The sequence below is a fragment of the Ambystoma mexicanum genome, chromosome 10 (genome assembly GCF_040938575.1).
Source record: "Ambystoma mexicanum isolate Mex_15411 chromosome 10, UKY_AmexF1_1, whole genome shotgun sequence".
NCBI classification, from domain to species: domain Eukaryota; kingdom Metazoa; phylum Chordata; class Amphibia; order Caudata; family Ambystomatidae; genus Ambystoma; species Ambystoma mexicanum.
Window position 1 is genome coordinate 350,387,067 of NC_090932.1, and position 144,179 is coordinate 350,531,245.

Genomic DNA, 144,179 nt, shown 5'->3' on the forward strand with positions numbered 1-144,179 from the left:
AATGGGTGAAATAAAAATTGATGCAGTGACACGTTCTAAAGCACCAAAGGAGGTAGATCAACCGGTGGTGCAGTGGAGTCATGACACGCCAGACCAAGATTTGATTGAGGCACAAAAGAATGATCGAATTTTAGGAATCTATTATAATCATTTGATAGATCCCGAACAAAATTCTTTAACAGAAAATGATTGTATGGGAAAAGGAGAGTTGAGGGTGCTATTAAAGAACAAAACACGAATTAGATTACAGGATGGACTCATGATTAGAGAGTCCATAACAGGACAAATACAGTGGGTAGTACCCCTTTCATTCAGAGGGTTTTTGCTACTCCATGCACATGATGCCATAACTGTAGGCCATAGAGGTTCACAAAAACATTAGAAATACTAAAAGATTATGCTTACTGGCCACATATGTCCCAAGATGTGGAATTATATACTAGAGGATGTCTAGTGTGCGCCCAATTTAAACCTGCTTCACCAATGCATAGAGCACCATTGATGAAAAGAGGCCTAACTCTCCCATGGTCAGATTTGCAAATAGACTATGTAGGTCCTTTAAAAAGGTCGAGTAGGGGAAGCCGTTATATTTTGAGTGTGGTATATTTGATGTCGAAGTGGATTGAATGCATTCCTGCACCAGATTGTAGTGCGCAAACAGCAGCCACATTGCTGGTGAACCATGTGTTCTCAAGGTTTGGGTTGCCACAAAGAATTGAGTCAGACAGAGGAAGTCATTTCACAAGTACTCTAATGAGTAAGGTATGGCAAATACTAGGTGTGAAAAGGAAACTACATATCGCATATCGGGCAGTGTCTTCAGGTACCGTTGAAAGAAGCAATAGGTCTGTTGTGGATATTTTAAAGAAATTTGTGGCAGAAGCAGGTTCCAGCTGGGATTTACATTTACCGTTGGTTTTGATGGCAATCAGATCAACTCCTGCCAAAGCAACAGGTGTTAGCCCCCATGAGGTCTTGACAGGTAGGAAAATGGTGTTACCACAACACCTACTATACAGAACACATGAGCAGACACTTGTGAGTGCATCCACAGTTCATGAATATATTGATGAACTGAGGAGGCATTTGCAACATGCATTTGCTTTTGTGCAGAGAAATCTGGAAAGAGCTGCTGACAGTGCAAAGTCTTATTATGACAAAAAGACATCAGTAAAGAAATACAGTGTAGGGGATCAGGTGTACAAGTTTCATTTTGGAAAAAGTAAACAGAAAAATTCTAAATTTCTAGCAGCCTGGCAGGGGCCATTTCGAATTATAGATAAGGTCTCTCCTGTAGTTTATAAAATTTTGAAAAATGAAGGTGAAACGGCAATAGAGCAGTTTGTCCATGTAAATCAAATCAAACCATGCCATCCCAGACATGAGATCAGGCAGCTTGAGCATGTAGAAACAGATAAAGTCCCTTGAACACAAAAAGAGAAAATAAATGGGTACAATCAGGAGGCAGTGACAAAGAAGTTAAAAAGTTTATTGTTATAATGGCACATAAACACTGTAATATATGTAAAAATATATAATAAATAAATAAATAAATAAATATATATAATGGAAGCTCATGGTTGGTGTGCAGAGAGAAAATGTATTAAGTATTGAATGCTGTTTTATATGTGCTTGTTTTCTTTTTAACTTGTGTTTAATTTCAGAAAAAAAAAAAAAAAAACGAAATATTTTTACCAAGCATGTTTTATTTTTGGCAAAAGGGTGAAGTTAGTATTGTGCTATGTACTTAATTTGTTTATTTTCTTTTTGATTTAGAAAATTAACATTATTTGGTCAGAGGTTCCGGGATCAGAGCCCACGGGAGACGATGGAGTCCTGGAGCCCACGTGGACGGATTCCGGGAAAGCCCCAAAGAGGGGTGAAGACCAAGGCTGCAAAGCGATCAGCATTGAAGATGATACCGATGATATGGTTAATGATGATGATATTTGGAGGGATCTTCAAGAATTCAGAAGCACAGGTTGTCATTGAACCTGGACCAGCATCTGGTATCGCGGTGGAAGAGGCACCAGGATTCATCATGAGTGATAGAAGGATGATTTTCCAAAATTTATACATACCATTGAATCCTGAGATTTTGATTGAAAAACACTTGAACAATACCGGAATTAAGATTGAACAGACTAAAGAGTGGCTGGAAATAAGAAAAGAGGACACTAAGCAGTCAATAAGAGATATATTAATGCAATTGGAAAAAACATTTGTGAATTCAGCAGACATTAAGAAGAAGAGAGGAAAGAGAGGTGCGGTGATGGTCGCGATATCATTGGTAATGTCTATAGTTGGAGCCATAATAGGTACCACAATATCAACAGCCAATTCTATTTCGGTAGGAACACTGAGTACTAAAGCGCAACAACTGAGTATTGACCTAGACATAATACAAAAAACATTAGATGGAATTAGAGGGGGACTGGATGAACAAGTAAGATTCTTAAATTAAACTGCAATCATTCTAAATGAACAAGCGGATGTAATGCAACGGGCGACTAAAATAATACTTAAGCATGACAGAACTTTAAATGAAATATTGAACATAATGGGCCTGATTCATGGAACGTTTTCCTATGGGATTGCGCCATTATAAAACACTTCCATGAATCAGGCCCAATGAGTCCTGTTGATAGACTATTAACGAATTATATGAGAGAAGTTCAAACTGCAGTTTCACAATTAATTCAAGGACATATCCCCTTGTATTTTGTTTCGCAGGATATTATTCGTCAAATAATTGAAAGATTGACCAGGAGGGAAATTGATATAATACAGGTAAAAATTGTGTTCGAAATGGGTAATGCAATGCCGTTATATGTGGACTTGGAAAGACTAGAGATCGGATTTTTGCTATGCATCCCATATGTAGCCCCTGAACTTATTTACCAAACGAAGTGGGTACACAACGTGGGATTTTGGCAAGAGGACAAATTTATTAAGATTAAGACTCCAGAAGTGGTGGCATTTCAGTCATGGGAACCTGAAGTTTATTTAATACCAAACCTGGAAACATGTGTAAAATTTAAAGAACAAAATTATATGTGTCCAGGTAAACCGTTTGTTCCTGATGCCACAGATGCTATTTGTGGTTTGAAATCTGACCCAAGTATATCAGAAGGATGTGAAGTGATTATTAGCAATATGGGGAGTGAAGAAATGGCACAGGCTAAGATGGTCAGAGGTAAATAGTTGGTCAGCACCTGTTTAAAGAACATGACGGTAGTACATTTAAACCATGGAACATACGTGGTTAAACAGGTGAAATATAATGTTTTTTATTTACAGGTTCCAAAGGATACAATTGTGTCAATTGGGGGGTTAACATTGTTTCATGTAACAAATGATGTTTGGGAAAGCCAAGTGGAAAATATCGATTTTTTCAAAGGGATACTTTTCCAATAGATCCGGATGTGGAATATTTATTGAATCACAAAGAAAGACATGTTATAAAAATGAATTTGAGAAAAAACAATATTACAATTAGTAATCTGGGGATAATAGAAGTGGAAAGATTTCATTGGGGAACCTGGGGGGAACGCTCAATAGTGGGCTTGGCTGTCCTGGTGCTAATCATGGGTAGATGGTTGATTATGCTATCAATAAAAATGAAAACGTTACTGATTTTACTAGCTACGCCAGGAAGAGAAAGATATCCCAATACACATGCATTTTAAAAGAAAAAAAAAAGAACAAGTTGTTTTTAGGAATTGCCTTGGAGCGTAGCCAAGTTCTAAAAACAAAAGGAGGGTATGTAAGGATATTTGGCGTGTTACAGCACAGAGTACAGCACTACTGCACAGGTAGCAATTTTTTTTGATGCAGCACCACCACATGGGTGTGGTGCATTGCTATATGTGTTGCCAGATTAACATGGACATATAAGTAACAACAGGCTATTCAGTCAAAAACGATTTTAACATATAAGATGCAAATCTATTTTAACAGTTAAAAGCACACGTGCACACTCAAAAATGCACACTATTTTTCACCTGAAATGCCTATGGTGCAAGAGACACATTTGAAAATTAATAACTAACATTATTAATAAATAACCTGACTAATAAAACTGCATTTAACATAACCCACTAATAAAAATGTGTCTCCACTGCAGAATTAGGCCTACTCTGAAAGTGAACTTTTAAACGCACATTCATTTTTTTTTCTCTGCTGCTCTGTCAACATAACTACAGGAAGCAAAAGGGCTCGAAGGAACAGGAAATCAGTTGGTTACAAATAATTACTGTAGAAATGAGCCATTGTGTAGTGAGGGAGGAGATGACATGATTGATTTCTGATTGGAGCAGCGTCATAGCAAGTATCATGCTAAAGGCAGTGATGAGAGTTTTGCTGGGCAAGCTTGAGGAGAGGGGGAGGACAGTCGGGATTTGGCAGAGCTGGGAGAAGGACCTGTTTCCTGGCTGAAGCATTCCTGCTGCAAAAGCTGAGAATTCCAGGCAATAACCCCGGTTTGAGAACGAAAGACGCTTGTTTTCACTGGGGTTAATCTTCAAGGGAGCCAAATTCAGAAAGAGAACAGCTGAAGAAAACTCATGCTGAACAGATAAGGTAATTACAGAAGTGTGGGGGCTGAGTGTGTACGTGAATATTCAGTCAGTGTAGGAAAGGAGATTCCTGTGCTTTAATCACATGTTTAATGTTGCAAATTGAGTTCTTGTCTCCGCCACTCTCTTTTCAGTGTATCACAGACAATGCTGTTACTGTGCTATTTTATTTATTTCTGTAAAGAGTGAGATCGTGTTTAAATGCAACTTTTATAATACAGAAAAATATTTGAAAGCAGACGGGTGGTGTGTTTTATATTTACCAATACAGTGCTGATGATGTGGGGAGATGTTTAGACAGTGCAATTGTCATTTTCAAGGTAGCTAAACGTCAAATTTGCTGCAGCCGGGTGCACAATGTAATTCAGTATGAGCAATTATAACTAACTGTGTGTGTTGTAGTTTGTTGCAGGTCTATGAGTCGGCAAAAAGGGAGGCCCGGGACATAGTTCACTACCGTATATAAGATAGTGAAAATACCACATGATAGCTCGCTGCCGTAGATAAGACAGAGAGAAATTGCCCATGGTGGCACACTAAAAATGAAAATGTGGTGTTCCTGAAATGCAAGCCTGAGGTCTCTCTAGTGATTACACGAAAAATCTAAGCAAAAATAAGGGGTTCTGGATATTGGGGCCACAAATAAAACAAGGGAATTATGCTCACCAAAATACCACCAACCACGCATACCAACCACGCATACCAAATACGCATGTCTGTGTGCTGAAATAATGCATGTCCACTGTATTATTGTTGTACATGGCCCAATCTGAATACAAGGAGTGATTGTTGCTAAGTTATTTTTCAGCGGTAAGAAAATACCGTCAGGCCCCAAATCTCCACAAAATACCCTACACTATCCAGGAGATGTTGATGGGCAGTATTGCAGAGACCCTTTAGGTAAGATAGGTAGGGTAAGATTCCTTTTAGGATGCATAAGTGGAAATGGCAGGTTCTGGATACAGAGTTGAAGTGTTTGGAGAGGGATAGGTCTGTATCCATGGTGCAGATTTTAAATGGAGTTTGAGGCGGCCGGTGTGGATCCCAGGGCACTTGGCCATGGTAAAGGTTTAGGGATCAGAGGTGTTTTGCTGCATATTAGGATTTCTAATTTGCCCGGGTTGAGGATTAGCTAGTTGTTCATCATCCAATGGCTGTTATCTGAGAGACAAGAGGCAAGGTTGAGGGGAGAGGGAGCTGGAGTCTTTGGAATTTTGAAAATGATATGGCTGTCATCTGCATAGTTGTAGCTGGTAAGGTTGTGTCAGCAGATGAGAGCTGGCAGTAGCTTAGGTAGAGTTGGAAGAGAGTGGTGAAAGGCAGGATCTTTGTGGCACCTGTTTTAGTGACAGGGCAATGGGCAGAGGAGAAAGGAGGGAGAAGAATGATTTGCAAGCATTTGGAAATAAAATAAGTGATCTAATTAAGGCAGCAGTCTTTGATGTGTAGGGTGATTAGCCTGTTCCTGAGTATCGTGTGGGCGATGGTATCAAAGGATTTGGATAGATCCAGAAGGATGAGTGCAGCACACCTTTCTAAATCAGCAGTTCTTTTTAGGTCATCCCAGATGGAGACCACAGAGGATTCAGTTCCATACAGGGGTCGGAACCTCATTTGGGCTGGGTCGTCGAGTCTATTGGCTTCTGTAAAGAGGCATAATTGCTAATATGCTGGGGGACAATTTCTTTGGCAATGAAGCAGGTGTTGGAGTTTGGGCAGCAGCTTGATGGTGAGATTGGGTCGAGGCTGGGTTTTGTGAGAAGCGGTTTGTCATGAGAGGTTTTGAAAGCCTCTGGGAAGGTGCCAGGTGAAAGGGATTCATTTGTGATGGAGTAGGCTATGCTGTCAACAGAGGTGAAGGTAAGGATATTTTTAGAAGAGTTGGTGGGCAAGGATCTCCAGGTGAGCCCAAGGGTTGGATAAGTGTTAGTAGGTTGAAGAAATTCGACTGGGAAAGCGATGTGAAAGAGTAGAAAGTTGGTCAGGAGGGCAAGGGAAAGTTTGGGTTTGAGAGAGGGCTGGGTGTAGATGGCAGGATCCAAGCTAGTGTTGCGGTGATGGTATGGTGTCTTTCGCGTGCAATGTTATGAAAGTTGTTGGAAAGATCATCGCAGAGAGCTTGTGAGTTCGGGGACAGGCAGTTGGGCAACTAGGGGAATGAAGGTAGTGTAGGTAATATAATATAAGTGGTAGATTGATTGAGTGTGTGGAAGCAGGAGTGGCGATTGAGGCAAAGACCATGGAATCATCAGAGGGAGAGGGAGCAATGAGGATATTAGAGACACAGAGTTGAGAGGAGATGATAAAAAGGTCTAGGGGGTTACCATTTGAATCAGTGGGCAGAGAGTTGACAAAAGAGAGAAAGTGGTTAAGCAGAGGAAAGATAAAAGCAGTGGGTAGAGGAGTGGAGAGAGACAGAGGAGGTTCTTGTCACCAGTGACAACGAGGTGCTAATGTGGAGGAAAGGAGTTAATTAGCTCAAGAGCTGGTCAATAAATTGATCAGCGGGACCAGGTGGCTGATCAAGATATATAAGATGAATGCCATGGGGAGCAGTGATTGTGGATATAGTTTATTCAAAAGATGGATAAATAGAGGGAGACAGGGGAGTATGAGAGATAGGAAGATTGGAAGATGTGAACAGTCCTACACCACCATCTCTATCTATTGGGTTAGGAGAGTGGGTGAAGGTGTAGACAGGGATTAGACATGTATCAAGTGTTGTAGAGTCTGAGGGAGAAATCCAGGTTTTTGTAAGGGTAATGAGGTCAAGAGAGGCAGAATGGGGAATAAGTCCGTACAATCTTCAACCACCCCTGCTTCATCTCCACCTCCCCGGACAGCCGTCAATTAGGCTGGTTATATATAAAACAGAGGGCAAAGTGTAAACACATTCTCATCACCTTCAAAACTATGCAAATAGTTGCCCCACTCTACCTATTGGCCCACCTCAACCCCTACACTCTCTCACTCCATACAATCATCCTCTGCTCATCTCCTTCCCACCTCTCTTGCCCCTTGCACTCACTCATGTTTCACTCTCTTCCTCTCCTCGCTCCTTTACTTTGGAAGGCTCTTCCTCTCTCTCTCTCTCTCTCTCTCTCTCTCTCTCTCTCTCTCTCTCTAATTCCAGCCTCCTAGCTCTTCTCCTTTCTGAAGAACCACTTGCATAGCATTATACTCCACCACATGTTCAGGTTCTCCTCTCCCCCTACCACTATACTACAACCCCTCTGGCACTAAGCCCCCAGCCTTTCATCCTAAAACATATCACTTCCTCCACTACCCCGTTGCTATATCTTGCTCTACTGCCCTTGTCGCTGGTTAATGTTTCTACCTCCCATGCATCATCTGGTCTTATATCTACATTCTCTCTTCAATTGTTAAGGACACCCATCCTCTGCTCTATAAATCAATGTTAAAATGTTTTGGAAACATTTCTGTTGCAAAAATGCATTGTTTTACTGAAATGTTCATTAAATAAATACATTACATTAAATAAATTGCCTGTAGGGATTCAAGGGAAAATGATTGAAAGAGAAAGTTAAAACAGTGCTTGAAAGTAAGAACCAGGCTGGGTTTTGAGTTGTGACCTTGACAAATGGGTCAACGTGATGCTAAAATGAAACTCCTGAAGAAGTTGGTCATCTCTCAACTGATCCAACAAACTGAATCTGTTTGTCAATCATGCCACCCTGACAAATCGGCTTTGTGCCACCCTTGGCATCATGGGCCTGGCACTGGACTGGTTGACCTCATTCCTCTGTGACTGACCTTCCCAGGTTCAACTGGAACATTGTCTCTCCCCTATCACACTTTCCACCACCTGTGGCATATCTCAAGGGTCTATCCTCTCACCATGGATCTTCAACATCTAACTGGTCCACATAATATCCTCCTATTCAGGCATGGTGTGCTGCAAACGATCTCTGTCTTAATACCAGTAACACTTAGATCCTTCTCATTGGGACCCCAGCTCCCTCCTAGCCTCCTGCCCTCAGGCTGCACTGTATGGGTCCCCTCCCCCACCCTCTTGTGAGGCAAAGCACCCTAGTGTCATCTTTGACTCCTCTCTATCCTTCTCTCCTCACATCGTGGACCTTGCCAAGAAGGCCCACCATCATCTACACCTCCTCTGAGGCATTCTCCCTTTCCTCACCTTCCCCAAGAAACTGAAAATGTCCAGAGCTCTGGTCCTCTCTAGGCTGGACTACTGCAACAGCCTCTTCCTGAATCGTCCTTTATACTTCCTTCGCCACCTTCAACTAATCCAGAATAGCACTGCAAGACTTATCTTGGCCGAAAGCACAGGTAAAATGGAACCAAACCCCAAAGACTCGAGTTGCAAAATTGTGAAGCCTACTATTTGCTTGCATTTTGTAACTCAAGCTTTTTGTATTTTGGTTGTTTGTCCCCGGCTGTGTATTTAATGAATGCATCGGACACCCCTGCAGCCCATAATACCAAACTAGGTGAGCGGGGGACAACCCTGCAACCCCTGCTGCCTTTGTTCGGTATTATGGGCTTTAGCATTTTTTACAAGACCAAATGCGCATTCAGCTTTTTTTGTTTTACCTTTTCAACTGATACCAGGACCACATCTCGCCAGCCATAAAATCCCTCCACTGGCTCACAGTTGCTGCTAGGATCAAGCTCAATACCCTCTGCATCATCTGCAAGGATTTCTGGTGCCCGGGACCCCACTACATCCAACTCTCTCTTCCTAAATACCTCCCTGCTAGAGCCCTTCGGTCTTCTAGTTCCAACTCTCTGCAGATCAGATGCTTCTCTAAGCAGAGACAGGGGGGTTAGATCTCTCACCTCAGTAGGATCCTCCCTCGGCAATGGTCTCCCTGCCCCTCTCAAGCTTGAGCCAGATCTCCTTAAGTTCCGAAAGCATCTCAAGATCCTCCTTTTCTCTTCTCTTTCCCTCTCCCTTGCTAATACTCCGTCTGCCACAGTGACTGACTGCCTGATTCCCTCTGAGTGCTACAGGGCACCAGGCCCCACCACCCAGTTCACCCCCTCCTTGCACTTGGCATGTGGACCATCACTGCCTGCAACCATGCATTGATCTGGCACTTGTCCTCCTGGCCTTCCCTAATTACTCATTCCCGCCCATGTGGCCCTCTTCCCCCCTCCTCCACTGCCCCTTTCTCTTCCACTCTCCTCTCTTTACCATGCAATTCCCTTCCCATCCTCGCACTTCGCTTTTTTGCCCTACCAGCACTCTCACCCTCTCACTTCTTGTTACGGCACTTGCAGGATTCAAATGTCACAAGGCCTTGTAGGACCGTTATTGTTATCTTTCTGCCTTGCCACTGCCACTTTTTTGTCTTGTGGTGCTTTGAAACACATTTGTTGTATAGGTTCCTTACAAATATCCAATAAATAAACAAATAAATCAGAGGAAAGCCTTTCCAGATATCTCCTGAGTTTGGATGTCCAGAATGAATTTTAGGGTACATTGCAGGGCGTGGGGTCATGAACAATCCATACATGATGGCCATTTCTCTTGTTTCCAGAAGTGACCAAACTGTAGGGCTAATCATTTGTAACTCCATAATCATGTGGTTTCCATTTTTAAGACTTTTGTTGTGCCTCCTGTAGGCTCTAAGAACATAAAGAATGGTCCCAGGTAAATGTTGGATTACTCGAGAGTAACTCTGGGTCCCAAATCGCATCATGAAATTTCTGTAGGATTGGAAAGACAACCGAACTGTGTGCTGAAAATAGTACAAATACTATTTCTATTGTGGGCCCCATGCTGGAAATAGTATTTTTGCTATTTCTATTGTGGGTTGTGGGGTGCTTGCCTGAGGTGGAAATATAAAAAACGAATTTAAGTGCAGACAGGCATTAGGCAAATGGTGTACAATGCTAGAAATATTTTTGTATAATTTCCAACATAGGACATTCCAATCGAGAGCTTGGACATGCTGGAAACATATGTTTTTCACGTACAGCGCAGCTCGACTTTGCAACTGAAATGGACCATGCTGTAAACATGCCTTTTTATATATTTCCTCTGTGACTGTCTGCCCATGTTGAAAATCAAATACAATATATTTCTATAATGGAAATAGTTTTAGCACTAAATTTACAGGTACCGCATTTTTTTCTTCTTTTTCTACTTTTTCCACTTAGGAAAATCATTGCACCAGAAATAAAAAAAAATATATACTTGACAAGTGCAATTTTGCATGGTATATGCACCAGGGCAACAATTGTCCTACTGCTAAAAGAAAACAATGAACAATAGTCTTTGTTTGTGCCCGAAGGGTTTGGGTCTGCTACTTTACTGTTAAGTTTCAAGATAAGAAAACATATTCTGTCGACAGCTCTTCCATAAAGAACAGCAAAATGACTCAATGGGATTATCAATTTGAGAGGCTCGAGATTTCCAATATAATAGGAAATCTATAAAATTCAAGAGCCTGTGGCCCAGACGGAATGAAATATGCCTTGTTGAAAAATAATGTGGACTTGTGGGCTGAGATACTCTTCATGCTATTTACACAGGTAGTTGTGTTAGGAATCTGTCCAGCATCTTGGAATCAAGCGATTTTGGTTCCTATCTTTAAAAAAGGTCTAAGACAAAATCCAGAAAGCTACTGCCCCATTGCACTGATTGACACATCATCAAAAAATACTAAACACCCTCGTATTTAAAGACCTCACAACATGGGCTGAGAATACGCACAGATTAAAGTCCTTTGCAGAAGGGCTACAGAAAGGGAATCGGAACAGAGCTGGGTGGCCAAGCTGTGGCTGCTTATATGCCATTGGAAGTGTAAGAACAGGAAGAACACTGTACATGGCACCCTTGGATCTTTCCTCCGCTTTTGACAATGTAGACATCACAACGTTGTGGGGTAAGATAACAAGGTGAAGCATTGACCAAGGTCTGCTATGTATGTTACAACTGCTATACTCGAATAATGTTGCCAGAGATAGGTTAAACACGGATGGAGATTTTTCCAGAAGTATACCAACAGATACAGGAGTTAGGCTGGGTTGTGTGCTCACCCCAACCCTGTTTAACCTATAAATGGCTGATTTATGGGACACAATTAGGGCTTGGGACATTCTACCACAAAATGCATAGGGTTACAAATGAATTGTACTCCTATGCCGATGACATATTCTTGTTAAATTACACTCCAGCAGGTTTGCTGCATACCTTGAATGGTCTTCATAAAAAGTGGTAGCAAGAAATAAACAAAAAGGAAGAGAAGGTCAGAACTTGCACAACTTTAATGAAAGTTATCAAAAGCAGACTATGTGCCCTCTCCTTGATTCCTCTTATTGACTTCTTTAACTTGAAGGTTTCACTTCTGGTGTTATATGGTGCAGAGCTGACATTTTTCCAACAGGAAATACTTGGATTCTCTTGAAGCGAAGATTTTGAAGTAAATCTTAGGTTTATCAAAATCAGTACCCAGTGTTGTCTGGTTAGAACTAGGATTACAATCTTGGTTTGCCCAATACATGAAGAAAATCATATTTTTGTACTTGAAGGTTCTGAACATGGAACGACCTAGTGTGGGCTTTTATTAAGGTAACATTTGGAGAGGGAATCAAATCGGTTTCTTGGTGAGGTTAGAAAATAGTGTGCTGATTTCATGAGAATAATGGGGATAGTAGACATGGACTCTGAATGTGTTATTAAAAACAAAATCAAACGGTTGGATAAGATCACTGACACCGAAGATCTTCAGAGACTAAAATTATTTCGAAATATGAGAATGTCCTATGTCCCCATAAAAGAAACCAGAGTTTACCTTTGAAAATTCCCCTCACAGTGCTCTAGAGACTGGTACTTTAAGCTTAGACTTAACTGTTTGCCTAGATTGGAAGTAAGTCCACCAAGACTCTGTATTCCATATAAACTTTGAAAATGTCAGTTTTGTAACTTGGATTATCAAGCGCCACTGTATCATGTTGTTTGGAATGTCCTAAAACTGTCTCCTTAAGGCTAAGCTAACAACACTTGGACCGTTTCTATATTCTACTTCATCAGTAATATCAAGTGATTTGTGGATGAGATTAATGCCATGTGCCCGTGCTCCCTTCCTATCGGCATTAGTAAGATTTTCGAAGAAAACATGTGCTGAATTACAGGGTATACCGAGCTCTTTGCTGAATTGAAACACTGGGCACTTAATTGAAAAAGTAGTTGATTTTTAGGAATAATGTTTACACATTTCGATAATATTGAATTTGGTTTTACAAAACCTTTAGTAAGACATTTTCATTTTCTTATGTGTTATTTTTAGGTTCGCACTGTCAAAAGAAATGATTTGTGTATTAATTATAACATGGCATGACAATGCATATAAATTAAGCTGATGGAAATGAGAACATTTTAGTATGTCACGATTTTTATTAATTCATGTGTAAGGTATCTTGTATACCAAAAATAGGAATACAAACTACATTAAAAAAATAATTAAAATAATATAAATATCTGGGAGTTATGGTGAGCAATAGTCCCGTAGAGACAGCAATGCAGGATTCGCTGTGGGCAAGAACTAAAACCCTAACCAACCAAGCGATGGCAAATGACAAAAAATATGGCCGATTTTCCCTCATTGCTGTAATCAACTTTTACAAATCTAAGGTGACACCATCTATACTCTACGGAACTGACGCTATGTTTCTATTACCGGACAATATCTGGATCAAACTTGAGAGCTTTTTTTGGAGGAGAGTACTGGGTCTGGCGCAGTCGACTCCAATGACCCTCATCAGACGAGAACTATGTATCTCCTCACTCAAATCAATTAAAGAAAGAAACACGCTGATGATATTCCGAAAAGTACTCTTAAATGTCAAACCAAAAGCACTGGAGCTGGTCAATGCCGAAATGGTAGCCGGTTCAAATCGACTTTCATTATCCTGGAAGACCAGAAACATCAATCTCCTGAAAGATTTAGACATTGCTGTAGAACTACTGTTAACAAACCCTGATAAGGTGACTAAGAAACTGTTCGAGCGAGATTGGATAACCACAGGAGAAAATGCGAGCACATACAGTCTGACTAGCTCATTTCCTTAAACACCCATGTAAGTGAATGAATTACAAAGCTACTTGGAAAAGATTCCTGACAAAAGTCTCAGCAGGATCTTCCTAAGATTTTGTTTGAACCAACTAAAAACGAACAAAATCCTATTCATAAGGAAATGATCAACGTCTGACAAGTGTAGATACAGCAGAGACTTGGAAAAAGTGGAGACAAGCAGACATCTTCTGCAAAACTGTGAGGGGACCCAATCAGCTCGAACAGTGTTTCTCGGACACATACTGTCAACGTACTTAACATTCAGTGAAGACAATTGTTGGACTGCGCTGACAAGTGGTGACAACACACGCTGTGTGATTGGAGTTGCGACATTTATGAAAAACATCGCCTTAGAGTCACCTTGGGAGACTAGCACATAAAGGAATTTATTTTTATTTGTCCGCTACTCCTGTCTTCCCTTCCTTTTCTTCTTTTGTCTCTCTCCATTCTATTCCTCCCTAAGAGATGGCCCTAGACAGGACTAACCTCTGAGAAAGAAGAAAGAAACAAAACTTTTGCAAAATTGTTTATGCAATTAAATCAATAAAAAATAAAAATAAAAAATATACTTATATACTTGACAATTTTAATTTTGCATGGTATAGGCACCAGGGCAAACATTTTCCGAGTGCAACAAAAACATGTTTCTTTGTATCAGTACAAAGTTTGACTTAGTGCTCACATACACCAGTGCAAGATTTCTTTAATCTGAGCCCAAATCCACACATGCATTATGCCAATATGTCTGAAAATGTAACTCCAACACTGCACTACGCACTTATGCTTGTAATGAAGGGAGTGCATTTTTTTCAGGCATTCTAGCCAGAGTACCTACCGAAATAAAGGCTCCAATGAAAGTACATTTATTTATTAATCCCCTAAATAAGCTCACCCCTGTTTGGTTGGATTTATACAAATGTATTTTCACTTTCACACCCTGTGTGCGTTCTGTGACTTCTTGTGTTGGAAAAATGCCATCCCAATAACCTCCATTCTTACACTAAAGTGTGTTTTCCAGATTCCAGATGCACACTTTTTCTCCATTTCAAATAACATTCCTGTTGAGGGATCACCTTTCAGCTATTCTGGAGCAGGGCACTGGGCAACCCCTGTCCTGCCAGTTGTGGTTGCTATCTCTGCTGCTGGGGAATTGCACTTGTCTTGGTCTTTTTGGAGTTCAGGGTACACAGTGTTCTTGATGGACATATGTTTGTCCTGTAAGCATAGGTGTGCATTAGTGTGGTGTCTCTGCTTACAATCTCTAAAAACAGGCACAGACTTTGTGAAAACTATAGACGTTTGTGTGTTTGAAAGCGTGAGCCCACCACTGCACTGAGCATATATTTTAGGGCAACACCAGTCACCCTATAGTTAAGGTGAAACCTATCATCCATAGGAAATGAAAAGTCTACGGCTAATTACTTTTGAGCGATAGAACGGATCCACATGAAATTGCACAAAAGTAATTTTGGGCCTGGCTTCGCCAGAACTTGAAAATGTCATACAAATATGTGACCTTCTCTTCCATGTTGTTTATTTCTTGCTACCACTTTTTATGAAGACTCAACACCATTCAAGGTACGCTGCGAACATGCTGGAGTGTAATCTAACAAGAATAAGTCATTGGCAGAGGGGTACAATTCATCCATAACCCTATGTATTTTGGTGGTAGGATGTCCCAAGCCCTACTTGTGTACCATAAATCAGTCATTTATGGTTTCAACAGGGTTGGGGGGAGCACACAACCCAGCCTAACTCCTTTATCTATTGGTATACTTCTGGACAAATCTCCATCTGTGTTTAACCTATCTCTGGCAACATTATTCAAGTATAACAGTTGGTGGTTCAAAAGATATAAAGGGTAAAACAAGTGTGTGTTTTGAATTTGTCAATGTATATTATATTCCCATGGATAAAATGTAAAATGTTTGCTGAAATGCACAGACCATACCGCTGGACACATTTGGATCAAATGAGAAAGAAATCATTTGTTGGTTTGGCATAAATCTGTCCAGTAGTTTCCTTCTTTTTTTATGTGGCGTAGAAAATGGTATTCCAGTACACAAAACATTAGTTTTAGATTCCATGATACATAGCTGGTATAAAAGGTTTTCATTTCCGAAAATCTTGCATTATGTAAATCTTGATCTGAATGTAGATTTGATTTTGGAATCTGTCCTAAAATTATATATGGGGTGCAAGTATGTGATAAAAGAGGTTTAAGTAGGGGGTTTTGAGGCTAGGGAGCATGTGGCCAGGGTAAGAAAGGATGATTTTTGAAGTGTGGTGTTTGGGAATAGTGTTGTTTTTTTTGTCTTTGGCTGAGGATGCTAAGTATTTGGTAATCCACCCTTGTCCCTGGTCTGATCATTGTTTTTTTATTCAGTTGACTATTTTATGTAAAAACAGGATAAAGATCAGGGTCTTGAAAAACATCATGGTAATCTCAGGAAATATGACAACATGATCCCCAGAGGTAATGAAGGTGTGGATCTCCCTGTTAGTGATGTTGTAGAAAGTTTGGAGTCAGTGGACAATATTTTCAAAGTCTTTTAGGAAATTACTAAGAGAGCAACAATGCAATCACACTTCTTACAACAAGGCTATTTTCTTATTAAGAAAATGAATGCATGGTTATCACCAGAACTGCAAAAGTTACAGCTACAAAAAACAAGTGTTTTTACGCCTGGATATAGTCCAAAGATAATATAGAGAAGGAGGCATATAATACAGTTTGGAAGAAGTATAAATTAGCTGTTATCGCAGCTAAAAAAATAATTTACGATACAAGGATCTGCAGTGCTCAGTATGAGTCCAAAGAAATGTTTAAGGTATTAGAAGAACTTGAAAATCCATGCCTCAGCAAGGAAGATGGTCCCAAGGTGTACATCTACTCAAGATGCTTTGCTGGGGAAGTTGGATTGGCTTAAACAAAATATTGAGTTTAGGAGAACATTTCTGGGACAAGCAGAGGCATATCCTAATATACTAAAGCAGAAGGGTTTAGAGCACTAGTTCAACTTCAGACTAGTTTCTGAAGCTGAGATGTTGGCCAATTTGAACTCAAACTAACAAGTTCTAAATTGGATATGTTCCCTGCTATAACTATTAAAGCGGGTGCTCCTGCCTTGATTGGAACTTTGTCTAGATTTGTAAATGAATCTTTCAAGGAAAGCCATGTTCCAGACAAACTTTGAAATGCCTGGATTGATCCTTTATAACAGGTATGTCTTTGCCCATTGGTGCCAGCCAACTACAGGCCCATAACTAACATCCCATTTGTATTAACAATTGTAGATCATCTCGCATATACTCAGATTTTGGAACATTTGAATAATCACAATATTTGAAATAAATAGCAATACAATTTTAGTCAAGAGCATGGCACAGAAACCGCACTGTTGGACTGGAAATCGAGATTGCTACAAGTAATGGACAAGGTACAAACAGCACTATCAATGCTGATGGACCTGTCCGCAGTGTTTCATCTGTTGGACCTTTCATTACTAATCACCAGGCTCAAAGAAGTTGCCATCTTTTCCAATAAAGCTGCAACATAGATTAAGTCCTTTCTAGAGTTTGTAGTGAGGTTGGAGCGGCTGTGCCAGAGTTGCTACAGTTTGGAGTTCCCCACTGTGCCTGCCTCTCACCCTCCCTATACAATATATTTATTGTTCCCCTTTTTTGGAAGGAAAGGGCATTGGGATCACAGATTATGCTGATGACACGCAATGTGTCATCTTGCTATCTGGTTACTTTGAGGAGGATGTTAAAAATATTAACACATGCATATCAATCGATACACATCTGGATGGTTCAAAATGGTCCAGCGTTGAACAATGAAAAAAAAAAAACGAGCTGATGCTTGCAGGTACAAAAAATACTATCCTGTAGCTAGGTGCAGAATACATGCAATTTCAGGTGGCCGACTGTAAGAAAGAGATCAAAAAGAAGGTTAAAACCTTTGGGATTTACTTAGATCAGAACTTGAACGTGCGTGCGCAGGTGAGTAATTTGGCGTCTGCATATTACTTCAAGCTGCTAGCTCAACAACACAGATACATTTCCAAAACGAACAGTGCGACGGTGGCTAGAGCTATGTTTGGCACTAAATTGCAGGTATTCCAGAATAGTGCAGTCAGGGTTATAGTGTGTCCAAAAAGAGAGGCCATGTTTCGGAGGCAATACAAGAGCTTCACTGGCTTCCTATTGAAGCCTGGATTGAATTTGTTTTGCTCTTGTTTACCCATAAACGTTTAGTGTGCAGGTGTCTCACATACCTGTGTGAAACATTGTTGAGTAAACTCATTGAAAGAACACATGGATCCAGAAATTCCAATCAGCTGAATGTGCTTAGGTGTACATTTACACATGTTCATATGGGTGCCTTTTTTGCAGCGGCACCCGACGCTTGGAATGCAATTCTTCTGGATTTGAGACAATTGAAATCCACAGAATTGTTCAGGAAGAAACTGAAGACTCTGTTATGTAGGTAGTAGCTATCCTTTACTGCTGTGTCTGTCTCCTTCAACGGTTTGCTTTGGATCTTTGCAGGGTTTTCCCTGTTATATTTGTTTATTTGTTTGGTGCCCCTATGCCTCTGAGGCCTCAGGTGCACAACACACATATATTAAAGTAAAGTAAAGATCCAGGTCTGAATTTTGATTGGCAAATAAAAGAGTAAACACTTCAAAATGATAATATATCGAGATGTGGTAATCTCAGTTATTGATAGGGAAGAGGAGTTTTTAAGTTAATTTAGAAATCAATCATCATATAAAACATGATTTAAAGTGATTGCTTCCTAAATTAATTTATAGTGTGAAGGAGAAAGGTATTGGGGGCTATTAGGATGTAGGGGGAAACATTTACTTAAAAACGTATATTTGTTTAATTGAATTGAAATACAAGTGTGCAATATAAGATTGGACAAACATTTCACAAAACTAAACAGTGAAGATTTTGTTTCAATCCTGATGTCAACAGGGAAGAGATCTAGATTATCACATCTCCCTCTTCTTCATCAGAGTACCTAATTAGTAATCCTCCCTCGTTGACATCCCAATAATTAATAGTAATCTTCCCTGTATACCTCCTGCATCCTTCTCCCTATTCCCAGTACCCAATAGTATTCTTAACGTTAACCTACATACTCTTCCCAGTACATAATTGTAATCTTAACTTTACACCCACATGCCACTTCCTCGTTACAGTCGCCCACTACCCCACCTCATTCTTCCCTAAAACAATCCCCGACTAACCTCACCTCACTCTTCCTCATCACAGTCCCCATCTACAACTGTCACTCTTTCTCATCACAGTACTCCACTAAAATCATTGCATTCTTCGCATCAGTCCACCACTACACCATCTCACTAGCCTATATGTCACAGCCACCCACTACCACAAACTCATACTTCCTCTTCACAGTCTCCCACTACCACAACACTCATCCGCATCACAGCCCCCACTACCACCACCTCACTATTCTGTGTCACAGTCTAACACTGCCACCTCATCACTCTTCCTCATCACAGTCATCCAAAACCGCCATGTCACTTTTCCTTGTCGCAGTACCCCTCTAACACCACCTCACTCTACCTCATCACCGTCCCCACTTACACAAGCTCACTCTTCTTCTTCACAGTCCCCCACTACCACCACCTCAATCTTCATTGTAACAGTCCTCCAGTACAACCATCTAACTATTCCTCGTCACAGTACCTCACTACCACCAAGTCACTCTTTCTCATGATATGATATGATAGTCTATTTATATAGTGCCTATACACAATGTGTTTCAAAGTGCTTCAAAGCAAGGGAGGGAACAAGGGAAAATATAATGATATTCTTACAAGGCCGTGAACCGTAAGGATGTGAAATTAAGTATCATACTCAGCATGACAACATTTCAGATTGTGCAAGAGCTAAGACATAGATAAGGAAGGGAGAGGGGGAGTGGGAAGGAAAATGAAACAAACAGGCACCTACCGTACTAGGCCTGATGACATTTCTGGTAGAGCCGAGAAAAACAAAAGGTGAGGGAGAGGGGTGCGGAAAGGGAGGGGAGGAACAAAACAAGCGACTATCATACCAGGCCTGACGACATTTCAGATAGTGCTGGGTGGGGGGGGACAATTAAGCGGAGGGGGGAGGAGACAGATGAGGTTGCTATCATAATAGGTCCAAGGACAATTCTGATATAGTAAGTGCATAGAAGAAAGTAAGGGGAGGAGGGGAGGAGATAGGAAAAGGGAGAAAGGGAGAGGAGGAGAAAACAGAGAGTAAGCAGTCAAAAAGAGTGGAGAAGCAAGAGGGGAGAGCGAATACAATTGCAGAAGTCAGTAGTAACACATGGGAACAGAATGATTCAGGGCCACCATGAGTACATGATGCAAAGCAAGTCCAGAATGAGAGGTGAGAATGGGAGACACACTGTGAATCAGTGAAGTCCATAAAAGTCAAATCCAGCATTGGCCCCAAGACAGTGATGGTGAAACCAGAATGTATCAGTACAGACTCCTGCAGAAGTAGGCTGGAAGGGGGTGCAGGGGGAAGGAGGGGAGAAGGGTAGAAGAATCATTACAATACCACACTACCACCATGTCACTCTTACTTGTTACAGTACCTCACTACTTCCAACTCACTCTTCCTCATCACAGTCTCCCACCACGGATGTCCGTGATTTCACAGAGCTTACTTCACCTAAAGGAGAAATCTTTGAAATGTTTTTCTTCGAATGTATTTTTTATTATGTGGGGGGAGACCCCCTGCAGCACTCTCGCTTCCTCCTACCTTATCCTAGCCCCTTAGCCCACTCCATCTATGTTTTAAAATGTACCTATTTACCCGACCAAATTCGAAGACGGATACATGCCACTAAAACCAACTCACTCTTCCTCATCACAATCTCCAACTACTACCATTTTACTCTTCCTCGTCACACTACCCCACACGCACCAACTCACTCTTCCTCTTCCGAGTCCTCCACTACCATCACATCACTCTTCCTCATTGCAGTACCTCACCACCCCCTCTTCACTCTTCCTCATCACAGCCCCCCACAACCACCATTTCACTCTTCCGTGCCAAAATCCCCCAATTTGACGATCTCACTGTTCCTCATCACAGTCCCTTACTAAAACCACCTCACCCTTCCTCATCACAGTTCCCCACTAAAACCCATGTCACACTTCCTCATCACAGTTCCCCGCTAACACCATGTCACACTTCCTCATCACAATTCTCCACTAACACCATGTCACACTTCCTCATCACAGTTTCCCACTAACACCATGTCACACTTCCTCATCACAATTCCTCATAACACCATGTCACACGTCCTCATCACAGTTCCCCACTAACAACGTTTCATATTTCCTCATCACAGTATTCCACTACCACCATGTCATTCTTCCTCTTCACATTCCCCTACTACCACCACATTACTCTTACCAGCTACCACCAACTCACTCTAGCTCATAACAGTCCCCCACCATGTTACTCTTATATGGCACAGTACCCCACTACCACAACTCAATTGTCCTCTTCACAGCACCTCACTACTACCATGTCACTGTTCCCTCTAAAGGTCCACTGCTACAATCCTCTCACTCTTCCTTGTCATGGTCCCTCGCTACTACAACATCACTCTTTCTCATCACAGTATGCCACTACCACCAACTCACCCTTCCTCTTCACCGTCCCCCACTACCACAAACTCACTCTTCATCAACACTTTACCCCACTACCATCATCTCCTTCTTCCTTACCATAGTCCTCCACCACTACATCTCACTCTTCCATGTCACGGACCACCATAACCCCCATCTCCTTCTTTTTTTTATTGTTTAAAGTATGTACCTAGCTCATGAGCAGCACAGCACCATACAGAGCATGGGTAGCCAGTGTTTAGATTGGCATCTTTTAACAGTAGTGGGGGACTGTGAGTTAAGGTCTGTGTTTCGGGATGAACATCCACTAGAATTAGACCTGGGTCAGGTTTTGTTGAAAAAGCCATGTTTTCAGATATTTGCAAAATTGGAGAATTCCGGGGAATTCCCATGGCGACACTGGGATAGAGTGTTCCAGAGGATGGGTGCGTAACAAGAAAAGGTTTGTTTGCAAGTCCTCCCTTTGCAGATGAGGTGTGACTCAAGCCAGTTTTTAATTTTCTGAGCTAGAAATATGTGCCACCATATATGTGGAATTTAGCTACCAGGTATGCTGGTGTGCTACTCGTAACTGCTCTGTAGAATACTGGTCCAGAGAGGAAGCCAATGTAATATACGTAGGATGGAGGTAATTCATTCAAATTTGTGTGCACCCATGATAAGATGTGCTGCAGGGTCGTGGACTGCTTTGAGGGGAGCCAAGTGAGGAGGTGGGAGCTCAATCAGGAAGGCTTTCCCCTGTCGATGTGAGGTGGTGGCAGTTATTTGCCACATTTATACTTTTCAAATCGGCACTTGTGATTGCAATGCAGGCTTCTGCAGCAGCTACCTCTTGTGGCAGTCCATTGCATGACAGAAGTAGAGGTGAGAAATCAGACCCCACTGCTACAAGGAATGTTACATGTCAGCTAAGTAATTTGCTTTCAAAGAGTCTGGAGGTAAACTGATGTTCACCTGTTAGCACTGATTTGAATGGTGTGGTATCTTCTGTATGGATAACAGGATTAGTCTGAAAATGACAACCTACCAAAAAGGCAATAGTATTGATTATACAGCGGCTGCACAAGTAGTGGTATCAGATAGAGAGACCCTGAAATCTATGGTAGTAACACTGGGCCATGCAAATACTTGCCTACGACAGAAGGAATAATAACCAGGATAAATGAACAATTATAAATCATTGAAAACCATCAAATGCGGTCTTTCATTTGTCATAGAAATATAAAGTGAGTTAATGAAAAGCAGTGCTTCTAATTAAGCAGAATTCAAAAGATTTCTTGCATGAGTGTTATCTCAATAATTAAAATAAATGAGAGGGAACAGAGATAAGCATATTCTGTTTCATACTGAATGTGCTTTGAAGTTAGCCATGAGATGGTCGCATATTATTTACCTAATGTTATTGCAACAAAAGAAAAAATATAAATTCTTGATCGTGCAATTTTCAGTGTTAGTGACTATACCTTTTATCCTCCCCCATCCCTGGAAACATTGCAAACTTTTTGCAGAGTTACAACCTATTGTAAACAAGTAATGGGCACATTGTCAATATTGCAGTGTGCTCGAAGAAGTTAGATACAGGATATGAATCTTTATTATTATAGGTTTCCTTGAAACATGAAAAAATGTAATTAGGTAATGAGCCCCGAGCATGGGAGTAATGCCCCCACTGCTTGGGGCTTATTGTTCAGTTAAATATATTTATGTTTCAAGGAAACCTACAATAATAGTAAGTAGGTACAGGCCCCAGGGTACTATCAGATGTGGTAATGCCTCCCATGTGAGGGGCTTGTTGCTATTAGTACTCAGGCCCGTAAGAGAGCCGTACTAAAAGCAATTGTTTTCAGTTGTGAGACGATCCGGCATTTCACAACTGAGAAATGAAAAAACAAAATTGCTTCCATGGAACAGGTAATGAAGTCCGTTTTCCATTTCCATGGTGGCCATTGAAAATGGTTAAAAAATAAAATAAACAAATACAATGGCTGCTATGTAACAGGAGAAGGGACTACAGGTAGTCCCTTCTCCCTTTCCATGGCAGCAGTGAAATAAACAGGAAAAAAAGAAATCAAAGAAAATGGCCACCATAGAAAGGGAGAAAGGACTACATTTAGTCCCTTCTCCCTCTCCATGGCAGCCACTCGTGGGAGGGATGCAACGCAAACGTTGCTTTGACGGTGAGGTAAGGACCCGGCGAGGACCCAATGAGTTTGCTTGTAACAAGCTCATTGATCCTCGCTGTGTACTAATATTAAGTACAGCTTGTTTGATACAGCGAGGATATGCCTTTGGGCCTTCTGGAGCGTGCTGCACCATGGCCTCGGGATGTTCTGCCTTGGCCAAAAGCCTGTCACTTATTTGACTGCAATGACATGCAAGAGGTGTAGGAATTTATAGGCGTGGGGGAAAGAGCGTTTGGGTACAGGGAGGCGTGTTCCCCACTTTCCTGAGCAACTAGTGAGCACAGGGGGTCCGTTACATATGACATACATGGATTGTTCTTTTCTGAGGTGCTGTCTTAGAGTCACAGGTGCACTTTCAGACTTGTAATCAGCTCCTACATCCTTTAACAGGCAATACAAGACTCTCCATCTGCTGCCACTTGTATGTATTAATCGAGCTGCAAAACAATGAACATTGACCTGCGAGGCATTTACCTTCAAATCTTTGCATTTAGTTGTAAGGGTGAGAATCTTTCTTCAGTGAAGTGCATTCTTATAATTTTCTGCTTGGCTAAGAATGGAGTTAATTTCCCAAATGTAATGGTTTAAGAAAGAGGAGGAGGAGTCTTTCTGCTGTCTTGATTACAACAAATACCAGCGGGAAATTAAGTAAATGAATACATTTATTAGTATCAAACGTTTAGAGAACAAATCATCTTCAGATACCGAAAAAACATGAACAGATTTTTAAACTGTATTTGAAGATTTCAAAATGTGCGCATCTCCGAATACACAGAGACATTTATGCTATCTGGCACCATTAGGACTTAATGATGCCTGATAAGTAATTTGCCAGATAACCAAATGTCAGCTATCCAAGTGGCAGAAATTCAGTTAACAAATTAAAACATTCTGGACAACAAAGGTTCCTGGCCTTTTTGCTCTGTTCACCGGCATTCAGACATTCAGAAATCTGCAATGGAAACATTGTCCTTCCGCATTTTTTAACTGGATACATTCTGTTCCTGGCAATAGGAGATGCTGGATAAAAGAATGTGCCAGTTAAATAAGTGCTGGATCGCAAAGCTTTGACTTTATATGTGTTTGTGGATGTATGTTCCACAGTGCATTGGAATGTAATTTCAGCTCTGATGAGTTGTGTCAGTAGCAATCTCTTCTGCATTCCCCTTTCTCCAATTCCAAACCCTCACTCGAGCCCCTGGGAATAGTTCATAAATTCATAACAAAAGTGTGTGCTTTACAGCTCATCAGGTCATTGTCAGATGAGTGATGCTCTATAAATGTTACGTGCAAGATACTTCAAGGGTGTAACAGGCAACCGTTTTTTGTAACAGAAAGGTGGCAGTTTTTGTTAGTAAGAGTATTTTATTGAACATCAAAATAGAGTTCATTACATAGTGTAGCAGACCCGATCTGTGATATCAAAACCTTTCTTCTCTGCATATTTTATGGTGATGTCACTTGGAACCAATGGAGAACCCAGAGTCGTTGCTAGGGAGAGGTCTGGGGGCGATATCAAAACCTTTCTTCTCTGCATATTTTATGGTGATGTCACTTGGAACCAATGGAGAACCCAGAGTCGTTGCTAGGGAGAGGTCTGGGGGCGACTATAGCCCCGACTCTTTTGGTTATAGCTCTGGATAGAAGTTCCGGGGCTACAATCATAAGGCTAGCTAGCCCTGTGTCCCAACAGTCCCAACATTAGCATATCCCTGGATCTTTTCTAGACCTAGCAACACCACTGGGTGTAGGATTCCATGCAACATCACAACACCTCCCCATTCCCATTCAAAATAAAACCATCCCAGAGAAAAGAAAGCAAGATGTGCATATATACAGACATTGTACAGAGTCAATCCTTCATTCAATACAGGTGGTTGCCTGGCTTGGCAAATCATGAAATAGCCCCTCATGTGCTTCCTTTTAGAATCATAAGATCACAGAACTTCTCGGGCAAGGCCGGAATTAACCATAGCACCACATCTCACCCGCCAGTTCATGGTGCACACTTTTCCTTCCAAAGCCACCACAATCTTCCTCATAATGGGAATCTTCAGAGAGACCATAAATGTATACCCTTGCCACTTGAGCCCTAGTCAGGGATCACCAGACAGAATTTGGTCCCCAAAGTTCCTTTGCTGTTCTTTAACTGTGCGGATGTAATCAAATCACTCCTAACCACTATTTGCCCCTGTCAATGGGGTCCATAATATTCCACAGTACAATATTTACACTTACACCCAGTCAGATGAGGCTACACCCCATTCCTGGTACTCTGGCTCTTGGCGACAATTAAGGTGACACCTTGATTACAGAGTGCAGCATGGAGCAGCATGCCAAGAGCATATGTTCAGGGATTTATCTCAAACAGTCACCAAGACTCCAGGACAACTGTAATCCATGCTAGAACATTCATTAGCCCACCCAGAACCACATTGGCCAGTAGGTGATAAAGCAAGTTTCTGGTGTTGGTGACAGCAGTGCACTGTAGAAGAAGCCTCAATGCATCTGAGGTAAACTGTACTCTACTGTCAGTAACTACACATGGCGAAAATCACCCATGTATGTAATTAATTCTCTATAAGCACAATCGATGTAGAATTGGCGACTTCCTTAAAAGCCATCCATTTGGACTGGTAGGCAATTATCAGAATGATAAAGACTGCATCCTATCCCAACACCATGATAGGACCGATAGCATTTGTCACACTGTTGAACCACAGTGCTTTTGGGGCTATAACTGGGGACAAGGAAGCATCTCTAAGGACCATAGACTTGTTGTTCATCTCGCATTCTATGTAATAATATCTAACTACACTGTATACACCAGGCCATGAGCATGTCTGCCACACTATTTCTTCATGTCTGCCACATTCCTTTCTTGGTAACTTTGATGGTCAATTGCCCTTCGTATGTACCCGAACAATTGTCTCCCTTAACACACCTGAATGGATTGTCTGGATAGCACCCCACATATTTGTTACCACACAGAAAACAAATGATATATTCCACTGCCCATGAAACCACCATTGCCTCCCTTTTCCACTGTAGTATATGTGCATTCAAACCTGTTGGGTGCACTGATGGCAAATGTGATCACGTTTTTAAAACTTGCTTCTATTTTTGCAAGAGTGACCCCCAAATCCAGAGAATGTGTGCAGTTGTCAGAATAGATTTGCCTGATTCTATAAATCTGTCCAAGATAGGTCCCTTACTAATGTCAGCTATCATTTCCTCACAGTCTTTCTCACATACCCTTGTCCTTTTACAACCAGTCCTTTTCTTAAACAAAAAATGTAAGTGGTATATTTTTGGAAAAATAATCTGCACATTTATGATACTGCTCAGTGAGTCACACAAAATGACAGATGGGGTTATTATCACTTCGGAGGTGGGGGGGCTAATTGTATGGCATCCACTACACATGCCTCTTGCTCGATGTTGCAAACAAGTTATGTCCCTATCTACCACTTCATACACTCCAATCGTGCAATTAAACCTACTTCTTTCAGCTTTCAAAAAACGTCTCTAAGCGTGGCATTTTGTTTCTCATCACTGACCCCATAAATGTTCATATTATCCTGGAAGCCTACTGGATTCTTCGGTTTGTCCATAGCCTTCTTCACGCCACCGTGTGATGAGCTGACAAAACATCTATTCCATTGAATCTTTTTGCCTATCCAGTTTTAGAAAATAAGGACTGGAATCTTGGGTAGGGAGTACCTGCCTATTGTAAGGATATTTGGCATGTTACAGCACAGAGTACAGCACTACTGCACAGGTAGCAATTTTCTTTTATGCAGCACCACCACATGGGTGCGGTGCATTGCTATATGTGTTACCAGATTAACATGGACATATAAGTAAAGACAGGCTATTCAGTCAAAAACGATTTTAACATATAAGATGCAAATCTATTTTTACAGTTAAAAGCACACGTGCACATTCAAAAATGCACACTATTTTTCACCTGAAATGCCTATGGTGCAAGAGACACATTTGAAAATTAATAACTAACATTATTAATAACTAACCTGACCAATAAAACTGCATTTAACATAACCCACTAATAAAAATGTGTCTCCACTGCAGAAATAGGCCTACTCTGAAAGTGAACTTTTAAACGCACATTCATTTTTTTTTTCTTTTTCTCTGCTGCTCTGTCCACATAACTACAGGAATCCAAGAACTCAAAGGTACAGGAAATCAGTTGGTTACAAATGGTTACTGTAAAAAGGAGCCATTGTGTAGTGATGGAGGAGATGGCATGATTCATTTCTGATTGGAGCAGCGTCATAGCAAGTATCATGCTAGAGGCAGTGATGAGAGTTTTGCTGGGGGGAGTTTGAAGAGAGGGGGAGGACAGTCGGGATTTGGCAGAGCTGGGAGAAGGACCTGTTTTTCCTGGCTGAAGCATTCCTGCTGCAAAAGCTGAGAATTCCAGGCAATAACCCCGGTTTGAGAACGAAAGACGCTTGTTTTCACCGGGGTTAATCTTCAAGGGAGGCAAATTCAGAAAGAGAACAGCTGAAGAAAACTCAGGCTGAACAGATAAGGTAATTACAGAAGTGTAGGGGCTGAGTGTGTACGAGAATATTCAGTCAGTGTAGGAAAGGAGATTCCTGTGCTTTAATCACATGTTAATGTTGCAAATTGAGTTCTTGTCTCCGCCACTCTCTTTTCAGTGTATCACAGACAATGCTGTTACTGTGCTATTTTATTTATTTCTGTAAAGAGTGAGATCGTGTTTAAATGCAACTTTTATAATACACAAAAATATTTGAAAGCAGACGGGTGGTGTGTTTTATATTTACCAAAACAGTGCTGATGATGTGGGGAGATGTTTAGACAGTGCAATTGTCATTTTCAAGCTAGCTAAACATCAAATTTGGTTGCAGCCGTGTGCACAATGTAATTCAGTATGAGCAATTATAACTAACTGTGTGTGTTGTAGTTTGTCGGAGGTCTATGAGTCGGCAAACAACGAGGCCCGGGACATAGTTCACTACCGTATATAAGATAGTGAAAATACCACATGATAGCTCGCTGCCGTAGATAAGACAGAGAGAAATTGCCCATGGTGGCACACTAAAAATGAAAATGTGGTGTTCCTGAAATGCAAGCCTGAGGTCTCTCTAGTGATTACACAAAAAATCTAAGCAAAAATAAGGGATTCTGGATATTGGGGCCACAAATAAAACAAGGGAATTATGCTCACCAAAATACCACCAACCACGCATACCAACCACGCATACCAAATACGCATGTCTGGGTGCTGAAATAATGCATGTCCACTGTATTATTGTTGTACATGGCCCAATCTGAATACAAGGAGTGATTGTTGCTAAGTTATTTTTCGGCGGTAAGAAAATACCGTCAGGCCCCAAATCTCCACAAAATACCCTACACTATCCAGAAGCAATTGTGTAACTCTTTTTAAGTCATTAAATCACACATGTTGCTCAAATGTCTTCAATGTAAGGTCTATCTTTGAACAATTTCCTTGTTCTGTTTAGAGCTCCCCTCTGCAAGGGATATTATTACTAACATGTCACATCCCTCCATTATAAATAGCAATACTTGCAGAGTAGATGGAATAATGGATTCAGTGCTATCAGTAATATGAAACGCAAAATGTGATCAGAGCAGCACTCGACATACCTAAACATTAACGCATCTCATCAACCAGACGTAACCTCCACTTGCTCCCAGTACGAGACAGAGTACAATTCAAAATCCTCTCACTGACACACACATGCCTCTCTAACAGTGCCCCAGCATATCTAATCAATAAAAAACTCAATCCAACAGGCCTACCCATTCCACCTACGCCAGCCTAATCACAATTCCCAGATTTAGACGTCAGAAAGGTGGCGGCTCTAGTTTCCCAGTGCTAGCTGCCAAACATTGCAACTCCATACCCTTACCATTGAGGACAGACACATCATGTTTGTCCTTCCGCAAAGGCCTCAAAACTTGGCTGTTTACCCAAGCCTTTAACTAACCTACACATAAGCCTTGGGTTATCACACGCAGCACACAAGGACAGGCGCAAAGTACTGGTTGCACATCCTGTATGCCCTAACGCACCTGTCTGCTGCCTTACATCACTTACAACACATGCAAGTCATGTAACTAAGAACTGCCTGAGAAAATGTGTAATTATTGTAAGATAAGGCTTTAATCTGTTTCCCTGCTGTCATATAGGACTGTAAATGTAACCCTGAATGTAACCAATTTCTCAAGAAAATGCACCTGGATGCCTCTGGGCTTTGTGCACTATATAAATGCCAAAATAAATAAATACATACATAATAAATGAAACACAGAGGGGATTCAACAAAAATGGTGGGATGAAGACTGAATGGGCTTTATTCATTGCCACCACATTTGATGTATCCAGGAGAACTGGCCCTCCCTAAGAGATGGCCCTAGACAGGACTGACCTCTGAGAAAGAAGAAAGGAACACAACTTTTGTAAACATTGTTTATGCAATTAAATCAATAAAAAATAAAAATAAAAATAAAACATATACATATATACTTGACAATTTTAATTTTGCATGGTATAGGCACCAGGGCAAACATTTTCCTAGTGCAACAAAAACATGCTTTTTTGTATCAGTACAAAGTTTGACTTAGTGCTCATAGAGTGCAACTTTGCACACACACCAGTGCAAGATTTCTTAAATCTGAGCCCAAATCCACACATGCATTATGCCAATATGTCTAAAAATGTAACTCCAACACTGCACTACGCACTTATGCTTGTAATGAAGGGAGTGCATTTTTTTCAGGCATTCTAGCCAGAGTACCTACCGAAATAAAGGCTCCACTGAAAGTACATTTGTTTATTAATCCCCTAATTAAGCTCACGCCTTTTTGATTGGACTTATACAAACGTGTTTTCACTTTCACACCCTGTGTGCGTTCTGTGACTTCTTGTGTTGGAAATGCATGAGACATTTATGCAAGATTTCTGAAAATGCTATCCCAATAACCTCCATTCTTACACTAAAGCGTGTTTTCCAGATGCACGCTTTTTCTCAATTTCAAATAACATTCCTGTTGAGGGATCACCTTTCAGCTATTTTGGAGCAGGGGACTGGGCAACCCCTGTCCTGCCAGTTGTGGTTGCTATCTCTGCTGCCGGGGAATGGCACTTGTCTTGGTGTTTTTGGAGTTCAGGTGTACACAGTGTTCTTGAAGGACATATGTTTGTCCTGTAAGCATAGGTGTGCATTAGTTGGTGTCTCTGCTTACAATCTCTAAAAACACGCACAGACTTTTTGAAAATTATAGACATTTGTGTGTTTGAAAGCATGAGCCCACCACTGCACTGTGCAAATATTTTAGGACAACACCAGTCACCCTATAGTTAAGGTGAAACCTATCATCCATAGGAAATGAAAAGTCTATGCCTATTTACTTTTGAGCGATAGAACGGATCAACATGAAATTGCACAAAAGTCATTTTGGGCCTGGCTTCCCCAGAACTTGCAAATGTCATAGAAATATGCGACCTTCTCTTCCATTTTGTTCATTTCTTGCTACCACTTTTTATGAAGACTCAACACCATTCAAGGTACGCTGCAAACATGCTGGAGTGCAATCTAACAAGAATAAGTCATTGGCATAGGCGTACAGTTCATCCATAACCCTATGCATTTTGGTGGTAGGATGTCCCAAGCCCTACTTGTGTACCATAAATTAGACCTTTATGGGTTGAACAGGGTTGGGGTGAGCACACAACCCAGCCTAACTCCTTTATCTGTCGGTATATTTCTGGACAAATATTCATCCGTGTTTAACCTATCTCTGGCAACATTATTCGAGTATAGCAGTTAGTGGTTCAAAAGATATAAAGGGTAAAACAAGTGTGTGTTTTGAATTTGTCCATTTATATTCCTATATGTAAAATGTAAAATTTTTGCTGAAATGCAAAGACCATACTGGACACATTTGGATCAAATCAGAAAGAATTCGGACCAACAGTGCTCGAAAGAAATAATTTGTTGGTTTGGCACAAAACTGTCCAGTAGTTTTTTTCAATGTTTTTTTTTTTATGTGGCGTAGAAAATGGTATTCCAGTACACAAAACATTAGTTTTAGATTCCATGATACATAGCTGGTATAAAAGGTTTTCTTTTCTGAAAATCTTTCATTATGTAAATCTTGATCTGAATGTAGATTTGATTTTGGAATCTGTCCTAAAATTATATATGGGGTGCAAGTATGTGATATAAGGGGTGGAGTTAGGGGAGTTTTGAGGCTACGGAGCATGCAGCCAGGGTAATCCATGATGATTTGTGAAGTGTGGTGATTGGGTTTAGTGTTGTTTTTTTTTTTTTATTGTTTTGCTGAGGATGCTAAGGATTTGGTAATCCACCTGTGTACCTGGTCCGATATTTTTTTTTAATTCAGTTGACTATTTTATGTAAAAACAGGATAACGACCAGGGTCTTGACAAACATCATGGTAATCTCAAGAAATGTGACAAAATGATCCCCAGAGGCAATGAAGGTGTGGATCTCCCCGTTAGTGACATTGTAGAAGTTTGGAGTTAGTGGACGATATTGTCAAAGTCTTTCAGGAGATGACTAAGAGAGCAACCAATGCAATCACACTTCTTACAACAAGGCTAGTTCATATTAAGAAAGTTAATGCATGGTTATCACCAGGACTGCAAAAGTTAAAGCTACAAAAAACAAATGTTTTTACGCCTGGAAATCGTCCAAAGATAATATAGAGAAGGAGGCATACAATACAGTTTTGAAGAAGTATAATTTAGCTGTTATCACAGCTAAAAAATAATTTACGATACAGGGATCTACAGTGCTCAGTATGAGTCTAAAGAAATGTTTAAGGTATTAGTAGAACTTGAAAATCCATGCCCCAGCAAGGAAGATGGTCCCAAGGTATACATCTACTCAAGATGCTTTGCTGGGGAAGTTGGATCGGCTTAAACAAAATATTGAGGTTAGGAGAACATTTCTGGGACAAGCAGAGGTATCTCCTAATATACTAAGAGAGAAGGGTTTAGAGCCCCGTTTCAACTTCAGAATAGTTTCTGAAGCTGAGATGTTGGCCATTTCGAACTCAATCTAACACGTTCTAAATTGGATATTTTCCCTGCTATAACTATTAAATCTGGTGCTCCTGCCTTAATTGGAACTTTATCTAGATTTGTAAATGAATCTTTCAAGGAAAGCCATGTTCCAGACAAACTTTAAAATGCCTGGATTGATCCTTTAAAAAAGGTAGGTCTTTGCCCATTGGTGCCAGCCAACTACAGGCCCATTACTAACATCCCATTTGTATTAACAATTGTAGATCGTCTGGCATATACTCAGATTTTAGAACATTTGAATAATCACAATATTTGAAATAAATAGCAATACAATTTTAGTCAAGAGCATGGCACAGAAACCGCACTGTTGGACTGGAAATCTAGATTGCTACAAGTAATGGACAAGGTTCAAACAGCACTACCAATGCTGATGGACCTGTCTGCAGTGTTTCATCTGGTGGACCTTTCATTACTAATCACCATGCTCAAAGAAGTTGCCATCTTTTTCAATAAAGCTGCAACATAGATTAAGTCCTTTCTAATTATCAGACTTTGTAGAGCTTGTAGTGAGGTCGGAGAGGCTGTGCCAGAGTTGCTACAGCTTGGAGTTCCCCAGGGTGCCTGCCGCTCGCCCTCCTTATACAATATCTTTATTGTCCCCCTTTTTTAATTTGTTGGAAGAAAAGGGCATTGGGTTGACAGATTATGCTGATAACACGCAATGTGCATCTTGCTATCTGGTAACTTTGAGGAGGATGTTAAAAATATTAACACTGCATATCAATTGATACACATCTGGATGGTTGAAAATGGTCCAGCATTGAACAATGAAAAAAAAAAAACGGGCTGATGGTTGCAGGCACAAAAAATACAATCCTGTAGCTAGGTGCAGAAAAGATGCAATTTCAGGTGGCCGACTGTAAGAAAGAGATGAAAAAGAACGTTAAAACCTTTGGGATTTACTTAGATCAGAACGTGAACATGCGTGCTCAGGTGAGTAATTTGGCGTCCGCATATTACTTCAAGCTGCTAGCTCAACTACACAGATACATTTCCAAAACGAAAAGTGAGACGGTGGTTAGAGCTATGTTTGGCACTGAATTGCAGGTATTCCAGAATAGTGCAGTCAGGGTTATAGTGTGTCTAAAAAAGAGAGGCCATGTTTCGGAGGCAATACAAGAGCTTCACTGGCTTCCTATTGAAGCCAGGATTGAATTTCGTTTTCTCTTGTTTACCCATAAACATTTAGTGTTCAGGTGTCTCACATACCTGTGTGAAACATTTTTGAGTAAACTCATTGGAAGAACACTTAGATCCAGCAATTCCAATCAGCTGAATGTGCTTAGGTGTACACTTACACATGTTCATATGGGTGCCTTTTTTTGCAGTGGCACCCAAAGCTTGGAATGCAATTCATCTGGATTTGAGACAATTGAAATCCACAGAAATGTTCAGATAGAAGCTGAAGACTCTGTTATTTAGGTAGAGGAGGAGGAGTCTTTCTGCTGTCTTGATTACAACAAATACCAGCGGGAAATTAAGTAAATTAATACATTTATTAGTATCAAACGTTTAGAGAACAAATCATCTTGAGATACCGAAAAAACATGAACAGATTTTTAAACTGTATTTGAAGATTTCAAAATGTGCGCATCTCCGAATATACAGAGACATTTATGATATGTGGCATCGGCATCATTAGGACTTAATGATGCCGGATAAGTAATTTGCCAGAGAACCAAATGTCTGCTATCCAAGTGGCAGAAATTCAGTTAACAAATTAAAACATTCTGGACAACAAAGGTTCCTGGCCTTTTTGCTCTGTTCACCGGCATTCATACATTCAGAAATCTGCAATGGAAACATTGTCCTTCCGCATTTTTTAACTAGATACATTCTGTTCCTGGCAATAGGAGATGCTGGATAAAAGAATGTGCCAGTTAAATAAGTGCTGGATCGCAAAGCTTTGACTTTATATGTGTTTGTGGATGTATGTTCCACAGTGCATTGGAATGTAATTTCAGCTCTGATGAGTTGTGTCAGTAGCAATCTCTTCTGCGTCCCCCTTTCACCAATTCCAAACCCTCACTAGAGCCCCTGGGAATAGTTCATAAATTCATAACAAAAGTGTGTGCTTTACAGCTCATCAGGTCATTGTCAGATGAGTGATGCTCTATAAATGTTACGTGCAAGATACTTCAAGGGTGTAACAGGCAACCGTTTTTTGTAACAGAAAGGTGGCAGTTTTTGTTAGTAAGAGTATTTTATTGAACATCAAAATAGAGTCCATTACATAGTGTAGCAGACCCGATCTGTGATATCAAAACCTTTCTTCTCTGCATATTTTATGGTGATGTCACTTGGAACCAATGGAGAACCCAGAGTTGTTGCTAGGGAGAGGTCTGGGGGCGACTATAGCCCCGACTCTTTTGGTTATAGCTCTGGATAGAAGTTCCGGGGCTACAATCATAAGGCTAGCTAGCCCTGAGTCCCAACAGTCCCGACATTAGCATATCCCTGGATCTTTTCTAGACCTAGCAACACCACTGGGTGTAGGATTCCATGCAACATCACAACACCTCCCCATTCCCATTCAAAATAAAACCATCCCAGAGAAAAGAAAGCAAGATGTGCATATATACAGACATTGTACAGAGTCAATCCTTCATTCAATACAGGTGGTTGCCTGGCTTGGCAAATCATGAAATAGCCCCTTATGTGCTTCCTTTTAGAATCATAAGATCACATAACTTCTCGGGCAAGGCCGGAATTAACCATAGCACCACATCTCACCCGCCAGTTCATGGTGCACACTTTTCCTTCCAAAGCCACCACAATCTTCCTCATAATGGGAATCTTCAGAGAGACCATAAATGTATACCCTTGCCACTTGAGCCCTAGTCAGGGATCACCAGACAGAATTTGGTCCCCAAAGTTCCTTTGCTGTTCTTTAACTGTGCGGATGTAATCAAATCACTCCTAACCACTATTTGCCCCTGTCAATGGGGTCCATAATATTCCACAGTACAATATTTACACTTACACTCAGTCAGATGAGGCTACACCCCATTCCTGGTTCTCTGGCTCTTGGCGACAATTAAGGTGACACCTTGATTACAGAGTGCAGCATGGAGCAGCATGCCGAGAGCATATTTTCAGGGATTTATCTCAAACAGTCACCAAGACTCCAGGACAATTGTAATCCATGCTAGAACATTCATTAGCCCACCCAGAACCACAATGGCCAGTAGGTGATAAAGCAAGTTTCTGGTGTTGGTGACAGCAGTGCACTGTAGAAGAAGCCTCAATGCATCTGAGGTAAACTGTACCCTACTGTCAGTAACTACACATGGCGAAAATCACCCATGTATGTAATTAATTCTCTATAAGCACAATCAATGTAGAGTTGGCGACTTCCTTAAAAGCCATCCATTTGGAATGGTAGGCAATTATCAGAATGATAAAGACTGCATCCTATCCCAACACCATGATAGGACCGATAGCATTTGTCACACTGTTGAACCACAGTGCTTTTGGGGCTATAACAGGGGACAAGGAAGCATCTCTAAGGACCATAGACTTGTTGTTCATCTCGCATTCTATGTAATAATATCTAACTACACTGTATACACCAGGCCATGAGCATGTCTGCCACACTATTTCTTCATGTCTGCCACACTCCTTTCTTGGTAACTTTGATGGTCAATTGCCCTTCGTATGTACCTGAACAATTGTCTCCCTTAACACACCTGAATAGATTGTCTGGATAGCACCCCACATATTTGTTGCCACACAGAAAACAAATGATATATTCCACTGCCCATGAAACCACCATTGCCTCCCTTTTCCACTGTAGTATATGTGCATTCAAACCTGTTGGGTGCACTGATGGCAAATGTGATCACGTTTTTAAAACTTGCTTCTATTTTTGCAAGAGTGACCCCCAAATCCAGAGAATGTGTGCAGTTGTCAGAATAGATTTGCCTGATTCTATAAATCTGTCCAAGATAGGTCCCTTACTAATGTCAGCTATCATTTCCTCACAGTCTTTCTCACATGCCCTTGTCCTTTTACAACCAGTCCTTTTCTTAAACAAAAAACGTAAGTGGTATATTTTTGGAAAAATAATCTGCACATTTATGATACTGCTCAGTGAGTCACACAAAATGACAGATGGGGTTATTATCACTTCGGAGGTGGGGGGGCTAATTGTATGGCATCCAGTACACATGCCTCTTGCTCGATGTTGCAAACAAGCTATGTCCCCTATCTACCACTTCATACACTCCAATCGTGCAATTAAACCTACTTCTTTCAGCTTTCAAAAAACGTCTCTAAGCGTGGCATATTGTTTCTCATCACTGACCCCATAAATGTTCATATTATCCTGGAAGCCTACTGGATTCTTCGGTTTGTCCATAGCCTTCTTCACGCCACCGTGTGATGAGCTGACAAAACATCTATTCCATTGAATCTTTTTGCCTATCCAGTTGTAGAAAATAAGGACTGGAATCTTGGGTAGGGAGTACCTGCCTATTGTAAGGATATTTGGGGTGTTACAGCACAGAGTACAGCACTACTGCACAGGTAGCAATTTTTTTTTATGCAGCACCACCACATGGGTGCGGTGCATTGCTATATGTGTTACCAGATTAACATGGACATATAAGTAAAGACAGGCTATTCAGTCAAAAACGATTTTAACATATAAGATGCAAATCTATTTTTACAGTTAAAAGCACACGTGCACATTCAAAAATGCACACTATTTTTCACCTGAAATGCCTATGGTGCAAGAGACACATTTGAAAATTAATAACTAACATTATTAATAACTAACCTGACCAATAAAACTGCATTTAACATAACCCACTAATAAAAATGTGTCTCCACTGCAGAAATAGGCCTACTCTGAAAGTGAACTTTTAAACGCACATTCATTTTTTTTTCTTTTTCTCTGCAGCTCTGTCCACATAACTACAGGAAGCCAAGGTCTCGAAGGTACAGGAAATCAGTTGGTTACAAATGGTTACTGTAAAAAGGAGCCATTGTGTAGTGAGGGAGGAGATGGCATGATTAATTTCTGATTGGAGCAGCGTCATAGCAAGTATCATGCTAGAGGCAGTGATGAGAGTTTTGCTGGGGGGAGTTTGAAGAGAGGGGGAGGACATTCGGGATTTGGCAGAGCTGGGAGAAGGACCTGTTTTTCCTGGCTGAAGCATTCCTGCTGCAAAAGCTGAGAATTCCAGGCAATAACCCCGGTTTGAGAACGAAAGACGCTTGTTTTCACCGGGGTTAATCTTCAAGGGAGCCAAATTCAGAAAGAGAACAGCTGAAAAAAACTCAGGCTGAACAGATAAGGTAATTACAGAAGTGTGGGGGCTGAGTGTGTACGAGAATATTCAGTCAGAGTAGAAAAGGAGATTCTTGTGCTTTAATCACATGTTAATGTTGCAAATTGAGTTCTTGTCTCCGCCACTCTCTTTTCAGTGTATCACAGACAATGCTGTTACTGTGCTATTTTATTTATTTCTGTAAAGAGTGAGATCGTGTTTAAATGCAACTTTTATAATACACAAAAATATTTGAAAGCAGACGGGTGGTGTGTTTTATATTTACCAAAACAGTGCTGATGATGTGGGGAGATGTTTAGACAGTGCAATTGTCATTTTCAAGCTAGCTAAACATCAAATTTGGTTGCAGCTGTGTGCACAATGTAATTCAGTATGAGAAATTATAACTAACTGTGTGTGTTGTAGTTTGTCGTAGGTCTATGAGTCGGCAAAAAGGGAGGCCCGGGACATAGTTCACTACCGTATATAAGATAGTGAAAATACCACATGATAGCTCGCTGCCGTAGATAAGACAGAGAAAGTGCCCATGGTGGCACACTAAAAATGAAAATGTGGTGTTCCTGAAATGCAAGCCTGAGGTCTCTCTAATGATTACACGAAAAATCTAAGCAAAAATAAGGGATTCTGGATATTGGGGCCACAAATAAAACAAGGGAATTATGCTCACCAAAATACCACCAACCACGCATACCAACCACGCATACCAAATACGCATGTCTGGGTGCTGAAATAATGCATATCCACTGTATTATTGTTGTACATGGCCCAATCTGAATACAAGGAGTGATTGTTGCTAAGTTATTTTTCGGCGGTAAGAAAATACCGTCAGGCCCCAAATCTCCACAAAATACCCTACATATTTATGGTGCGTTGCAGGCCGGGAAAGTGATCATAGAGTACCTACTGGGCGTGGCAAGCGTGTCTCACACTGCCATTTGCACATTAAAGGGAACCCATTTTATAATAGCAGTGTGCCACTAAAAACGAATTTCAGAATGTCACAAAGGGAAACAACATTCTCAGATCTAGTGCAATATTTAGAGGCAAAGTTGTTTGCACATGGGAATTGGTCGTCGAATAGCACGTTAGAATGGCGTGAACACATTCAGGGTGAGGTTCAGAAAGAAAAACTAGACAATATTTTTGCAGAAGGCAGCCTAATTCAGGTCTGCCTTACAAGATTATTGAATGCAGCCGATAAAAGTGCAGAGAAAGACTGTTTAATACGGCTATGCAGCAAAATATGGTTTATTTTGAATAAGTCCCTGCGAATGCAGGAGAATGATACTCAGCTAATTAACAGGTTAAAGACTGAATTAGATGGGACAAGTAAAAATCAGGAAATGTTGAGAGCAGAATTGGATGTATGCCAAAAAGACATGCAATTAAAATGCAGAGACTTTGATACTCAGTTATCCAAAAGCAAGAAACAATTTGAGGATAGTGAGCAAGAATTGGTACACTTAAAAGCCTTAGTGGACCACATTAGACAGGATAAAGACGAGGTTGTTTCAGAAATGCAGATTTTACAAAAAGAACACTGTGAAAAAGAATGTGATCTCCAGAGTGCAGAACAAGAAATGATTAAAATGATTCAAGAAAGAGACAAGATAAATAAAGAGTTCAATGAATGCCAAATGCAAATGTGCGACATGCAGGAGGTGATTAATAAGATGAGTGATGAAAACAACTATTTGCAAAATGAAGCCAACAGACTCCTTAAAAAGTGTAAGGACTTAGAACAGCAAATGTGCATTCCCAGGTCCCAGGAGAGGCGGCAGGGTACCACATTCAATGGAGTGGAGGTGAATTCTAGCTCTGCCCAAAGAGCTAGTGCTCCAGTGACTGGGCCGGTGACTGAACTTGGTTGCAGCGCCCTTGGGGGATATGATACTCCCATTGGGCGCAGCCACCAATCTCATACACCTGAAAACAGGATTGAATCACAAAATAGTGCAATTCCATGCATTGCAACAAGTAGCCCCATAAAAATAATGAAATCCATTAAAGCCCTGATCAAACCATTTAAAAAGGGAGGTGAATGCTGCATTGAGGATCACTTAGAAGCGGTGCATGACATTTTTAAAGCACTCCAGATACCTAAGGAACAGTACAGACAATATTTTCATTTAACTTTAGATGCCCCGACGGCCAGCATCATAAGGGGATTAAATGAACAGCAGAATATGACCTGGTTGGAGTTTGAAAAAGAAATTAGGCGTCATTTTTCTCCTTTTCAGTCATTGCAGGAGGCAAAGAAAGTCGCTTACACAATTACTGCTGGACCTAATACATCCCCTCGCCAATTTTTACAAGACTTAAAAAGAGCATTTTCTCGCTTTGATGTATCTTTTGACTCAAATTCCAATGAGTTTAAAACTGCATATTTCTATGGGCTACAGAAAGACATCATATCCCAATTGGACCGTGACAAGTCCCTTGAATGGATTGTACATCAAAGCACAAAACTATATGAGATACTCTATTGTCAGGGTAGAGAAAGTGATAAAATGAAAGATACTAGACCTAAATCTAAAGAACCCTCAGTCATAGTAATGGAAATCAGGTCAGCCAAAATGTCCCTTGAGTCTGCTCAAAGCCAAGGTAAAAATAATGTGACACCTGAACAAAGGGGTAATCAACAAAGATCGCCATTTCCTGTACCAATGTTCCAATCACATGATCCTAGTAATAGAGAGATACATCAGCCCTAGGTATTTAGGGGACAGACCCCGGGTAGGATATCGGCCTGATATGGCAGGTATGAACAATAACCAGAGACAAAATCAAGATCAAAGAAATGATGGTCCCTACCAGTCATTGGGGACACAGAGCAGATTTGATCCCAACACCATGATATATGGTAATCAGGATAGGCCCCGATATGTGGATCGATTTACTGATAATGGAAATCAACCTAGGGGCCAGTACCCACAATCTGAGAGACAGGACATGAGGCAAAACGTGAACTACAATCCACGCCAGTACAATGATTCCCCACCAGGGGACTATAATCAAAGGATGGGTGCAACCCGCTCCCCTCCACAAATGAATCAAGAGTTCAGAAACCATCCCAACCGACATCATTCACCTGAGAGGTATCAGAATAGATCCAATCAGGGGGAAAACAACCAATATCGACCTAGACCACAGAAAGAGGATCCTAGAGAGATGGAAAGGTTCCAGTGCCTTGAGGCCCAAGTGAAAATGTTAGCTGAGCAAATAGGAAAGCTCTGTACAGCGCAAAAACAACCTTCCAAAGAGGGGGCTGATGGCCATAGCAATGACCGGGGGGCTTCCGAAAAGTGACTAAGTACTCATGATAACTGCAGTGCCAAAATGACAGATTGCTCTGATATAATTTTGCATAACGACTCTGAGATGCCTAATGGATTAAATGTGAAAGTGCCAGTAAATGAACTTGTGACAGAAATTGCAAATACTTCTAAAAAAGAGGTACGGTTTAACCTAGAGCTAAATAAAACAGTAAAGATTTGTACAAATGAAAAATAAACATTAGGAATTCCAAAAGAACAAAGGGACAGACTTAAGAAAAATGACTCATGCATAGGGAATACCAGTGCACAGGGAGTAAGTGGGGATGCTATAACTCCTTCCCTGGGCAAGCAAAACAATGACCAAACACAGACAGAAAAAGGAAATACTCACAAGGAGGGTACAAGTCAATCACCTGAAGAATTCTTTGAGCCACATATTTTTGAAGAGGCTGAAAGGGCTGGTATCACACTAAATGATCACAAATGCACAGAATTAAAAAATGACAAATTGCTGAATGATGGTGTTACACATGTTCAGTTGGAAGGTTGTAATGTGGTCTCTGATGTTACCCAGATGGATGGGCGAACAGTGGCCACACTCCAAAAAACCTCTGATCATGGAGAAATGAATAAAGTCTCTCGCGCAGAAATGGGTAAAAAGGAGGGAAAAATGTCTTTCCATTTACCAATGTGTTTAGCCAAAAGTGAAAAAGACCTGAGAAAGGTGAGCCCTGAAATCAGTAAGAATTCACATTTCTTATGTGTATTAGAGGAAGTTGAGGACAAATATTATGCACCCATCACTGTAGAAGAAAAATGCCACACCTTTGCTATGATTGACACTGGCGCACAGGCCACAATTATGTCCAAGGAGCTGGTAAAGAGTATCAATGAAGGGAGAACACCACGGAGTCAGATCACAGTGAAGGAAAATCAAGGCCCAGTGCATAACTTTAATGGCGAGGAGGTGCCCATCATAGGTGTAACTGAGGTTGACATAAAAATAGGAAAGCACAGAATGAAACAAGAGGTATTGATCACATCTATTTGTGAAATTCCATTTCTGATGGGGACAGATTGTCTGAAAAGATTGTCTCCTCTAATAGATGGGGTGAATGGAGTGCTGTGGTCCTTAACCAAAAAACCATTGAGGCCTAAGAAACTAAAATCACAAAACAGCAATATAAATGAATGTCACACCGTTGCCAAAACAAATGATGCTGTGGAGGTATATCTCCAGAATAGCTGCATACCTAGTGTCACTGTTATATTAATGTGTCAAGACAAAATGCAGAGCGACAATGAAAAACTACCTGTACAAATATACTTGGACCCAAGGAAAAATTGGCAGACTGCCATAGATGAGCACACATTACGTTTTTATTTAAAAGAGAAAACATGCAAACAGAATATTGCTCCTAAAACAGATTCAGAAAAACACATTACCACTCTGGCAGAAATACACATGGAAGATGAGCAACCATGGGTTCATGTTGGTATAAATGACTATTTTAAAACAATAAAAGCCACTTTAGCGCTTCAACATGAAAGGAGTTTCATTAATGAGAAATTGTTGCAAAAAATAATGGAGAGGGAAGAATTCCCGCGATTTAGGATTAAAAACCAATATGTTTCTGGGTTGGACAGTCCAGACTTTGAAAACCGAATTGCAGGCAGATGCATGCTTAAAATTAGCATTGGGCAGAAAACAATTTACCATAATGTATGGATAGTGAGTGGAGCACAAAATGAATTTTACATGGGCAATGACATCATGCACAGAATGTGTATGGTGTTAGATTTCCTTAATCAAAAAATATGGTCACGCCTAGGTGGTCCGGCACCTGAATTTGAAGACAAAAGAAGGGCTTATCATTGTGCACAAATGGTTCCTTATGCAATCGAATTACAAATGAGGAAAGATACTATTATTCCTGCATTTACAAAACAGTTTGCAATAACACTGAAATGCAAAAATGGACAGCAGATGGAAGGCTCGGATGCATTTGTATGCGTGAATGAAACCATAAAACAGCAAGGCCTGGATTATGAATACATTCCATTGGTAGATATTGGTGAAGGATCTGTAAAATTATTGTAAATAATAAAGGTTTTCAGGATATTCATTTAGAGGAAAACTCCCCATTAGGAATGGCCATACAAAAATCACATTATACGGCAGATTTAAATAACATGGTGATTGGAAATATTCCTGAAAAGTATGTAGATGCCAAGGGTGAGTTGCCAGAACACCTGGACTCTCAGCCCAAAGGAATATTTAAAATTCATTCTGTGTATCCTTATGATTCAAATGAGACAATGTGCTGCCATCAAGAGGATTGCATAATGTTTAATTTAAATGAAAATGAAACAGAAAATAAGCCCATTGAAGTGGAAGCTGATATGCCAAAATATTTAAAAGTGGCAGCTTTACAAAAAGACACAGCCACACAGTTAGAGGAAAGCGCCGAGATTCCTTTACCAGAAGATTTTCCAGAATTTTCCAAAATGGTAGAAGAGCAGATCTCCTTAGCGAATGCGTGTGAAAGCAATGAAGATAGGGACAATCTGAGGGAGATATTTATGGAGTTTAAGGATGTATTTGCAAAAGATGCTTATTATTGTGGTTTAACTGATTTACATGTGGCCACACTACCAGAAGGGTGTAGCAGAAATCCAGTGTTTGTACGCCAGTATAGACTACCGCTGGCATGTTTAGAATCATTGGCAGAGATTATTAAAAATTTGGAATCGCGGGGAATCATCAGGCCCATTCATAGCACATCCAATACACCGATTTTAGGTGTGTTAAAGCCAAATGGTCAATGGCGGCTGTGTGCAGACTTGAGAGAGTTAAATAAAAGAGTACCAGTATCTAGATGGCCACTGCCATTCATTGATCAGGGCCTAGCTCAGGTACATGGTTCAAATGTATTTACCACATTAGATCTCACCTCTGGATATTGGTGCGTGCCATTGGCAGAGGAGATACAACATTTATTTTCCTTTACATTTGACAGGACTCAATATGCCTGGCTTAGAGCTCCGTTCGGGTACATCAATAGTGGGAGTGAATTTGGCATATTTTTGAGAAAGGCCATGCCGGATGCAGCAGAAAGAGGAACAATAGTTTATGTGGACGATGTCCTGATAAAAAATAAAAGCCTGAAAAGCCATTTTGATGAAATAAGACATGTACTTGGCCAATTGGAGAAAGCAGGCGCCAAAGTATCTTTGCAAAAAGCACAATGGTGCAAGAAAAAAGTGAACTTTCTAGGGCATGAAGTGACTGAACATGGGCTAAATCCACAAAAGAAGAAAATAGAGGCCATACAAAGATTAAAAGATCCTAAAAATGTGAAAGGAGTAAAAAGTTTATTAGGGATGACAGTCTATAACAGAAAGTTCATTGAAAATTATGCAGAAATAACTCAACCATTGACTAAACTGCTTAAACTGAATACTCCCTGGAAATGGGGAAAAGAGCAGTCTGATGCAGTGGCTGAATTAAAGGAATGTCTTGTAAAGGCACCATGTTTAGCATACCCCATAAAGGACAGGGATTTCTTTATAGAAATAGGTTTTTCTGAACATTGTATGTCAGCAGTGTTATCACAAAAACACGATTTGAATCACAAAACCATTGCATATGCAAGTAAGGCATTTTCCCAAGTTGAAATGAAATTTAATGAATGTGAAAAGGCCCTATTAACCACTGTGTGGGCGCTACAACATTTCCGCCCCATTGTCCAGGGAGAAAAGGTCATTATTGAAACAAATCATCAACCTTTGCAATTTTTAGAGATTAAAAGAATTAGATCAGGTAATCTAGCGCAATCCAGAATAACTTCATGGACGCTGCCATTACAAGGTTTTCCCGTAGAAGTGAGATATGGACAAAATAAAAAGAACCCAATTGCTCAAGGGTTAGTTGACTTACATGACTGTGCAGCTGAACAAATACCAAATGAAATGGAAGTGGAAACTAGTTTGCAGGAATTTGAACAATCACCACACAAAGCTTTTGATGAAAAAACATGCAAGGATTTGCCGACTGTATATGTGGATGGCTATGCTTTTCACATTGAAAATGACAGTAATAAACAGTTAGTGGCAGGAATAGGAAATGTCTGGTTGAAATGTGAAGGTGTCCCCAGTATAGGGATGAGGATTGGAGATAGGAGCAGTCAGGTGGCGGAATTGGCAGCCATTTATAAAGCAGTTGCTACTGCAGTTGATAAAAAGTTCAGTGAAATTGTCCTGGTGACTGATTCTGACTATGCACGGAATAGCTTTGTGGAGTATTTGCCTGGTTGGAAAGCAAGAGGCATGTTTACATACAACAAAAAGCCACTTAAGCATGGAAAAATGATACAAGCCATAGACAAATTGGTGTCAGAGAATAAGTTAACAATATACTGGAGAAAAATTCGTGGGCATTTAAAAACACCAGGAGAGGATAAGGAGGGAAATGATAAGGCAGACCACCTGGCTAAGATTGGGGCTGTGATGGGAGAATTGCTACCTATTGATTATTTAATGGGTGAAATACAAATTGATGCAGTCACACGTTCTAAAGCACCAAAGGAGGTAGATGAACCGGTGGTGCAGTGGAGTCATGACACGCCAGACCAAGATTTGATTGAGGCACAAAAGAATGATCAAATTTTGGGAATCTATTATAATCATTTGATAGATCCCGAACAAAATTCTTTAACAGAAAATGATTGTATGGGAAAAGAAGAGTTGAGGGTGCTATTAAAGAACAAAACACGAATTAGATTACAGGATGGACTCATGATTAGAGAGTCCATAACAGGACAAATACAGTGGGTAGTACCCCTTTCATTCAGAGGACTAATGCTACACCATGCACATGATGCCATAACTGCAGGCTATAGAGGTTCACAAAAAACATTAGAAATACTAAAAGATTATGCTTACTGGCCACATATGTCCCAAGATGTGGAATTATATACTAGAGGATGTCTAGTATGCGCCCAATTTAAACCTGCTTCACCAATGCATAGAGCACCATTGATGAAAAGAGGCCTAACTCTCCCATGGTCAGATTTGCAAATAGACTATGTAGGTCCTTTAAAAACGTCGAGCAGGGGACACCGTTATATTTTGAGTGTGGTATGTTTGATGTCGAAGTGGATTGAATGCATTCCTGCACCAGATTGTAGTGCGCAAACAGCAGCCACATTGCTGGTGAACCATGTGTTCTCAAGGTTTGGGTTGCCACAAAGAATTGAGTCAGACAGAGGAAGTCATTTCACAAGTACTCTAATGAGTAAGGTATGGCAAATACTAGGTGTGAAAAGGAAACTACATATCGCATATCGGGCGGCATCTTCAGGTACAGTTGAAAGAAGCAATAGGTCTGTTGTGGATATTTTAAAGAAATTTGTGGCAGAAGCAGGTTCCAGCTGGGATTTACGTTTACCATTGGTTTTGATGGCAATCAGATCAACTCCTGCCAAGGCAACAGGTGTTAGCCCCCATGAGGTCTTGACAGGTAGGAAAATGGTGTTACCACAACACCTACTATAAAGAACACATGAGCAGACACTTGTGAGTGCATCCACAGTTCATGAATATATTGATGAACTGAGGAGGCATTTGCAACATGCATTTGCTTTTGTGCAGAGAAATCTGGAAAGAGCTGCCGACAGTGCAAAGTCTTATTATGACAAAAAGACATCAGTAAAGGAATACAGTGTAGGGGATCAGGTGTACAAGTTTCATTTTGGAAAAAATAAACAGAAAAATTCTAAATTTCTAGCAGCCTGGCAGGGGCCATTTCGAATTATAGATAAGGTCTCTCCTGTAGTTTATAAAATTTTGAAAAATGAAGGTGAAACGGCAATAGAGCAGTTTGTCCATGTAAATCAAATCAAACCATGCCATCCCAGACATGAGATCAGGCAGCTTGAGCATGTAGAAACAGATAAAGTCCCTTGAACACAAAAAGAGAAAATAAATGGGTACAATCAGGAGGCAGTGACAAAGAAGTTAAAAAGTTGATTGTTATAATGGCACATAAACACTGTAATATATGTAAAAATATATAATAAATAAATAAATATATATAATGGAAGCTCATGGTTGGTGTGCAGAGAGAAAATGTATTAAATATTGAATGCTGTTTTATATGTGCTTGTTTTCTTTTAACTTGTGTTTAATTTCAGAAAAAAAAAAAAAAAAAACGAAATATTTTTACCAAGCATGTTTTATTTTTGGCAAAAGGGTGAAGTTAGTATTGTACTATGTACTTAATTTGTTTATTTTCTATTTGATTTAGAAAATTAACATTATTTGGTCGGAGGTTCCGGGATCAGAGCCCACGGGAGACGATGGAGTCCTGGAGCCCACGTGGACGGATTCCGGGAAAGCCCCAAAGAGGGGTGAAGACCAAGGCTGCAAAGCGATCAGCATTGAAGATGATACCGATGATATGGTAAATGATGATGATATTTGGAGGGATCTTCAAGAATTCAGAAGCACAGGTTGTCATTGAACCTGGACCAGCATCTGGTATCGCGGTGGAAGAGGCACCAGGATTCATCATGAGTGATAGAAGGATGATTTTCCAAAATATATACATACCATTGAATCCTGAGATTTTGATTGAAAAACACTTGAACAATACCGGAATTAAGATTGAACAGACTAAAGAGTGGCTGGAAATAAGAAAAGAGGAAACTAAGCAGTCAATAAGAGATATATTAATGCAATTGGAAAAAACATTTGTGAATTCAGCAGACATTAAGAAGAAGAGAGGAAAGAGAGGTGCGGTGATGGTCGCGATATCATTGGTAATGTCTATAGTTGGAGCCATAATAGGTACCACAATATCAACAGCCAATTCTATTTCGGTAGGAACACTGAGTACTAAAGCGCAACAACTGAGTATTGACCTAGAAATAATACAAAAAACATTAGATGGAATTAGAGGGGGACTGGATGAACAAGTAAGATTCATAAATGAAACTGCAATCATTCTAAATGAACAAGCGGATGTAATGCAACGTGCGACTAAAATAATACTTAAGCATGACAGAACTTTAAATGAAATATTGAACATTATGAGTCCTGTTGATAGACTATTAACGAATTATATGAGAGAAGTTCAAACTGCAGTTTCACAATTGATTCAAGGACATATCCCCTTGTATTTTGTTTCGCAGGATATTATTCGTCAAATGATAGAAAGATTGACCAGGAGGGAAATTGATATAATACAGGTAAAAATTGCATTCGAAATGGGTAATGCAATGCCGTTATATGTGGAATTGGAAAGACTAGAGATCGGATTTTTGCTATGCATCCCATATGTAGCCCCTGAACTTATTTATCAAACGAAGTGGGTACACAACGTGGGATTTTGGCAAGAGGACAAATTTATTAAGATTAAGACTCCAGAAGTGGTGGCATTTCAGTCATGGGAACCTGAAGTTTATTAAATACCAAACCTGGAAACATGTGTAAAATTTAAAGAACAAAATTATATGTGTCCAGGTAAACCGTTTGTTCCTGATGCCACAGATGCTATTTGTGGTTTGAAATCTCACCCAAGTATATCAGAGGGATGTGAAGTGATTATTAGCAATATGGGGAGTGAAGAAATGGCACAGGCTAAGATGGTCAGAGGTAAATGGTTGATCAGCACCTGTTTAAAGAACATGACGGTAGTACATTTAAACCATGGAACATACGTGGTTAAACAGGTGAAATATAATGTTTTTTATTTACAGGTTCCAAAGGATACAATTGTGTCAATTGGGGGGTTAACATTGTTTCATGTAACAAATGATGTTTGGGAAAGCCAAGTGAAAATTATCGATTTTTTCAAAGGGATACTTTTCCAATAGATCCGGATGTGGAATATTTATTGAATCACAAAGAAAGACATGTTATAAAAATGAATTTGAGAAAAAACAATATTACAATTAGTAATCTGGGGATAATAGAAGTGGAAAGATTTAATTGGGGAACCTGGGGGGAACGCTCAAAAGTGGGTTTGGCTGTCCTGGTGCTAATCATGGGTGGATGGTTGATTGTGCTATCAGTAAAAATGAAAATGTTACTGATTTTACGAGCTACGTCAGGAAGAGAAAGATATCCCAATACACATGCATTTTGAAAAAAAAAAAAAACAACAAGTTGTTTTTAGGAATTGGCTTGGATTGTAACCAAGTTCTAAAAAAAAAAGGAGGGTATGTAAGGATATTTGGCGTGTTACAGCACAGAGTACAGCACTACTGCACAGGTAGCAATTTTTTTTCATGCAGCACCACCACATGGGTGCGGTGCATTGCTATATTTGTTACCAGATTAACATGGACATATAAGTAAAGACAGGCTATTCAGTCAAAAACGATTTTAACATATAAGATGCAAATCTATTTTTACAGTTAAAAGCACACGTGCACATTCAAAAATGCACACTATTTTTCACCTGAAATGCCTATGGTGCAAGAGACACATTTGAAAATTAATAACTAACATTATTAATAACTAACCTGACCAATAAAACTGCATTTAACATAACCCACTAATAAAAATGTGTCTCCACTGCCGAAATAGGCCTACTCTGAAAGTGAACTTTTAAACGCACATTCATTTTTGTTTTCTTTTTCTCTGCTGCTCTGTCCACATAACTACAGGAAGCCAAGCTCTCAAAGGTACAGGAAATCAGTTGGTTACAAATGGTTACTGTAAAAAGGAGCCATTGTGTAGTGAGGGAGGAGATGGCATGATTAATTTCTGATTGGAGCAGCGTCATAGCAAGTATCATGCTAGAGGCAGTGATGAGAGTTTTGCTGGGGGGAGTTTGAAGAGAGGGGGAGGACAGTCGGGATTTGGCAGAGCTGGGAGAAGGACCTGTTTTTCCTGGCTGAAACATTCCTGCTGCAAAAGCTGAGAATTCCAGGCAATAACCCCGGTTTGAGAACGAAAGACGCTTGTTTTCACCGGGGTTAATCTTCAAGGGAGCCAAATTCAGAAAGAGAACAGCTGAAGAAAACTCAGGCTGAGCAGATAAGGTAATTACAGAAGTGTGGGGGCTGAGTGTGTACGAGAATATTCAGTCAGTGTAGGAAAGGAGATTCCTGTGCTTTAATCACATGTTAATGTTGCAAATTGAGTTCTTGTCTCCGCCACTCTCTTTTCAGTGTATCACAGACAATGCTGTTACTGTGCTATTTTATTTATTTCTGTAAAGAGTGAGATCGTGTTTAAATGCAACTTTTATAATACACAAAAATATTTGAAAGCAGACGGGTGGTGTGTTTTATATTTACCAAAACAGTGCTGATGATGTGGGGAGATGTTTAGACAGTGCAATTGTCATTTTCAAGCTAGCTAAACATCAAATTTGGTTGCAGCCGTGTGCACAATGTAATTCAGTATGAGCAATTATAAATAACTGTGTGTGTTGTAGTTTGTCGGAGGTCTATGAGTCGGCAAAAAGGGAGGCCCGGGACATAGTTCACTACCGTATATAAGATAGTGAAAATACCACATGATAGCTCGCTGCCGTAGATAAGAAAGAGAGAAATTGCCCATGGTGGCACACTAAAAATGAAAATGTGGTGTTCCTGAAATGCAAGCCTGAGGTCTCTCTAGTGATTACACGAAAAATCTAAGCAAAAATAAGGGATTCTGGATATTGGGGCCACAAATAAAACAAGGGAATTATGCTCACCAAAATACCACCAACCACGCATACCAACCACGCATACCAAATACGCATGTCTGGGTGCTGAAATAATGCATGTCCACTGTATTATTGTTGTACATGGCCCAATCTGAATACAAGGAGTGATTGTTGCTAAGTTATTTTTCGGCGGTAAGAAAATACCGTCAGGCCCCAAATCTCCACAAAATACCCTACACTATCCAGAAGCAATTGTTTAACTCTTTTTAAGTCTTTAAGTCACACATGTTGCTCAAATTTCTTCAATGTAAGGTCTATCTTTGAACAATGTCCTTGTTCTGTTTAGAGCTCCCCTCTTCAAGGGATATTATTACTAACATGTCACATCCCTCTATTATAAATAGCAATACTTGCAGAGTAGATGGAATAATGGATTCAGTGCTATCAGTAATATGAAACGCAAAATGTGATCAGAGCAGCACTCGACATACCTAAACATTAACGCATCTCATCAACCAGACGTAACCTCCACTTGCTCCCAGTACGAGACAGAGTACAATTCAAAATCCTCTCACTGACACACACATGCCTCTCTAACAGTGCCCCAGCATATCTAATCAATCAAAAACTCAATCCAACAGGCCTACCCATTCCACCTACGCCAGCCTAATCACAATTGCCAGATTTAGACGTCAGAAAGGTGGCGGCTCTAGTTTCCCAGTGCTAGCTGCCAAACATTGCAACTCCATACCCTTACCATTGAGGACAGACACATCATGTTTGTCCTTCCGCAAAGGCCTCAAAACTTAGCTGTTTACCCAAGCCTTTAACTAACCTACACATAAGCCTCGGGTTATCACACGCAGCACACAAGGACAGGCGCAATGTACTGGTTGCACATCCTGTATGCCCTAACGCACCTGTCTGCTGCCTTACATCACTTACAACACATGCAAGTCATGTAACTAAGAACTGCCTGAGAAAATGTGTAATTATTGTAAGATAAGGCTTTAATCTGTTTCCCTGCTGTCATATAGGACTGTAAATGTAACCCTGAATGTAACAAATTTCTCAAGAAAATGCACCTAGATGCCTCTGGGCTTTGTGCACTATATAAATGCCAAAATAAATAAATACATAATAAATGAAACACAGAGGGGATTCAACAAAAATGGTGGGATGAAGACTGAATGGGCTTTATTCATTGCCACCACATTTGATGTATCCAGGAGAACTGGCCCTCCCTAAGAGATGGCCCTAGACAGGACTGACCTCTGAGAAAGAAGAAAGGAACACAACTTTTGTAAACATTGTTTATGCAATTAAATCAATAAAAAATAAAAATAAAAATAAAAAATATACATATATACTTGACAATTTTAATTTTGCATGGTATAGGCACCAGGGCAAACATTTTCCTAGTGCAACAAAAACATGCTTTTTTGTATCAGTACAAAGTTTGACTTAGTGCTCATAGAGTGCAACTTTGCACACACACCAGTGCAAGATTTCTTAAATCTGAGCCCAAATCCACACATGCATTATGCCAATATGTCTGAAAATGTAACTCCAACACTGCACTACGCACTTATGCTTGTAATGAAGGGAGTGCATTTTTTTCAGGCATTCTAGCCAGAGTACCTACCGAAATAAAGGCTCCACTGAAAGTACATTTGTTTATTAATCCCCTAATTAAGCTCACGCCTTTTTGATTGGACTTATACAAACGTGTTTTCACTTTCACACCCTGTGTGCGTTCTGTGACTTCTTGTGTTGGAAATGCATGAGACAGTTATGCAAGATTTCTGAAAATGCTATCCCAATAACCTCCATTCTTACACTAAAGCGTGTTTTCCAGATGCACGCTTTTTCTCCATTTCAAATAACATTCCTGTTGAGGGATCACCTTTCAGCTATTTTGGAGCAGGGGACTGGGCAACCCCTGTCCTGCCAGTTGTGGTTGCTATCTCTGCTGCCGGGGAATGGCACTTGTCTTGGTCTTTCTGGAGTTCAGGTGTACACAGTGTTCTTGATGGACATATGTTTGTCCTGTAAGCATAGGTGTGCATTAGTGTGGTGTCTCTGCTTACAATCTCTAAAAACACGCAGAGACTCTTTTGAAAATTATAGACATTTGTGTGTTTGAAAGCGTGAGCCCACCACTGCACTGTGCAAATATTTTAGGACAACACCAGTCACCCTATAGTTAAGGTGAAACCTATCATCCATAGGAAATGAAAAGTCTATGCCTATTTACTTTTGAGCGATAGAACGGATCAACATGAAATTGCACAAAAGTAATTTTGGGCCTGGCTTCCCCAGAACTTGCAAATGTCATACAAATATGCGACCTTCTCTTCCATTTTGTTTATTTCTTGCTACCACTTTTTATGAAGACTCAACACCATTCAAGGTACGCTGCAAACATGCTGGAGTGCAATCTAACAAGAATAAGTCATTGGCATAGGCGTACAGTTCATCCATAACCCTATGCATTTTGGTGGTAGGATGTCCCAAGCCCTACTTGTGTACCATAAATCAGATCTTTATGGGTTGAACAGGGTTGGGGTGAGCACACAACCCAGCCTAACTCCTTTATCTGTCGGTATATTTCTGGACAAATATTCATCCGTGTTTAACCTATCTCTGGCAACATTATTCGAGTATAGCAGTTAGTGGTTCAAAAGATATAAAGGGTAAAACAAGTGTGTGTTTTGAATTTGTCCATTTATATTCCTATAGGTTAAATGTAAAATTTTTGCTGAAATGCAAAGACCATACTGGACACATTTGGATCAAATCAGAAAGAATTCTGACCAACAGTGCTCGAAAGAAATAATTTGTTGGTTTGGCACAAATCTGTCCAGTAGTTTTTTTCAATGTTTTTTTTTTTATGTGGCGTAGAAAATGGTATTCCAGTACACAAAACATTAGTTTTAGATTCCATGATACATAGCTGGTATAAAAGGTTTTCTTTTCTGAAAATATTTCATTATGTAAATCTTGATCTGAATGTAGATTTGATTTTGGAATCTGTCCTAAAATTATATATGGGGTGCAAGTATGTGATATAAGGGGTGGAGTTAGGGGAGTTTTGAGGCTAGGGAGCATGCAGCCAGGGTAATACATGATGATTTGTGAAGTGTGGTGATTGGGTTTAGTGTTGTTTTTTTTTTATTGTTTTGCTGAGGATGCTAAGGATTTGGTAATCCACCCGTGTACCTGGTCCGATATTTTTTTTAATTCAGTTGACTATTTTATGTAAAAACAGGATAACGACCAGGGTTTTGACAAACATCATGGTAATCTCAAGAAATATGACAAAATGATCCCCAGAGGCAATGAAGGTGTGGATCTCCCCGTTAGTGACATTGTAGAAGTTTGAAGTCAGTGGACGATATTGTCAAAGTCTTTCAGGAGATGACTAAGAGAGCAACCAATGCAATCACACTTCTCACAACAAGGCTAGTTCATATTAAGAAAGTGAATGCATGGTTATCACCAGGACTGCAAAAGTTAAAGCTACAAAAAACAAATGTTTTTACGCCTGGAAATCGTCCAAAGATAATATAGAGAAGGAGGCATACAATACAGTTTTGAAGAAGTATAATTGCAGTGCTCAGTATGAGTCTAAAGAAATGTTTAAGGTATTAGTAGAACTTGAAAATCCATGCCCCAGCAAGGAAGATGGTCCCAAGGTGTACATCTACTCAAGATGCTTTGCTGGGGAAGTTGGATCAGCTTAAACAAAATATTGAGGTTAGGAGAACATTTCTGGGACAAGCAGAGGTATCTCCTAATATACTAAAAGAGAAGGGTTTAGAGCCCCGTTTCAACTTCAGAATAGTTTCTGAAGCTGAGATGTTGGCCATTTCGAACTCAATCTAACACGTTCTAAATTGGATATTTTCCCTGCTATAACTATTAAATCTGGTGCTCCTGCCTTAATTGGAACTTTGTCTAGATTTGTAAATGAATCTTTCAAGGAAAGCCATGTTCCAGACAAACTTTAAAATGCCTGGATTGATCCTTTAAAAAAGGTAGGTCTTTGCCCATTGGTGCCAGCCAACTACAGGCCCATTACTAACATCCCATTTGTATTAACAATTGTAGATCGTCTGGCATATACTCAGATTTTAGAACATTTGAATAATCACAATATTTGAAATAAATAGCAATACAATTTTAGTCAAGAGCATGGCACAGAAACCGCACTGTTGGACTGGAAATCTAGATTGCTACAAGTAATGGACAAGGTTCAAACAGCACTACCAATGCTGATGGACCTGTCTGCAGTGTTTCATCTGGTGGACCTTTCATTACTAATCACCAGGCTCAAAGAAGTTGCCATCTTTTTCAATAAAGCTGCAACATAGATTAAGTCCTTTCTAATTATCAGACTTTGTAGAGCTTGTAGTGAGGTCGGAGAGGCTGTGCCAGAGTTGCTACAGCTTGGAGTTCCCCAGGGTGCCTGCCGCTCGCCCTCCTTATACAATATCTTTATTGTCCCCCTTTTTTAATTTGTTGGAAGAAAAGGGCATTGGGTTGACAGATTATGCTGATAACACGCAATGTGCATCTTGCTATCTGGTAACTTTGAGGAGGATGTTAAAAATATTAACACTGCATATCAATTGATACACATCTGGATGGTTGAAAATGGTCCAGCATTGAACAATGAAAAAAAAAAAACGGGCTGATGGTTGCAGGCACAAAAAATACAATCCTGTAGCTAGGTGCAGAAAAGATGCAATTTCAGGTGGCCGGCTGTAAGAAAGAGATGAAAAAGAACGTTAAAACCTTTGGGATTTACTTAGATCAGAACGTGAACATGCGTGCTCAGATGAGTAATTTCGCGTCCGCATATTACTTCAAGCTGCTAGCTCAACTACACAGATACATTTCCAAAACGAAAAGTGAGACGGTGGTTAGAGCTATGTTTGGCACTGAATTGCAGGTATTCCAGAATAGTGCAGTCAGGGTTATAGTGTGTCTAAAAAAGAGAGGCCATGTTTCGGAGGCAATACAAGAGCTTCACTGGCTTCCTATTGAAGCCAGGATTGAATTTCGTTTGCTCTTGTTTACCCATAAACGTTTAGTGTTCAGGTGTCTCACATACCTGTGTGAAACATTGTTGAGTAAACTCATTGGAAGAACACTTAGATCCAGCAATTCCAATCAGCTGAATGTGCTTAGGTGTACACTTACACATGTTCATATGGGTGCCTTTTTTTGCAGTGGCACCCAAAGCTTGGAATGCAATTCATCTGGATTTGAGACAATTGAAATCCACAGAAATGTTCAGATAGAAGCTGAAGACTCTGTTATTTAGGTAGTAGCTTCTTTACTGCTGTGTCTGTCTCCTTCGACAGTTTGCTTTCGATCTTTGCAGGGTTTTTCTTGTTACATGTGTTTATTTGTTTGCTGCCCTTATGCCTCTGAGGCCTCAGGTGCACAACACACATATATGAAAGTAAAGTAAAGATCTAGGTCTGAAAGATGATTGGCAAATAAAAGAGTAAACACTTCAAAACTATAACATATCGAGATGTGGTAATCTCAGTTATTGATAGGGAAGAAGAGTTTTTAAGTTAATTTAGGAAGCAACCATCATTTCAAAAATGATTTAAAGTGATAGCTTCCTAAATTAATTTAAAGTGTGAAGGAGAAAGGTATTAGGATTTAGGGGTGTTACATTTACTTAAAAACCTATATTTGTTTTATTGAATTGAAATACAAATGTGAAATATAAGATTGAGGGAAGTCGATGTTTACTATATCTTTTTGTATTGATTGGACAAACATTTCACAATACTTAACAGTGAAGATTTTGTTTCACTCCTGATGTCAACAGGGAAGATATCTACATTATCACATCTCCCACTTCTTCATCGGAGTACCTAATTAGTAATCCTACCAGACTACATCCCTCTTTGACATCCCAATAATTAATATTAACCTATATACCCCCTGCATCCTTGTTCCTAATCCCAGTTCCCAATAGTATTCTTAATTTTAACCTACATACTCTTCCCAGTACACAATTGTATTGTTAACTTTACACCCACATCCCACTTCCTCATTACAGTCGCCCACTACCCCACCTCATTCTTCCACAAAACAATCCACCACTAACCCCACTAAAATCATCGCATTCTTCATCATAAATCCCCCACTAAACCATCTCACTAGTCCATATGTCACAGTTACACACTACCACCAACTTACACTTCCTCTTCACAGTCTCCCACTACCACACCACTCATCTGCATCACAGCCCCCCACTACCACCACCTCACTATTCTGTGTACAGTCTAACACAGCCACCTCCTCACTCTTCCTCATCAAAGTCATCCAAAACCACCATGTCACTTTTCCTTGTCACAGTACCCCTCTAACACTACCTCACTCTACCTCAGCAAAGTCACCACTACCACCAATTCACTCTTCTTCTTCACAGTCCCCCACCACCACCTCAATCCTCATTGTAACAGTCCTCCAGTACAACCATCTCACTATTGCTCGTCACAGTACCTCACTACCACCAAGTCACTCTTTCTCATGATATGATATGATTGGATATGATAGTCTATTTATATAGTGCCTATACACAATGTGTTTCAAAGTGCTTCATGGCAAGGGAGGGAACAAGGGAAAATACAATGATATTCTTACAGGAAATGAACCATAAGGATGTGAAATTAAGTATCATACACGGCCTGACAACATTTCAGAGTGTGCAAGAGCTAACACATATATAAGGAAGGGAGGGGGAGAGTGGGAAGGAAATTGAAACAAACAGGCGACTACCATACTAGGCCTGATGACATTTCTGGTAGAGCCGGAGAAAAACAAAAGGTGAGGGAAAGGGGTGCGGAAAGGGAGGGGAGGAGCAAAACAAGCAACTATCATACTAGGCCTAACGACATTTCAGATAGTGCTGGGGAGGGGGACAATTAAGCGGAGGGGGGAGGAGACAGATGAGGTTGCTATCATACTAGGTCCAAGGACAATTCTGATAGAGTAAGTGCATAGAAGAAATTAAGGAGCGGAGGGGAGGAGATAGGAAAAGGGAGAAAGGGAGAGGAGGAGCAAACAGAGAGTAAGCAGTCAAAAAGAGTGGAGAAGCAAGAGGGGAGAGCGAATACAATTGCAGCAGTCAGCAGTAACACATAATGTTGCAAGCTAGGATACAAGATGAAGATCGGAACAACATGATTCAGGGCCATCATGAGTACAAGATACAAAGCAAGTCCAGCATGAGAGGTGAGAAAGGGAGACACACCGTGAATCAGTGAAGTCCATAAAAGTCAAATCCAGCATTGGCCCCAAGACGGTGATGGTGATACCAGAATGTATCAGTGCAGACTCCTGCAGAAGTAGGCTGCAGTGGAGGTGCAGGGGGAAGGAGGGGAGAAGGGTAGAAGAATCATTGCATTACCACACTACCACCATGTCACTCTTACTTGTTACAGTACCTCACTACTTCCAACTCACTCTTCCTCATCACAGTCTCCTACCACCGATGTCCGTGATTTCACAGAGCTTACTTCACCTAAAGGAGAAATCTTTGAATTTGTTTTTCTTTAAAACATGTACCTAGCTCATGAGCAGCACAGCACTGTACAGAGCATGGGTAGCCAGTGTTTGGACTGGCATCTTTAAATAGTAGTGGAGGACTGTGAGTTAAGGTCTGTGTTTCGGTACGAACATCCACTAGAAGTAGACCAGGGGCTGGTTTTGTTGAAAAAGCCATGTTTTCAGATATTTACAAAATTGGAGAATTCCAGGGCATTCCTATGGCCGACACTGGGATAGAGTTCCAGAGGATGGGTGCGTAACAAGAAAATGTTTGTTTTCAAGTCCTCCATTTGCAGATGAGGTGTGACTCAAGCCAGTTTTTAATTTTCTGAGCTAGAAGCGTGTGCCACCATATATGTGGAACTTAGCTACCAGGTACGCTGGTGTGCTATTCGTAACGGCTCTGTAGAATACTGCGCCAGAGAGGAAGCCAATGTAGTCTACGTAGGATGGAGGTAATTCATTCAAATTTGTGTGCACCCATGATAAGATGTTGTGCAGGGTCGTGGACTGCTTTCAGGGGAGCCAAGTGAGGAGGTGGGAGCTCAATCAGGAAGGCTTTCCCCTGTCGATGTGAGGTGGTGGCAGTTATTTGCCACAATTATACTTTGCAAATCGGCATTTGTGATTGTAATGCAGGCTTCTGCAGCAGCTACCTCTTGTGGCAGTCTATTGCATGACAGAAGTAGAGGTGAGAAATCAGACCCCAATGCTAAAAGGACATGTTACATGTCAGCTAAGTAATTTGCTTTCAAAGAGTCTGGAGGTAAACTGATGTTCACCTGTTAGCACTGATTTGAATGGTGTGGTATCCTCTGTATGGATAACAGGATTAGTCTGAAAATGACAACCTACCAAAAAGGCAATAGTATTGATTACCCAGCGGCTGCACAAGTAGTGGTATCAGATAGAGAGACCCTGAAATCTATGGTAGTAACACTGGGCCATGCAAATACTTGCCTACGACATAAGGAATAATAACCAGGCTAAATGCACAATTATAAATCATTGGAAACCATCAAATGCGGTCTTTCATTTGTCATAGAAATATAAAGTGAGTTAATGAAAACCAGTCATTCTAATTAAGCAGAATTCAAAAGATTTCTTGCATGAGTGTTATCTCAATAATTAAAATAAATGAGAGGGAACAGAGATAATCATATTCAGTTTCATACTGAATGTGCTTTGAAGTTAGCCATGAGATGGTCGCATATTATTTACCTAATGTTATTGCAACAAAAGAAAAAATATAAATACTTGATCGTGCAATTTTCAGGGTTAGTGACTATACCTTTTATCCTCCCCCATCCCTGGAAACATTGCAAACTTTGCAGAGTTACAACCTATTGTAAACAAGTAATGGGCACATTGTCAATATTGCAGTGTGCTCGAAGAAGTTAGATAAAGGATATGAATCTTTATTATTGTAGGTTTCCTTGAAACATGAAAAAATGTAATTAGGCAATGAGCCCCGAGCATGGGAGTAATGCGTCCACTGCTTGGGGCTTATTGTTCAGTTAAATATATTTATGTTTCAAGGAAACCTACAATAATAGCAAGTAGGTACAGGCCCCAGGGTACTATCAGATGTGGTAATGCCTCCCATGCGAGGGGCTTGTTGCTATTAGTACTCAGGGCCATAAGAGAGCTGTACTAAAAGCAATTGTTTTCAGTTTTGAGACGCTCCGGCATTTCGCAACTGAGAAACGAAAAAACAAAATTGCTGCCATGGAACGGGTAATGTAGTCCGTTTTCCATTTCCATGGTGGCCATTGAAAATGGTTAAAAAATAAAATAAACAAATAAAATGGTTACTATGTAATAGGAGAAGGGACTACAGATAGTCCCTTCTCCCTTTCCATGGCAGCCTTGAAAAAAACAGGAAAAGAAGAAATCAAAGAAAATGGCCACCATAGAAAGGGATAAAGGACTACATGTAGTCCCTTCTCCTTTTCCATGGCGGCCACTCGTGGCAGGGATGCAACGCGAACATTGCTTTGTGGGCTAGGTAAGGACCCGGCGAGGACCCAATGAGTTTGCTTGTAACAAGCTCATTGATCCTCGCCGTGTACTAATATTAAGTACAGCTTGTTTGATACAGCGAGGATATTCCTTTGGGCCCTCTGGAGCGGGCTGCACCATGGCCTCGGGATGTTCTGCCATGGCCAAATGCCTGTCACTTATTTGACTGCAATGACATGCAAGAGGTGTAGGAATGTATAGGCGTGGGGGAAAGAGCGTTTGGGTACAGGGGAGACGTATTCCCCAATTTCCTGACCAAGTAGTGAGCACAGGGGGTCCGTTACAGATGACATACATGGATTGTTCTTTTCTGAGGTGCTGTCTTAGAGTCACAGGTGCACTTTCAGACTTGTAATCAGCTCCTACATCCTTTAACAGGCAATACAAGACTCTCCATCTGCTGCCACTTTTATGTATTAATCGAGCTGCAAAACAATGAACATTGACCTGCCAGGCATTTACCTTCAAATCTTTGCATTTAGTTGTAAGGGTGAGAATCTTTCTTTAGTGAACTGCATTCTTATAATTTTCTGCTTGGCTAAGAATGGAGTTAATTTCCCAAATGTAATGGTTTAAGAAAGAGGAGGAGAAATCTTTCTGCTGTCTTGATTACAACAAACACCAGCGGGAAATTAAGTGAATGAATATATTTATTAGTATCAAACGTTTAAAGAACAAATCATCTTGAGATACCGAAAAAACATGAACAGATTTTTAAACTGTATTTGAAGATTTCAAAATGTGCGCATCTCCGAATACACAGAGACATTTATGCTATCTGGCACCATTAGGACTTAATGATGCCTGATAAGTAATTTGCCAGATAACCAAATGTCAGTTATCCAAGTGGCAGAAATTCAGTTAACAAATTAAAACATTCTGGACAACAAAGGTTCCTGGCCTTTTTGCTCTGTTCACCGGCATTCAGACATTCAGAAATCTGCAATGGAAACATTGTCCTTCCGCATTTTTTAACTAGATACATTCTGTTCCTGGCAATAGGAGATGCTGGATAAAAGAATGTGCCAGTTAAATAAGTGCTGGATCGCAAAGCTTTGACTTTATATGTGTTTGTGGATGTATGTTCCACAGTGCATTGGAATGTAATTTCAGCTCTGATGAGTTGTGTCAGTAGCAATCTCTTCTGCATTCCCCTTTCTCCAATTCCAAACCCTCACTAGAGCCCCTGGGAATAGTTCATAAGTTCATAACAAAAGTGTGTGCTTTACAGCTCATCAGGTCATTGTCAGATGAGTGATGCTCTATAAATGTTACGTGCAAGATACTTCAAGGGTGTAACAGGCAACCGTTTTTTGTAACAGAAAGATGGCAGTTTTAATTAGTAAGAGTATTTTATTGAACATCAAAATAGAATCCATTACATAGTGTAGCAGACCCGATCTGTGATATCAAAACCTTTCTTCTCTGCATATTTTATGGTGATGTCACTTGGAACCAATGGAGAACCCAGAGGCGTTGCTAGGGAGAGGTCTGGGGGCGACTATAGCCCCGACTCTTTTGGTTATAGCTCTGGATAGAAGTTCCGGGGCTACAATCATAAGGCTAGCTAGCCCTGAGTCCCAACAGTCCCGACATTAGCATATCCCTGGATCTTTTCTAGACCTAGCAAGACCCCTGGGTGTAGGATTCTATGCAACATCACAACACCTCCCCATTCCCATCCAAAATAAAACCTTCCCAGAGAAAGAAAGCAAGATGTGCATATATACAGACATTTTACAGATCCAATCCTTCATTCAATACAGGTTGTTGCCTGGCATGGCAAATCGTGAAATAACCCCTCCTTTGCTTCCTTTTGAATCATAAGATCACAGAACTTCTCGGGCAAGGCCAGAATTAACCATAGCACCACATCTCACCAGCCAGTTCATGGTGCATACTTCTCCTTCCAAAGCCATGACAATCTTCCTCATAATGGGAATCTTCAGAGTGACCATACATTTATACCCTTGCCACTTGAGCCCTAGTCAGGGATCACCAGACAGAATCTGGTCCCCAAAGTTCCTTTGCTGTTCTTTAATTGTGCGGATGTAATCAAATCACTCCTACCCACTATTTGCCCCTGTCAATGGGGTCCATAATATTCCATAGTACAATATTTACACATAAACTCAGTCAGATGAGGCTACACCCCATTCCTGGTTCTCTGGCTCTTGGCGACAATTAAGGTGACACCTTGATTACAGAGTGCAGCATGGAGCAGCATGCCGAGAGCATATGTTCAGGGATTTATCTCAAACAGTCACCAAGACTCCAGGACAACAGTAATCCATGCTAGAACATTCATTAGCCCACCCAGAACCACATTGGCCAGTAGGTGATAAAGCAAGTTTCTGGTGTTGGTGACAGCAGTGCACTGTAGAAGAAGCCTCAATGCATCTGATGTAAAGTGTACCCTACTGTCAGTAACTACACATGGCGAAAATCACCCATGTATGTAATTCATTCTCTATAAGCCCAATCGATATAGAGTTGGCGACTTCCTTAAAAGCCATCCATTTGGACTGGTAGGCAATTATCAGAATGATAAAGACTGCATCCTATCCCAACACCATGATAGGACCCATAGCATTTGTCACACTGTTGAACCACAGTGCTTTTGGGGCTATAACTTGGGACAAGGAAGCATCTCTAAGGACCATAGACTTGTTGGTCATCTCGCATTCCATGTAATAATATCTAACTACACTGTATACACCAGGCCATGAGCATGTCTGCCACACTATTTTTTCATGTCTGCCACACCCTTTTCTTGGTAACTTTGATGGTCTATTGCCCTTCGTATGTACCTGAACAATTGCCTCCCTTAACACACCTGAATGGATTGTCTGCTTAGCACCCCACATATTTGTTACCTCACAGGAAACAAATGATATATTCCACTGTCCATGAAACCACCATTGCCTCCCTTTTCCACTGTAGTATATGTGCATTCAAACCTGTTGGGTGCACTGATGGCAAATGTGGTCACGTTTTTAAAACTTGCTTCTATTTTTGCAAGAGTGACCCCCAAATCCAGAGAATGTGTGCAGTTGTCAGAATAGATTTGCCTGATTCTATAAATCTGTCCAAGATAGGTCCATTACTAATGTCAGCTATCATTTCCTCACAGTCTTTCTCACATGCCCTTGTCCTTTTACAACCAGTCATTTTCTTAAACAAAAAACGTAAGTGGTATATTTTTGGAAAAATAATCTGCACATTTATGATACTGCTCAGTGAGTCACACGAAATGACAAATGGGGTTCTTAACCCTTTGGAGGTGGGGGGGCTAATTGTATGGCATCCACTACACATGCCTCTTGCTTGATGTTGTAAACAATCTATGCTCCATATCTACCACTTCATAAACTCCAATCGTGCAATTAAACCTACTTCTTTCAGCTTTCACAACACGTCTCTAAGCGTGGCATTTTGTTTCTCATCATTGACCCCACAAATGTTCATATTATCCTGGAAGTCTACTGCATTCTTTGGTTTGTCCAGAGCCTTCTTCACGCTACCGGGTGATGAGCTGACAACACATCTATTCCATTGAATCTTTTTGCCTATCCAGTTGTAGAAAATAAGGACTGAATCTTAGGTAGGGCGTACCTGCCTATCCAGAAGCAACTGTGTAACTCTTTTTAAGTCATTAAGTCACACATGTTGCTAAACTTTCTTCAATGTAAGGTCTATCTTTGATCAATTTCCTTGTTCTGTTTAGAGCTCCCCTCTTCAAGGGATATTATTACAAACATGTCACATCCCTCCATTATAAATAGCAATACTTGCAGAGTAGATGGAATAATGGATTCAGTGCAATCACTAATATGAAATGCAAAATGTGATCAGAGCAGCACTCGACATACCTAAACATTAACACATCTCGTCAACCAGACGTAACCTCCACTTGCTCCCAGTACGAGACAGAGTACAATTCAAAATCCTCTCACTGACACACACATGCCTCTCTAACAGTGCCCCAGCATATCTAATCAATTAAAAACTCAATCCAACAGGCCTACCCATTCCACCTATGCCAGCCTACTCACAATTCCCAGATTTAGACGTCAGAAAGGTGGCGGCTCTAGTTTCCCAGTGCTAGCTGCCAAACATTGCAACTCCATACCATTATCATTGAGGACAGACACATCATGTTTGTCCTTCCGCAAAGGCCTCAAAACGTAGCTGTTTACCCAAGCCTTTAACTAACCTACACATAAGCCTCGGGTTATCACACGCAGCACACAAGGACAGGCGCAATGTACTGGTTGCACATCCTGTATGCCCTAACGCACCTGTCTGCTGCCTTACATCACTTACAACACATGCAAGTCATGTAACTAAGAACTGCCTGAGAAAATGTGTAATTATTGTAAGATAAGGCTTTAATCTGTTTCCCTGCTGTCATATAGGACTGTAAATGTAACCCTGAACGTAACCAATTTCTCAAGAAAATGCACCTAGATGCCTTTGGGCTTTGTGCACTATATAAATGCCAAAATAAATAAATACATAATAAATGAAACACAGAGGGGATTCAACAAAAATGGTGGGATGAACACTGAATGGGCTTTATTCATTGCCACCACATTTGATGTATCCAGGAGAACTGGCCCTCCCTAAGAGATGGCCCTAGACAGTGTTGGGTGTCCTGACCCACGTTTGAGCTATCATGCTGCAACATTTGGTGCTGTGGGCTTAGAAAATCCAAGATGGCCAAAAAGCCCACAAGTGCGCCAGAATCCAGGACAACCACGCAGTTTGTGCGCACACCAAAATGGTTACCTAACTTGCCACCCACCAGTGTAAAGAAAGATCTTTGTTAACAAAATCCACTGTTACTGATGTCAAAAAGTTGCTGAAATCGTGACTCATTGGACCACTTTAAAGATTCAACCCTTTTGTGGGGTTCCACATAACCATTTTACTGTAAGGAGCCCCATCAAAACAATGTTAAGCAAGGATTTACTACCATGTAAGAACCATTCCTGTTTGGAATGCATTAATCCAAGAAAAATCCCAAAAATGGTTGCATTACCAGTACTCACCACTATCAGAAAGCCGGCGTTTTAAAACAACACCAGATTTTTTTTTTGTGTAAAACTGAATAAATGAACCCAAAGCAGGCCAAAGAAAGACTTACTGAGAGGTGGATCCAATGTAAAGTTATATTCTGAAGTGACTTGAAGGTTTATACAAGACTGGCTGAGCTGTGGATTTCAGCAGTTTAAGTAAATTTGGACTGAAAGACACTAAAAATCTAAATGTTTAAAAGAAATGAGTGACCTACTTTTGAGTGTCACATAGGTTTCAATTGTTTAAATGTCATAGTTTTAAACTTAGAATCAGCATTCTAGCTGCATATGTAAAAATGGTTAGTTTTATTTGAATGCAGAAAACTGGGTAACTAAGAGTGACATTAGCTGGGGCCTGGCTTAAAGGATAGTTCCGGGACTTTTTTTTTATTGTCCCTACGGTTCGGCCATGTGTTTTTAAGCATAACTCGGTAGATCGTAGAAAACTTTCCTATGGACCTTACCCGACTTTTCGTCCATTAACGCACTCGAAATCAGCCGCCATTTTCTGATAATCCTATCATTTCCCCCCATCGCCCTGGCTCACCTGCTTTTGCGGCACTAAATCAAATCCCCCGCCCCTGAAACAGACTTTATCAAAACATTCATATTCCCCGCCTCTATCCGTGACGTGACTGAGCTGCGTAGGCAAACGCGCCCAGGCGTCTTCTACGCGACTCCACACAGAACCCGGAAATCAACACAGATGAGCTCACACAACACAGCGCGCCACAATTGGGAATATGAAACTGTACTTTTAAATTAAACCGCAAGATTGTAAATTTGGTAAAGTACATTTATTTGACATCAAATGTTTTGAGAATATTCAGCGATTTGCATTTTTATTTGCTCACATTCCAAAAAGTTCGTTTTGAGGCACGCGATGTTCCTTTGCTGTACACAGGGTCTTAGATCATCTCACAATACAGCGCCACAATTCGGAATATGAAACTGTGGTTTAAAAGCAAACGGCAAGATTGTACATTTGGCAAAGTACATGTATTTGACATCAAATGTTTTGAGAATATTCAGCGATTTGCATTTTTATTTGCTCACGTTCCAAAAAGTTCGTTTTGAGGCACGCGATGTTCCTTTGCTGTACACAGGGTCTTAGATCATCTCACAATACAGCGCCACAATTCGGAATATGAAACTGTGGTTTAAAAGCAAACGGCAAGATTGTACATTTGGCAAAGTACATTTATTTGACATCAAATGTTTTGAGAATACTCAGCGATTTGCATTTTTCTTTGCTCTCGATCCAAAATAGTTCGTCTTGAGGCACGCGATGTTCGTGTGCAGTATACAGGGTGTTGGTTTACGATAAAATAAGCTCTTCGGTCGCACTGATAATCGCATGGCTGTTCCAACAACGAGGCACTAGGCCACCACAACGGTCTGTATGTTGCATCTAGCCGTTAGTACCGCGTAAGGGCATACTTGTACTTGGCGATCGTCCCATAAAATGGTCAGGATGGTAACGTTGTTCACGCGGAGATGCAACTGGCGGTTGAAAAACCCATCCGCCGGTGTCTGTTACTCGTGACACATACAATAATGGATGATGTACCTGTTTGAAAAACATAAAAAATGAAATTAGTCTCACCATCAGATCTTTATTAAAATTATTCATTTTATATATTAGGTCGGGAAATTATTTCATAGCTAGGACAGTGCAACTGGGTATTATACGTCAAGGGGGGGGCTGTAGGATACTGAGACAGTCCCCCAGTGCAGGGGTTGACAGGGAGGCAGTGCAGGTGGAGAGTGGAAGGGCCCAGGACCGAGGTCACAGACAGTGGACCAGTTGTAGCAGGGGAGAGGGAGAGAGAAAGCAGAAGCAAAGAGGAAGGTTTTGAGGTGCTTCCTTAAAAGGAGATGGTTCTCCTCAAGATAATGCGCGGTACAAAACAATATGCCACATAGAACGAACAAGTACAACTTAACCCGTCTTTAAAGCTACTGTATAGTAATTAAATTGCGGTATAAACTCATCTAAAGAGTTACTTACATTATATTTGCATTTTCCATTGTGTCTGTGCGTAGGGCAGCCCCGAAATACCACTCCTTCTATGCCGACGTTATTTCTTCTAATGAACGAACATTAAATGGCTTTCGTTTCTGAAATTATATTCATTATCGTTTACGTTATTGCACCACACCCCCAAAAAGAAGTCTTTCGGGATGGCCCCGGCCTGTCAAGGTCAAATAACAATAGAACCTTATACTGAGTCGTGGGCCATTCCGGCAGCCGAGCAAAAAATCAAAGCAGCTGACCTTCACTTTGAACGAGCACACATTCCTAGTTAGCTACATTCAGTGTAAGGCCATCGCACAGGACTTGAAATTTACACTCCATCTTTGCATTTTGTGTGCGTGTATTTGCAGCCCCAGAGAACCATAAATACGGAGACATTCTATATATTTTGAAAAATGATTTATATTACTGTTTGGTTTAATTCAATGCGCAAATGAACAAGGTTGGAGAGACACATTGCATGTACACTGAGCAATCACTTTTATTTACACAATACATAGCTACACATATTCAATGGGCCTGCGACATGAGGAGACTCGAGAGCAAAGTCACAGGTGACACCCGGGTGGTTCGCACTACTGCACGGTGAAGGGAGGGGCAACGGTGGAGAGACACATTGCATGTACACTGAGCAATCACTTTTATTTACACAATACATAGCTACACATATTCAATGGGCCTGCGACATGAGGAGACTCGAGAGCAAAGTCACAGGTGACACCCGGGTGGTTCGCACTACTGCACGGTGAAGGGAGGGGCAATGGTGGAGAGACACATTGCATGTACACTGAGCAATCACTTTTATTTACACATTACATAGATACACATATTCAATGGGCCTGCGACATGAGGAGACTCGAGAGAACAGACAATCAAATTACAATCATTTAAACCGTGATGTGTATTTCTCAATGAGCTCTTCTTTAGGTGGACATGGAACAGAGGCAATGTTGGGTGGCAATGCAGTTGTCCCCTGCACAGGTTCGTTCACAACTCCATGTATGTGCCTATCTAGGACATCAACAATAAGTCTCTCAATAAAGTCATATTGCATATCCTCAAACACTGGTTTGATAATCCATTGTTTACTTCTTTTAGTGAAGGCCTTATTGTAGCGAAGCGTCCCTAAAGTTCCGGTCGTCCTACTTTGCTGACTGCCAACATTATGGTTATGTGCCAAGACCGCTAGAAGAGTCCGATTTATCATGCCCTCCATGCCAAAATGCAATCGTTTTGGCCTGTACTTTAGGCACATATTGTGGAACACCTCCAAATCTCCTGTGTGGCAGAATTCCGTGAGTCCCCTCAAATCTCTTGTTATAGTTTTATCAAATACAATCTTTTCAATGGCTTTGTGAGTGGGTGATGAAGGAATCAACCACTTCTTCTTCCGTGCCTCCTCTGTGGACAAATGGCCATGTTCACAATTGTGGAAATGTTGGTTTGTGTTCCAACGGTGAACGTTGGTACAGTGTAGCATTACTGACCGCCATTTTTCCAGTAGAATTTCCAACGACCCTACACATGTTTTTGAGCTCCACCAAAGATGGTTGCTGATTGACTTGGACCACTGTGAAATACCTTGCATATCTGTTTTTTTACCTGCAGCCGACATTTTTTTATTGATTGTTTTTGCAAGATGCCAAACGTCAAATTGGTGATTTATATTTTTGTACTCTTCTCTCATTGTCTTGGCAATTGAAACGTGTCTGTCCGTGGCTATCAGGTCGATCACCATGCCCCGCGATTGTAGTTCTTGCAATGATGCTACAAAGCCAACTTTCTCCATGGCCACTGAGGATGTACTTTGTGACACCTGCACGACCACCAAACTCACAATTTTCTTACTTTCCATGTCCTGAAAGTGGTAGGTGCAGTACTTGGCTGAAAATCCTGGGCTGTCGCACTGTCCATCACCGGCTAGCCTGAACCGTTTGCCCGCGAATGTACTATCAATAGACATTTTTTCCATTCTCCAAGCTTCGCTAATGGCTGGAAATAGATAATCGGTTTGGTATTTGTAGAACTGAGTTTTCGCAATGAAATGGATTCCCACAAACTGAAAGAAAGACTCTAACTTTTTAAAACTTGAACCACTAAAAAGTGCAGCCACTGCACAAAGTAGATTGCCTGCTGGCAGTTGCCCCAGCGTGGGTTGTGCAGACCATGAGAAAGGATGATATTTTGTACAGGTGGCATGTATTTTAAGGTTAGTGCCTCGAATTGCACGATTCACATTAATCAATGGCTCCCCACATACTTCCCCACCAACCGAATGCCCACATTTCATCCGAATAATAATATCAATCAAACAACTATCGAATACAATGAATTTGGCCTCTTTCCTTATACTGTCACTCTGCATCCCAGCTGGTTCGGCCTGTAACGTTGAGGACATGTCACTCACATGAAAGGTAGAATCTCTGATATCGTCTTCCGCTATGTTCAGTGATATTGATGGTGTTTCATTGTCGTCCACTTCATTCTCTTCCATTGCAACATCTGTTCCTTCTCCGGCGATGGGTGAATAAAACAATTTCTTCAACTTTCTCGCGGTCTTAGTTTTTGCGGGTGTGGATTCTGTGAATTGATCTCCGACTGCATCCGAACTACCAGGAGGACATTCACTATCAATGGCTGGTGGTGGTATAGCTCCGTTGTCAATCACTTCATATTCTTCCCATTGGCACGATGCATCACCAGTCTCAAGTCCCTGCCAAAAGGTTTGACAAGCAACATCTCTCGTTCGCTTCACTGTCTGTGTAGATCTAGTTCGTACACCCACTCGCAACTAGAGGACAGATTGGAAAAGGGATGTTCAGTTTAAACACAACTTACAGTATTGAACTATTAACAGTGAAAAACAACATAATATAGTGACCAGGACACTAACCTTCTTTTGCTTTCTTTTCTTTGAAACTTTCTTGCCTCGAACTTCAACATCAGGACGCTGTTGCTCCGACTCGTGTGTGCATGTCTCCACTTCCTCTTGCGCTGCAACGACTGTATTTTCATGATAAGCACATCCATCACGCACTGACGCTCCATCGACTCCCTGAAACATAGAACTTTCATTAGTATGTATAATAATATCGAAAACACAAAATGTACTTGGGGACCAATACACACGTACATCTCAATAGCAAAACACGAATGAACGCTTTGTGTAGAACATTCAAACGACAATTATTCACGCATTGTTGATCTAGTTAGATGGAACTGTCAAGATCCATACCTCGGGCTCCTCATAGACTTCCATTGATGATATTATTGAAGATGATGCTTCAGTAACTCCCTGAAACACAGTAATTGCATTAGTATGGTTTTCTATTTTGTTAAAAAGAACATAAACTTTGTGCAGGCGTCAATGGCTCATCTAAATAGACCTGCACAAATGATCAGTTGTCTAAAATAAATAATGGATATGTAAATATGATTCGATTTGCTCGATCGTTGGAAGTGTCACCACCCAGAGATCTGCATCAACTACTAGGGGTGATGTTCTTGTAGAAGAAGCTCCGTCATCTCCCTGAAACATAGTACTTGCGTTAATAAAGAAGGAAGTATAGCGGATGTAATCACATCATATGATTTCGCTTGATCGAACTGTCAGTATCCATACCTCGAAATGCATAAGAACATCAAGGGACGATGTAACTGCGGTGCACACTTCTGCAAGCTGTTGCGCCGACCCGTAACTGCATGCTCCCCCTTCTTCTTGGACTAATGCTCCATCGACTCCCTGAAACATAGGACTTTCATTAGTAATGAACACAATATTGAAAAAAGAAGACACATAGGAGGGCGACGACAGAAGGACATATCAATGGCTAAAAACGAAAGAAACATTGTGTGTAACAATCACGCTACAAGAATGCAAGATCTGATGATCTCCATCGATGGAACTGTCCGGAAACGTACCTCGAGCATCTGAGTAACATCAACGGTAGTCGTCAATACGTTGGACTCCTCAGCATCTCCCTGAAAGACAGTACTTGCATTATTTTGGATAACAATAATTATAACTGAAAACAAAGACTAGAGGACGAGTACAAGGGTGTACCATTAGGTAAAATAATTACACGATAAATTAAAACTATTGATTTACATGCCTAAAACAAGTCAGTGGCAGAATAGCCAAGTAAGATTACCCGATAGGCGCTTGAAGTGGCTGATGACTGCAATAACGACACGGATGGAGAATCTTCCGCCTTCATATTGAGTGGATACATAAATGGGGAAATTATTGTTAGCTAATGCTACACACTACCGCAAGGCAGAGAGATAAATACGTAAACTTGACTCACCAGTGGAGGGATGTGGACGAATAGAGTGGGAATAGCGGTTGAGAGAAATTTTCGCCTCGCTCGCGGTGTGTTCTTCTTTATTAGCAATGATGTGGAGTACATGTCAGAGGTAAAGTGCCTGCTGCAGATGCGGTATCGATCACCCCTCTTGTCCGCAAAGACTTCTAGGACTCTACTTTCAAGCTCAGGCATTGTGGAAAGTTCTGAAAAGTAAAGATCAACAATTCTCTATGAATACCAATGTAAACTCAGAACATGTGACTAGTTCCTTGCATGTACTGTCTTGAACAAAAAGAAATTGGACGCAAAATGATTATGGTACATGGCCTTACCTTGACGAACAAACAGTTAGATGCAGGGATCAGAGTAGTTTCTTGTCGTAGAACAGGGAGCAGTTCACAGGTTGCAAACTGACGAGTTTCCTCGAAGTGGTCACGGAAGTTCACAGAGACGAAGAGCAGATAACCAGCACCTTCACGGGTTGACTAGCAAAGCGCAAAGAAGTGCTCATTAGAAATATGAAGTGGGTTATAAAGAATTCGAAACAGGGGTGTGTTTGTGAATGAATGACGTGTATATGTCGTGGCATTATGCGGTTTGCAGGGGGCCGTCCAGCGTGAGGGGGGATGCTTGGCAGGAGACACGGGGTCTGGAGGTAGACATGGGAACAACAACCCATGCTCTATAGACCACTTTGAAGTGTACATGCTATTTGGCACCTCTTGGCCTTTATCGCTCCCTGACAGCTCCACTTGCCAGCACAAGTACCCCAGTGCGAACTGCCTTTGATAGGGCGGGGGGTGGATTGGGGCAGTGGTCGTGCAGACAAGACACAGGAAGACTTGTGAATGGAGACACACTTATGTGGATTGCAGGGGGCCGTCCAGCGTGAGGGGGGATGCTTGGCAGGAGACACGGGGTCTGGAGGTAGACATGGGAACAACAACCCATGCTCTATAGACCACTTTGAAGTATACATCCTATTTGGCACCTCTTGGCCTTTATCGCTCCCTGACAGCTCCACTTGCCAGCACAAGTACCCCGGTGCGAACTGCCTTTGATAGGGCGGGGGTCGTGCAGACAAGACTCGTTTGCCGCATTGCCTCACCAAGGAGAGGCCATCTAACTGCATGTAAGAGGCAGGCTGCAGGATCTAGCACATGGAAGGCAGGGGGGTGAGTTTATAAATACCTCACCCTCCCAGGAGAATATATGGGTGCAGTTCACCCTGGAGACCCTGGATGCCTAGGCAGTTAGTCACCAGCAGGCTGGCCTGTGGTGGCAAGGCGGCACGGGCCAGAGGGGGTCATCTCTGTACCCGGTGCCCAAAAGGATGATTTATTATGATCAACCATATTGATTATTTACCTATAACCATGTTTTGTATCAATAAAATCCAACGGCTTCCCTTTTATTGCCAACGCTTGAACAAAGTGGAGACACACTAGATTCATTTAAAAAATCAAAACAACCATTGTTAAAATATATGTTGGGTTTTATTTTAGATCTTAATTTCAATTGAACATAAATAATAAACATTACACATTGTAAAGTTCCGGTTGCAGCACATCCAGGGAAAATCCGCGGTATTGTCCACTGTCGCTGGGGAAATGTTGTCTAATGGCAAGTACCGCACAGGCAGGTATTACTCTCCGAACGCGGTGTTCGAGCCTCCCGTGAAGCCACCAAGTGAAGCAACGATAGGCCACCAGCCTGTACCACCTGTGAAAACGAAAGATGCAAACTGTATTAAAATGACAAAACTTTCTTATCACTGTCGATTCAGGTAAAAAATGTCATTCTGCTTTGAAAAAAATTCTATCTAGAAAATGCACAATATGGAACCAATTTACATGCATTCGAATGATATGTAGATGTCATTTTATATGTGGGAGACGACCATGACATAGTAGTGGCATCACTGACATCAAAACCAGAGTATACTTACTCGTTACTCGGATTACGCGGATGAACAGTGCCGCGAAGTTCGTGCATAAGCACCATCATCATCCTCAACACGGTCCGTGAGAGGCAGGCTTCCCTGAACTCTGGCAGCTCGGTGATGCATTGCGGACTTGGCTCGCCTTCCGAAATGTAGGCCAAGCACCCGGAATTTTCATGGCAGCAGCAGTTCTCCTCCTCAGTTGGCATTAGCTCGCACCGATTGCACGTGCACCAGGTGGAGACGCCGTCCATGCGACATGGTCCAGGCTCTTCATCCGTTGACTGGTCCTCCCAACTGCCGTCCGAATCCCCATCGTTTTCGCGAGGTTGCCTTTCCAGTAGTTCCTCCTTGGTGTACTCGGGCTCGTACATATACGGCATTATTGTATCCATTGTGTGGTAAAGAAAGTAAAATAATTTACAGAGATGGTACAGGTGTTCACAAGGCCTAGAAGCGGCGAAGGCAGCTGACCAGAGCACAGAAACGAGTCACAGAATACTCAAAGTAACACAGACAGAGGAATGGAATCGAAAATCTGCTGCTGTGTGTTGTGAAACGGTCTGTTTATACTTATTGAGGAAAGAGGCGTCCTGCCATTTCCATGGCGACACTTCATTAGCTGAGGCGCAGCGATTGTTGACACGAAACGTGCTTTGGCGTTGGGAAATGGGCGGTACGCGTCTGCTGATGTCAGGCTCAGGGGTGGGGGATTTGATTTAGTGCCGCAAAAGCAGGTGAGCCAGGGCGATGGGGGGAAATGATAGGATTATCAGAAAATGGCGGCTGATTTCGAGTGCGTTAATGGACGAAAAGTCGAGTAAGGTCCATAGGAAAGTTTTCTACGATCTACCGAGTTATGCTTAAAAACACATGGCCGAACCGTAGGGACAATAAAAAAAAAGTCCCGGAACTATCCTTTAAGGAACTGGATTCTGCTTGACAACTTCCCCCCAATTGGAGTGAAACTGGATCCACAGCAGTTCCCAGGCCTAGCTGCCTTTTGCTGCTCCCACCAAAAGGGATCTGACACTTCTCTGATTGAATTACCTGGGCTCTGCAGGAAATTGAACAAAGCCCTGTCCTGACTCAGGCAAATGTTTTATTGGTGGGAGTCGTAAATGTGGCTTCCTCCTGGACGGAAAGGGGAGGAGCACTGCATGTGAGAGCAAGCTGGCTTGGCAGAAACTGGGAGGGGGAGAAACTGGAGACAGAGGCTGAGCTTGAAGAAAGTGGAAAGACTGGTTTCTGTACCATGTGACCTGAAAAGACACACCCCTGTAGCCAGAATATGGTTTTAGAAAAAGATGAATAACTCATAGTACGGACTTGTCATAATTATTTAAATGATACCATAATTCTTGTGATTTTTCTGCCCACATTTTAAGAGGTTTTTAGAACCGGTGGCATGATCTGGGGGCAAGCTAGCAGTTAAGAGGGTATTACTTAAAATGTATGCATGTTAAAAATCTGACACTTCATCAAGTAATGTCCATACTCCTTGCGCACATGTGTATAAATTTGGGGTAATGTCCGATATTACGAAACCAGTTAAAAAGTGCAAATGTTGCCATTTCTGAATGCAAGCTCCCAGGAAGAGCAGATTTGAACAGGGTATATCTCATGTGATATGCATGATGGGTGCATGTAATTTCAAACCACTGTGTAGCTATGAAATATGTCTTTTTGATCAAATATAGATTGTGTGTAAAGTTGACAGGGGTGGGTTCTCTGTATCATAAACAGACCTCATCATGATGACACTTCATTTCATTCCCCCAATCAAGGGGAAGAGGAGGAAGTGGCCAATGACAAGTGGAGAGGGATAGGGCCTAGGAAGCTAGCCTCTCCACCCATTTTCAAAACACATAAAAGCAGACAGTCAGGACAGATAGGGACATTCTATTCCATCTGCTGCGGGACGCTCTGCCGGGAAAATCCATACTTTACCTCCATCAACCTCCAGAGAGACAACATAGAGACTTCAATCTATCCACCTTCAGAGACCAAGACTTTACTTCAGAATTTGTAACAGAGAGGTCAACTACAAGCTAAATCCCTCTTTAGCAGGCCTCAAATCATTGCCATTATCACAGCCAGGCGAGCTGTTTGAATTCTTTGCAAGAACTCTTGCCATTTGCCAGAGAGCAGTGTTGTATCCAGAGAGAGACCAGCTGAACCGGAGACCGCTGTATCCGGACCCACAGACCTGATCAGAACCAGAGACCCAGACCAGACCAGCAGAGTAGAGCTGACCCCGACGCTGTGCGCAGAGACGTCCGTGGCGAGTGAAGAAAACCTGACCAGATCCGTGGCGAGGCCCATTTATTTTCAAAAATATATTGTGAGTACCTAGCAGAACTGTGCAGAACCAATCTCTTAGTTAAAATAATATAATTCAATCTATTTTAATCTAAGTAGAACTGCCTCCTAACTGTCACCTGTCATTTTCTAAAGCTGTCACCTGTCATTTCTAGCTGCTAGCTGTCACTTGTCACTTTGAACTTTTAAAATTTCAAATCCGAAAAACAACCTTCACAAAATCGTTCATAACTCCGTATCCGTATTCCTATTCCATACACTTTTGCTGCAATCGCGAAAAACGCACTCACGAATTTGCCGCGATTTGCAAATTTCTCCACGTGTGAAAACAGCAGCTTCCTTGCTTTCCTTGCTAAAAATTCGTTTGCCTCTTAAGAACCATCCCTGAATCATTGCTAGAGTGAGCCTGGACTAATATTAACTAGATACCACTCACCCTGAACCTCCAGAGGGAATTAAAATCATTTTAGCACATTTTCCAATATATTGCTATCACATATAAAAGCGTTTTGGGCCTGTGTTTCAAACTTCTGTAGTCTAAGCTTGCTGGGGTGAACTGAATTACATTTGATTGCATTTCTGAGAACTGTGTGCTTTCCTTCCATTTCCTTGCATTGCATAAAAGGGGGGGGTGAATTGTCCAAGAAAGTGATTACATTGTCTTTTGCTGAAATCCTATCAAGTTATTTTCTGTACTGCATTTCATTCCACATTGCATCCATTTGAAACCATCAAAGTATTGTTGCTATCTTATCCATCCTATAACCACTCATCATTGATTATAAAGAAGTGTGCTAGTGCCGGACTATCCATTATTGATTACTGCTCAGATTAAGTGTGATATTCAATTATTAATTTATTATAAAGTGTGATATATATATCTATTGTTTAAATTATCAAATAAACCTTTAAACTTGCAAAACAGAACTACTTCTTGGCTCAGTGGGGACAGGGGGATTCCAAGAGAGGGGTGTTATATAGGGGTAGTCATCCAGAACGCATGAACTGGACATAAAGATATATCAATAAGGGTTTCCATTCAGTATCCCAGACTAGGCATTGACTTAGCTGTAGTGTTGAATTGAATCCTCTTACAACAGGACTGACCTCTGAGAAAGAAGAAAGGAACACAACTTTTGTAAACATTGTTTATGCAATTAAATCAATAAAAAATAAAAATAAAACATATACATATATACTTGAAAATTTTAATTTTGCATGGTATAGGCACCAGGGCAAACATTTTCCTAGTGCAACAAAAACATGCTTTTTTGTATCAGTACAAAGTTTGACTTATTGCTCATAGAGTGCAACTTTGCACGCACACCAGTGCAAGATTTCTTAAATCTGAGCCCAAATCCACACATGCATTATGCCAATATGTCTGAAAATGTAACTCCAACACTGCACTACGCACTTATGCTTGTAATGAAGGGAGTGCATTTTTTCAGGCATTCTAGCCAGAGTACCTACCGAAATAAAGGCTCCACTGAAAGTACATTTGTTTATTAATCCCCTAATTAAGCTCACGCCTGTTTGATTGGACTTATACAAACGGGTTTTCACTTTCACACCCTGTGTGCGTTCTGTGACTTCTTGTGTTGGAAATGCATGAGACAGTTATGCAAGATTTCTGAAAATGCTATCCCAATAACCTCCATTCTTACACTAAAGCGTGTTTTCCAGATGCACACTTTTTCTCCATTTCAAATACCATTCCTGTTGAGGGATCACCTTTCAGCTATTTTGGAGCAGGGGACTGGGCAACCCCTGTCCTGCCAGTTGTGGTTGCTATCTCTGCTGCCGGGGAATGGCACTTGTCTTGGTCTTTTTGGAGTTCAGGTGTACACAGTGTTCTTGATGGACATATGTTTGTCCTGTAAGCATAGGTGTGCATTAGTTGGTGTCTCTGCTTACAATCTCTAAAAACACGCGCAGACTTTTTGAAAATTATAGACATTTGTGTGTTTGAAAGCGTGAGCCCACCACTGCACTGTGCAAATATTTTAGGACAACACCAGTCACCCTATAGTTAAGGTGAAACCTATCATCCATAGGAAATGAAAAGTCTATGCCTATTTACTTTTGAGCGATAGAACGGATCAACATGAAATTGCACAAAAGTAATTTTGGGCCTGGCTTCCCCAGAACTTGCAAACGTCATACAAATATGCGACCTTCTCTTCCATTTTGTTTATTTCTTGCTACCACTTTTTATGAAGACTCAACACCATTCAAGGTACGCTGCAAACAAGTTGGAGTGTAATCTAACAAGAATAAGTCATTGGCATAGGCGTACAGTTCATCCATAACCCTATGCATTTTGGTGGTAGGATGTCCCAAGCCCTACTTGTGTACCATAAATCAGACCTTTATGGGTTCAACAGGGTTGGGGTGAGCACACAACCCAGCCTAACTCCTTTATCTGTCGGTATATTTCTGGACAAATATTCATCCGTGTTTAACCTATCTCTGGCAACATTATTCAAGTATAGCAGTTAGTGGTTCAAAAGATATAAAGGGTAAAACAAGTGTGTGTTTTGAATTTGTCCATTTATATTCCTGTAGGTAAAATGTAAAATTTTTGCTGAAATGCAAAGACCATACTGGACACATTTGGATCAAATCAGAAAGAATTCGGACCAACAGTGCTCGAAAGAAATAATTTGTTGGTTTGGTACAAATCTGTCCAGTAGTTTTTTTCAATGTTTTTTTTTTTATGTGGCGTAGAAAATGGTATTCCAGTACACAAAACATTAGTTTTAGATTCCATGATACATAGCTGGTATAAAAGGTTTTCTTTTCTGAAAATCTTGCATTATGTAAATCTTGATCTGAATGTAGATTTGATTTTGGAATCTGTCCTAAAATTATATATGGGGTGCAAGTATGTGATATAAGGGGTGGAGTTAGGCGAGTTTTGAGGCTAGGGAGCATGCAGCCAGGGTAATACATGATGATTTGTGAAGTGTGGTGATTGGGGTTAGTGTGTTTTTTTTTTTATTGTTTTGCTGAGGATGCTAAGGATTTGGTAATCCACCCGTGTACCTGGTCCGATATTTTTTTTTAATTCAGTTGACTATTTTATGTAAAAACAGGATAACGACCAGGGTCTTGACAAACATCATGGTAATCTCAAGAAATATGACAAAATGATCCCCAGAGGCAATGAAGGTGTGGATCTCCCCGTTAGTGACATTGTAGAAGTTTGGAGTCAGTGGACGATATTGTCAAAGTCTTTCAGGAGATGACTAAGAGAGCAACCAATGCAATCACACTTCTTACAACAAGGCTAGTTCCTATTAAGAAAGTGAATTCATGGTTATCACCAGGACTGCAAAAGCTAAAGCCACAAAAAACAAATGTTTTACGCCTGGAAATCGTCCAAAGATAATATAGAGAAGGAGGCATACAATACAGTTTTGAAGAAGTATAATTTAGCTGTTATCACAGCTAAAAAAATAATTTACGATACAAGGATCTGTAGTGCTCAGTATGAGTCTAAAGAAATGTTTAAGGTATTAGTAGAACTTGAAAATCCATGCCCCAGCAAGGAAGATGGTCCCAAGGTGTACATCTACTCAAGATGCTTTGCTGGGGAAGTTGGATCGGCTTAAACAAAATATTGAGGTTAGGAGAACATTTCTGGGACAAGCAGAGGTATCTCCTAATATACTAAAACAGAAGGGTTTAGAGCCCCATTTCAACTTCAGAATAGTTTCTGAAACTGAGATGTTTGCCATTTCGAACTCAATCTAACACGTTCTAAATTGGATATCTTCCTGCTATAACTATTAAATCTGGTGCTCCTGCCTTGATTGGAACTTTGTCTAGATTTGTAAATGAATCTTTCTAGGAAAGCCATGTTCCAGACAAACTTTAAAATGCCTGGATTGATCCTTTAAAAAAGGTAGGTCTTTGCCCATTGGTGCCAGCCAACTACAGGCCCATTACTAACATCCCATTTGTATTAACAATTGTAGATCGTCTGGCATATACTCAGATTTTAGAACATTTGAATAATCACAATATTTGAAATAAATAGCAACACAATTTTAGTCAAGAGCATGGCACAGAAACCGCACTGTTGGACTGGAAATCTAGATTGCTACAAGTAATGGACAAGGTTCAAACAGCACTACCAATGCTGATGGACCTGTCGGCAGTGTTTCATCTGTTGGACCTTTCATTACTAATCACCAGGCTCAAAGAAGTTGCCATCTTTTTCAATAAAGCTGCAACATAGATTAAGTCCTTTCTAAGTATCAGACTTTGTAGAGCTTGTAGTGAGGTCGGAGAGGCTGTGCCAGAGTTGCTAAAGCTTGGAGTTCCCCAGGGTGCCTGCCTCTCGCCCTCCTTCTACAATATCTTTATTGTCCCCCTTTTTTAATTTGCTGGAAGAAAAGGGCATTGGGTTCACAGATTATGCTGATAACACGAAATGTGCATCTTACTATCTGGTAACTTTGAGGAGGATGTTAAAAATATTAACCCTGCATATCAATTGATACACATCTGGATGGTTGAAAATGATCCAGCATTGAACAATGAAAAAAAAACGGGCTGATGGTTGCAGGCACAAAAAATACAATCCTGTAGCTAGGTGCAGAAAAGATGCAATTTCAGGTGGCCGACTTTAAGAAAGAGATGAAAAAGAATGTTAAAACCTTTGGGATTTACTTAGATCAGAACGTGAACATGCGTGCTCAGGTGAGTAATTTGGCGTCCGCATATTACTTCAAGCTGCTAGCTCAACTACACAGATACATTTCCAAAACGAAAAGTGAGACGGTGGTTAGAGCTATGTTTGGCACTGAATTGCAGGTATTCCAGAATAGTGCAGTCAGGGTTATAGTGTGTCTAAAAAAGAGAGGCCATGTTTCGGAGGCAATACAAGAGCTTCACTGGCTTCCTATTGAAGCCAGGATTGAATTTTGTTTGCTCTTGTTTACCCATAAACGTTTAGTGTTCAGGTGTCTCACATACCTGTGTGAAACATTGTTGAGTAAACTCATTGGAAGAACACTTAGATCCAGCAATTCCAATCAGCCGAATGTGCTTAGGTGTACACTTACACATGTTCATATGGGTGCCTTTTTTTGCGGTGGCACCCAAAGCTTGGAATGCAATTCATCTGGATTTGAGACAATTGAAATCCACAGAAATGTTCAGGTAGAAGCTGAAGACTCTGTTATTTAGGTAGTAGCTCCTTTACTGCTGTGTCTGTCTCCTTCGACAGTTTGCTTTCGATCTTTGATGGGTTTTCCCTGTTATATGTGTTTATTTGTTTGCTGCTCTTATGCCTCTGAGGCCTCAGGTGCACAACACACATATATTAAAGTAAAGTAAAGATCTAGGTCTGAAAGATGATTGGCAAATAAAAGAGTAAACACTTCAAAACTATAACATATCGAGATGTGGTAATCTCAGTTATTGATAGGGAAGAGGAGTTTTTAAGTTAATTTAGGAAGCAACCATCATTAAAAAATGATTTAAAGTGATAGCTTCCAAAATTAATTTAAAGTGTGAAGGAGAAAGGTATTGGGGGTTATTAGGATTTAGGGGTGTTACATTTACTTAAAAACCTATATTTGTTTAATTGAATTGAAATACAAATGTGCAATATAAGATTGAGGGAAGTCGATGTTTACTATATTTTTTTGTATTGATTGGACAAACATTTCACAATACTTAACAGTGAAGATTTTGTTTCACTCCTGATGTCAACAGGGAAGATATCTACATTATCACATCTCCCTCTTCTTCATCGGAGTACCTAATTAGTAATCCTACCAGACTACATCCCTCTTTGACATCCCAATAATTAATATTAATCTTCCCTATATACCCCCTGCATCCTTGTTCCTAATCCCAGTACCCAATAGTATTCTTAATTTTAACCTACATACTCTTCCCAGTACACAATTGTATTGTTAACTTTACACCCACATCCCACTTCCTCATTACAGTCGCCCACTACCCCACCTCATTCTTCCACAAAACAATCCACCACTAACCCCACTAAAATCATTGCATTCTTCATCATAAATCCCCCACTAAACCATCTCACTAGTCCATATGTCACAGTTACCCACTACCACCAACTCACACTTCCTCTTCACAGTCTCCCACTACCACACCACTCATCTGCATCACAGCCCCCCACTACCACCACCTCACTATTCTGTGTACAGTCTAACACAGCCACCTCCTCACTCTTCCTCATCAAAGTCATCCAAAACCACCATGTCACTTTTCCTTGTCACAGTACCCCTCTAACACCACCTCACTCTACCTCAGCACAGTCACCACTACCACCAACTCACTCTTCTTCTTCACAGTCCCCCACCACCACCTCAATCCTCAATGTAACAGTCCTCCAGTACAACCATCTCACTATTGCTCGTCACAGTACCTTACTACCACCAAGTCACTCTTTCTCATGATATGATATGATTTGATATGATAGTCTATTTATATAGTGCCTATACACAATGTGTTTCAAAGTGCTTCAAGGCAAGGGAGGGAACAAGGGAAAATACAATGATATTTTTACAGGAAATGAACCATAAGGATGTGAAATTAAGTATCATACACGGCCTGACAACATTTCAGAGTGTGCAAGAGCTAACACATATATAAGGAAGGGAGGGGGAGAGTGGGAAGGAAATTGAAACAAACAGGCGACTACCGTACTAGGCCTGATGACATTTCTGGTAGAGCCGGAGAAAAACAAAAGGTGAGGGAAAGGGGTGCGGAAAGGGAGGGGAGGAGCAAAACAAGCAACTATCATACTAGGCCCAACGACATTTGAGATAGTGCTGGGGAGGGGGACAATTAAGTGGAGGGAGGAGGAGACAGATGAGGTTGCTATCATACTAGGTCCAAGGACAATTCTGATAGAGTAAGTGCATAGAAGAAATTAAGGAGCGGAGGGGAGGAGATAGGAAAAGGGAGAAAGGGAGAGGAGGAGCAAACAGAGAGTAAGCAGTCAAAAAGAGTGGAGAAGCAAGAAGGGAGAGCGAATACAATTGCAGCAGTCAGCAGTAACACATAATGTTGCAAGCTAGGATACAAGATGAAGATCGGAACATCATGATTCAGGGCCACCATGAGTACAAGATACAAAGCAAGTCCAGCATGAGAGGTGAGAAAGGGAGACACACCGTGAATCAGTGAAGTCCATAAAAGTCAAATCCAGCATTGGCCCCAAGACGGTGATGGTGATACCAGAATGTATCAGTACAGACTCCTGCAGAAGTAGGCTGCAATGGAGGTGCAGGGGGAAGGAGGGGAGAAGGGTAGAAGAATCATTGCATTACCACACTACCACCATGTCACTCTTACTTGTTACAGTACCTCACTACTTCCAACTCACTCTTCCTCATCACAGTCTCCTACCACGGATGTCCGTGATTTCACAGAGCTTACTTCACCTAAAGGAGAAATCTTTGAATTTGTTTTTCTTCATATGTATTTTTTTATTATGTGATGGTAGACCCCCTGCACCACTCCCACTTCCTCATATCTTATCCTATCCCCTTAGCGCACCCCATCTATGTTTTAAAATGTACCTACTTACCCTACCAAATTCGAAGACGGATACATGCCACTAAGACCAACTCACTCGTCTTCATCACAGTCTCCAACTACTACCATTTTACTTTTCCTCGTCACACTATCCCACAAGCACCAACTCACTCTTCCTCTTCCTCTTCCGAGTCCTCCACTACCATCACATCACTCTTCCTCATTGCAGTACCTCACCACCACCTCATCACTCTTCCTCATCACAGCCCCCACAACCACCATCTTACTCGTCCGTGTCACAATCCCCCAATTTGACCATCACTTATTATGTGATGGTAGACCCCCTGCACCACTCCCACTTCCTCATACCTTATCCTATCCCCTTAGCGCACCCCATCTATGTTTTAAAATGTACCTACTTACCCTACCAAATTCGAAGACGGATACATGCCACTAAGACCAACTCACTCGTCTTCATCACAGTCTCCAACTACTACCATTTTACTTTTCCTCGTCACACTATTCCACAAGTACCAACTCACTCTTCCTCTTCCTCTTCCGAGTCCTCCACTACCATCACATCACTCTTCCTCATTGCAGTACCTCACCACCACCTCATCACTCTTCCTCATCACAGCCCCCACAACCACCATCTTACTCGCCGTGTCACAATCCCCCAATTTGACCATCACACTGTTCCTCAACATAGTCCCCTACTAAAACCACCTCACCCTTCCTCATCACAGTTCCACACTAACACCATGTCACACTTCCTCATCACAGTTTCCCACTAACACCATGTCACACTTCTTCATCACAGTTCCTCACTCACACCATGTCACACATCCTCATCACAGTTCCCCACTAACAACATTTCACATTTCCCCATCACAGTATTCCACTACCACCATGTTATTCTTCCACATCACATTCCCCTACTACCACCACATTACTCTTACCAGCTACCACCAACTGACTCTAGCTCATAACAGTCCCCCACCATGTTACTCTTATATGGCACAGTACCCCACTACCACAACTCAATTGCCCTCTTCACAGCACCTCACTACTACCATATCACTGTTCCTTCTAAAGGTCCACTGCTACAATCCTCTCACTCTTCCTTGTCATGGTCCCTCGCTAATACAACATCACTCTTTCTCATCACAGTATGCCACTGCCACCAACTCACCCTTCCTCTTCACCGTCCCCCACTACTGCAAACTCACACTTCATCACTTTACCCCACTGCAAGCAAAAAACTCTTTCTTGTCACAGTACCACACTAACACTAAATTACTCTTCCTAGTCACAGTACCCTTCTACCACCAACTCCCTCTCCCTCTTCAGAGTGTCCCACTATCACCAGGTCACTCTTAATCATCACATCACCCCACTACCATCATCTCCTTCTTCCTTACCTTTGTCCTCCACCACTACATCTCAGTCTTCCATGTCACGGACCACCATAACCCTCATCTCCTTCTTTTTTTTATTGTTTAAAGCATGTACCTAGCTCACGAGCAGCACAGCACTGTACAGAGCATGGGTAGCCAGTGTTTGGACTGGCATCTTTAAATAGTAGTGGGGGACTGTGAGTTAAGGTCTGTGTTTTGGTACGAGCATCCACTAGAAGTAGACCAGGGGCTGGTTTTGTTGAAAAAGCCATGTTTTCAGATATTTACAAAATTGGAGAATTCCAGGGCATTCCCATGGCCGACACTGGGATAGAGTTCCAGAGGATGGGTGCGTAACAAGAGAATGTTTGTTTTCAAGTTCTCCCTTTGCAGATGAGGTGTGACTCAAGCCAGTTTTTAATTTTCTGAGCTAGAAGCGTGTGCCACCATATATTTGGAACTTAGCTACCAGGTACGCTGGTGTGCTACTCGTAACGGCTCTGTAGAATACTGCTCCAGAGAGGAAGCCAATGTAGTCTACGTAGGATGGAGGTAATTCATTCAAATTTGTGTGCACCCATGATAAGATGTTGTGCAGGGTCGTGGACTGCTTTGAGGGGAGCCAAGTGAGGAGATGGGAGCTCAATCAGGAAGGCTTTCCCCTGTCGATGTGAGGTGGTGGCAGTTATTTGCCACAATTATACTTTGCAAATCGGCATTTGTGATTGTAATGCAGGCTTCTGCAGCAGCTACCTCTTGTGGCAGTCTATTGCATGACAGAAGTAGAGGTGAGAAATCAGACCCCACTGCTACAAGGACATGTTACATGTCAGCTAAGTAATTTGCTTTCAAAGAGTCTGGAGGTAAACTGATGTTCACCTGTTAGCACTGATTTGAATGGTGTGGTATCCTCTGTATGGATAACAGGATTAGTCTGAAAATGACAACCTACCAAAAAGGCAATAGTATTGATTACCCAGCGGCTGCACAAGTAGTGGTATCAGATAGAGAGACCCTGAAATCTATGGTAGTAACACTGGGCCATGCAAATACTTGCCTACGACATAAGGAATAATAACCAGGCTAAATGCACAATTATAAATCATTGAACACCATCAAATGCGGTCTTTCATTTGTCATAGAAATATAAAGTGAGTTAATGAAAACCAGTCATTCTAATTAAGCAGAATTCAAAAGATTTCTTGCATGAGTGTTATCTCAATAATTAAAATAAATGAGAGGGAACAGAGATAATCATATTCAGTTTCATACTGAATGTGCTTTGAAGTTAGCCATGAGATGGTCGCATATTATTTAGCTAATGTTATTGCAACAAAAGAAAAAATATAAATACTTGATCGTGCAATTTTCAGGGTTAGTGACTATACCTTTTATCCTCCCCCATCCCTGGAAACATTGCAAACTTTTTGCAGAGTTACAACCTATTGTAAACAAGTAATGGGCACATTGTCAATATTGCAGTGTGCTCGAAGAAGTTAGATACAGGATATGAATCTTTATTATTGTAGGTTTCCTTGAAACATGAAAAAATGTAATTAGGCAATGAGCCCTGAGCATGGGAGTAATGCCCCCACTGCTTGGGGCTTATTGTTCAGATAAATATATTTATGTTTCAAGGAAACCTACAATAATAGCAAGTAGGTACAGGCCCCAGGGTACTATCAGATGTGGTAATGCCTCCCATGCGAGGGGCTTGTTGCTATTAGTACTCAGGCCCATAAGAGAGCTGTACTAAAAGCAATTGTTTTCAGTTTTGAGACGCTCCGGCATTTCGCAACTGAGAAAAGAAAAAACAAAATTGCTGCCATGGAATGGGTAATGAAGTCCATTTTCCATTTCCATGGTGGCCATTGAAAATGGTTAAAAAATAAAATAAACAAATACAATGGTTACTATGTAATAGGAGAAGGGACTACAGATAGTCCCTTCTCCCTTTCCATGGCAGCCTTGAAAAAAACAGGAAAAAAAGAAATCAAAGAAAATGACCACCATAGAAAGGGATAAAGGACTACATGTAGTCCCTTCTCCTTTTCCATGGCGGCCACTCGTGGCAGGGATGCACCGGGAACATTGCTTTGTCGGCTAGGTAAGGACCCGGCGAGGACCCAATGAGTTTGCTTGTAACAAGCTCATTGATCCTCGCCGTGTACTAATATTAAGTACAGCTTGTTTGATACAGCGAGGATATGCCTTTGGGCCCTCTGGAGCGGGCTGCACCATGGCCTCGGGATGTTCTGCCATGGCCAAATGCCTGTCACTTATTTGACTGCAATGACATGCAAGAGGTGTAGGAATGTATAGGTGTGGGGGAAAGAGCGTTTGGGTACAGGGGAGGCGTATTCCCCACTTTCCTGACCAAGTAGTGAGTACAGGGGGTCCGTTACAGATGACATACATGGATTGTTCTTTTCTGAGGTGCTGTCTTAGAGTCACAGGTGCACTTTCAGACTTGTAATCAGCTCCTACATCCTTTAACAGGCAATACAAGACTCTCCATCTGCTGCCACTTTTGTGTATTAATCGAGCTGCAAAACAATGAACATTGACCTGCCAGGCATTTACCTTCAAATCTTTGCATTTAGTTGTAAGGGTGAGAATCTTTCTTTAGTGAACTGCATTCTTATAATTTTCTGCTTGGCTAAGAATGGAGTTAATTTCCCAAATGTAATGGTTTAAGAAAGAGGAGGAGGAGTCTTTCTGCTGTCTTGATTACAACAAACACCAGCGGGAAATTAAGTGAATGAATATATTTATTAGTATTAAACGTTTAGAGAACAAATCATCTTGAGATACCGAAAAAACATGAACAGATTTTTAAACTGTATTTAAAGATTTCAAAATGTGCGCATCTCAGAATATACAGAGACATTTATGCTATCTGGCATCATTAGGACTTAATGATGCCGGATAAGTAATTTGCCAGATAACCAAATGTCAATTATCCAAGTGGCAGAAATTCAGTTAACAAATTAAAACATTCTGGACAACAAAGGTTCCTGGCCTTTTTGCTCTGTTCACCGGCATTCAGACATTCAGAAATCTGCAATGGAAACATTGTCCTTCCGCATTTTTTAACTGGATACATTCTGTTCCTGGCAATAGGAGTGCTGGATAAAAGAATGTGCCAGTTAAATAAGTGCTGGATCGCAAAGCTTTGACTTTATATGTGTTTGTGGATGTATGTTCCACAGTGCATTGGAATGTAATTTCAGCTCTGATGAGTTGTGTCAGTAGCAATCTCTTCTGCATTCCCCTTTCACCAATTCCAAACCCTCACTCAAGCCCCTGGGAATAGTTCATAAATTCATAACAAAAGTGTGTGCTTTACAGCTCATCAGGTCATTGTCAGATAAGTGATGCTCTATAAATGTTACGTGCAAGATACTTCAAGGGTGTAACAGGCAACCGTTTTTTGTAACAGAAAGATGGCAGTTTTAATTAGTAAGAGTATTTTATTGAACATCAAAATAGAATCCATTACATAGTGTAGCAGACCCGATCTGTGATATCAAAACCTTTCTTCTCTGCATATTTTATGGTGATGTCACTTGGAACCAATGGAGAATCCAGATGCGTTGCTAGGGAGAGGTCTGGCGACGACTATAGACCCGGGTCTTTTGGTTATAGCCCTGGATAGAAGTTCCGGGGCTACAATCATAAGGCTAGCTAGCCCTGAGTCCCAACAGTCCCGACATTAGCATATCCCTGGATCTTTTCTAGACCTAGCAACACCCCTGGGTGTAGGATTCTATGCAACATCACAACACCTCCCCATTCCCATCCAAAATAAAACCTTCCCAGAGAAAGAAAGCAAGATTTGCATATATACAGACATTTTACAGATCCAATCCTTCATTCAATACAGGTTGTTGCCTGGCATGGCAAATCGTGAAATAAACCCTCCTTTGCTTCCTTTTGAATCATAAGATCACAGAACTTCTCGGGCAAGGCCAGAATTAACCATAGCACCACATCTCACCAGCCAGTTCATGGTGCATACTTCTCCTTCCAAAGCCATGACAATCTTCCTCATAATGGGAATCTTCAGAGGGACCATACATTTATACCCTTGCCACTTGAGCCCTAGTCAGGGATCACCAGACAGAATCTGGTCCCCAAAGTTCCTTTGCTGTTCTTTAATTGTGCGGATGTAATCAAATCACTCCTAACCACTATTTGCCCCTGTCAATGGGGTCCATAATATTCCATAGTACAATATTTACACATACACTCAGTCAGATGAGGCTACACCCCATTCCTGGTTCTCTGGCTCTTGGCGACAATTAAGGTGACACCTTGATTACAGAGTGCAGCATGGAGCAGCATGACGAGAGCATATGTTCAGGGATTTATCTCAAACAGTCACCAAGACTCCAGGACAACAGTAATCCATGCTAGAACATTCATTAGCCCACCCAGAACCACATTGGCCAGTAGGTGATAAAGCAAGTTTCCGGTGTTGGTGACAGCAGTGCACTGTAGAAGAAGCCTCAATGCATCTGATGTAAAGTGTACCCTACTGTCAGTAACTACACATGGCGAAAATCACCCATGTATGTAATTCATTCTCTATAAGCCCAATCGATATAGAGTTGGCGACTTCCTTAAAAGCCATCCATTTGGACTGGTAGGCAATTATCAGAATGATAAAGACTGCAACCTATCCCAACACCATGATAGGACCCATAGCATTTGTCACACTGTTGAAACACAGTGCTTTTGGGGCTATAACTTGGGACAAGGAAGCATCTCTAAGGACCATAGACTTGTTGGTCATCTCGCATTCCATGTAATAATATCTAACTACACTGTATACACCAGGCCATGAGCATGTCTGCCACACTATTTTTTCATGTCTGCCACACCCTTTTCTTGGTAACTTTGATGGTCTATTGCCCTTCGTATGTACCTGAACAATTGCCTCCCTTAACACACCTGAATGGATTGTCTGGATAGCACCCCACATATTTGTTACCTCACAGGAAACAAATGATATATTCCACTGCCCATGAAACCACCATTGCCTCCCTTTTCCACTGTAGTATATGTGCATTCAAACCTGTTGGGTGCACTGATGGCAAATGTGGTCACGTTTTTAAAACTTGCTTCTATTTTTGCAAGAGTGACCCCCAAATCCAGAGAATGTGTGCAGTTGTCAGAATAGATTTGCCTGATTCTATAAATCTGTCCAAGATAGGTCCCTTACTAATGTCAGCTATCATTTCCTCACAGTCTTTCTCACATGCCCTTGTCCTTTTACAACCAGTCATTTTCTTAAACAAAAAACGTAAGTGGTATATTTTTGGAAAAATAATCTGCACATTTATGATACTGCTCAGTGAGTCACACGAAATGACAAATGGGGTTCTTAACCCTTTGGAGGTGGGGGGGCTAATTGTATGGCATCCACTACACATGCCTCTTGCTTGATGTTGTAAACAATCTATGTCCCATATCTACCACTTCATAAACTCCAATCGTGCAATTAAACCTACTTCTTTCAGCTTTCACAACACGTCTCTAAGCGTGGCATTTTGTTTCTCATCACTGACCCCATAAATGTTCATATTATCCTGGAAGTCTACAGCATTCTTTGGTTTGTCCAGAGCCTTCTTCACGCCACCGGGTGATGAGCTGACAACACATCTATTCCATTGAATCTTTTTGCCTATCCAGTTGTAGAAAATAAGGACTGAATCTTAGGTAGGGCGTACCTGCCTATCCAGAAGCAACTGTGTAACTCTTTTTAAGTCATTAAGTCACACATGTTGCTAAACTTTCTTCAATGTAAGGTCTATCTTTGATCAATTTCCTTGTTCTGTTTAGAGCTCCCCTCTTCAAGGGATATTATTACAAACATGTCACATCCCTCCATTATAAATAGCAATACTTGCAGAGTAGATGGAATAATGGATTCAGTGTAATCACTAATATGAAATGCAAAATGTGATCAGAGCAGCACTCGACATACCTAAACATTAACACATCTCGTCAACTAGACGTAACCTCCACTTGCTCCCAGTACGAGACAGAGTACAATTCAAAATCCTCTCACTGACACACACATGCCTCTCTAACAGTGCCCCAGCATATCTAATCAATTAAAAACTCAATCCAACAGGCCTACCCACTCCACCTACGCCAGCCTAATCACAATTCCCAGATTTAGACGTCAGAAAGGTGGCGGCTCTAGTTTCCCAGTGCTAGCCGCCAAACATTGCAACTCCATACCCTTACCATTGAGGACAGACACATCATTCTTGTCCTTACGCAAAGGCCTCAAAACTTGGCTGTTTACCCAAGCCTTTAACTAACCTACACATAAGCCTCGGGTTATCACACGCAGCACACAAGGACAGGCGCAATGTACTGGTTGCACATCCTGTATGCCCTAACGCACCTGTCTGCTGCCTTACATCACTTACAACACATGCAAGTCATGTAACGAAGAAGTGCCTGAGAAAATGTGTAATTATTGTAAGATAAGGCTTTAATCTGTTTCCCTGTTGTCATATAGGACTGTAAATGTAACCCTGAATGTAACCAATTTCTCAAGAAAATGCACCTAGATGCCTCTCGGCTTTGTGCACTATATAAATGCCAAAATAAATAAATACATAATAAATGAAACACAGAGGGGATTCAACAAAAATGGTGGGATGAAGACTGAATGGGCTTTATTCATTGCCACCCCATTTGATGTGTCCAGGAGAACTGGTCATTGGATTGTGTTATTTTCAATGGATATCATTTCTATTTTGCTCCTGCTAGAACATCTGCAAGAAACTGTCCAGCACACGGGTTATTAATTTGCATTCCAACTAATCTGGACATAACTGTGACTCAGGCCGATATTCGGCAAAGGATATCTTGTATTTAATTTTGAACGCGAGGGCAGGGATTTATGTCATATCCTTAATGCTTATAATCAAGATCTGGAAAAAATACGGGAATTCTATTATGCTGTGAAAACCTTTTTTTTCTTCGATTTTGTATTAATATGCATTTTTAGATTAACATGCACACATTTAGCATAACAGCAACAATGTTTCCTCATTTGATACCACTCAAATGACCAATCACCATCAGTTATGTACATTCCTTCTCATAAGAGTGAGTTCAAACATGTCCTAAAATATTTAACCACGGCTATTCTCAATGTGGTCTCCTCCCCTCTCATCAGCATCCGCCACCAATTTTCTGTTGACATTGCTTTGTATCCCTACAGGAAAACCTTTTGAAATAACAGAAAGCTTGTCCTCTGTTGCTACTTCTGTGGGAACACATGAATATGTAATTTCTTGGGGGGACATTAACATTTCAATACCCAGTAGCAAATACTGATTAATACTCATATGATTTAAGCCCACCAGAGGAGCTTTATGTTATAATGTTCTCACCTGGCACCCTAGTACATCACCAAGTTACTCTAGTTTGTATCTCGATTTTTTGTTATTGACTGACTTGATTGACCAATAGTTATATATTTCTGACATACCGTCGCAAACCAATATTAGAGGAATGTTTTCATTTATTGATTATGTTACAATCTCTTTGCCTGATTCATCTAATAATGTGGCAATGATTCAACCCTTCAAAAGTTATCGCAATCCCATGGTCCTGCTTATTAGTATTTTCAACATGTTTCTTTCCAAGATGAAGCCTTTGCACCCTCTCTCTAAGGGTATTAAATGGAAGACTCTAGTGGCTGGTGCAGATTCAATAATCCATAACACATCTAATGATATCCTTCTGATCCTGGAATCTAATTTGCACATGGAAAATCAAGATCAGGTTTTGTTTTCTTGTTTTGTGTTTTTTGTTTTAAATAGGGAAGTAATGGGAACATTGAAAGATTATAGCTCATCTATTGTAGATATGAAAACATTAAAAAAAATCTGCAACCTATACCACTGGGTAGACAATGATTGCAAGTACCAAAGATAGGTTTTGAATATTCTTCTCATTGCCGAACACACAATTCCTGATTTGCAGTGCGATTTGAAACTGTTTGTTGAGCTTTAGAAAAGTGAAGCAACATTTTGAGATTGGAAGGATTCTTACTGACGGTCACTAAGACTAATAAGGGATTTTGGCACTTGATTAATAGGGATTTCACTGGTTCTACCATGGCACCAGACTTTATGAGGAGAGAGTCTGCCTGGGTGAAACATTTGGCAAAGCATTTTGAGGGGACTGTGATGAGGCACATGGAGCAGATATATGGAGATGGGTTGGGCTGGGGAACTTCAGTCTCACAGTACACAGTAATAGTTTGATACCATTTTTGAAAGAACAGTTCTGAAATAAAGCAACTGGCCCAGACACTGTGCTAAGTAATGTTTTTGTTGTTAACCGTGATACATAAATGTGGGCACCTGCCTTCCTCTAATTCTACATAGCATGCATTGCTCTAGGATTCTTACCTGAGACATGGAAGACCGTCACAGTGTTGTCTATATTCAAAAATGGTCTGAAATCACCCTAAACGTTGTAGTCTGATTTCTTTATTAGATTTGACTATTACAATTGTGGAGAGGATCTTTGCTTCCAACTTCAAATCTTGGACAAAGGAGAGAAAGGCGATCTCACAGGCCCAGATTGGATTTAGGTCTGGACGTAGGTCTGGCAGGGGACATATGAAGCAGACCTTTAAGCTACATTTACTGATAGCGAATTCTGAGGTGATTGGAAAAGGGAAGGTATTCATCCTGTTTGTGCATCTTAATTAGGCCTTTGACTTTGTCAAAAGAAAGCTAATGTGGAGGGTGTTTATAGATATGAGGATTGACCCTGCCTATGTGGAGGGTGTTTATAGTGATGACGATTCACACTGCCTAGTAGCCTTACTGATGTTATTTTTCAAGACATAATTTGGAGTCGATATGGAGCAATAAGCCTGCTATCAAGAGCATTCTACCTATTAGCTGGTTTAATGCAGAGTGTATCCCGATACCCACGTTGTTTAGTCTTTTTATGAATGCCTTGAACACCTTTGTTTGTTTACTGGATAAAGATGTTTGGGGGCTAGACCCAGAGTTCTTAATATTGGCTGATGATGCAATTTTGATATCCCTAAACAAACTCACCTTCAATAGAATAGTGAAAGGCTTCACTGAGTTCTGTTCAGGCATGGCAGTGGTTATTAATAAAGAGTTATCCAAAGTTATGGCAATAAAGAAGGGCCTGAGAGGAAGGAGATGGAGGGTAATGTTTTAAATCTCCTACACCCTACTGTAAGTAGATGACTACTATGACTATTTTGAATCAGATACACAGACAATTTGTCCTGGAACCCTCTATGCCAGAAAAGCAGGATATTATTGTTCCATAATGTAGGTACCATACAATGTTTTAATAGAACATTTAGTGGCCATACCATTTATCCTGCTCTATAGTTTCCCAAAGAAAGGCAGTGGTGGCATACTATATGTTAGGCAGAGATGTGGAGAAGTGGCAACATAGCTAGATTAGAGCTAATGGAAATTAACTTATACCATTAATTGTTACAGCAACCTGAACATGCATCTTGACCTCTACAACGATATAACTTGCTGTTGGTCCTATCATTGATATGTCATAGATATACCCTTAGCTTATTTGGGTCAAGTTATTGTGCTAATACCTGGATCATGTTTTTTGGCTGAGTCTTGGAAGAAGTGTTTAAACTGATGGCACCATCTTGGCCTTCTTGGTTTCGGATTGTCAAAGCCATCCATGTTTTTTTGCTCATAATCTCATACAAGTCTTGATAAATCCACATTATTTGAAGAAGATCGTATCGTCATTGTCTAACCATGTTACGTGTAATCTGTATGTGGAAACAACAATCTTTTTATGTAGAGAGCCATGGTTGGATTTCATTGCACCTAATACAATATTGTGTCCGAACACATGTAGCTCCACTTAGAGAATTGGACCTCAAGAAAGCACTAACACTAATAGTTAAAGGGCAGAAAGTAGACTGCAACTTTCATTTTGCGGTCAGATGGATTCTATGGCTCATGTGAAACTCTTTTGTGGTCATTTTGTATTAAGAAAAAGTATCTTCTACATATTCTTTAGCAGAATACAGTTTCATCAATCAGACATGATCTGATTTAATGCGGATGACCTTATGATCAAGGGGTACAATTTGGAATTTCCTGTGGGCATGTAACTTGGAACTAAGCTTTTACTGAGCCATCAAATTTAAAGATATATGTCCTGAAATATTCATTGAAGACAGTTACAGATTCATTTTACGCAAACTTTAAACCCATTTACTCTTTTGTTTGCCTTTGCGTTTTGTTTTGTTCTGGGAAGAAATAAATGCCACCTGCAAACTATACTCTACAAGCATCATGTATGTATGGCTTCGTTTAGCAGGTGTTTCATCAAGGCGGATTTCAGAGAAATCCATTAGTTTCACATCCGCATGAAAATGCCATGCAGTTATCATTGGAAGCACACTGACAAGCCAGACGGGGTTGGCACAGCAGAGGTCTTATCTCTGCCCCTGCCTGACCTTGCCACGGCATCACAATGAGGAAGAGTGGTTAATCAAAGTGTAAAAGCATTAAACCTTGCATTTATGTCCTGATTTACCACTCAGACCCATTTAAAATGTGTTGCATTATTAACATCGTTTTTTTTGCGCAAAAGTTGTTCTATTGTGTCAGCAAATGAATACACATAATATGTGCTTCAGTGTGACTATCATAATTAATTTAGGGCTAATATGCATGTCTGATTTCAGTACCACTTCAGAATACCATTATTTTATGTTGAATATCAATTTTGCAAACTGTTAAAGAATTTTTGTTTAAAATGTCAGAAATACTTGATTGTGGTCTCCAGAAAGCAAACTTAAAGAGTGACGTACAGAGGAATATCGCGCATAAGCGGTTGCGCAGTGCATTACACTCCAGCCCTGTATGCTGGGCACTGCAACACTCTATGGAGTAACAGCATCAAAGTTAAGGTTAGGGAGCGTGGGAGGGAGGTGCGAGAAAGGGGGTGCAGGGTTCCATAGTAGGGAGTAAATGAGCAGGGGGAGAGTGGCCTTGTGGGGACTTTGGCCCATTTAGTTCAGTGCAAGAGTACTTTTGCAGTGGAAAGTCACTTTGCTGCGCTCTGTGAACGAGGCCCTGTACAAAGTGTATTTTTTTCAGTGCAAAGTCACTTTGCTCCATGGAAAACGTTCTGTGAATTAAGCCCTTAGTCTAATGTTGATATGCACCCGAAACTGGATAAAGACTCTGAGCTTTCAATTTCTTGTATTACGCCACAATCCAACATCGTCTTGAGCTCTTGTCTAATATTATTTCTGATGCTTTGAGGTGTGGTTCTTATACTGTGCACTACAGGTACGTCATCCTCCACAATGTTGTGCTCGAACCCATTAAGCTCCCATTGCTCCTCGCTCAAATGTCTTTTAATTTCCTGCTCCCCACATCTGTGAACTCTGACAGACAGCGGTTTCTCGGCACTGGCGTTAATGTGAATGTGTCAGTTCAATTCGTCCCTTGGTCTAATGGAAGACCATTTTTGGCTACATAATCCATTCAGCACATGTCCTCCCTCAGAATGCAATGTCCGCTAGGAACTGACCAACCCGGTGGTTTCTGGCACTCCCTTGCACTTCACAGTTTATTTCAGAATCTGAGAGGTCATTCTTCAGACCTGCTGTTTAGCTCGCGTTCATTAGTATGAATCTAATGATTGCAGTGTATTTACCCCGTGTCATTCTTCATGCTTATTTCGAGTCCCACCACACTAAAACAAATCAGTGAGATGACTACTCCCAGAGATGATACTTCAAAGAGAGGATGCTACTGAAACATTTCAGATTGGAGCCAGTGGTTTGGGTACCGATCCTACAAATGATGTTCAAAGCAATAATGATGTTGTGTTCAGTGCTTATTTCTTAGGAGATACCAAGGTAGCAGCTATCTCCAAAGAAAATGTGCCTGGGATGATCCAGCTATAGACCAATCACAATACTTGGAAGTCGAGAGAACGTGTATGGATATATTACCTTAAATCGACTAGATGGGTGGTGTGTAGACACATAGGTAAGTTCCCACGGCCAGTTCCCACTGTTCAGTGCTTATTTCATAGGAGATACCAAGGTAGCAGCTATCTACAAAGAAAATGTGCCTGGGATGATCCAGCTGTAGACCAATCACAATACTTGGAAGTCGAGAGAACGTGTATGGATATATTACCTTAAATCGACTAGATGGGTGGTGTGTAGACACATAGGTAAGTTCCCACGGCCAGTTCCCAATGTTCAGTGCTTATTTCATAGGAGATACCAAGGTAGCAGCTATCTACAAAGAAAATGTGCCTGGGATGATCCAGCTATAGACCAATCACAATACTTGGAAGTCGAGAGAACGTGTATGGATATATTACCTTAAATCGACTAGATGGGTGGTGTGTAGACGCATAGGTATGCTCCCATAGCCAGGCAGGCTTTAATAAAGGAATTAAACACAGCTAGATATTCAGGAAAACATTCATAAATATGGTATATTAAAGAAGAAGGCATTAAATGTAGGATTTATCCACCTAAAAGCTTATTAGACTGTATCCGCTGACTTCTGTTCCGGGACACGCAGGTCACATTAAAAGTATAAGAGATGATTAGAAGATGGCCGCCGGACTGTGAGGATGCACTCCTCTGGTCCTCCACGCGGGGTCTGACCGAAAGGTGTAGAAAGCAGTGCTAAAGAACAGATCATAATCCCAAAAGACATGCCCTCGCAACAGATCCACAAGCAGAGTAAACAGAGAGAAAATCTGATGAAACACTAGAACTTTAACCCAGCTAGCGGCAGCCGGACCGCGACCAGCGCACCCTGGGCCCAGCGAGCAAGACACGTAACATCAGCGCAACGGAAGGCTGTCGGAGGAGAAGACTAGGGCAGACCGGAGGTGCTCGCTGGAGCAAAGGAGAGGACCCGGTGCACCCCAAAATCATCTGCAAACAGCGGGGTGGGGTGGGGGCAGCCAGCCCCACCTCCGGATAGGAGAGCAGAGCTCATCTGTGGGTCGAGGACCAGCCGGACGGAACCAGCGCTGTGATCTCACGCCTGTGGTGCAGGGGTGCTCGAGGGAGCCCGTTCCTGTCGAAGACCAGCTGCTCTGGAGCCACGGGCAAGAGAGAACACCCAAGCAGAGACCCACTTGGGCCCGGATGTGGAGAGGAGCGGGGGACGGCCGCTGCCCAGTGCCGTCTTGCCTGGGACACAAGTGAGTGAAGGGACCCGCTCCCTCGGGGGGTCTAGCCATCTGCGGGCTCCCCGCTGGCCCCACAACCCCAAGATGCAATGTCCCGGCCCAGCTAGTAAAGGGAGAGAGATGTGGGAGCACTGTCACTGCTCTGAAGGAAGGAGCTACCCGAATAAACAACAACGGATGGGCCAAAAGCTCTGTGATCCATACTCATAACCCCGTGGGGGGAGTGCAAACAATTTGTGGCAGAGGAGGCCATGATCTCAGGAGGTGGCTGCCCCATACAGGAGCTTGGTGAAACTCCAGAGAGGCCCGCACTAAGGGGGAAGCTGGCGGGCAGTGGACCCACAGGGCCAAGCTGCAGCCTCTGAAATCCGCCCTGCTACAAGGCACCATAGGAGTGGGTGAGGGGGCTCTACCCCATGCAGGACCAACAACTGAAGAGACGTAGAGGATCCGCAAGGCGCCCATAACCCCTCTTGGGTAAAACACATCTACGGGCAAACTGCACAGAACCACACTGCGACTGGGGGTAGATAACCTGGATTGCAGTGGTAGAGTGAAATAGAACCGGGCACAATTGCCGGCAGCTGCCTCCCTCCCCCCATCCTACACTCTATGGACACGCGGCAAAGTCACTCACTAGCAGCACAGGTGGCAGTAGACAGACCTGTAGGAGCAGGTTTGGCACAAGAGGCCAGCTAACCACATTTTAACACCCAGAGGTGACAACACAAACAGAGCTGGCGGACCCTCGGTGAGAGCGAGCGGAGAAGGAGAGTACGCCCGGCACCAACCAAGCAGTGGAGCACCAAGCCTCCGGGGCAACTTTCAGCAAGATAGGTCACACAGCGTGACGGGGAGAACCCCCAACAGGACTGAAAAGTGAGGCAAACACTGACTCTGGGCAAGATGCCACCGTCGAGGCGGGGCAGAAGACCCCCTCTCAGGGAAACCCAACAATCTCCTGGCACTCCGGGAGTGGGCGGCAGCACACCGGCCCACATCGAAGGAATAGGAACAAACCCACCACCTCCTCCTCTCGCAAACACCAAGGGGGGGGGGGATAACCTCGATGCCTGGATCAAGAGCGAAAATCGCCCCAGCAAGAGCTAAGGCCTCCCCTGGATGCCAAGAAGGCCAATTGGAAAAGTGTTGGAAACAAAGATAGCAAACGGACGACCTTCCACCCACACCAACACGGGACACAGCAGTCACGGAATATAATACAACCTCCCACACAATGGCCACGGACAAGGAGAAACTTTTGAACTGTCTGAAAGGTATGGAGGCCAGGCTCACAAGCAGCTTCCAAACCCAAATGGGACAAATGAAGGAGGATCTAAAAGCCACGCTGCGGGAGATGCGAAAGGAGGTAACTGAGCTGGGGGATAGAGTGGAAACAGTCGAAAACGGCTTATCACAAATGGCAGTAGACGCCAAACAAAAAAGCATTCTGTTGGACCAGGTGGCTACACAGCAACAAACATCCTAGAACTCCAGGCCGTAGACCTCAAAAGCAGGTCTTGCAGCTCTAACATTAGGATCAAAGGCCTTGTTAAATCAGTAACGGATGGCGACCTAAAATCTACCATGCAACAATGTTTTAGCAGCCTATTAAATGTCACCCAGCCCAAAAAGATTGAGTTCGACAGGATCCACAGAGTGGGGCCAAAAGAAGCGACTCGGGAGCAAAACCCAGGGATGTGCTGGTAGACATGATGTCCTACGGCTTGATGGAGGATATCCTGAGAGCTGCAAAGAGTCAGACCGCCCTTACGATCAATGGAAGCCATATACACCTTTGTCAGGACCTGGCCCTAACAACGCTCCACAAGCGAAGGCTTATGCAACCAGTCATGAAAGCCTTGCAAGCGAAACACATTGCGTATAGGTGGACCTACCCTTCCACTTTGAACTTCACCTGGGAAGGCAAGGCAAGGAAAATCGGCACCTGTGAGGAAGGCCTGGCATTGTTGCACAAGGAGGAGGATCAGAACCAGGCGGATACCAGGTCTGGTCAGAACACTCCGATCAGCCAGGAAAACCCAAGGGAGTGGTCGACCCAAAGAAGAAGGAGAGCTGACTCAGAATCAAAACTGATGGGCCCCAATAAACAGAAAGAATAAACACGAGCACAGAGCAAGGAACCCCGCAAAGGCCAGATGTTTGTGGTTAAACTAAAACTTGACACTTGAACTGGCTCACGGACAACAGTGGGACACAACTGAAATACTGAAATGAGCCTGCGGGGAGGTGGAGGACTATCCATTGGGAAATCCAACTCAGTATATGGAAATATCCTGGCTCAAGAAGAACACTGAGTTAAAGGTGACCCAACGCCCGGGGAGTCTACCAAGGGGGGGACTACTACATTCCCCGGACACATAATACCTTGGGAGGAGGGTAAAAGGGGGATACGGGTTGAGATGGAAGGGGGCTTAAGGGGGAGGTGACAAGGGTAAATTTTTGGGCTCCAAAGTTGAGGAGGGCGAGAGGGGGAGGACATGAGGTAACGGGACACCCCAGAGGGAAACAAGACATGAGCAAATGCAAGAACAAAGGGTCAAACCACAATGGCAGAAGCTACAATAACATCCCGTAATGTGCAGGGGCTGAACTCACCGGCAAAACACTGCCTGGGCAGAATGGTAGCAATGCGAACGCAATTGGGATCCTGCGGGAGATGCATCTCCTCCCGGAAGACAAGAAAAGGATGGGACACAGGTCATTCCCCTTCCAATTCTTCGCCTCAAGTGGTAAAAAGTCTAAAGGGATGCCAATACTGCTGGGCCATGACTTGGAGTTTGAAAAAGTTCATGTAGTTAGATATCCCGAAGAGAGATACCTGGGAGTCAAGGGGGGACTCAGGGGACAGTTCTTTTCCATTGTGGCTTTATACGTTCCCAACGAAGAGCAGGATACATATTTAAGGGGAATTCTGCAGATGCTAGGGGGGTGGTGCGAAGGGCAAGTCATCATAGGAGGGGACTTCAATTGTGTGATGGACCGTCACTCGACAAGATGCTTCCGCCCACAACTGCAGACCAGAGAAACAGGCAAGCACTTGGGAAACTCTTTAGAGACCTAGGGGTAATCAAAACCTGGCGGTTCTTCCAGGAGGAGGCCAGGGAATACATACCATTATTCAGCAGTACACAGACAGTACTCTAGGATTGATATGATTCTGGTTTCGGCCTTTCTGGTCCCCAAAGTCACGAAGGTCGAGATAGGCCCGCAACATGTGTCTGACCAGGCGCCAGTGCTGGTTACCATCAAAACGTCTGGGGTGGAGGATAGGCAACGCCCACACTGGAGACTAAAGGACATTATTTTAAGGGACGTAGCACTCAGAACACATATGGAAGGGCCCATAAACAACATTTTTAAGGAAAACAATAACAGGTAGATGGATTGGAGGGTGATCTGGGACTCAGGAAAAGCAGTAATACAGGGAGAATTTATCTTGCAGGCAGCGGCCTATAACAGGTAGAGGGCCCTTGTAACACAGAAGCTAGAGGGGCTTCTTAAGGAGGCAGAATTAAAACACAAAGCCCGCCAAACACAAAAGACACTACAGGATGTGAAGAAAATTAGAGCTGAGCTTGAAAACCACATCGCCGACAGGGTGGAACAGCCACTCCTGAATACCAAACAATCATATTACATTCATGAAGGGAAGGCGAACAAATTCCTTGCGGTGAAACTGAGGAAACAAAAAACTCACAACTGCATTACATGTCTCAAGGACCAGCAGGGGGATCTCACATGGCATAAAGGGAGAAGTTAGAAACAATGGTACAATTCCATAAGGACCTGCTGAAGCAGAACTCCTGGACCAGGCAAGCCAGAAGGCTTATTTGGAAGCAAACAAGTTAACCCAGATTACAGAAAAAGATAGGGAGATACTGGGGGAGAAATAACAGCCCAATAAATTGGTGACACGATACGGGCTCTCCCAGCAAATAAAACACCAGACACAGATGGTCTAGGCAGCGGTTACTAAAAGATGCTCAGCACAGAGCTGCTAACACCCCTTATGCGCCTTTTCAACACTATTAGAGAGAAAGGAACGGTCTCGGCCAACATGGGGAAATCAACAACCATATTATTGTTAAAACCAGACAAATACCCCACTGAATGCTCCAGCTACCACCCTATAGCGCTCTTAAACACAGACACAAAATTGTACGCTAAAGTATTAGCTACCAGGCTGATGAAGATTTTACCTGAAATTATACATGAAGACTGTAAGGATATTTGGCGTGTTACAGCACAGAGTACAGCACTACTGCACAGGTAGCAATTTTTTTTTTATGCAGCACCACCACATGGGTGCGGTGCATTGCTATATGTGTTACCAGATTAACATGGACATATAAGTAAAGACAGGCTATTCAGTCAAAAACGATTTTAACATATAAGATGTAAATCTATTTTTACAGTTAAAAGCACACGTGCACATTCAAAAATGCACACTATTTTTCACCTGAAATGCCTATGGTGCTAGAGACACATTTGAAAATTAATAACTAACATTATTAATAACTAACCTGACTAATAGAACTGCATTTAACATAACCCACTAATAAAAATGTGTCTCCACTGCAGAAATAGGCCTACTCTGAAAGTGAACTTTTAAACGCACATTCATTTTTTTTTCTTTTTCTCTGCTGCTCTGTCCACATAACTACAGGAGGCAAAGGGCTCGAAGGAACAGGAAATCAGTTGGTTACAAATGGTTACTGTAAAAAGGAACCATTGTGTAGTGAGGGAGGAGATGGTATGATTGATTTCTGATTGGAGCAGCGTCATAGCAAGTATCATGCTAGAGGCAGTGATGAGAGTTTTGCTGGGGGAGTTTGAAGAGAGGGGGAGGACAGTCGGGATTTGGCAGAGCTGGGAGAAGGACCTGTTTTCCTGGCTGAAGCATTCCTGCTGCAAAAGCTGAGAATTCCAGGCAATAACCCCGGTTTGAGAACGAAAGACGCTTGTTTTCACTGGGGTTAATCTTCAAGGGAGCCAAATTCAGAAAGAGAACAGCTGAAGAAAACTCATGCTGAACAGATAAGGTAATTACAGAAGTGTGGGGGCTGAGTGTGTACGAGAATATTCAGTCAGTGTAGGAAAAGGAGATTCCTGTGCTTTAATCACATGTTAATGTTGCAAATTGAGTTCTTGTCTCCGCCACTCTCTTTTCAGTGTATCACAGATAATGCTGTTACTGTGCTATTTTATTTATTTCTGTAAAGAGTGAGATCGTTTTTAAATGCAACTTTTATAATACACAAAAATATTTGAAAGCAGACAGGTGGTGTGTTTTATATTTACCAATACAGTGCTGATGATGTGGGGAGATGTTTAGACAGTGCAATTGTCATTTTCAAGGTAGCTAAACATCAAATTTGGTTGCAGCCGTGTGCACAATGTAATTCAGTATGAGCAGTTATAACTAACTGTGTGTGTTGTAGTTTGTCGGAGGTCTATGAGTCGGCAAAAAGGGAGGCCCGGGACATAGTTCACTACCGTATATAAGATAGTGAAAATACCACATGATAGCTCGCTGCCGTAGATAAGACAGAGAGAAATTGCCCATGGTGGCACACTAAAAATGAAAATGTGGTGTTCCTGAAATGCAAGCCTGAGGTCTCTCTAGTGATTACACGAAAAATCTAAGCAAAAATAAGGGGTTCTGGATATTGGGGCCACAAATAAAACAAGGGAATTATGCTCACCAAAATACCACCAACCACGCATACCAACCACGCATACCAAATACGCATGTCTGGGTGCTGAAATAATGCATGTCCACTGTATTATTGTTGAACATGGCCCAATCTGAATACAAGGAGTGATTGTTGCTAAGTTATTTTTCGGCGGTAAGAAAATACCGTCAGGCCCCAAATCTCCACAAAATACCCTACAAGACCAGGCGGGATTCATTAGAGGCAGGCACACGCAAGATAACATTAGGCGGGCGGGTGATATTATTGAGATGGGGAATAGAACGAATCAGCAGTTCTCAATAGCGGCGCTAGGCGCCAGACGGGCTTTCGACAGCCTAGACTGGGAATACCTAAAACTAGTCCTGGAGGGATTTGGGTGCAGGACAATTTTTGTTAGGATGGTGCTAGCAAACTTTCAGCTTCCCTCCACAAGCTTTATAGTAAATGGCCAAAGCTTGGCCCACGTCAACATGAGGAGGGGCACAAGACAGGGATGCCCTCTCTCCCCTCTCATTTTTCCAATGGCAATGGAACTCTTTGCAGTACAGGTCCGAAGGGACCCGGGGATAAAAGGAGTGGAAGGAGAGGGTACAACGCATAAAATCACTTTATATGCAGATGTTATCATGCTCTTCATGAGAGACACCACAACCTCAATGCCCAGAGCAATCCGGAGACTCCAGGAGTTCGCCAGTATTTCTGGGTTTGCCATAAATTACACCAAGTCTAAGGCACTAAATATAACAGAGGAGCGAGATCGAATCACAGTTCTGAAGGAAACATATCTCCTAATCTGGGAAAAAAAACACACTGGAATACTTGGGTATAAAACTGACAAGGGAACCAGTGAGCCTGTACCGTGAGAATATTACCCCCCTCTGGAAACAATTCAAACAGAATCTGCATAGGTGGGAGGCCCAGGAATTATCGTGCTTTGCGAGAATCGCAGCAGTGAAGATGACCATCCTTCCCCGCTTACTGTATGTGGCAGGAGCAGTCCCGACAGAGATCCCACCCAGCGCAATTCAAGAAATGCAAAAAGCGATAAACACCTTTATTTGGCAGAAGATGAGACCCAGGATCCAAAAACAGATCCTGACACGTCCATCTCTCCCGGGGGCCTTCACGGAATGTAAGGGAACAGTTGGGCTAAGAGAAAAAGAAAGATATAAGTACATGCAAGTAAGGCACTGGATTTCTCACCCACTAGTGAAAAGGGCGGGATCCAGAACCCCAACTGGGTTAGAACTCACCATGCAGGAGGGGTTCAGTTTGTAGGGGGTAACCAGACTATATAGACTTTTGATCAATCAACGCACAACAAGGAGACAAATTCCCGTACCAGGACAACTGGGAGAAGGATATAGGGGAAGGAGAAGGTTGTTTGCAATCACACTGCGCACACAAAAAGTAGTTGAATAAATTGGTTTGCTATTTAATCAGAAGATGATGCCTTAGGCTGAATCACCTTCTGATTAAATTGCAAACCAATTGATTCAACTACTGTTTGTGTGCGCAGTGTGATTGCAAAAAACCTTCTTCTGCATAATGTACCCAGTGGGCAACCTGGCAGGTTCCTAATACTGCTTTCACCTGCAGCCCAACCAAACCGACCAAAATTAACAGTCCTTGCGCTGAACCTCGCGGGTCCCTTTCCGCCACTCTCTTGATATAGGGGAAGCACTCACGGAAGAAGATTGGAGCTGGATCTGGCTGAGGGCACCCAAATTTTCCAAATGTACGGTGACTAAAGAGCCGGCCTACAAGATAGGGTTTAGGTGGTACAAGGCCCCCAATAGGCTACACGTAATCAATGCAAAATACTCCCCGGACTGTTGGAGACAATGGGGTGAGAGGGGCGACCTCTTTCACATGTGGTGGACAAGCCCCGAAAGCAGTAGCATACTGGAAGGAAATATTGGGCCATATAAAGGAGATAAGAGGAAAAAAATTTCTGATGTCGCCCAAAATAATTTTATTTGGAGCAATCTCAGAGGGTATCTACCCTGCCAAGGGGAACAGAGCCACCCTAATTACACATTTATTGTCAGCAGCTAGGATGTCACTCGCCCAGAGGTTAAAGACTGCGGATGGTCCAAGAGCGCCCTGGTGGTGGGTTAAGGTTTGGGGGGTGATGGCTATGGAAAAGATAAGCGCTTTAAAGGCATGGAAATATAAAAAATATCTGTCGGTTTGGGAACCCTTTCAAGACTTCGTAGAAGACAGAGAAGCCCACTTTCACAAACCTCGTATCCTCAAAAACATTCAGGTACGATAAGGGACCTCAGAGGCCGAGAGCATATGGATACAAAGCTGAAGAGCCACAAGCCATGAACTTTGGACTGGGGATCCAGGAGGGAGGGGAGGAGGTGGAGAGTTTTGTTAGTCCAATGTTAAAACCTTCGAGGGCACCAGAACTTTTGAAGTTAAGGAGTAGACCGGCTCTATTGCATATGTATCGGGGAGGAACGCATTTGCCGGGTCTTATGTGTATGTTTCTTGTTTAGTCCTTGAAGCATAAATAAAAGTGTTTTTAAAAAAAGTCTTATTGGTAGAGTTATTAGTTTATGAAATCATAGAACTATATTCAAATAATGAGTCTGCAGTTTGATGTGGTGCCTGTGGAACCTTTCCTGTCATAAGGGCGTTCCCTAAGGTTTGGTTTTGACCCTGCTACTCATCTCTTTGCCCATCAATTATCCGGCAGAACAAAACACCTCTCTGGCCTCTGATGCCCCTAAAACTGGATGGGGTCAATTTGAGGTTCTTGATGTTTGAAGACATTTATGTGCTTATATCAAAGGTCACCCCACTTTTCTCCAGAAACAACTAAGCAGGTTCAATGTTGTAAGACCATATATGGAATAAAGGCACAATAACTATATACTAATGACACGCCAGTAATGAGGTTAATTTCCCAAACAAGTCTGGTTTCAGAGTATCTCAGTCAGCCGTTGGGTCTCAACAACTCACAACGTGTGTTCATAGACATCATGAGAGGAGAGGGAGAGAGCATTGGTAAAGCAGTAATATATATACATAACACATCATCATTGTACAGCATTATTTGGTCCACCCATATACATGACATACAATCTAGGGTTCAGTAATTGACAGTTATGCACGTAACCTCATTCAGTCTAAACATTTGGTATTTCTAGCTGAGGCTGCAGAGACAGCTTACTGTTTTGGGGAACACGGGGCACTGGCACGGGGAAGGATATCATGTTCTAGCAAGGAGACATTCCAACTAATGTTATCTATTCGCTGTACTCATGGGCTCAGGGTCAGACAGTTCTGAAGTGGAGAAAATACGATCTTTCGTGGAGGAGCACCGTTAATCGCATATAATTCTTATATAACTGCCTTCTACAACAGCATTTGCAAGACAAGCTGGCACGTGGGTTGCTGATTAGTCGATGATTATGTACAGCTTCAAGGCTTCACAGAATAAGAAAAACAATGTATTTCTGCAGGGTTTCACATTCCTGCCTACGTTAGCATTTAATGTTCAAGCTGTGGCCTTGCACCGTGTGTAGATCTGAAGCACAGAATATATTTGCAAAAGCGTTTAGAAAAGAAAATGGCAGGCAATTACAAAATGGACTCCCAATGGTCACATTCAGGTTTCATGGTTTGCAATGTTTGTCACATGATGCGATTTGCTTCTGGCCACATACTATTCATACCATTTGGGCTATACGATTGCATTACAGCTATACAATGTGGTCTGTAAGAGGATGAGACTAGAGATCAACACCAGTAAAAAGCAGACAACCGCCTGCCATTACCACAAAAAGCAGGAATAGCCCAAGGAGTCACATATGGAACTGGGAAACTTGGCAGGGAGGGTGGGGTGGTCCCCACACCTCTGTTGGCAGCTGGGTGCCCATCGCTAGTGGAAGGGGGTTTCAGCAGATGGGGGCCCTCCAGGGGGTCTGGCCTTGAGGTGACAAGAGCTTAGCCCTTGGTAGAAGTCTATGGAACCTGAAGACAGAGCTAGCACCCCTGGCCAGCCAGGGTGCTTTAGAGCTTTTCCCTCTGGAGGGGCTGGGGCCACTCTGTGGATGCACAAGGACCTCTCCCATGAGAAGGGTGAGAGCGCTCGGGCTCAGATCTTGTGGGTTGCGAACCCAGAACGCCACAGCTGTCCTCGGGGAGGCTGGTCCAGGAACTGGTACACACCCTGACTGCCTTCCCATACACCTCAGTGTCCAGCTACTGTGTTTGGTGGTACTCTCATTCTACTCTGGCTCTCATGGGCCAGTGGGTCAAGTCCCCATGCTCTGGGATGAAGCCCATATAGAATGAATATAGGATAAGATTGTTAGGGATGTACAAGCACTTAGTAACTCTTCTAAGGAGGAATGCGTTGTTTTTGCAGTATGGAATTACTTTAAAAAAATCCTGTGTTATAATGGCATAGATAATTGAAGGATGTCCATAAGTGTCCTTGTATAATTAACGTTTCATATTTTAAAATTGCTGTTTTTTATCTGTTTTTATATAATGGATGTGATTTTTCAGTGCGTTGATGGTACTACTTATATTTGCATATGTAAAATTGTTTAGATAATTTAACTTGGGCTTATAAAAATGTTGTGTTAGTGGTTGAAGAGGCTTGTTTGCAAAATATGTCTGTTATGACTGGAATCCATACAACAGCTGCTAAAATCCCCTTCTACATTTTTTTATACACTTCATTGTATTCTCATTGCTCAATCTCTCTACACCCATGCCCATCTACACACAAGCAAAACATCCCTGTACCTTACACATACGGCAGACCACATTCCTAGATAGGCAGAAGTGACCATTGCCTAAAAATGCCCAAAATTGCTACAGTGAAAGCATTGTGTTTCTCTTCCAGCTACATCTGTCTTCACAGCACTTCTTACCTGTGCTTTATCACTTGCATGTTAGTAGAATCTTACGTGGCGCACATAAATGTCCATCTGCTCAGTACTTTGAGCAGTAGATGCAGCGTCATCAAACACTGGAATCTTTGACAGTAACTGTTGCTGGTACATGGAACTACGATTGTGTCTCAGTAGTTCATTCCGAATGGGCACAAATTCAAAGTCCCCCAATTAAATTCATTTCTTCAGCGTAGTATTCCACTTTTTTATGAGACTTGCTATTGTTTTACAAATAAAGAACACATCAAAAACAGTTCCTTGATTGGTTAGCACAATTAGGCTGTAAGTACAGATGGAGAGGGTACAAGAAGGAATGACATATATGGCATCAAACAAGCAGAGAGTAATGTGACAAAAGGTTAAAGGAAAGCAATGTTTCTCAAACCACCTCTTGCCACTTGCACTTAGCTTTCTAAAATTTGGAGGAGCAACCCTGTGTAGAATCGGCCCTTCTATTCAGGCCCATACACATGTCCACTTCTGCAGTCCATCGGCTGACCCGGTGGCAGTCTGCTGGCCCCCACATAGATGCAATGATTTGTTTTATCAGCCCGATATTTACAGACAAGAACATTTGTTCATGCCCAGTAAACATAGACTCACCCCATATCCCTAGCAATACAATCTTCAGGTCCACCGGATCAACCAAACCCAGACATCAGTCAACCTGTCCAGACACCTTCGCCAGAAGACTTGAATCTGAGCACATTCCATAATGTGTGGAAAAAGTACCTCCCGGCCTCCCACATCGTAAGCAATTATCCCTGTCTGTCCTAACCCACTCAAACAGCACAGTTTGGGAATAGTAGACTCAATGAAGTGTCTTGTATTGTATGAGTCGGAATCTGACCAAGATGCCTATTTCTCTTGGAAACATCAGCACTTCCACCCATTCCTCGGGTTCCAGCAAACCAATGTCCCACTGGACTCTTTCTTTGAGACAGGTAAACGCCTCTGTCCCAAATGCTATAATAACTTGGTAAAGAGTGGAAGTGACCTTGGTGACAATGCGTTCAGGGAGGATATTTGCCTCAAGGGGAGAACTTTGTGGAATGTCATCCAAGTACTAAAACTGGAAAACCATATCGTGAGCTATCTGTACATGATGATAATGCTCTGTATTGGAATGCCCAAGTGTGTCTTGCAAGGTCTCAAAGGAAAGGAGTTCCTCTTTCACCACGCCTGCAAGTGTTAGTATCTGACAGCATTCCCAAACCTTAAAGTGGCCCATTTTATTTCTTTCAGACAGGATTGCATCTGACCATATTTGTAGGGTGTGTCGTGTCATGTTTGGGAGCATAGTGTTCCACTATTGATATATCACATTGTTTATGAACTCAGAAATGTTGTATTTCATTCACAGCCTCCTGGGAACAATCAGATACTTCACTATCAATTTCAGCCGATTACAGGAATGAGATAGAGATGATTTAAAAAATACATATATACATGATATCCCGGTGGCACCGTTTCTAACCTAAATGACATTACGTGCAAGTGCCAAGTAGCAATGGGCAGGCAAACTAACTGATCCAACTCCAGATAGTATACTAAAAACACAGTTTGAAAATAGTGATGGAGGTAAGAGAACTTCACAGATTTATGATGCATCAATAGAAGACGCCTCCCAAAAGGAACTAAAAATCAGGGGTAGTGGGGAAGGGAGGAGGACTTGGGACACACCTTAGAGGATACAGAATCGGAATCAATCCTCGTTTACCCTAACACAGTGTCATAAAATCAGAGATTTATCTAATACATGTCAACATTCTGCACCACGTTTGTCTGACCATTCCGACCTTTGCGGGCCCGGTAATTACCATTCACTGGACCCAGACCCAGTACATCCCCATTCCCAGACCACATGTGCAGTCTGGCACCCGCAAGCAGAATTCGTAATGAGGCAGTGAGGTGATAAGGGCGCCGGTAGCACTACTGGTGCTGTTGTTGTTTTACCGCCAGGGTCATAATGAGGCCCTCTGTCCTGAAGCGCCTTTCCATCACTGATGAGTCTCGCTAACCTAAAGCAATCAACTAGCCTACGCATACTTGCACCACTGTCTCGCATGCCTGCCTGCCTATCTACTTCAACCTTGTGAATGCAACTCCATCCAAACTTCTTGTCACACCCATCTTTCTTCCACTGGCAGCCATAATAACGATCCAGCACTGCTCTACTAGACTATGCCACAACATTGCCCATCTCCTCACATGCATTAGCCAGTCCAACTCGTCGCTGATGTTTGATTTCACCCCACGGCCTGCCCCAACGTGATATTTACCTCTGCCCGTCAGTACAACCTAGCTAATGCAGAAAGAATCTTGCATCATAACTCCCAAATAACTGTCCATCTAAGTGGAAGAGTCTCCCTCACGCCTGCTGCTACGAGCCATACCTGTGCTCGTCTATTGCTAGTCTCCCATAACTCGAAGACCACGTGTCTTAATTCCAATGCGTATCCTGACGCATTACCCTAACTCATTACCATGACCCGCCTCTCACAACTTGTCACCTGGCATTATATATTTCGGCACTATATGCCATCATGCAACAAATGCTGCCGGAACTTGCTTGCCCTTGTAATACAGTAACTCTGCAGCCTCTTCACGAATATGTCCGAATATATGTTGATACCCTAGGATGTTGTTTACACTATCAACTGCCCTAGCCTCAGTGTTTATTCTAGTATATTCCACAGTTCATTCCTCTTAGTCAGGCCACTTCTTTGAGATGTGAGTAACATTATGGACTGTATATCAATGTGTTCTGAACATATGCTGTGCATGCTGTGACACCTTGAAAATGTTCACATAGTGTGTGCTTGAGAGCTCATCATGCTACATTGTTATCTGCCATAGATCACGTGCCTTAGCCTGGTTGCTCCGCTGAATTGCCAGCATCACCATGACTACCGTACTATTGTGCCTTTAATATATGCTGCAACATCATGACAATATTTTTATTGGGTGCGCTCAAGTGTTCTTCAAGCTAACACCGATTACTCACGAGTACGTAGAACGAACAATCACAGATTGCATCCAATACTGATGAGTGCGTCGAATGGATGAATACGTAGAGCTGCCGAATGCGTAGAGCATGGGGCAGACTGGAGCGCATGCGTGGGGCGGACAGGTGTGCATCATATCTCACCACCACGCTTACTCTCTCCTTACATCACCACTCAACTAGAACACAGAGATACTATGACACCATTCAGTATAACTGTTCTCATACCAAGATCCGCCGCTCACTCCACATCATTCTAAGTAATCACTGCTGGTTACACACCCCGCAGCCAGGCGTTCTTCTCAGGCCTAACGCAGCCACTTCTGGTCTGGATAAATCCTGCCAGAACGAACACATACTCCTGATCTCTCAACCATCACACCTACCGCTAGAAAGCAGCTATTTCATGGATACAGCATGAGCTGCACACATACCCGGTGCTCACACGCACCTTTCTGACTCTCTCTACTGATCTGAACTTCGGTTCCCAAGGGCGTTCAACCTACCAGCACCTTCAGACCATACCAATGGTATATAACGCGCTATATAAATGCAAAATAACAATAACAACAATAACCATAGCTCACTGGTTTTACGTTATGTAGCATGCCTTGTGGTGAGGCGTCTCACCTACGCGCCATTGCGTCTTTACTAGATAAAAGTTCTAGTACAGGAACATATTCACTATTCCTGTCCTTAGCCATATCTGCCACACTTACATACACCATATCAGTATACTGGAAGCCTCCTCCTATCCTGCTATCGCTGAGTGAACTTCCTCACCATCAGTAACCCTTTAACGGCCAGCCTAGTGCTGCCTAGACCCTGCACTTTACATGGCCAACCTACGCAAGGTAAACTTAACCATGGCTACCTTTCTACTGCTTCTCAACACCATAGCTCCTACCAAGTTCCTACCTGCCCTTCAGCCTACTAGGACCTCAAACAATGCTGAACTATGAACTTTAGCCAACAGCCACTGTTACCTCACTCCCACACAATGGATCCAGCAGTTTGCTACCTGCCACACCGAACCAACCTTGCCCGGTAAATATAAGAAACCTAAGACTAGTCTCTCGATTAAAGTACACTTGGTTGCTAACGCTTATAGCATAACGCACCCCTGCACCAAGACTACCAATGACAACCTGGTACCCATAAGTACCTCCAGCCCATTTATCAACATGTTCTCAACCTCCCAAGTGTACACCTTCATTAGATGAATCTCATCATATCAAAGGAGACCTCATAAATGCCAGGTCTCTGTTAGCTCATGCACTTGATATTGCCAAACTCATCTCATCTAACCACCTTGACTTCCTAGCTATTACTGAAACGTGGATACACACTACAGCCGGCCTCACCCTCTCCCTAGCTATACCTGAAAAATACACAATTCTCAGAACAGATAGGGAAGCCAGCATAGGTGGTGGAGTAGCATTCATTGCTAAAAATCAATTAGGTCTTAGAGAAATCACTAATGAACTTCTTTCAGTCAAACTTCTGCTATCAGCTGCACGCACCTTATCCATACATCTGCTATATTGACCCCCTGGCCCACTCTCCTCACTTGAGGAAGACATTATGCATCTCATCACCTGGAACACCGAACCAGGCTCCCAAATGATCTTGCTGGGAGATCTAAACTTAGGATTCAATGACACAAATGATGACAACGCTTTGGCCTTGGCCAACGCCCTCTTGGAACTAGGCTTTGCACATCGCATCTCCAGCCCGACACACAATAAAGGTAGAACCTTGGACTGGATAGCAGACTTAACCTGCAATACCGAGATCCTCTCCAACTCTCCTTGTTCTTGGTCCGACTGCCATGTCATGTCCTTTACCATCCAGGACTGCCTACAACCAAATCCTAGAACACCTCTAGCACCTCCTGCACTTAAAAGAAGCATTTGCAACGTCACATTAGAAACTCTACCGCCACTACTCCAGCCTATCACAAACCTACCTAAGCTCAATAATATGGACCCGTTCTCTTTGGTAGAAATGTATAATCACACCTTTCTCCAGGCCATTGACAAAGTCGCCCCCTTAAAAATGAGCAAAGCCGAACCACTAGCTCACCTCAATATGTGATTCACCTCAGACCTGAAAGAGCTACGTAGATCCAAAAGAATCTCGGAAGATATTTGGAGAAACATGCCCACATACCTGAAAAAGGCTCTATTTACAACTGCATCTAATAAATACAAACCGGCTATACTAAAAACTAAAATCAACACCTTCAAGGAAATAATTCTCAATGCCAAATTGAGCACTAAAGAGCTGTTCATCCTTAGAGAGCTTGAGTCCCAGCACCACCTATTGATTTCTGTACAAAAGATAATTCTTGGTGCTCCAATATTCAAAAAGCTTTATTAGATAAAATATCTCTCCTACAAACCAAGATAGAAGCCAAAAAATGCAGCCTGATTTCAGACTCTAAGATCTCCGAGCATCAAGACCTACAGCCCAAACCGTTCAGCCCTTTCGAATTCTTACCCGTCACAAATAGGGACATAGAAGAAATCATAGCCAGCCTAAAGCCCTCAAGATGTCATGGCGACACCTGCCCTGCAGTAATCATAAAAGAAGGGGCTAAGGAATTTGCTCCTTTCTTTGCCTCCTTGATCAGTGCCTCGTTTGAAACCTGCCCAGTCCCCAACAATCTCAAAGATTCATGGGTCATGCCTCTCCTCAAAAAGCCCAACTTGGACCCAAGTACATCGATAAATTTCAGGCCCATAACAATAGTACATTTTCTCTTAAAAATCCTGGACAGAGTGGCATACCTTCAAATCCAAAATCACTTAGTAGTTAATAACCTTCAGGGCTTACGACAAAAAAGGTGGCGGCTGATGTCAAAGTGTCTAGTGAGGATTTTATGGTTGATTAAATCAAAGGCAGCTGATAGGTTGAGCAGGAGGAGGAGGGACAGATTTCCTTTATCTTTTAATTCATCCATCTGCAGTCTTTCCTTCCATGGGCCTTTCAAGTAAACATGAATTTTCAAAGGACACGCCTAGGCCTAAACATAAAGATATCTATTGGTTTGAAGGTGTATGTAGTAAAATTATAATTATGCTAGATGAAATCCTTAGGTGAGCATCAGCCTGCATACATAAAGAAGAACAAACAAGGATCTTAGAAAGTTCAAAATAAAAGCAATTCTTTGCATAAAAGATGGAGGCACTTGAGAGGGTCCCCCATAAAAAACCCTCTAAGAACTATTCACCAAATTGGAGTAACGCCAAGGCCAAGAACTGGGAAAAGATCTGTGTCCCTTGACACATATAGACTTAAAAATTCAAGGATGCTGAGAGGAATTTCAATCATTTGTTTTATTTGTAGATGTGTGCAGATTGTTCGGTCTGAATATGAACAGATTCTGCTACATAATGATTGTTAAATATCGCTCAGGGGTAAAATGTAATAATAACCATCCTGCACTCTCTCATATAGTGCGGGCAGTCCCCACACTAACAGAGGCGTCCTTCAACCCAGCATGATCTTTAGAGATCAGAAACCCCAGCTGTATAATATTCTGTTTTACCATATCATGATGGCCTAAAACAAATGCCTTATCTATATAAATCTCCCTCTGGGAACAATCTATGTCATCCATGCTCTACCCAATGTGATATAATGTAAGGGATTTCAGCCTTTTAGATACTCAGGCCCCACTTGGCCTTGTCTTTCCATGCTCTGAAGTTCCTATCCACTGTGTCTCTCTGTCACTCTCCCTTATCCCTTCGATTCTCCTCCCTCCTAACGCCCTCACCATTCTGCCTCACTCTCCCTGACACTTCCTTCTTTATCCCTTGGATGTTGCTCTCTCTACTATCTTCTTCGCCATCTGCTACACTCTTTGCTGTCCCTCTCCACACTTCCGATAACCTCCTCTTGCCACACTACTACAACTGTCCCCACTCTACTCTAGTAATCTCCCATCTAGTAACTACTTCTACTACTCTCTCCTGTCTCTCCCACTACTCACTACACTCATCTTCTAACCTCTCACTACAATCGTCTTCTCTAGCCATTCCTCACCATGCACTATCTGACAATCTCTTACTACGACCTTCACACCCTCTTACTTAACTCCACCCTCACCCCTAACCCACTACCATTTGGCACTCTCCTCTCTCCCTTACAAGATACACACTCTCTCTCACTTTCACTTTGACATTACACTTATTTCTCACTATCACTGCCCTTCTTTCTCTCTCACTCACATTTTACACAATATCCACCTGCACTCTGTTCCAAATCTGCCACCAATGCTCCAGCATTCTGCTCCGCCATCCTCTCTCTGGCTGGTCTCTTGGTCCTCCTTCACACAACCTTCTGACCTCTCCTCTGCAACCCACATATCCTTCTGTCTTCATTAAACTGTGGTCCTCATAGTTCTGTCTCACCACCCCTCCATTATCTGCAGTGTTCACCTGATTCTAGGAACAATTAGTGCCTGTGTTTTCCCCAGGGACTGGGTTACATAGGTAAGAGGCTTTAAAGGCGCCTCTAAGCCGGCCACTCTTTCTTTTCCAGCATGGTTATGGAAACAGCCTCCAGTGTGGTAGCAGCCAGGGATTCAGAAGGCTGCATGATCTGTCTGTGGATTGTTTCAGGTGTTGGTGAGCTGTTTTGCCTATTCATTTTTGGGAGGGATTTAGTGTCTCTCCTGTTCTCCTGCAGTTTCTCCTCAATCACAGTTCATTTTTTGCTGGCCACCATATGTCAGGTGTCTATCTAGGTTAGTCGGGTCAGGCATGTAGTGTCTCATTTCTATATGGTAGGGTAATCCCAAGACATTTTTTTGGATGCTCTTGAATTTGTTCTCCTGAATCGAGTCTGGGTTTACTCAGTAGATCCTCGGTGCACAGTGGGAGTTATAGTTCTGAAATGGAAAAAAGAGAACAGTGGACATAAAATGTACTGGGAGGCATTAAGAGTTAAAGAATGGTAAATGAATGACATTTGTAGCCCATTGGGGTTCTGGGACTGCCTGCTCTTTTCCCTGTCCCCAGATTCTGTACTGGTGCTGGCTTTGCCTTTTGTCCTGACAAGTTGTCCGTCCCAGTTTCTGCCCTGCCCTGTTGACAGGATCTTGAACCTGACTTGTCTCATCTTCACTACTCTACAATTCTCAATGACCCAGTAACATAATCTCCTAAAAACCTTGACTTGGAAAGCCCAATAGGAGATAACTTCTCATGGCTACAAGACTGTAAAGAATTGAGCTATCAAACAATAGAAAAGGTAAAGCACCAAGTCCGAATATGTTTCAAGCAGAACTGAACAGATCCAACCTCGGCTGGTGAACACGTATATTCCTGACTACACACTTCACAACCAGGCGTTATCAACATCATTGCAGACATGTTCAATCACTCTGATCAAGGCATACATTAGTCGTGCAAAATTGATTGGTTGAGACTGCAAAATAAAAATATTTTGATTACCAATCAAAAGTATATGATTAGCATATTTGTACAACCTTACTTTCAACCAGTGCCATTTCAAGACATATGCCCTCTGTACAGCAGCAGAGCCTCTAGCTGCCTGCTTGCTTTGCTGCTGTTGTTATGATGAGAGGATGCCTTTTGCTGGGCATGTGATAGGACACAGTTACCCTTATAAATTCAAGAAGGATTCCACTACGGTCTCACAAATAGTTAACACACTAGCAGATCATTTAAATGGAAAGCTCCTTATCAGTGATGGTTCCCTGATGAACCATTGTTTCTGACGAGTGTTCACTTCACTTTTCTTGCACAAGATATGTAGTCACAAACATGATTTTGTCAAACAATGACTACAAAAAGGTGACCTTATCATGCAATACCTGTTGATGTATGTCTTAGTCTTGAATGTACATTTCCCAAACTCAGAGGCTATTTTATAGCTACGCATTGCTTTGCATTCTAGTTCTTGTAGTTATCCATTAAATAATGGGGAAATAAAGCTATGACCATAGTATTTGTTCTTAGCTTATTTATATATGTATGTATATGTTGTTCAGCATGGGTGATGCATTTTTGTACGTTTCATGTCATCTCTACAAAACAGAGTGTTCTTTAAAACCAAGCAACTATTTCTACCAATGAAAGCTGGCAAGATATCTGGTTAAGTGCTTTTGTTGCAGACTGGTCTCAAACCACCGCTTCACAGTTAACTAAAGTGTGTGATCCTTGGCAAATAATGTAATTTCACTGTCTGTTAGCTGCCAAAATGAAAAGTGCCCACAAGATTTTCAGTTCAAATGTGTACGCTACACAAAAAGCTATCTCATGATGGTTTCATATATATAAATGGCACTTGTTAGTCTGCACATCAAAGGTTTTTTGTCTCTTGGCTTATTTAAAGACACTTTTTGTAATGCCATTAATCATCATCCTTTTGAGTATCACAGATTACAAAGGAGGTCATTTTCTGTGGTAGCACGTCCACTGATGTAAATACATATGTAAATTAGGGTAGGCTTCATTTTTTTTTCACATAGCCACACAAATTATAAACGTGGCAACTTTCAATGGAAAGCAACTTTCACGGCATGAAAATCAATGCAAATTGAGTTGGTGACTTTCAGTACTATCTACAAGTCACTTTTAATAAAAACTAACGTAAAGAAAACGTTTAAGCTTGAGAAAATGGCAAATCATCATGAGGGAAACTGTATATATTGTTTTCCCAAAGTTTGCAGCTCAACACAATAGTATTAGTGTTTCTACCAGGCTTTCTTCTTGAAGTAATCAGTCTGATGTGTTAGGTCCGACGTCCCTCACACACGACAGACGTAATTAATTTTCATCCGGTTTTTAACTCAAATCCATGGTCAAATCTTTCCTGCCTGATATGGGCTTGAACCTTCCGCTGGTTCTTCGGAAGTTTGTGCCCTACCCACCAACTAATGTGTCTCCCTTTGTCAAACCTTGCATTTTTCCATAGGATATGCTTGACAGAAGAAATGAGTGACACTCCTTATACAAACTATCAATACAAACTGAGATGTTGGTTTCTGGTACTATCTTCAAGTTACTTTTAACGCAAACCACAGATTCAGTGAATATTCCAAAACATTAGTAGCTCCATGTTATAGCTTCTTTGGAAACATTTGCAGCTCAGCTCGATCGTGTACATATTTCTGATTGACTTGGAGCTTCAACCTATCGCTTTGGGTGTGGGGCCATAAGATCCACTCATCGTGCTAATAGTTCTCCTCAGAAAATCTTGCAGTTTACCTTGTGATATGACTGTGAAAGTTGTTATGGCTGAACCTCCATCTATGAAACTATTAGTACAAAGTGAGTGCGTGGTCCCTGTTACTATCTGCAAGGGACTTGTCGTGAAGCTCAACTCCGTGGTGTCTATCAGGGTCTCCAAACTTTGGTTCTCCAAATGTTTTGGAGTACAACTTTCAATCGTCCTTGCCAGTATAGTCAATGGTGAGGGTTCATGGGAAATGTAACCCAAAACATCTGGAGAACCACAGGTTGCAGAACTATGAATAGTGTTTCTGACAAACTCACCTTGTATTGTTCCAACACACCGTCTGTTGTCGGAAGGCTGCTCTTCTAGCCACCGGAGTAATTGGTTATGCCTTTATAACTCTGTCTTCCTTAACATGTGACTATCAGAGGCATAATGATTGACACCCCATCACCAAGCAATCATTTTAAATTGAGATGGTGGCTTCTCATTCTTCCTTATAAAAAATATTTACCAAAACTAATTTTAAGAACGTGTGAAACGAACAATGCATTCACTACTAAAAGGTATAATAACCCCGAAGTTTGCAGCCGAACATCACAGTATTACAGGTTTCAACTGGTTTGGGGCTTGAACTCATCACTTTGATGTTGGAAGGCTCATGGACTACTCATTGAGCCAACCAATAGCCTTTTAAAAGAATCTCTCTAAAACTTGGCTGAGAAAGGTTAAATGGGCGAATATCCATCTCACAACATTAAGAAATGCATAAGAGAATAACCGTGGAGAGTAGCCCAAATTCGTCGTGCTCATGTCTTTATCAGTCTTTGGGGATGCACCTATCATAATAAGGCCCTATGCAGTGCTGCAGTGTATATGTCTGTAAGGCTCTTAGTTTTATTTTGTTTCCTTATTACATGACTGTCCAACCTGCAAAGAGTTCATATCCTTCTGCAAACTGCCACCAGCAAATATATAACAATTCTGGCTACTATTTGAAAGCCATGTAAGAAAGATAAACGCAAACCAGATTTTGTGACTAGTGCTTTCCATAAAGAACACAAGTTATAGTTATTTTGCCATAGTATTCAACTCATATCCATGATGAAACAACAACACCTTACGAGGGTGTAGAACTGTCATGCTGTGCTTGGAAAGCTTGTGCTTTTACAAGGAGCTAATGAATATCCCTTTGTCTAATCTTGCAGTTTTCCTTATGACCTGCCTCATAGGTGAAATGATTGAACCTCCATCTACAAATTACCAATGGGCATTGAGATTTTAACTTCTGCATGTGCAAAAAAAAAAACACGTTTGTCTGCATTAAAGAAATGATTGAGAACTAAATATTAGAATTAATTATCCCTTCTAAAGAAATTGTTTTTTACCATATGAGACGACTGTTAGGTGTGTGCTACTTACAAATAGCTGGAACATCTGGGAGAGCCAGTATAGGCCCTGTACACGCCGACATATGATTTTTGACTTAGTGTATGAGAGGTACAATGTTGAAATGTTGGCAGATCATTCGGAACAGAGGAGCAACTGAGGACATTCTTTGATTTCATCAATAGCCTTCACGATCATATCAAATGTACAACCACATATAGCACTTTTTTGATACTTGTTCTGGATGTAGAAGTAAAACCTAGCAGTAAAAAATGTAAACAGCACCTTTTGTACAACTGGCACATTGTATCAACTTGGTGCATGTTCAAAGCTTTCAACCAAATTCAGAGATAATGGGCCTCATTAGGACCCTGGCGGTCCCGTAATGAACGGTGTCGGTATAGGACCGGCACCGTTCATTACGGGCTGCCCTATAATGAGGACTGCTGCAGGGCCCACAAAGGAACGCCTGGTCAGACCAGGCGTCCTTAGCGGGTCCCGCTAGAAGTCCAGGATGCTAACAACGGGCCTGTCATTAACAGGCTCGTCGTTAGCATCCTCCCCATTCCCATTGAGTCCTATGGGTGCTCAAATGGGATTGGGGATGTACCGGGTCCGGGTCCCGCAAAAGGGATTTACCAGGCCCCCCAAGGTCAGAATGGCCGGTAAGTCCCCTTTTGCGGGACCCAGACCTGGAACCCTGTATGGAGGTAGCCATGCTACTTTTAGCGGCATGGCTACCTCCATACTCGTAATGAGGCCCAATGTTTCTACTATATAGAGAGATTTTACGAGTTGAAAAAATTGTGTCAGATCCTATTGAGTTGGACACAGAAGGTCAAATGTAGCTATTTAACTGCCTACCAGTTGTCAATACCTGAAATAACCTATGACATTACAGTTACATACCTTAGATCTTATTAGGAAGAAATTAACTAAAACATGGGACCTCATTACACGGTAGGTGGTAGCCATGGCGCTATTAGCGCCATGGCTACCCCCTTACTGCATTCCGGGTCCGTGTTCCTGGAATAGGGATTTACCAGGTCATTCCGACCCTGGAGGACCTGGTAAATCCTAATTCCGGGAACCATTCCCCATTCCCATTTGAGCCCTCATAGGGCTCAATGGGAATGGGGAAGGAGCTAATAACCGTACTGCAATTTGCGGTACCGTTATTAGCTCTGAAGTCCTTTAGCGGGTCCCTTCCATAATGCCTGGTAAAACCAGGCATTAGGGGAGGGACCCGCTAAGGGACCTCGTAGTAGGGCGGTAAGGGATTACCGGCACTGGTGCCCTTACCGGTGCCGGTAATCCCTTACCGCCTACCGTGTAATGAGGCCCATGGTTTGGTAGCACGTTGATGGAAAATTTCTATTTTAAACGTGTGCATGAATGCAGGTAAGCCCAGTCATATTGGTTCTATGTCATTATTTCGATTTTTGTAGGTCGCCTAACCAAAAAATATTTTTTGTGCCTGATTTTAGGGGGCCTACAAAAATCAAAATAATGTCATTTTTTTGCCCCCAAACCTCTCTTCCCAGATTTACACCAAATTAGGGGGTTTCACCACTCGAACCCCCCTCCCTCGGCAACCGCCAGCTCCCTCCCCTCCCAACATTCCCAACCACCAAAACACGCACAAACACACACACAATCATGAGCACCCAACACACACACACACATATCCACTTACCCGTTCTCCCTGATGGCTGCTTCCGGGTCCTGGTGTGCCTGTCAGCCCCTGCATGCACTTATGTGCATTGCAGGGGCTGACAGATCAATTTAGAAAGACGTTCTGTGTCAATATAAGAGCCACAGAAATCTGCATTGGGTTGCAGGATTTTATCCATTAGGCGTGGGAAAGTGGCTGGTGCGCTGTGTAAACCGAAAGGGAGGACTTTGAATTGAAACAGTCCTAAGGGCATTGAAAACGCTGTCTTCGCCTTATCTGGCCCACATACTGGGACTTGCTAGTACCCTTTTGTTAAGTCTAGGGTGGATAGAAAGGTGGATGCTCTGAGTTTATCAATTAGGTCATCGATGCATGGCATGGGATAGGCATCGAAGTCGGAACTGCATTAACTTGATGGAAATCTCTGGAAAACCTCCAGGAACAGTCTGGTTTAGTGACCAACATGATAGGGGAGGACCATGGGCTCGAAAAAGGCTCGATAATATTTGCTTGCAACATTTTGTTTACTTCCTCAATCACTATCTATTTACGGGCCCCTGGGAGTCTATACAGTTTTAAATGAACCACATTTCCCACCTAGTGGTAGGTGACTTTTATTCTTCCAGGTTTTTCTGAATGTACATTGGGAAATGATGTGACTACAACTTTCAGATTCTCTTGTTGTTGAATAGCTAGCTCTGGAGTAATTAATTCAAAGCTGTCTATTTCGCCTGGAACCAAACAGCATAGTACTTTGGCACCGGTGGCTGACAGGCTCTCTTTCCACTCTTTTAAGAGATTTAGGTGATATAAATGGACTTTCTGTTTTCTGTCAGGTTGGGCTACTTTATAAGTACAGGGTCCTGTTCATTCTAATATTTCATAGGCCCCATGCCACTCAGAAACAAGCTTGCTTTCTGAGGTGGGTAATAGGACCAGTACTTTCTGTCCTATGGAAAATGAGCTTAGACTCACTTTATTGGCGTAAGTGGATTTTTGTTAGCTCTGGGCTTTTTCCATATGAGTGCAGATGAGATCTCGAACAAGTCTCATATGTTCTTGCATTCGAGTATCGGTTTGGAAGAAGGGACTGGGTGCCTCTTCTCGTTCTTCCTAGGTTTCCTAGAGCACGTTCAGGACATCTCAAGGCTCTCTGCCATAAAATAGTTCAAAAGGTCGGAATTCTGTAGGGTCTTTGGGGGTTTACCTCACTGCAAATAGTGCCCAAGGGATATTTGGTCCCAGTATTTCCCGTCCTTCTCAACCAATTTGTGTAGGATTAACTTCAGTGTTTTATTGAATCTTTCTACTAAGCCATTGGTTTGGGGATGGTACAGAGAAGTTCATAAGCTGGTAATATGGAGTAGCTCTTTGGCTTCTGCCATAAGCATGTTCATAAAGTTTGAACCTTGATCGGTTAATATTTTCTTGAGAAAGCCAACCCTGGAAAAATACTTAGGCGGTGTTTAAGGATTTTGTGTGTAGTATTATTTTGCATTGGAAACCTTTCGGGGCATCTGGTGGCATGGAAGCCAACCGCCAGGGCATATTTGTTGCCTAGTCTGGATGATTCTAAAGGTCCAATGATGTTCATCCTGATTCTTGAAAAAGGGACTGCTATGATTGGTAAAGTATTGAAAGGGGCAGGTAATAGGATGTGAGTGCTGATTTTCGGACATATTTTGTTCGTTTGGATAAAGGTCCTTATTTCGGTGTGGAAACCTGGCCAGTAAAACTTACCACTGATATGTGGCTGGGTTTTGGTTTGTCCTAAGTGGCCCCTGGTAAAATGGAAATGTGCAATCATCAGTATTACCTTTTGGTGGGTCTTGGATTACTAACTGTGTCTTTACTAATCCTTCTGTGGATGTCTCCCTTCTGTACAACAATCCCTGCTTTAAGAAGAAAAATGGGTTCCCTTTCTCTATACCTTCTCCTTCTGGAAGAGCTTGCAGAAAAGCTTCAGAGAAGATGGGATCGTTTCTCTGGGCGAAGGATAGGTCGGAATAGATGGTAGGCTTTTCTCCCTTCCTTTCTACAATGTTAATCAGTTTATCAGCTCCGCCAAAGCCTATTGTATCTCTCTCTGTTTTGTCTGGTTCGCTTTCTTTAAACTGAGGGAAAAAAACCCTGTCCAAAATTCCTTGAGAAATGTGATCCCCATGATGTACTTCAAATGGGATTTCACCAAGATTCTGTAAGAGAAACTTTACGTCTCCCCCGAAAGACGGGATCTATGGCGTCTGCTAAAACGCCTATAACGAACTTCCACGCTAGGCCAGATTTTCATGCCAACCTTATGTAACACCCCAGAGGGTGTATCAAAACCAAATCTGTAGGAATAATTCCTCCTGTCCTGGGATGGATGACAGCTTTCCTACTGCTACATATATCCATTCTTCCATGGCAACAGAGGGGTTAGAAGCTTGATTTTCTTCAATTGAGTCACATCCCACACTGACACCATATGTATGGAAGGCATGGCATCAAAGTAAGGCAGACACAAGTGATCACAGTTCAAGGGTGGTTATTAAACTATAAGAATGGGTGAGATCAACACCTAATCTAAACCTAAATCTTACATGGGAGCAAGCTACGACCAGCAAATAATAATAATACCGTCCAAGGAGAGTCTAGTCAAATAAAATGGTCCTATACTAAAGAAAATTATTGCCACTCCTTACCACTATGCTATAAAATTGTGTGGGATAATGTTGACAAGAAAAGAAAGAGTGTTCACAAAATGATAAATCAGGAGGTTAAGGCCAGGGACTCCCTTCCCCACTATTTTAGCAGGGGACAAGGCGGGACTCTCCTGGGCTTCTCCGGCACAAGGCTTACAGTTCCTTTCCCATATCAGGGCCTTCTGCACCAAGTCTCTTTCATGCAAAATGTCTCTTGCTTCAGAGGGCCTGGTGTATCACAAATAACACTACAAACAAAAGTTCCTTCAGTTAATCTTCACATTCAGCGATTACTCTACACCCCTGGATCTCCCTAAGCTGGGTTCCCTTCTCCACAATAGCTTCCTTCAATTGGGCTCAGACCAACATTCATTGTGGACATCCCTCCATCAGGTTCACATTTGGAAACGCAATGTTCACTGGTGTATCACTGTCCACCCCAATTCATCAGCATGACTCAGTTGGGTTCACAGTTGCCCCAAATAACACAGTTCAACTTGGTTTCACAATACATCAAAGACTTTCGACTGTATGAGGGGTTTGGCTTGATCTTCATATGATCATTTTGACACTCCTTGCCGGCCTCCCGTAGGCCTCTTGGTCTTTGTAGTCTTGATAACCAGAAGTTCTCAGTTCAACTTATCCCAGAGACAATCAAATGGATGGCTACATGGCACCGGACCACTCAATCTCTGGCACCCAGTTGGTTCAAAACCAGGGACGTCATTTGGGGGTCGCCAGAGGTCGCAACAGCGACCTCTGGCGTTTCCCTTGCAACCTCTGTAATTATTTTGCGACCTCTGGGTTCAGTTTGGTTTAAAACTATATTTTTAAAAGCATGCTTTCAACTTCCGCATTGCTTTTTGAAGACAACTCTTCTCCGTCCTTAGATGGCAGCATTCCCTCTAGTGATCCCCTCGGTGACACTCTGACCAAGAACACAGTGATATTTTGAACTTCAGTGGAAGCAGCCGTGAAAGAAATGCGCTTCAGGATCGAGCTGAAGACGAAGCAGACGGCAAGCGCAGGTACGCTCTCACGAAAAAAAATGCATGCTCCACAGCACAGCCTGTCCTCTTGAGCAGGCTGCTTTCTTGGCAGAAATGTGTTCAGTGAAGGGGTTGTTTACACGAGAGGTCACTGTGCCTTGCTTAAAACATACCCAATTGACCCTTGACATTTTTTGAAAACACTGCTTGTGTCCACAGTCGGGTGCAGGGGAAAACGCAAGTTGTTGCAGTCCAGCTAAGTATCATGAAACCAAACCTGCAATGCGCACACTTGCACATTTTTCGTTTTTTTTAATGCACAACATATCAAGCCATGTTTGCTCGTTCTGAGAAATACCCATATGGGTAAAATCCATTCAACCCAGTAACCGCATACTGTATATGTCATATTTGCATTTGAAACACAAACATTGGAATTGCAAATCGTTGCTTACATTATCCATGTCTTGCGAGTGAGACAATAAAAAAGGACGTTTTTAGAGCATAACATGGTGAAACAGAAAAGGTGGCGCTGGCAACCCAAAGTGCGTATGGGTAGGACCTTGCTTCTTGGGGCTCATGCTGGCATGGTAGCTGTGTTGCTCCAACAGCTGGCCGAGGGGCGTCTTGAAATGAGGAATTCGTCAGAGCAATAGATGTAACCATCAGAAAGAAAATTACCGAAGTTTAAGTTTTGTCAGAATGTATTGGCTTTAAAAGAGTAGATGCAAAGTGCAATGCAAACACATACATCTATAGATGTGCCATATCAACTGATTGGCAGAATATGGTTTGGTCAAGGTAACAAATACGTAATGTGGACGCTACTATGATATATATGTTATTGCAGTATATTAAAAAATAACTCTCTGAAAAGTACACTGTTTATGCAGCAAGGCAGGCTGCTTCGCAGGGCAAGGCAAGCTCCATGATGCCTGCCTGGGGGGGGGGGCGCGGCTCCACTAGGTCTGGAGGCTGGCTGGAGTGTTCGAGAATTGAGTTCATGGTTGCTTGGAAACCATGAACTTTGCCCGACCTCACCTCCGCTATGTTGCAGGCATATGATTAGCCGTGCTTTCGGAAATGGTTCTGTGAAAGCAGAGCCGTAGGTTTTTGAAAACCTAAATAAGCAAGTGCGCACTGGTATGCTAACAGGTCAGAACCGTAATGCACACATTTTCTCTTCAAGTACACAGTCTGTAACTGCAAATTTCCTTGCGTACATGCAGAGCAAATGTGGGAATTAAATGGTGTGCATCCATGTACGAAGACAGCCGACTGTAAACGTGGTCTTCCTTTGCAATGGTGGAATTGTTCAGTTTGAAACCAGCAGAAAACTGCCGATTCCAGGCATGCTGCACTTCACAGATGAAATGGTCCAAAAGCAAATGTTGGTTTGCGTAGAGACAGAGTAACTGCGGGCAACATTACCAGCATGAACAGAATTTTGTATTACTGAAGCTGCATTTTTTCCCCTCAGACAGCAGCTGCTGTTTTCCCCCTGGGCACACTTGGTGTTGAAAGTAACACCTTTGTTTCACTTTTTTCCAGATTGCAGGAGCCTGGGGGGAAGCTCGCTTATGTGAGGTGAGATAACACTATTCATCATGATGGGCTAAACGGGGGCTGCGCAGGCCGCAGGCACTCCAGCAAAGTATGACCATGGGGTCCAGATACTGCTGACCATGGTGGGGGCCTTCACGCCCTCGCCACCGACTACTGGCTGTTTCCACCAGATAGGGTCAGTATTAGCAGTGAAAAGGACATTGGGTGCCTGTAATACAAGGCAGGGCACAATGCGTCCTCCAGGTTGGGTCAGCAATAGCAGTGACTGATCACATTGCTTCCTGCAGCCAGATCAGTGATATCAGTGTGAGCACACTGCTTCCTCCAGGTGATGTTAGCCATAGCAGTATTAGCACATAATTTCCTGCAGTTCCGATTATTTGCTCGTTGTGGGGTCAGTGATAGCAGTGTGAGCACTAGTTTCTGCCATGTGGTGTCAGCCATGGCAGTGTGAGCACATTGATTCCTCCCGGTGGTGTCAGACAAAATTTGAGTTCATTGCTTCCCATATATTAGTGCGTACAAATGACTTCCTATAGGTAGTCAGTGGTAGTGGTGCAAGCACATTTCTTTCCAATTTTGGTCAGAAATTGCAGTGTGGGTGTTGTTTATAAAACAGGGTATTGTTGAAAGCCAAACATGGGGGTGAGAAGGGTCAGGATGAGAGGGCATGTGTCATCAAAGCACACGCCTACTGTTTGGATTTTGTTTTCCTTGAAATATTTAATTATAAATGGTTAGGTTTAAAAGGTGAACACCTTTTGTAGTTTGCTCACATACTTATTGGAAATTATTGGAAATTCTCCTCTCTCATGTTATTTTTCCAGTGTTGATTACTTTTTTTGAATACTCATTTGTCTTGTGCCCTTTCTTCTAAAGGGATAGCTCAATTGAATGAAATTTGTATATTTCACTTCACAATATGTTTACTTTCTGTGCATATATTAATGAGTGGCAGCTTTGGATCTTTGCAACAGGGGAAGAGATTCCCCCACTGAGTGATGCAAGAGAGCTTTAACCATCTCTGGTTTGAAACAGCACATTTTACAGCACCTTTTGCAACGGGAATAGAAAAAGGCCATATGATTTAAACTCTCTGAGCTATCCAATTGTAACACAATATGCTGTAAAATCAATTGTGCATTTCAAAATAGACATTTATGAGGCTATCTACCCACCAACTTTACAAGGTTTACTAATGCAGCAAGACATAACCCTGCTGCTCCTAAGCACTCTAATAATAAGTGTTATGTCAATAAGAAATGTCACCCCCATAGCTAACACATGACCAAATAACGTGGTATGCACATTTAAGGACCGATATCTGGTAAAATAGCTCAGTGGGTTAAGTGCTCACTGCTGGGGTACTTTGCTGCATGCTGATTTGCCTCTTTTTTTTCGTTAGGAGCATGTTGCATAAGTTTAAGTGTAATTATGCACCACCATGTGTTGCCATTTTCTTCTATGCCAGGTTTCTGCATCCTGTGGCACAGGACTGGGAGCAGGATGGCCAGAGTACACCAACACCAAGCAGGACCAGCTTCTATTGCCTTGGACAGAACCTCGAGATGACCGTAACTGCAGGCAGCCCAAGTAAGTGTAAATGCTTACATTCACAGTAATTTAGTAATATGGGCCTATACACGCGGATATTAACTCTGCATATGGTGATCTGTGCTTGTATAAAATGTATATCATATTCCAGTGATATAACCATGTTTCTTAGTGTACTGAGGAACAGTGCTATTTGATGCTACTTCCTGTGTTGTCCAGGAGTGAAAGGTTGTGTGCCATCACTTCCTGTGATGTCACGTGGGGGCGTGGTCAACTGACATCACTTCCTGTGATGTCAACAGAGGTCAAGGGTCATGTGATGTCACTTCCGCTACCCCTGGCATTTTGGTGAAATGACGTCCCTGTTCAAAACAAGACCTTTGTCTATTATCTTCTTTCTTTACAATATTTCCTCTGCTACCTTGAGCCTAACAGAGCCCGATCCAGTATCAGCTTTCTCTGACTCACCGGCTGTGCTGAATTTGTTGGCTCTTTTCTGCTTCCGAAGTGAAGGATGGTAACACAGCGACAATCGCTTCTCCCCAACCTGGTTGTCAGTGCGGGAGGGCCCTGTGTACCGTTGACATCTGTCACACCACTCGACAGCTGGGATTCCTGGTTTTACGTTTCTTTCTTTAAAGGTTTTGCGGGTCTGGGTTGAAAAGGGCAAGGGCAAATTCACTCCGGGTCATCCTCTCAAGTCCCAGTGCCTTTCTCCTGCATTTAAATAGCCATCCCCAAATGGGTGGTTCCTCGTGTGTTCAGCCTTGCTCAAAGTGTGTTCTCATGCTCTGCATTTTATCCCTGTGGGGAAGGTAAAGAGCCATCAGGTGTGTACAATTAATGCCAATTGCCTAACTCTGCCTGACCCTTGTGTTGGGACCTGTCAGGCAACGGCTCTGGTATTAGTCTGTTTTCGATCACATAGGGCCTCATTACGACCCTGGCGGTAAGGGGTTAACGCCAGCGTTAGCTGCGCCGACCCCTTACCGCCAATTACGAGGTCCCCTAGCGCCATGGTGCTTTTAACACCTGCTTTTAGCAGGTGTTAAAATCCATGGCGCTAAGGGACCATGGAGTTAATTACGCCACCGTAATTTACGGTGGCGTAATTAACGCCTTCCCCACTCCCATTATGCCCTATGGGGCAAAAATGGGAATGGGGAAGGGTAAATGGGGATTGGGGACTTACCGCCCCGCCTAGGTCGGAATGGGGCGGTAAGTCCGCCAACCACCATGGCGTAAACGTAGTTTACGCCATGGTGGTAAAGTCACGGCCCAGGCGGTAACTTACCGCCTGGGTCGTAATGAGGCCCATAGTGAGAAAGTGTTTGTGTCGGAAAAGTGGGGTTAGAGTTTCTAAATATCCTACGGGGCAGGATGGGGAAAAGGTGACATAAGGAAGGGGGTGTCCAGTCATAATTTCGAAAACATAATTTCGAAAGTAAAAAAAGTCGAATCAAAAATGTCGAAAAAAAAAATGTCTGTTTTTTTTTTCGATATTTTTTTTTTGGCTCTAGTTTCTGTGAAAAAAATAGGTAAAAATAAAAAAAAAGGGGGGTTAGGGGGGAACCCCCCCATTTCGAAAAAAAAACGTCATTAAAAAAAAATTCGACATTTTTTTTTTCCACATTTTTTTTTCGACTTTTGAATATTTTGTATTCGAAATTATGTCTATGAACCAAGGAAGGGCATACCATGTCTCGCCCTTTGGTGTCCCGCTTCCACTCCCCGAAGACTCCACATCCAGGTGTTCCTCCCCCACTGGTCCACCCCCCAGGGACTGGATCCAGTAGCAATGGCTGTGGCCTTGCCACCTGGATGACAGATCTCCGGTGACTAGCGGGTGAGTCACCTTCAGGTTTCTCACAGCTGCCATGCTGGGTGGAGGGATGTAGGAGGTGACCTCTTATGTAGAGATGTCAGCTGCTGTGGGTGGGTGGGGAGCGGTACAATCTCATGATGGTGAGGTGGAGTCATTGCCATGGGGTGGCTTTAACTTTCTGTTTTGTCAAAAGTTGTTCCACGTGGTGCCGCCTCATCTTGGTCTCTCATGCATTTGCAGTTCTCTGCCAGCCCTCCTGTCAGTATCCTCATGGGCAGTGCTGCAGTGTCATCATGAGTTGTGTGTACTCTGTGGTTGCATAAGTAGATTCTTACTTGGTGTGGCCTGCTATAGCCGAGCCTCATGTAATCTGTGCATCCCCTGGTTGCTCCTTGCTGTTAAACATCTAGGTTCCACACTCATCTGATCCATGTGCTCCCTCCCCCAACACCCTTTCAGAGATTATGTGTCTGCCTCCCGACTCTGTACTTGCTGGGGCTAGCGCATCTTGCTGTCTGCTCAGTGTCACCTCACCAGGCCATGTTCCTTTGTGTGTGCATATCAAGGTCCAGGTAAACAATTTTCCAGGTGTACATAGTGCACTTTTAAGTGAGGAATGTTCTGCCGGGGGATGGCACATACTCTGCTTTACACAGAGCATGTCAATTCAGCAAATGTGTTCATGTTGGTTATCCAGTGTGACCTATTGGTTTTCGACACTGGGGAGTGTTTGAATTCTTAGGGACTGTACTGTAGTTGGGTCATGCTGTGTAGTGCACAATTGGTTGTTTTGTTCAGTGCGGCGTGCAGACGACTGGTCATGGTTGTCATGTCGGGTGGATGTGTTGTGGTGTGGCTCTATGTGTCGATGCTGATGATGGATCCGGGGGTGCTGAGGGACCCATGGTGGTTTGAGTACCGCTATGTGCAACGGAGTTGCTGTTTTTCTATGCTTGATCCATGCTCATCTCTTATGGCATTTTGGGGATGTGCGTTACTGTCATGACAGAATGGTGATATATCTGTCCATTGCTTTTTCATGCAGTGCTGGGGTGTTTGTGTTGAGACGTGCATGTTTTCTTTGTGTTGGCGTAGCCGGTGTCTCAAGCAGTTGGATGTGTGCAGGCCGTAACTGGCACTTGTTATCCTTTCATCATGGGCACTGTCTTGTGTACGGTCTGTTTTCCTTTCTGGCAGCATGCATGCTCATGTAAAGAAGCTGTTGACCAGCTGCCCCATCATTCGTGCTGCTGTTGCACTTTGCTCCACAGGGATGGTAGCCAGGATCATGACTTTGGCCTCATGTCAGCTACTAGGTCTCCATGTACACCTTTGCACACTGCAATGTTACGCAAGATGCAACAGGCATGTATGATGTTGCACACAACATGTGGCCAGTACAGGAGAGCACCCCCACCCCCTATTGGTCCAGGCATCTCAATTGTGACTTCAGGAGAACTGTGGACCATGTGAGGATGCCCCTGGCAGCCCTGTGAGCTGTATTGCAAATGTCATGCTCTGTGGTGGTGCCTGCCTCTAGGGTGCCAGGAGGTAGGGGCACAATAAATAACCTTCATCACCTGCGTGAGGATGGGCATGACTGGTGTTAGTGCGCATTGTGTGTCCTTTGTGCATCTTGTTTGCTTGCAGTGTGTGCATGGGGGCATAGTTCCTTTTTCTGGATCGTTGTATTGGTTTTGGACCAATACTTTCTGTCCTATGGAAAATGAGCTTAGACTCACTTTATTGGCGTAAGTGGATTTTTGTTGGCTCTGGGCTTTTTCCATATGAGTGCAGATGAGATCTCGAACAAGTCTCATATGTTCTCGCATTCGAGTATCGGTTTGCAAGAAGGGACTGGGTGCCTCTTCTCGTTCTTCCTAGGTTTCCTAGAGCACGTTCAGGACATCTCAAGGCTCTCTGCCATAAAATAGTTCAAAAGGTCGGAATTCTGTAGGGTCTTTGGGGGTTTACCTCACTGCAAATAGTGCCCAAGGGATATTTGGTCCCAGTATTTCCCGTCCTTATCAACCAATTTGTGTAGGATTAACTTCAGTGTTTTATTGAATCTTTCTACTAAGCCATTGGTTTGGGGATGGTACAGAGAAGTTCATAAGCTGGTAATATGGAGTAGCTCTTTGGCTTCTGCCATAAGCGTGTTCATAAAGTTTGAACCTTGATCGGTTAATATTTTCTTGAGAAAGCCAACCCTGGAAAAATACTTAGGCGGTGTTTAAGGATTTTGTGTGTAGTATTATTTTGCATTGGAAACCTTTCGTGGCATCTGGTGGCATGGAAGCCAACCGCCAGGGCATATTTGTTGCCTAGTCTGGATGATTCTAAAGGTCCAATGATGTTCATCCTGATTCTTGAAAAAGGGACTGCTATGATTGGTAAAGTATTGAAAGGGGCAGGTAATAGGATGTGAGTGCTGATTTTCGGACATATTTTGTTCGTTTGGATAAAGGTCCTTATTTCGGTGTGGAAACCTGGCCAGTAAAACTTACCACTGATAAGTGGCTGGGTTTTGGTTTGTCCTAAGTGGCCCCTGGTAAGATGGAAATGTGCAATCATCAGTATTACCTTTTGGTGGGTCTTGGATTACTAACTGTGTCTTTACTAATCCTTCTGTGGATGTCTCCCTTCTGTACAACAATCCCTGCTTTAAGAAGAAAAATGGGTTCCCTTTCTCTATACCTTCTCCTTCTGGAAGAGCTTGCAGAAAAGCTTCAGAGAAGATGGGATCGTAACTGTGGGCGAAGGATAGGTCGGAATAGATGGTAGGCTTTTCTCCCTTCCTTTCTTCAATGTTAATCAGTTTATCAGCTCCGCCAAAGCCTATTGTATCTCTCTCTGTTTTGTCTGGTTCGCTTTCTTTAAACTGAGGGAAAAAAACCCTGTCCAAAATTCCTTGAGAAATGTGATCCCCATGATGTACTTCAAATGGGATTTCACTAAGATTCTGTAAGAGAACCTTTACGTCTCCCCCGAAAGACGGGATCTATGGCGCCTGCTAAAATGCCTATAACGAACTTCCACGCTAGGCCAGATTTTCATGCCAACCTTATGTAACACCCCAGAGGGTGTATCAAAACCAAATCTGTAGGAATAATTCCTCTTGTCCCGGGATGGATGACAGCTTACCTACTGCTACATATATGCATTCTTCCATGGCAACAGAGGGGTTAGAAGCTTGATTTTTTTCAATTGAGTCACATCCCACACTGACACCATATGTATGGAAGGCATGGCATCAAAGTAAGGCAGACACAAGTGATCACAGTTCAAGGGTGGTTATTAAACTATAAGAATGGGTGAGATCAACACCTAATCTAAACATAAATCTTACATGGGAGCAAGCTACGACCAGCAAATAATAATAATACCGTCCAAGGAGAGTCTAGTCAAATAAAATGGTCCTATACTAAAGAAAATTATTGCCACTCCTTACCACTATGCTATAAAATTGTGTGGGATAATGTTCACAAGAAAAGAAAGAGTGTTCACAAAATGATAAATCAGGAGGTTAAGGCCAGGGACTCCCTTCCCCACTATTTTAGCAGGGGACAAGGCGGGACTCTCCTGGGCTTCTCCGGCACGAGGCTTACAGTTCCTTTCCCATATCAGGGCCTTCTGCACCAAGTCTCTTTCATGCAAAATGTCTCTTGCTTCAGAGGGCCTGGTGTATCACAAATAACACTACAAACAAAAGTTCCTTCAGTTAATCTTCACATTCAGCGATTACTCTACACCCCTGGATCTCCCTAAGCTGGGTTCCCTTCTCCACAATAGCTTCCTTCAATTGGGCTCAGACCAACATTCATTGTGGACATCCCTCCATCCGGTTCACATTTGGAAACGCAATGTTCACTGGTGTATCACTGTCTACCCCAATTCATCGGCATGACTCAGTTGGGTTCACAGTTGCCCCAAATAACAAAGTTCAACTTGGTTTCACAATACATCAAAGACTTTCGACTGTATGAGGGGTTTGGCTTGATCTTCATATGATCATTTTGACACTCCTTGCCGGCCTCTCGGTCTTTGTAGTCTTGATAACCAGAAGTTCTCAGTTCAACTTATCCCAGAGACAATCAAATGGATGGCTACATGGCACCGGACCACTCAATCTCTGGCACCCAGTTGGTTCAAAACAAGACCTTTGTCTATTATCTTCTTTCTTTACAATATTTCCACTGCTACCTTGAGCCTAACAGAGCCCGATCCAGTATCAGCTTTCTCTGACTCACCGGCTGTGCTGAATTTGTTGGCTCTTTTCTGCTTCCGAAGTGAAGGATGGTAACACAGCGACAAGCGCTTCTCCCCAACCTGGTTGTCAGTGCGGGAGGGCCCTGTGTACCGTTGACATCTGTCACACCACTCGACAGCTGGGATTCCTGGTTTTACGTTTCTTTCTTTAAAGGTTTTGCGGGTCTGGGTTGAAAAGGGCAAGGGCAAATTCACTCCGGGTCATCCTCTCAAGTCCCAGTGCCTTTTTCCTGCATTTAAATTGCCATCCCCAAATGGCTGGTTCCTCGTGTGTTCAGCCTTGCTCAAAGTGTGCTCTCATGCTCCGCATTTTATCCCTGTGGGGAAGGTAAAGGGCCATCAGGTGTGTACAATTAATGCCAATTGCCTAACTCTGCCTGACCCTTGTGTTGGGACCTGTCAGGCAACGGCTCTGGTATTAGTCTGTTTTCGATCACATAGTGAGAAAGTGTTTGTGTCGGAAAAGTGGGGTTAGAGTTTCTAAATATCCTACTGGGCAGGATGGGGAAAAGGTGACATAAGGAAGGGCATACCATGTCTCGCCCTTTGGTGTCCCACTTCCACTCCCCGAAGACTCCATATCCAGGTGTTCCTCCCCCACTGGTCCACCCCCCAGGAACTGGATCCAGTAGCAATGGCTGTGGCCTGGCCACCTGGATGACAGATCTCCGGTGACTAGCGGGTGAGACACCTTCAGGTTTCTCACAGCTGCCATGCTGGGTGGAGGGATGTAGGAGGTGACCTCTTATGGAGAGATGTCAGCTTCTGTGGGTGGGTGGGGAGCGGTACAATCTCATGATGGTGAGGTGGAGTCATTGCCATGGGGTGGCTTTACCTTTCTGTTTTGTCAAAAGTTGTTCCACGTGGTGCCGCCTCATCTTGGTCTCTCATGCATTTGCAGTTCTCTGCCAGCCCTCCTGTCAGTATCCTCATGGGCAGTGCTGCGGTGTCATCATGAGTTGTGTGTACTCTGTGGTTGCATAATTAGATTCTTACTTGGTGTGGCCTGCTATAGCCGAGCCTCATGTAATCTGTGCATCCCCTGGTTGCTCCTTGCTGTTAAACATCTAGGTTCCACACTCATCTGATCCATGTGCTCCCTCCCCCAACACCCTTTCAGAGATTATGTGTCTGCCTCCTGAATCTGTACTTGCTGGGGCTAGCGCATCTCGCTGTCTGCTCAGTGTCACCTCACCAGGCCATGTTCCTTTGTGTGTGCATATCAAGGTCCATGTAAACAATTTTCCAGGTGTACATACTGCACTTTTAAGTGAGGAATGTTCTGCCGGGGGATGGCACATACTCTGCTTTACACAGAGCATGTCATTTCAGCAAATGTGTTCATGTTGGTTGTCCAGTGTGACCTATTGGTTTTCGACACTGGGGAGTGTTTGAATTCTTAGGGACTGTACTGTAGTTGGGTCATGCTGTGTAGTGCACAATTGGTTGTTTTGTTCAGTGCGGCATGCAGACGACTGGTCATGGTTGTCATGTCGGGTGGATGTGTTGTGGTGTGGCTCTATGTGTCGATGCTGATGATGGATCCGGGGGTGCTGGGGGGCACATGGTGGTTTGAGTACCGCTATGTGCAACGGAGTTGCTGTTTTTCTATGCTTGATCCATGCTCATCTCTTATGGCATTTTGGGGATGTGCGTTACTGTCATGACAGAATGGTGATATATCCATTGCTTTTTCATGCAGTGCTGGGGTGTTTGTGTTGAGACGTGCATGTTTTCTTTCTGTTGGCGTAGCCGGTGTCTCAAGCAGTTGGATGTGTGCAGGCCGTAACTGGCACTTGTTATCCTTTCATCATGGGCACTGTCTTATGTACGGTCTGTTTTCCTTTCTGGCAGCATGCATGCTCATGTAAGGAAGCTGTTGACCAGCTGCCCCATCATTCGTGCTGCTGTTGCACTTTGCTCCACAGGGATGGTAGCCAGGATCATGACTTTGGCCTCATGTCAGCTACTAGGTCTCCATGTACACCTTTGCACACTGCAATGTTATGCAAGGTGCAACAGGCATGTATGATGTTGCACACAACATGTGGCCAGTACAGGAGAGCACCCTCACCCCCGAGTGGTCCAGGCATCTCAATTGTGACTTCAGGAGAACTGTGGACCATGTGAGGATGCCCCTGGCAGCCCTGTGAGCTGTATTGCAAATGTCCTGCTCTGTGGTGGTGCCTGCCTCTAGGGTGCCAGGAGGTAGGGGCACAATAAATAACCTGCATCACCTGCATGAGGACGGGCATGACTGGTGTTAGTGCGCATTGTGTGTCCATTGTGCATCTTGTTTGCTTGCATTGTGTGCATGGGGGCATAGTTCCTTTTTCTAGATCGTTGTATTGGTTTCGCGCATGATATGGCAGTATGTGTGTTTCATGTGTTCTGTGCTGTGTTACGGGATGTGTATTGAGTTTTGTGCGTGCAGTCTCCTCTCTAATGGCTTAGTGGTGATTGTGGGTGTTGTGTTTTTTATTCTATTTGTTTGGCCGAGATTGATTCTTATGTGTAATTGGGTTTATTTACGTGTTTTCATTCTTGCATAACTTTCACCTTTGACAGAACTTCTGCTTTGGCGTACACCCTTTTTCTTGACTTCAGCCTTTCTGTTGATTGGTCATAGGTCATTTTCGTAAAACAGGAGCAAGATACCTCCACATAAACTGGCACTCATATTGGCCATAATTTGAACTTACTACTTGTATCTTTCTCTGTAAATTGGGCCTTTTAATGTTGCATACACATTTATTTAAGCAATGCAGCATATGAAGTGTATTGACACGCCCAACTTTTTAATGAACACACCTGTATGTTATTTTTGTAAGTGCCTACATTAGTATTTACCTTTGTCATCTTCTCTTAATATAGCTGTTTCACCTATAGTAAAGAAGACAGGTTACAATATAAAATGTTTTACTGTTTACATGTATGTTTTAATTTGTAGGATATTTAATGTTACTGCTTACATTCATATAAACATGTGTATATATTGGCATGTAAAGTACACCTGTGCATAGTGTTATTTAAATATTAAGTAAAGTGCTATTACTAATACACTGGTAGTTACCTGTGTTGTTGTTTTAATTACATTTGTTGTAGAATTGAAAAATCTTCCTCACCTTCTCGTAATGTTCATGTTTCACCTATAGAATAATTTACTGTAAACACCTGTATGTTTTACTAGTGAGGATATTTAATGCTACTTTTAACATTCATATTAACATTTTCCATATACCGGGGTATGTAGAATGCTAATGCCTAACGTGGTATTTACATATTAGGTATAGTGCTATTAATGATATGCTAGTAGCTACATGCATATTATTATATTATTACATAGTTATATGAATACTACACTACTGCCTAGATTTGTATTGACATCGTGTATTTCATGCTATCATCAGTGCCAAGTGGCTACATTCGTATTGATGACATTACATGCGACTGCTTTTATTTGTATTAAAATTATCTTTCTAGTAATATTTATAGTACGCTGGTGCCTACATTTGTATTTACATTTTGTACATAGTGCTATTAATACTACGCTAGTGCCTAAATTTGTATTAACATTTTGTATATTGTGCTATCATCAGTGCACAAGTGGCTACATCAACCACCAAATCATTGAAGATTTCTATATCAACAATATTGGTAAATATTGGGTTGAATCTTGACTGTGGTTTAAAACCACTGTCTTTTGCCAAGTGCGTGTTGATCCCACATGACACTAAATCAACATCATCCCACATCCCTTCTATGTCTGGATGAGCTCTGTTTCCTCTGATGTTGCCAGATCCTGCAATGTTCTAAGTGCTGTGATATCTTTGATTAATAGTTCAGATTTCATTCATTTTTTACCTCCTTTTCTTGACTTTTCTCAAGGGTTGCATGGTATTTTATCAAACTTAATTTTCATATAAACTTATATGAATCATTACGTGTTTGTGCATAATTGAGGCCAGAATTTGAGCTAATTTGGACAGTAGCTCAACCCTTTCAACAAAACTGTTTCTTCTAGTGTATTTAATGGTATGTTTGACAGATGAATTACTTGCAATTCTTCTTTCAATAATTCTGATTGCCCTTCTTTTTCCAATAGCGGGTTTGTTGTCCTTTGGGGTTGTGTCCCTCTGTTGTTGTTCTTTTGTTCCTGCTTCACCTCGCTTTCCTTGTCTTGTCTCTTGGCTCCCTGCTAGCTTGTTCAGGAAGCATCCTCGCACTGCCATGTTTTTGCCCTCAAGATGTTATAGTCTCATATCGTCAAAGAAATTGAGCTATATTGGTGTTTATGCCTCATCACTTTCTGAGGTGGCTGCAGAGGAACTCGATGGATCTTCTGAGATTGATTCTGGCACTACTTTATTTTGTTTGATTCCAGCGCAAATGTTGCATGCCTGATCATACTTTTCTGCAAATGTATACATTCTGTCCAAATCATAATCTTCCTTATCACGTGAAAATGTCTGTAGTTTAAATTTGTTCCCCTCTGTGTTTTTATGGTCATGCTTCTTTACCTTGTTCCCATGTATAGATGGTCTCCTCTGTTTCTTTTATTTGGTGTAATATCTTCTCACAATCCTTTTTGCTGTATCTAACTAGTATTTCGAGGAATTTTTTAGGGCAATCATTTGTTGTGTCAGACCATTCTGTCATGTTTCTGGGTCAGGAGTTTCATATGGCGGAATGGACAGAATGCTCAGTCTTCTTGGAATCCTTTGCATATCTATATAATTTTGAAGCAATGTTACCTCCCACCATTTACTTGTTTCCTGTTTGTGCAATTTTCCTAATGTCAGCATTTTTTTTTTTACTCTTTTATATTTAATCACATCATCATTCACTTTGGTGTTTTTGTTGTTCCATAAACATACCACATGTGTTCATCAAATATATGTTTTTATTGTTCCTTAAAGTTGGTATGTGTTCATCAAATATACATGAGGCTTCTGCTGCCCTCAAAGCCTATTTATCTGCCATCACTTACTGGTGCTGTTCTCTTCAATAAGTCTTTAATATATGCATGAGTTGAAGCACTATGTGTTAGTGATTCGTTTCTGAAGACTTTACCTGTCTTCCGAATGCCGTTGTGGAGGTTCGGAGAGTTGTTGCCAGTTTATGCTGGAAACGAAAGGGAATATGACCAATCACTGATGACATCACATATCCGGGGTGGTTGTTTTGGTTCAGTGAAAATAAAGATGCTGTACATGTAGACCTTCACCTTGTGCTATGTTCTTGAGGTGTGTTCCTTAGGGGTTGGCCTGTGCTCATGGTGCACATACATGGAACAATAAGCAGCCTCCAGATGGACAAAGCAATTTTTTGTACATGATTATGAACTCTAATCTTAGTGCCATTTTCTCATCATGGTTTTTGTTTCCTCCTTACTAGAGTTTCCCTGTGTGCATCAGATTGGTATGTATTGATGCACTGCATGTATTTTTTGTACTAACACATGCCTGTAGTAATTCTTGTATTGCTTGCTGTTAATTCCAAGTTTGACATTAGTATTCTGATTGCCATGGGCTTATGATGGGTTTATGATTCTACTGGCCAAACATAGCAGATTAAAAATACTCTACTTCTGTGATCAATATTGAAGCCACTGCACATTATTGGATTTCTGTATTTACAACAAAACCTCTGTGGGATGTTTCTGTTTCAATAAGTACATGTTTTGATACATTGAGCAGTTGATGAGAGGCCTCCTGCCCACCCTTCATATGTTGCTAGCAACACTCTAAACAGAACCCCTTGTATGGATTTTCCAACATGATTAATACCATGTGTAACATCATCAGTGGTGTCTTCTGTGATGTCATTTGTGATGTCATGTTTGATGTCCTGGGTGTTAGTCTTAGTAGTGAATGGCTGTTACTTCAAGTTTTTCTTTCTCGCCAATGAGCTGCTACAGTTAGCAGCTCATTGGCAAGAGAATCCCCAATTGGATTCCAAGAACAATGTCAGGTTCGTAGAAATACAGACAGTCAAAAGCGATGTAAGGGGCAGAGATAGAGAACTTTGTCGTAGACAACTTGAGGAAAGATACAATTGTAAATACAGAACAGTATTCTGAGGATTTAATTCAGATCATGAGATGAATGTCTTCCAGTAACTCCTTCCAGTATTATTTTTATTTTACACATCCCTGTATTGGAATTTCAGATCATTAATTTGTGTTCTGTACAATTGTGAATTAATATGTGTTGACACATGCTCATAAATTTCCAAAATCTGTGTTTTTTTTTCAAAATCGGTGTTCAATGAATTCTTTTGAATTCTGTATAATTGTGAATTTACAGGTTTGCATACTTACTCATGCATTTCCAAAATCTGTGTATAATGGTTGTAAAATTCATGATTGCCTGCCTAGGATTGTAATAGCAGTGTTTGATAATTTGACCACCCTCAATCTTTTTGTTTGTAGTTAATAAAGGTCATTCTACCCGTAACATCTTTCTAGCACTATCTCTGTCCATGTTGCAGAATGTTAGTTTGTGAATGCGAACTCTGCATTTTTCATATATTGGGATTTTTGATACTTGTTCATGTGCTCGGAATATCCATGACCTTAGGTCGCCTACTCAGGATGCAATATCAAGATTGCAATGGCATCTTCTGATACCACAATATGCTGAAATCTTGAAAACCTAACTCAAGTTATTCACTTTACTTGTCGCCACGCTCAACGTTATTTGCACTTCATGGATATCCCTCTGTCATCATGACAGCTTGAGAAAAATCAATATTTGTATACTTGTGAATTGTGGCTTATTACAGATTTCCCTCTGCGTGACAGCTCGTGAACATTTAAACATTGTGAATTCAGAATGTTTATATATTTATTCATGCATTTGGCTTTTCAAAAACTATTTATTGGAAATTGCAGAATTTAGGTTTTTGCATGTTTTGCATTTCCTGTTCCTGTACCATATTGATTTTTTGTCTTCACTAACTCTGGTTATTCTCCACTCAGTTCTATAGGACCTTACTTAATTTCTTTCTTTTTTCTTTTCTACGCCAATCAGAACATTATGAAGACATTAAGTGGTGAATTGTGGCCCTAGATCTTTTCAGGATGATCTCTGTGCGATACATTTCGGGGGTTTTGGTTATTTATGTGAAGGCAGGCTCATGAAGTCACTCTTGTGCATTTGACATCATTGAGAGGATAATTCATGCCCTTTTCAAAATGGCAACCATGAACATGAGGAACGCCACACACACTTCATTGGGACAAGACTGAGCTTAAACAACTTAGTTTATATAAGTGAGTATTTTCTTAATCAGGAGAAACCTTGAGCTCATTGCCATGATACCGTCATTTTTTGATAACCTCCTGGTCTTCGTTGTTTCCCTTGATTAGGCATATCCTGTTATTGTTGTAAAGTGACATGGAATATAGATAGTTCTGAAAATGTATTGATCTTTTTTTGATGGATTAGTTTATCATGTATGGAGGTGCATATTAACTGTACCAGCGCCTCTGTGGCATTTCTTCACATGGGCTTTGATTGTTTGTACTCTTCAATTGCATTTGTTATTAAGCAAGTATACCTAGTCGTGCTACTAGTATAAATAACACCAAATAAGTGGCTATGTTGAGCATTTTTCAGTCCTAACTTGGACATTATTATTAAGTAAGATCTTAACCTTTACAATGACATGGGGATGTTTCCCTTTTCCTTAACGGGCTCATGAGGGTATTAGGTTTCACCTATTCAGCAGTTTGGATTTTTATGATGTTTTTAATCACCACGGGATATACGCTGTTTCAATTGGCACTGCTCACTTATAATCATCACTGGGTGTTTAATTAATTTGGTTTTAGAAATGTATGTGTGCGTGCAATTACATTTACACCACCATTGATTGTTGAACATTAGTGATCAAATTGAAGGTTCAATGTTAGTTCTTATATTAATGCTCCCCTTATTGTCTTTTTCTCTCCCATTCTTTTCTTCTTTTTTGTTTCTGGGTTCAGATTTGTAACCACTCATTTATATGTTTTTTTTATTTTTCGAACACTCATTTGTTGGGATTGCTGATTTATTTTGATTTCACAATATGTACTATTTTATATCCATACATCCTTGCAGAAGACCTTGGTATAGTTTGAAACATGTTTTTAATCACATGAAAGTGGAGCGCATTTTGGTCTGGTCATTAGCATTAACACATTCTGTGAATAGTACAAAATATTTGGTTCTAACAAATATCTCCATAGAACATGTTTTTCTGCATGAGTTGGGGCTTGAGCTCCCCACCACCGCAACCTCTGGATAGAAGACCAATGCCCTATCCACTGAGTTAATGAGTCCTCTTTTAGAATGCTTTGAGTTTTCTTTATGGCATGACTGTCAAATATTTAGTAATTCAAGCTTCATCTTATTTTATGATTTATTTTCAATTATTCAGGTACAAAAGACACAAATAGAACTTCCAAACAGTATAAACAAATCATCAATAAAACAACAGCAGATATGTCAATAATATAACTATAGACATTAAAAGAACATTCTGCACACCTCCCCCACAACCCGGCAGCAATTCCCCTCAGTTAATTTCATAATCAAACAGAGTCTAGTACAAAAGCATGAACCTCCCCCAAATTCTATCAAAAAGAGTGAATTTCCTCTATCTCCTATAGATAGTTTTCTCCATTTCCGCCAGCTTGTGAATTTCATCAATCCAGACATCAATTTTTGGTGAAACAGCTGATTTCCAGCCAGTAAGAATCAATTTCTTTCCCATCACTGCACCTCGAAATAGCCATTTTTTGACAAGTAGTCATATATTCAAGTAATTCATCTCCTCCCAGTATAAAAGTCTTGAAATAATCAATTCTCTCTTTCAGTACCTTCTCGCAAACTGCACCAAACTCCAGCCAAAAACCATGCACCCTTACACAATCCCACAGCAAATGCTCCAGTGTCCCAACTTGATGCACACAACCCCAGCTGTCGCTGGTATCCGAAAGACCTCTCTTACACAATCTCTCTGCGGTCCAATCTCCATTTGCGCCAGCTTGTGCA